The 130725-nt window shown below is 42.4% G+C and overlaps 10 protein-coding genes and 1 long non-coding RNA gene across 20 annotated transcripts in view; 8 read left to right on the plus strand and 3 right to left on the minus strand.

Moving 5' to 3' along the window:
- The window catches only part of kif13a (kinesin family member 13A), a 74681-nt gene extending 52369 nt beyond the window's left edge, over positions 1-22312 (plus strand). The window contains exons 21-40 of one of the 6 annotated variants that reach the window (XM_080767670.1): positions 492-656; positions 2162-2335; positions 2901-3052; positions 3432-3564; positions 3929-4075; positions 5466-5498; positions 7324-7423; positions 8101-8227; positions 8740-8795; positions 8950-9074; positions 10003-10179; positions 10630-10722; positions 11358-11510; positions 11870-11947; positions 12157-12207; positions 12647-12737; positions 13369-13520; positions 14826-15011; positions 17700-18915; positions 19916-22312. In XM_080767670.1, coding sequence (XP_080623796.1) covers positions 492-656; positions 2162-2335; positions 2901-3052; positions 3432-3564; positions 3929-4075; positions 5466-5498; positions 7324-7423; positions 8101-8227; positions 8740-8795; positions 8950-9074; positions 10003-10179; positions 10630-10722; positions 11358-11510; positions 11870-11947; positions 12157-12207; positions 12647-12737; positions 13369-13520; positions 14826-15011; positions 17700-18915; positions 19916-20052 — 3546 coding nt within the window. In that variant the 3' untranslated portion in view covers positions 20053-22312. Of the gene's footprint in view, positions 1-491; positions 657-2161; positions 2336-2900; positions 3053-3431; positions 3565-3928; positions 4076-5465; positions 5499-7323; positions 7424-8100; positions 8228-8739; positions 8796-8949; positions 9075-10002; positions 10180-10629; positions 10723-11357; positions 11511-11869; positions 11948-12156; positions 12208-12646; positions 12738-13368; positions 13521-14825; positions 15012-17696; positions 18916-19915 lie in introns of all 6 variants that reach the window. The other 5 variants (XM_080767671.1, XM_080767672.1, XM_080767674.1 and 2 more) reach the window with 5 other exon arrangements.
- Positions 22313-24581: 2269 nt separating this feature from the next.
- On the plus strand, positions 24582-31860 carry LOC308318221 (RNA-binding protein 24-like). The gene is made up of 4 exons (XM_080767677.1): positions 24582-24943; positions 25676-25799; positions 26435-26489; positions 29879-31860. Exons 1-4 carry the CDS (start codon positions 24773-24775, stop codon positions 30255-30257), a joined length of 729 nt encoding a protein of 242 aa, XP_080623803.1. The 5' UTR covers positions 24582-24772; the 3' UTR covers positions 30258-31860.
- A 7986-nt stretch (positions 31861-39846) lies between these two features.
- Positions 39847-55955, plus strand: smpd5 (sphingomyelin phosphodiesterase 5). The gene is made up of 8 exons (XM_080768595.1): positions 39847-39954; positions 41758-42990; positions 43648-43723; positions 44211-44351; positions 44466-44555; positions 53480-53543; positions 53802-53961; positions 54447-55955. Exons 2-8 carry the CDS (start codon positions 41866-41868, stop codon positions 54558-54560), a joined length of 1770 nt encoding a protein of 589 aa, XP_080624721.1. The 5' UTR covers positions 39847-39954; positions 41758-41865; the 3' UTR covers positions 54561-55955.
- A 738-nt stretch (positions 55956-56693) lies between these two features.
- Positions 56694-60256, plus strand: malsu1 (mitochondrial assembly of ribosomal large subunit 1). Its single transcript, XM_080767838.1, has 4 exons — positions 56694-57089; positions 58310-58485; positions 58590-58671; positions 59937-60256. Exons 1-4 carry the CDS (start codon positions 56759-56761, stop codon positions 60089-60091), a joined length of 744 nt encoding a protein of 247 aa, XP_080623964.1. The 5' UTR covers positions 56694-56758; the 3' UTR covers positions 60092-60256.
- Positions 60257-61024: 768 nt separating this feature from the next.
- Positions 61025-64276, minus strand: tpk1 (thiamin pyrophosphokinase 1). Its single transcript, XM_080767856.1, has 2 exons — positions 63810-64276; positions 61025-63340 (listed from the first exon to the last, which is right to left on the minus strand). The coding sequence occupies exons 1-2, from the start codon at positions 63935-63937 to the stop codon at positions 62710-62712; spliced, it is 759 nt and encodes a 252-aa protein (XP_080623982.1). The 5' UTR covers positions 63938-64276; the 3' UTR covers positions 61025-62709.
- A 946-nt stretch (positions 64277-65222) lies between these two features.
- On the plus strand, positions 65223-82329 carry stk31 (serine/threonine kinase 31; the record flags this gene model as incomplete). Its single annotated transcript, XM_080768315.1, has 23 exons — positions 65223-65285; positions 65656-65727; positions 68002-68312; positions 69926-70232; positions 71386-71613; positions 71715-71942; positions 72041-72166; positions 72880-72995; positions 73864-74017; positions 74187-74312; positions 76102-76281; positions 76541-76663; positions 76735-76854; positions 77112-77240; positions 77491-77592; positions 77694-77774; positions 78182-78307; positions 79045-79170; positions 79488-79574; positions 80009-80158; positions 81071-81196; positions 81862-81915; positions 82061-82329. 23 exons carry the CDS (start codon positions 65223-65225, stop codon positions 82160-82162), a joined length of 3237 nt encoding a protein of 1078 aa, XP_080624441.1. The 3' UTR covers positions 82163-82329.
- Positions 82330-87628: 5299 nt separating this feature from the next.
- pals2a (protein associated with LIN7 2, MAGUK p55 family member a) lies at positions 87629-108900 on the plus strand. Of its 3 annotated transcripts, none has more exons than XM_080768540.1 (14): positions 87629-87726; positions 90303-90405; positions 94965-95070; positions 96211-96323; positions 97432-97584; positions 100251-100400; positions 101080-101307; positions 102618-102749; positions 103185-103281; positions 103507-103578; positions 103826-103987; positions 105093-105295; positions 107724-107852; positions 108635-108900. In XM_080768540.1, exons 3-14 carry the CDS (start codon positions 95040-95042, stop codon positions 108809-108811), a joined length of 1647 nt encoding a protein of 548 aa, XP_080624666.1. In that variant the 5' UTR covers positions 87629-87726; positions 90303-90405; positions 94965-95039; the 3' UTR covers positions 108812-108900. The 3 variants fall into 3 exon arrangements, with proteins under 3 accessions (XP_080624666.1, XP_080624668.1, XP_080624667.1); XM_080768542.1 differs by having other exon boundaries at positions 90303-90396; positions 94955-95070; XM_080768541.1 differs by having other exon boundaries at positions 87630-87719; positions 90303-90396; positions 94955-95070.
- A 3330-nt stretch (positions 108901-112230) lies between these two features.
- Positions 112231-119245, minus strand: gsdmeb (gasdermin Eb). 2 transcript variants are annotated; one of them, XM_080769191.1, is made up of 10 exons: positions 119096-119245; positions 118629-118860; positions 118134-118326; positions 117352-117526; positions 116674-116794; positions 116154-116267; positions 115143-115270; positions 113878-114067; positions 113125-113198; positions 112231-112762 (listed from the first exon to the last, which is right to left on the minus strand). In XM_080769191.1, the coding sequence occupies exons 2-10, from the start codon at positions 118831-118833 to the stop codon at positions 112550-112552; spliced, it is 1413 nt and encodes a 470-aa protein (XP_080625317.1). In that variant the 5' UTR covers positions 118834-118860; positions 119096-119245; the 3' UTR covers positions 112231-112549. The 2 variants fall into 2 exon arrangements, with proteins under 2 accessions (XP_080625317.1, XP_080625318.1); XM_080769192.1 differs by having other exon boundaries at positions 118629-118833; positions 119096-119244.
- On the plus strand, positions 118766-121056 carry LOC308319237. Of its 2 annotated transcripts, none has more exons than XR_013964444.1 (4): positions 118766-118862; positions 119214-119322; positions 119487-119520; positions 120609-121056. It is a non-coding gene; the product is annotated as an uncharacterized lncRNA (long non-coding RNA). The 2 variants fall into 2 exon arrangements; XR_013964445.1 differs by having other exon boundaries at positions 118827-118862; positions 119275-119322.
- Positions 121057-125038: 3982 nt separating this feature from the next.
- On the minus strand, positions 125039-125727 carry LOC308318174 (thioredoxin, mitochondrial-like). Its single transcript, XM_080767605.1, has one exon. It carries the CDS (start codon positions 125569-125571, stop codon positions 125050-125052), a length of 522 nt encoding a protein of 173 aa, XP_080623731.1. The 5' UTR covers positions 125572-125727; the 3' UTR covers positions 125039-125049.
- Positions 125728-127478: 1751 nt separating this feature from the next.
- Positions 127479-130418, plus strand: LOC308318692 (nectin-2-like; the record flags this gene model as incomplete). The annotated part of the gene is made up of 4 exons (XM_080768316.1): positions 127479-127601; positions 128757-129125; positions 129837-129939; positions 130412-130418. Exons 1-4 carry the CDS (start codon positions 127526-127528, stop codon positions 130416-130418), a joined length of 555 nt encoding a protein of 184 aa, XP_080624442.1. The 5' UTR covers positions 127479-127525.
- Positions 130419-130725: the final 307 nt, after the last annotated feature.

Consider the following 130725-nt stretch of genomic DNA (forward strand, 5'->3'; position numbering starts at 1 on the left):
ATGTAACAATTGTGACAGGCCTACCGGCAAGAACTTCAATAAACTAATAAAATTTGTCAAGCACATCTGTGAAAGTGCATGTGGATGTGAAACAGTTTTTCCTGCCAGGCCATGCCCGTTGGGAACACACATGGTCACAGACATTGAACTCCACTCGGACACAGCCAGGTGGACACATGCTGAGGCGGAACTCAGGGCGGTCTGAGTTCATTTGGGGAAGAAAATGTATTATTGTGACATTTATATTATTTAGAACAGTGGTTCTCAATATGTGGTCCTGGGACCCCCCCAGGCCAAGGCTCTGTGAGGAGTTATAGGTATGTGACTCTGCGAGTGTACAAATGGAACCAATGGACTTACGGGTCAGTTTGATTTGTACACTCTCAGAGTTGCATTAACACCAAAGAATTTACGATGGGTCTGAGAGGTAAATAATGGGGTCCTTGAAATGAGAAAGATTGAGACCCATATTTTTTCCTCTCCATCAACAGGTAGCAGGCAGGCTTCATGTTGAGCTGATGAGGGTTAGCGGAGCAGTGCCTGAGCGTCTGGCGGGCGGTGACGACTCGTCAGAGAACTCCAGCGAGAGCAGCTGTTACGAGGTGATGGACACCAATGGAGAGATCGTCCACATGGCCAAGAGGCTCACCTGCAGGGTAAAGCTAACTTATAGTTTAACCACCCTATACTGCAATTTCTTTCTTTCAAAATAATTATAGATTTTGTTTTCTTCGTAAAAGCAAACCTACGAAATTGTGGAAATAGCAGATCTAGATCGGTCTTGAAAACAAACAAATAAATTGTGGAAATAGTAGATCTACAAGCAGACAACATGTCACTCTGTGGCACGTTGTGAGCTTGTAGATCGGTCTTGAGCAGAAGAAAACTCTGGTTGATGCAGTAGAATATATTCTCTCAAGCCAGACTATCTCTTCCACAATCTTCGAATGCTACAGAGAGTCTGTAATCCCGTCTGGTAAAAGTTGAGAACAGTAAGCTCTTCAGACTGGAAGGGTATTCGAGTCCGACCAATAACAATAACAACACAGTGTTCACAAAAATATTATTAAAAAATATCTTCAAAAAAGCTTTTAGAATGTCCATTTCTGCTAAGCAGCTGGCTAGATAGGCTTCCACTAATTTGGTTTCCAGTATTTACGCCACTGCAAAGCGGTGTGGGGAACTGACTGACATCCTCTTTATGCTCTACTAATTTTTGGCGTTTCCAAAGTACAGACCATTAGGCAGAATCAGAATCATCTTTATTGTCACAAAAGTACAAAAGTGGGTTAAATTAGTTTTTTGTGCATAGTTCCCATTGTGTTATTTTTCCAAGAAAACAAAGAAAGGGAAGAAGAGAGGGGGGCTTAGGAATGTGAAGCTCGTCCCACACACACATGCACGCACGCACTCACGCACGCACACACACAGCACTCATAGGGTCTGGTCTCTCTTAGCTCATTTACAAACGGCTCAGCCGTATGGTAATTCGTTCCACGATTGCGCTGTTTATGTCCATGTGTCCATGTGCTTGTCTGTCATAACTCCTTATGCTTCCTACGGTGGAGATTAGAAATGAAACGCTAAAAAATACTACAAAGGGGAAAAAACAACACAATGTTGTGGAGCTCACACGAACGCTGCTGCCTCCCTACATTAGCTTGCTGCTTGAAAGACTAGGCAGAAGGTAATGCACACCATAACCTGTAGCGAGACATTACTAGTAAGAGAAGAAAAGAAGGTTGTGAGGTTCATTATGAGCAATTTGCTTTTCCTCTGCAGTGAAGTTGCTCGCGTGAATGTTCAGCACATGGTTGCACTTGAGCTTGAGCTGTCTGGTCAGCTGCTATATGCTGATATAATCCGTGAAGTGGAAAAAGTAGTTGTTTAACTTGAGCAAACGTATCAATAATGCAATGTAGAACTACTCTGTTCCAAGGAAAGCACAGTACTTATGTACTCAATCATCTCCCTTTACTGTCCTTTTGTCATCTCCTCAGCTCACCCAGGGCAAATAAAGGCTGTGTATATTATAATGTGCATTATATAGCAACTCCAGCTATTGTACTTCAATTGTACTTCTTTTCTCCAGATACGAGCTTCAGCTAAAAGCCTAAAAGTCTCTTGTTTCATGCTGTGTTTCCTCTTCTCTGTGCCGCAGGTGCGGATTCGGGAGGCCACAGGGCTGCCTCTGAACCTGTCCAACTTTGTGTTCTGCCAGTACACCTTCTGGGAGTACGCGGAGCCCACCGTGGCACCTCCCATGGTCAGCCCTGACACGCCCTCCCCTCGCTCGCCGGACGCACAGTTCACTGTCCGCTTTGACAACTGCAAGGTATACTATCCACTGTGCCAACAGCACCCTCTGCTGTCTGAGAGAAGAGGAGCTTGTCAGTCATTTTATTTGATTGACTGATTACTTTAATTGCATGATTAAATGCTTTTTTTAGGTGGTGCTGGTCTTGCGTTGCCAGAATTTTCAAATGCGTCATACAGTCAGAAATGAAGCCTTCTCCGCACTTCCGTTTCGTCTTTACAGTCGCGCAAATTTATCCTATTATAAATAGAACTCCTCTAAGCATAATTTTTATAGCTTGCAGCTGAAGAAATGGAAATAAAAAAATATGCTGTGTAGTTCCAGACTCTGTATAGCATTCAGAGATTGTGGAATAGTTGTCTGCCTATGCAAGACTAATAATGTAGTGCAGTCTTCCTAATGGCTCGGTCAGTTAGTGTGTGAATTGGCTCGGACCTTCAGTAGCATTATATATCATTATATTTTTAAACATATGTTGATTCATTTTCTTATACGACATAGTATCCTCACAAGAATTATTCACGTGTTGTGATTTGTTTGACTCCAGCTGGTGAACTAATTTGCAACGTGATTCTCTCTGCAGGACTACATGGTGCACGTGACAGATGAGTTCTTGGAGTTCATATCGGACGGTGCCTTGGCCATAGAAGTGTGGGGTCATCGATGTGCCGGGAACGGACGGTCCCCCTGGGAGCTGGACGCACTGCAGGCCAAGACGCGCACGCTCCATGACAGGTGTGTGCTTATCACTCAGGTTTATCAGCCTTAAGTGGTAAAAGTAAAAATAACAAGTAAAAGTATCAATGCTGCAGAAATGTAGAAATACTCTGTTACAAGTAAAAGTCCTTTATTAAAAATGTACTTGCGTAAAAAGTATGCAGAATGTCCCATTTCACAAGTTTTCAAATGTTTTGAAAATAGCAGATCATTGCTCCGAAGGAGCATTGGTCCGAGGTGCGCTGGGGGTTCGGGAGAGGGCTGGGGTTAGGTTTAGGTGTGCTGCCCCGGGGGAGGTTAGGGTTAGGGTGAGGGTTTGAGGTAGGTTGTCGATCGGACCAATGCTCCGTCGGACCAAACACATCTTCAACACACGTGGCTGTGGTGTGTTTTTCAGGTGGTGCGAGGTGTCTCGGAGAATCGAGATGTGGGTGTCCATTCAGGAGCTGAACGAACAGGGGGAGTACTCGGACGTTGAAATGCATCCTGGGAAGGACCTCAGCACAGGTGGAGTCTTCCAGCTGCGACAGGTAAGAGAGAAGGCCATGTAGATGATGATGATGATGATAATTGATAATTAGGCTGGAGCTTAGTGGGTACATAGGCTGTCTGGTAATCAGTAAATCACTGCTTTACCCCCCGGTCCACCACGTTTAGGTGGTGTCCCTGAACCATTTGAGTTAATGATAAGTTAAAGGTTAAGTAAAACAAACAGTTTAGAGTCACATTCATGAAGCATAAATGAATGATACTGTGAGTTAGAGCCGTGCTTTTACAAAGTGGGGTCTGAGGATCCCCAGCAAGGAACACGGGAAGGCCTTGAAGGGCATGTCTTGAAATATTTTGAATATTTTTGAAAACCTTTAACGAGAGAGCGTTATATGTGTGCTGCAGGGTCACTCGCGGAGGCTGGAGGTGTGTGTGAAACCGGTCCAACACTCGGGCACGTTGCCTCTGCTGGTGGAGGCCATGTTGTCTGTGTCTATTGGCTGTGTGTCTGCCCGCTCCACCAAGCTCCAGAGACCCCTGGACAGCTACCAGGTAAGTGGAACGCTGCACACACACACACACACGTGCGTACACATGCAATAGAGAGATGTGCCTTATACACACACACACACACACACACACAAACACAAACTTTTCCAATCACGCAGACAACATGGTGCACGTACACACTCACACGAAGGCTGGTGCCTGTGCGTGTGAGCCTATGTTCATGTAGTGTGTGTTGCCATCATGCATGGCATGAGTATATATTTGCTGTCGGGCAGAAACCTCTTATCTCCATATTTTATTCTGTCTGTCGTGTTGTATTCTGTTCGTAAATGAACGCCCTATACTTGATCATACAGCCCAAACCACACCAATGGGTCGAGACGCAAAAACAAAGCGGTTTTAGCATTTTGTCCCAGCGGTGTGTTATTATGTCCTGTTGCACGTCGGCGAATGGTGGCGCATGTCGACGCAGGTGATTCAATTGGTTCAATTCGATGGTTGCTTGCAACTACATGCGTCTACATGCGTCTTCTTCTCGCAAACCGTTTTTGTTGCAAGGAGTTGCGACCCATTGGTGTGTTTTGGGCCGGTACTATAGCCAAAAGCATCAAGCGAGACGCGTTTTGAGCTTGTCAATCTGCTGCTTTTGGTATTTTTGCATTTGAATCCTGAAAGGTAACTGTTTTGGACATACTGTATGAGTTTTCCACCCGACAGAGACGACAATTATGTAAAAAAAAAGGATGTTAAATCTTTGGTCTAATGTCATGAGTACATCATGAGGTTGGCGGGTTGTAAATCTAATGGAAGGTGAGAAATGTATGGAATCATATTAGGACTCCATTACCGTCGCTCTCTAGATTGGATGGGCGGAACTGCTCACATGCATCTAGAGTGCATTTGTATTGATGGATTCTAGATAACAGCTGTGTAGCACCAAGTACTCAGCTTCCTTATGGTGGACTGGTCAAGTCATAGATTGGAGTTACTAGTAGGGGTGAAATCATTCGAGATTTAGTTTTTATCAATTGATTGACAGAATATTAATTTGATCTATTGGTTTAGTTATATAATGTATAAAAGGTAAAACCTCCCAAATGTAAAACCATCCATATTTTAAAATTCACCAGTTGAGTTTACCACTCAACCTGGCGTACCTATTTTGGACATATATTATCTACAAGCCCCCAACGCGTTGTTGGTGCGTGTGGCGACGCATTGTGAGCTTGTAGATCTGCTATTTTTGACTAAGCTTACCCCCAGAACAGGTACGGCAGGGTTGAAGTGGTCTTACCAGTGACTGTAGGACTGTACTAGGTGTGGTCTTACCAGTGACTGTAGGACTGTCACTGTACTATGTGTGCTGTCATGGCATGTGGTATACATTCAATCTGCTCCTCGTTGATTGACTGAGTGTGTTCTGTCCTCGCAGAGAGAGGAGGAGGACGCTATGGATAGTTATCAGGTACATGCTCTGCTCACCACTGCCGTCACTGCCCCCTATAGGTCACTCCGAGGCATGACAGCAAACCAAACGCTGGCAGTGTGTTTGCAGTCAAGGAGGTTGTGTGTGTGTGTGGGGTGGGGGGACCGAGGGAAATCCGGGGCAGGAGGCAATGAGGGTGGTCCCTCTCGAAACAACTAAAGGAGTGCTTTTTACTAAACACTAGCTTCCCACACGTGGATGATTTCTGATAACTGTAATTATCAACCCCAAACAGACCAGTCTTTGGTGGCAACGTACACACTGTTAACTCCGCAACGCACACACTGCTGTGCCCACCCATGTCTCAGTTCCCAGCCAGGACGGCTGCCTGCTATTGGGCGCTGGACTTTCCCCCCCCCCCCCCCCCCCCCCTCCATTCCCTTCCCTCACATTATTGCACATTAACTCACTACTGTCTGCTTGCTGCTGCTGAAGAGCTGATGGACCAACAACTCTTGCATGGCAGCATTACTTACACTTCTTTGCATGGTGGAGGTCAGTTGGCAGCAGTGGTGGACAGTAACTAAGTACTGTACACAAGTACGTCTTGTGAGTATGATCTGTACTTTACCTGTATTTTTACCAGCTGCTGTGTGAAGCACAGCTGAGCTGGTTTTTCTGAAACTTTTACTTTTTATTTTTATTTATTTTATTTTTCTTCACGTTTACTCTTTATTTCAAAGACACATATTGTTTAGTTTTTTTTTGTTTTTTTAACTTCACTACATTTCTAGGAAGGGAAAAGGTGCATTGTGAATTAACGCCCTGATTGAAATGGTGAAATTAGGCGATCTGTACACTCAACAACGTGTCACATCAAAACGCATTGTGAGCTTGTAGATCGGCTATTTTCAATATTGATATTTCTGGAAAATAAAGTCTGGGAAATCTTTTTATTCTTTGGGAAAATGTCTACATTTCAGCAAAGCAATCCATTGATGTTAAAAACAAATTGTAATTTGTATCACAAAGTAATAGCAGTATTTGACAGAGCAACTTTCACTTTTAGTTGTGTAATATTTGACCGAGAGTACTCGGGTAAAGTAAATTGTCCACCACTGGTTTGCACCATGTTTTTGTTTTTGAGGGGTTTGATTGGCTTTGGGACCTAATATGACAGTTGATCTACAGTAGGTCATGCAAACAGGTAGGATCCTACTGTAGGTGGCTGTTCCTGTGTGTGAGAGTGTGCTTGTGTGGCTCACGGAAGCATGCATGCATGCGTGCACGTGTGAACGTCTGTGTGGATTTGAACTGGGGTTGGGGACATGTGTGTGTGTGTGTGTGGTCGGGTTGGCAGGAGGTGTTTGCTGCTAATCCCGCCATAATCTTTATTTTAGGGTAATAATAAAGCCTGTGAGGATTTGATTCAAACGTTTGGGTTGTGGGAACTTTACTTCAGAATGAGATTTGACTTGGCTATAAACCCTGTCGCAAGAAACTCAATGAGACACATACGCTGAACTTAAGCTATTAAAACCGTGAAAGCATCTGTGTCATTTTAGATTTTAGACATCATTCTATTCTATTCTATACTATACTATAAAAAAATTCCAGATATAATGTACTACAAGCGCATACATTCGTGCCGCATTATGCACTTCTAGATCTTTGGATATACCGGTAAATTCTTTCAAAGTGAAAATTTTTAACTCAAATCTTTGGGGGTCCTTGATGTGTGAGCACCACTGATATTATTAGCAACACATGTTTTTTTTCCAGAAAACTGTTTAGATTTAGTAGACATCTTAAGCCTAAGCGTGTTGCTGATGTTGTCCTGACTCTGTCCTCTCTTTGGCACCAGGAGGAGGACCTGAACTGTGTGCGTGAGCGCTGGTCAGAGGCGCTCATCAAACGGAGGGAATACCTGGACGAGCAGATCAAGAAGATCATCAACAAACAAGGTGAGTTGTCCTGGATCACCTCTGCCTGGAAGGATCTGCAGGGCCATTGTTCTAGGTCGAAGGCCACTGTTTCACAAACAGTGGGTCAGGGAGCCATTTGTGGATAGCGGGCACATTTCCGTGGGTCTGGAGTGAATATCCCTCTATTTTTTGTTTCCTAAATTATGTCATTATCTTTTTTTATATATATTTGGGGGCTATTTGCCTTTATTGATAGATCACAGTAGGTTGACAGGAAACGGGGGGAAGACACGCAGGAAAGGTCGTCGTGATCGGGCTCGAACCCGCGACACGCTGTCAGGCTGGTCCATCATTATCATTTGTAAAAGATTTCCACAACAACAAACAAAAGTCAAAAACAAAAAGGAAATCCAAAATTTCAGTTGAAAACAAACATTTTCCAAAAGGAATTTCATTCATTAAATAATAAATAATAAAATAAATTACATAAATTACATCTGCAAGCTCGCAATTGCGAGCTTGTAAGATCTGCTATTTTCACTAGTTTCGTTTATAAGTGTCACAGTCACATTTCTCCATGGTGTGAGATTGCTCGGTGCTCTCTGGTTTGTAGGTAGACAGCTATGGACCTGAGTCAGTGCTTAGAGGACAGTTTTGTACGTGCGTGCGTGCGTGCGCGGTGGGTAAGATGCTGTCCTTTGTGTGTGTGTCTCCAGAGAAGTCAGAGGAGGATGTGGAACGAGAGGCTCGGCTGGTGGAGCAGTGGGTGGGCCTAACAGAGGAGAGAAACGCTGTGCTCGTCCCTGCACCTGGCAGTGGCATCCCCGGAGCACCTGCACACTGGTACACACACACACACACACACACACACACACACACACACACACACACACACACAGACACACAGAACACTTCAGTCACTGTTGTAGGGAGCGCTCTGCTGTGTTCATCTTAACCGCACGCAAGTAAATCTACTAACCCTAAACCTAACCTCAGTCTTTTACCTTCATATCAGTTGTAACCGGCAGAACGTATGAGTTGTAACCAGCAGAACAGGACAAAAATTGTCTGTGTATGTAAAATAGTGGCATCAACGGGAGTCAAACTCGGGCCAGGTGGGTTGAAGGTTGAAGGAATAGTCCACTAGACTGGCGAGGTGGCTGCCAAAATTGGGTTCTGCATTGCTATTAGAAGGTGAGAAAGCCCATAGCACATTGCTAGCTACTACTAGTAGTAGCCGGCGGGGTAAAACGAGCGCTCCCTGGGAAAGCGTCTCCTACTAATACAATGTTAGCGTAGTGTAGAGCCCCTAGCATCCATATTGTTTTAAATTTAAACTCTATTGATTCTACCAGGACGCCCCCTGCTGGAATGGAGGCTCACATCCCTGTTCTGTACTTGGACTTAAATGGTGAGTCTCGCACATCTATTACAGTTATTATTACAATCTTTCATAGCTTCTGTACTTCCTTCACATGTTACCGAAGTAGGGAAGGGGCCCAAGTTATTTCCAAAATGGCGTGTGTTCATACATAGAGCCCATATTGTCCATTGCCTGTTTTCAGCGGACAGCCTGACAGTGAACGAGCAGCTGACTGGGCCGCACGCTGCAGGAGTCAACTCCATCCTACCCAAGGAGCATGGAAGCCAGTTCTTCTACCTGCCCATCATCCGACACAGTGACGAGGAGGTACGTAAGACACCACACTGCCCCCCGCGGGCCGCGAAAAGTACTCCTCTAATCTTGTCCTTCTGAAGCCAGGATGGAGAGTAGTGGTAATAATGAATACTGCTTGTAGTACGTAGCACTTGTGATCATGAATACACTGTTACAGTGCTTCTCAAAACGTTGGATTTCAAGGACCCCCGTAACTCTGAGACTGTACAAGTCTGTAACTATCAGAGTGTACAAAAGGAACCAAGCTGTCGGTAGGGCTATGCAGCTCAACATACAGTACAGTAGCCCCACTAGTTAAAAACTCCTCAGCACATCCCTGCCTGTAGGGTCCATTTAAGACAACTTTGTTGATCCCTAAGGACAGATCTAAAGGTTGACAGTCATAATGTACGCCCTCTACTGTGTCCTACTGTGTGTGTGTGTGTGTGTGTGTGTGTGTGTGTGTGTGTGTGTGTGTGTGTGTGTGTGCGTGTGCGTGTGTGTGTGTGTGTGTGTGTGTGTGTGTGATTTCCGTCAGCTAGAGCAGCGAGATGCAGTGTGTGATCACATGACCCCAAGTCTGTCTCAAACTAGAAGAATGCCAGATCCCAGATTATGCTGTAAAGAATGTTGCTTTCTGCCCCCTTGTTGCGCAGAAACCCCTAATGTGTATCCATTCACTGCACACAAGAATTTATATAAGACGGGCAACAATTAATTAATTCATCTGGAACCTGATCATTTACAAGTTAAGCACTGGCAACTTTCCATACTATATCTTTACACATTAGTGTGCCATGTTTGGCGTCGAGTATGCAGGCGAGCTTCTAGGTCGGCTATCTTTGCAATTTTAAAATAATTGGGGATAAACAAGCTAAATGTAAAGATTTTCCCTCAAGATTGATTATATTTTGAGTTTGATTGTTTGCACGCAATTCCACCAAACGTGTCACTCCACCAGGTGTCAGCGGTGTGCTCCTGGGACTCATCCATCCACGACTCGGTCCACTTGAACCGGGTCACGTCGCCCAACGAGCGGATCTACCTGATCATCAAAGCCACGGTGCAGCTGAGCCACCCGGCCTCCATGGAGCTGGTGCTACGGAAGAGAGTCGCCGTCAACATCTACAACAAACAGGTGGCTTCACTAATACATACTGGAGGGCAGTGGTATACCACGGCGCAAACTGAGCAACATATTGTCTGATACTGATACACAGCAAATTCCCAGTAATAACTGATAACTGAACAAGTACTGAGTACAAATGGAAACAAATACAGTGTCCATTTAGTTCCATTTGTACAATAGTTGAAATAGTCAAATGCAATTAATTTGCTATTTTATGTAGGGATTACAATTATTCTTTTTTTAAACATGATCAGCCAATTACTTAATAAAGAGTTTCTTTATTTCATTCACATCACAAGCAGCATGAGCAGTCTAGAGAAACGAACGCGTTTCGGCACGCAGGCCTTCCTCAGCATTTCAAACTCAGCCAATACTGTTGCCACATACAGTAACAGTGCAGATTGTGTCTATTTAACGACTGGCTCATGTACAGTTTGTGAAATGCTTTGTCTCCCACAGAGCTTCACTCAGAGTCTGAAGAGGAGAATGTCCCTAAAGAACACACTTTACTCCTGTGGAGTCACTTATGAGATTGTGTCTAACATACCAAAGGTACAGTACCCAGCAGGCGGGGGGACGTTTGGAAAAATCCTTTATAGTGTACACATTCAGCAAGGATTACCCACTTTCAACTCACATCCCTCATTTTGGGCATTTGATTAATATAGAGGAAGATCTACATACATATTGTAAGCTTGTAGATCGGCTATTTTTGAAATGCTAAAACAGGGTTTAAATGTTAACTAAATATTAACAACTTAACCTTTTAAACCCCAGGGGGGTCCAGGGGGAAAATCTGCAACGTCAGAGTTGGAACCGGAGATCAATTGGGTCTCCATTGACCCGCTGAGCGCTGTTCAGAGGTGGACAGCAATGGGGTAATGGGGCTCAAGAGGACCCTATTTTATCCTTTCAAAGGTCTCTAATCGTATTCAAACAGGGTTCCAACCGTACATTGACCGATCTTAACGCCGACACCAAATCTCTTTGCCAAAAATAGTCAATCTACAATGTCACGACAATGCGTGATCGGTTATTTTAAGTTCAATGTTCCTCACACAACCCTTATGTTGATCGACAAAACTATATACATTACTAATGTTGTGAGTGCGAATCTGCGTGCGTATGTGTGTGTAACACATCATGCGACAAACTAAATAAATGAGCTAACTCTTGATGTGCTGCAGGCATCAGAAGAACCAGAAGAGAGGGAGACCTTGGCGCTCATGGCTGCCCGCGGGGAGAGCGAGGAGACCAAGGACGGAGAGACGTACATAGAGAAATACACACGTGGGGTTCTGGAGGTGGAGAACATCCTCAGTCTGGAGAAGTTACGACAGGTAACATAGACCGACCCTTTTTCATTTCAAGGGCCGCCAGGTTGGTAAGCAATAGCCCCCGGACCCCTGTTAACTCGCTCAGAGTTAAAGTCCTGCATGGGACCATTTGGTTTCTAACTATCAGTCATTTAACTGGGGCTCCCCAGGAACCCCCTCAATGGTTTCGACCCATATCAACGTCTGATACCATTTAAGCACTTACACCCTATAAACTTAGGGTGTAAATTGGTTGGCCCACGTTTGTGTACGCACACATACAGTACACTTAATACGATTTCTGAGTTAGAGCTGATGAAGTGGAGAAGCCTTTCAACAATCCCAGAAACATGCACTAAAGGCTCTTTCTTTGATGTCTCCAGGCGGTGACAGTGAAAGAAGCGCTCTCTGTCAAAGGCAGACACCTCAGAAGAAGCATCAGCACTCCCAATGTACAACATGTAAGCTTCCATTGCTTCCATTCCTTCTGAATTATAGTACATTATGGACATAACACATAATGACAATGATTCATTCATTTATGGGGAGTGTGACGGTGTCACTTGGCGAAAACATTATTTTTGGCAAGCGACACCAGTGTGTGACGGATTATAAATTGAAGTGTTAATGTATGTGTTACATTCATACAATACTCATTGCTTTTTCTCAGTCCTCCTGTAGTAAAATCGACCTAACAGGCTGTGAGGATGAAGACTTTAAGGTAAGTCAAATCCTAATTTAAAATAATCCGTTGTTTGTAATGTAAACCAATACAGAGAATGTAACCAACGCATGACCAACACAGGTGTCGCTCAGCAAACATAAAAGTGACACTTTTGTCAACAGACGACATTGATGAACCAGCAAGTGAAACATGTTGCATGCCATTATTTGAAATGTGGAAAAAGTGGAAGGCCGCACGCGATATAATTCTCAAGTTGAGAAAGCCTGGAGGGGTGAAACGTTGTTGTATATAGCTTGAAATAAAGGACAGGGAGCAGAGTGTACGGACATTCCACTTTTTCTTCATTTGATCACTTTTTGGGTCCAGCACTGTATTTAAAAACTATATTGTTTTACATATTATTTTACATATTATTTGAAATGTGAACGTTATTGTATTGGTGCAAAATTGTAATAATCTCCGTTTCACCATATAGGCTCGGTGTGAGTCTCACACGGACAGCTCTGAATGCACCCTCCAGGATGGATCCTGTTGCAGCACACCTGTTAAAAACAAGGAGAATCATGGTAAACTCCAGTCGAGAGAATTAAAGCATGAGTGTGTTGGATTATATACTGTATGGAACAGGCCACTTTTCAGCCTGAGTAAGTAAGTCGGTAAGGCTTATTGTCGGTATCAGCCTAGAACAAGGGTGTCTATCCCCTTTGCAATGCACTGCTTGGCGCTTGGGAGATGGATTGCTGAGGTGGAGTGCAACACCCACCGAGTTTACAGTGCCCAAGATCTAACCCAGAATCTTATGGTCCAAAGGCAAGGGCTATTGTGAAACTCTGGAAATACTCCAGTCTACTCAAAACAGATTTCCATGTTATACGGTGCCTAGAGAGTTATCTATCCTCCTAATAGAATGTTTTTTTTCTGGTTACATAGTGGTCCTTTAACTGTGTTAGTGTGCTCTGGATGTCTCCAAACCTGTGTAACCTGTCATCTTTTCTCTATATCTGTACAATATGATCTCCTCTCCTGTAAATAAGACGTTGAAGAATGCATCTTCATCTGAACATTAAAGCATTCCTGGTGCTGCTACACTATGACCTCGACCGACGGCACAAAAAACTAATTTCACCCACTCTTTTACACCTGTAAACAACCTGTGATGTGACAATCCAACTGATTGTGGTTCTAATCTGCACTCAGGTCTGGTTCCAGAGAGCCCCACCTTCTTCATTTCCAGTCCGTTCAAGGTGCTCTCCCCTCAGCCACCCAAGTTCCTCAAGTCCCTGCTGCCCGTCCGGGAGGAGAACAAGGCCAAGAAGGCCCTGGAGGCGCGGCCGCTGTTAGGCCAGGAGGTAAGCAAGGACACGGTCACCTCATTTGTGTTCTCTGTCTCTTCCTTTCCTCTTTACTCATCTCCTTTTTGTATTGCACTGTATGTACTCGTCTCCTTGTGTCTTCCTTCCATTTTCCCCCTCCTGAAGTTTATTTATTTTAAAAATTTCTCACTTTTGTTCATTCTTTTGAATCATTGTGGGTGCCTCCATTAAAATAAATCACTTCTAATAACTGTATGTTCCTTAATATGCAAACTGTCATGTGCGACGGAAACGCACGCCTCCAAGGACTTGTCCTTCATAGCTGTCTAATTATGCTGATTATAATGGCTGCACTGTTCTGTGAATGATGAAACAAGTGTTAATCTTACGGCTGCACAGTAGTTGATTGGACCGGCATGACTTTGCAGGAGCATGACTTCAACTGGGAATAGCCACAAACTCCTAACTAGACATACTATGTAACAGAAACGAGGTGGACTCATGGAACTACAACTAAATTACTCAGTTGTAGTTCCATTGAAGGCGTACCCCAGTAGAGGCAGTTAAAGAAATACTCCAAATTGTTCTGTCCCTCTTTAAAATGTTAACTCTGCTGTCCGGTTCCCCCAGAATTCATTGTGGCAGAGTGGAGAGTGAGTCACCGTAGGTTTAGCCCTGATAGCCATGGGGCTCCTGTTGACACATGGATACTGTACATTGCTCCTGGAGAAATGTGTCAACTGGGCTGCCATTATTGGTCTCCTAATGCATGTATCCCTCATGTCCATAGTAGCAGGAGGTCTATATACAATTACTAGTAAATACTTTATTTTTTTTGTTTATTTGAGAGGGACAGCATATACTAATGAACAGTGCATTCCAAGTCAGTACAATTAAGAACAGTTACTGTATGAAGCACTGTAAATAAATGTATTCACACAAGAAGTACAGTGTGACCCTGTGGATCGAGCGACAACGCAGGCGCTGTGTCGCTTCCCGTGTGAATAGACCTTTTTAATCCTGTTGAAGTCCATGCCGTTACATTACGTATTGACAATTCCTCCTAACCACAAGGTTAAAATCTGTCTTCTGAATCTGATACGGTTTTCATTCATTATGATTCATCCATCCAATCGGCCTCTTCAACTCCTCGTCGTTTCAATAGGTATAGCACATTGTGGCTGTTCCCCCACCATTATACACACACTAACAACAAGACCTTCCAGTCATTAAATGTTACATGCATGCTACTGAGTGTGACACTAACCTGCCCCGGCTCCATGCACTGCATGCTCTGTGTGTGTGTGAAGTGTGTGCTGTTGTTCTGACCCCCATCTGCAGAGCATGCGCTCATGCTGCGTGGACAGCCCTGCACTGCTCCCCCCTCCCTGCCCCTGGCGTAGCAGACCCAGGGCAGGCAGCGAGGGCCACTGCAAGCCTTCCACCTCCACCTCCACCACCATCCCCACCTCCATCCCCACCAGCCGCCAGCTCTGCCACACACAGGCACACACTACTACTGTAAGTGTCTCCCACACTGCTGTAAGTCTCACACACAAACACTAGCCTCACGTAACCAGACTTATCTGCCTTTGCAATGCAAATTGCCCCAGGCAGATTTAGTCGGGTGTCGCTCAATTGTGGGAGGACTTTTCTGACACGCAGTAATGTAGGCCCAACCAGATTCGTCTGGAACCGGTCTATAACCAACCAGGGCACAATATGCGGCGGGACATTGCAAGAGATTCGTTCCTTTTTCTCAACAAAGATGGATGCCGCCATAGCAGTAAACAGGACATTTGTGCTCGTAACTGGCTAAATATGACGTAAAAAATTATGAATTTCTATCAAATATCTTGTAACACTGTAACATAACACTGAGAGGGACCGGACTAATATCCACACAGTGGTATTAGTCTGGCCACGCAAGTCTACACAGACACATACTACAGTCTAATGTGTCACACACTGCTATAAGTCTCACACAGACACGCCACAATAGAATGTGTCACACACTGCTGTAAGTCTCACACAGACCTACACTCGTTTCACACACTACTGTAAAGCTAACACAGCCACACACTGATGTAAGTGTCTCACACACTTCTGGCCAATTCATGCTTTTTTTGCAGCAATGTCGCTCGACGCACCAAACAACAAAAGTAATGTCAGCAGGAGGAAAAAAACAACAACAATTGTCTCAGAAGACCTCACTAGACTGTATCGCATGCCTCAAGCACCATGAAAGCTCGCAGGTGTCGTCATAAAATGCTGCATAATATTCTTGGTGGGAAAGTGGAGTCTGTTGCAGTCCGTCGCTATGGAAATGTACTACAGTACTTGGTTAACGAAATGTCGTCAACACGGGCAGCTTTGAAGAGCTATTAAGTGATGCACTCTTTCGTTACCATAGAGACAGCTGTCGCATAAAGCATGAGTGCTCAGACACAGAAAGTGGCTCGACAGAGTCAAGCAGCACTTGTCGCACAAATCATGAATTTGCCTTTAAATGTCATTACACACTGGGAGCATTAGTTAAAGAGCGTCAATTAATTAGCCCGAAATTATGTTGAACATAATAATAAGCAAAAACAAATCAGAACAAGATCGTCTTTTCACCGCAAATAAAGGTAGGTTCAGGTTCATCAGGTTAATTTTATTTCTTTGTCCCCGAAGGGTGATTTGGTTTACAGATAAGCATATTGGCAGACACACGAATCACATAAAACACATAAAAAGCACATAAAAACACATACGTAAAACACATAAAAACAGGATGGCAGGTTTCGGTGTAGCAATGGAAATTCATAACAGCGACAAAGTTACCTCAGAACTTGGCTTTCTTTAGCACCTGGTTTTTAAAGACGTGATCCAGGCTACTGAAATTTACTCCTGCTATTTTTGAGGCCGTTCTCACAATCCTATACCAAGCTGGTTTTTGTCCTTTATGTTCAGGTTTCCGTACCGGCAAATGATGGAGACGGATATAATTGACTCAATAAATGCACTGTAGAACAGTTTCATTAGGGATTTATCGACCTGAAATTTGGCGAGCCTCCTCAAACAAAAGAGGTGTTGTTGGCCTTTCTTACACAGCAAATCACAGGAGGATGTTAGTAGGCTGGATAGAATTCCATTGACTTTTACCTCGTTTTTTCGTGTTTTTTTGGGGAGGGGGGTTCACCTTTATTACGATAGCACAGTGAACAGTAAGCGGGAAACACGGGAGAGACACGCAGCAAATTTGCAGCTGGGCTCGGGAACTGAACGCAGGACACGCAGTCTGGCATCAGAGCCTACAGAATGCTGTACGCGCCTTAACCACTCAGCTATCGGCGCCCTCCGTTGACATGATACTGGCACGTACATTTGTCTGCTATGCCTGCCACTAACCCCAGAGTTTACTACATCTGTAGTAGACACTTTTTCATCCACTAAGTGAGAAGATTACATTGTGAATGAATGGCAGTCAAAGCCCTACATCTACAGTATACATTATTAAACAGGGTTTAACTACTATCAACTAATACAAATGTGGTATTTCATTGGGTGAGACTCAGTTAAATTAGAAGTATTCTTGATGGGATATTAGTCTGAAGGACGTTTGTTCCTTATTAGGATCTTATTGCTGTCAGTTGGAAACCTTGTAGGTACTGTACAAAACCCTTAATTAATAGCAGTTAAAAACCTGTTTTCATTGGTTATCCACCTTGTGGGCTTATTTTTGGCATTCCGTTATAGGGAAACTTTAAAAAGGAAATGTAAAACATAAAAAAACGCCGTATGAGATAGGTCTTTAAGTGGGTAATTATTTGGAAAAACCAACATAGAAACATAAAAGTCACACCCGTGTGAAGTGAGGGGCGCTCTTATCATCAAACATCATCATACATCATCTCATTCCGTCCAATCACAATTCGCGTCCTCACTTTTGTCTTCAACGTTTGTGTTTTCACAGACCCTCAAAGCTGGACATAACTTTGAGACATAGCTCAAAAATAAATAATCATGGGCATACACGATTTCCATCCGACAGTGATAGTATAGTTTATCTCTCTTTGATCTTCAGCAATTACTTTTCAACTCCATATTCACAGCAGAAACAGTTATCTCTGTGTGTGTGTGTGTGTGTGTGTGTGTGTGTGTGTGTGTGTGTGTGTGTGTGTGTGTGTGTGTGCGTGTGTGCGTGTGTGCGCGTGCGCGTGGCGACAGCAGGACTCGGAGGATGAAGAGACCGACTTGGCCCTGAATCTGGGCCAGGGCTCTCGCGGCTACATCCCGGAGGACTTTGCCAACTTCGAGGTGTACAACGCCACCCTGGATGGTCAGGAAGGGGAGCTCTCCTCCCGCTCTGAGCTGAAGCCCGCTTCCTCTCTGCCCGGTGCCGGCGGTGGCGCGGGAGGGGACCGAGAGGTTCCTCGCAGCCCTACGGCCAGCAGCTGCACCAGTGGCTACTTCTCGCACAGCGTCTCCAACGCCACGCTCTCCGACATGCCGTTCAGCGCCAGCGAGAGCTCGGACCACATCAGCGCTGCCGCCACCGGGGGCCCCGAAAAGGACGATTCCCTCTCCTGTTCCGCAGAGAGAAGCGGCTGCTGTGCCCAGCTCAGGGGTAACATCCACCACCCTCCCTCCTCCTCCTCCTCTTCCTCCTCCTCCGGTTGTGGGGTCCACGGTCTTCCTGCCGCCCCGGCATCCTCTCCCTCGGTTGTTCCTAACAGCGGTGACAGCCGAGAACAGCGGCATGCCGCCCCCTGTGTTCTCAGCGTCAGCCAAGAGTTCTCTGACTTTAAAGGTGCCGACGACGGTATCGGAGAAGAAGGGGACCTGGCACACTTTGCAGAGGCCTGGCGACAGGAGGGTTCGGACTCGTCTATGGGGAAAGAGCTGAAAGAGGAGGCTGCGGAGATGCATGTCAATATCAACCAGCATGCCTGCGAGGAAGCCTCCGTTCTCAACACATCCATCCCCGGAAATGCCCCGGCTGCTGCTGTGTGCAACTGTCACCACGGGAAAGACGGTGCAGAGAGCGCAGCCGTCCCCTGCCCGACCACAGCGCCGGTTCAAGTCCCGGTCACCCCTCCAGCGTCGGGCCCAACCCCGACCTCGGCCCCAGTCACCACATCGGCTCCCGCCCCTCCCTCGTTGTCTTCCTCGGCTCAGCGAGGAGGAGGGGGGGAGCCTCCTATCCAGGAGCCGGCCCAGGGAGATCTGCCCCACGGGAGTCCCTGTCCCAGCCCTAACCCCAGCAGCGCAGAGCCCTCTGGGGACTCCAGTGGGGATGAGAACACACCCGTGGCCCAGCTGCCTGACTGGATGGCCCCTGGGGAGCAGGTGTGGGTGGGGAAGAGGAGAGGAATGGTCCATTACGTTGGAGGAGTGGAGTTTGCTAAGGGCATCTGGGTGGGGGTGACGCTGGACCTGGCTGTGGGTAGGTCTCTACATAATGCTGTATGATGTGAATATTGTGCATGTTATTGAATCTAATGTAATTATCCACTTCTTCCAGCTCTATTTTATACTTGCCACCAGGGTTAATGTTGTTAATGTTATAATAATAATAATAATAATAATTGGGGAAAAAATGGAAAATACCTAATAAAACATTATAAAAATTATAATAATAATAAAACTTTATTTGTATAGCACCTTTCATGACATGAGATTAAGCTCAAAGTGCTTTACAGAGCAATGGAGAAAGAAAGAAAAGAAAAGCAAGGCATAAACATTAAAAAACAAGAGCAGTAATGCAATACAGTGAGAACATTGTAAATTGTAAATTGACATGAATAACACAAAATTAAATGATCAATTAAAAGCAAGAGTGTAGAAGTGGGTCTTGAGCTGTGCTTTAAAAATGTCTACAGAGGCTGCCTGTCGAAGGTACAGTGGGAGTTTGTTCCACGCCGTCGGCCCGTAGAAGCAAAAAGCTGCTTCCCCGTATTTTTTTGATGCCATTTTTTTAGGCAAAGCAAGCAGGCCAGCAGTGGAAGACCTTAGGGGGCGGTTTGGGACATATTTAGGCAGGCAGTCATGTAGCTAGGAAGAATGTTAAAATAAATCCTAAAAACAACCGGAAGCCAGTGCAGTGAAGCTAAAACTGGAGTACGGTAATATGTTCTCTCATCTTAGTTTTAGTTAAAACTCTGGCTGCTGCATTTTGGACAAGTTGTAATCTGTCAGTTGGTCTTGGCGAAACAAATTGGCAAAACTTTTTTTTATCGGTCTTGGCAGTTGTACTACAGTATACGGGAGGGGCAATTTCAAACTCATTTTGGGTCACAGGCCTGATTGTGCAAAGTTTGACTGTTTTTTGTTTAGTTTTTTCAGTAGCCAATAATTTTCACATTATATATAATAATCACACTCATACTGTACATAGGACATACACAGTACACACCTCAAATCATTGGTGTCGTGTCTATCCATAGGTAAGCACAATGGGACTGTCCAAGGCAGAGTCTACTTCCGCTGTCCTCCGGGTCATGGAGTGTTCGTGAAGCCATCTCGTCTGACCAGAGGACCACCGTCTATGGAAACAGAACCCCACACCACTCTGATCCGTTAGAGAGGATCTCCTGCCTGGATCATGTGCTTGGGGTCCAACCAAGTTCAAGATGGCCTCCTCTCCCGCCGTCTCACTCAACTCTCGGAGCTGCTTTCAACTTGGAAGTGTTAATCTGACCTGTGCGATTCATGAAGGCATATCCTCATCCCTGGCCACAGAAAGATTCCCTATGCACATATCCGACTTTTCTACAGCGTTATTTTTTGATAGAGAAGTTCACTTTTAACCGCGAATTCCAGGTGAAATTATCCACAAACCTTTTATTCCTCCTTACAGTTGTGTCACAGAGAGATGTTGATGATTATGTCATATTTTTTTAAGACAATGGACCATCTGTTGAGTCTCAAAGCAGTGTAATCTGAGACATGAACATTAAGAATGTACTACTGTTAACATTGATATCGAAGTCATTATAAGACGTCAGGGGTAACCAAAGAATTAGAGTTCCTATCTGCTGTTATATAATTCTTATCTTTTTTTGTTTTGCTTATGTATGTGTAAAACATCAGTATATACACACACGTGCACGTGCACGTGTGTGTGTGTGTGTGTGTGTGTGTGCATGTGTGTGTGTGTGTGTGTGTGTGTGTGTGTGTGTGTGTGTGTGTGTACTGTATATGTATGTAAATACATACAGTATATACTGTGTGTGTCCGAGTGAAGCATAGTGCCATATTTTTATGACTAATGCCACATGGCTTCTTGAAACAAGAGGCAAATCTGAAAACCACAAATTGCTTTCAGCTTTTGGCTGTACAATCGTTTATCATGTCACCCACTAAATGTAAAATTATCTTATTGGAGTACTGTAACACTGTGGAAGGACAAGTAATCCCCAACTAAGCTCGGGACCGCTGCCATTGCTGTCTGAAAATGCTTGCACTGGAAAGGATTCTTGGAGAGTTGAGCCTCCTTTATACTTTGTCATACAACAGTGGCTTGCCGTTTATTTTGTTGAAAATCGGTTCTTTTCAGCGAGCGACGCGGTCGTACGATGAAGTATAAATCAGGCTTTATATTTTACATAGTCGTTTAGCTGATGCTCTTACGCAGAGCAACTTGGAGAGAGTGGGTATAGGATCGGTGTCTTGCTCAAGGGCACTTAGATGGGACAAATGGCTGCAGTTGAGCTTGAACCTGGACGTTTTCCATTATGGGACCACCATTCTATCCACGAGGACACCCTGCCACCCAGATCGCCGATTATTGCCCTCCATCTGGGACTAACGGAAACTATATCTATGTGCCTCTCTCGACGGTGGGTGCGTCCAACACTGTTATTAACATCAGTGCCGTGCCGGCACTAAGCGACACATCTAGAGGCCTAGCTGGTCATACTGATGACTGATTGCCTTATACTTTATTCATACTCAATTGTGCGCCGGTGTCTTGCACCGAAAATAGCCGATCTAGCACGCTTGTAGATCGGCTATTTTCGGTGCAAGACACGATGTGCAACTAAGAAGTATAAATCAGCTTACTGCCCTGTTTGTCTCTGATGACAGGCACATACACCACACTGCTCTATGGGCGCCGGGCGGTGTCATTTACCGCCGATATATTTTGGTGACTAGGGTTATAAACTATCCACGTGTATGGACTGGAGCCTGTGTGACGTGATGCCCACCCGGTGGCATTTAAAATGCCATCCAACCTCTTTGACTGACTTGACAACACGAAAGGATCGTGGAAAAGCGAGCGCTTTATTCTCCCGCTGCATTTTTGTATATGTTAACTTGACTAATGTGCAACATTCTCAAGTGTTTTTTTTTAAAGGGTACTTAAACAATGCCAACAAATTTGTTTTCCTACAAGCAGGACTGAAGGAACATGGGAGATACAGTGAAAGGATGATGTCAGTTTAGTGGAGATGCTGTCAAAATGGTTCAGCAAAGTCAGAAGTGGCCCCTCGGAGCTTCTATTTTTTATGGAAGTGGTGAACTGAACTGTGGATCTGATGTAGACATATATATATTTAAACAAATAGATATATATATATATAGTTAAATATATTCTTGCTGTAATTTTGAGTAAAAGAAAGAAACCCAAGACCTTACTTTAAAGAAGAGATGAAAGCTGCTCTCCCCTCACAAGGAGTTGTACATAGAAATGTATTTGAACATAGTCTTTACAATATTATAATGTACAGAATTGTATTTATAATGTATATCAACTGTTTTAAATTGGTACAAAGATGTTCTAGAATAGAACATTTACAATCTTAAAGCTGTTGTGCCATGTCTTCATTTAAGCCTGCTAAAGCTGCAATACATGTAGAACTTGTTAATGAATAAAATGTTATTTTATTATAATGATTAAATATAGGCTACAATACTAGCGCGGCCAGGGTTGGAGGTGGAGGTGGTGCATCTCCCAACTATTGCATTGGGAATTTAGACTGATGTTGCATGGGTTGTACTATAAGACACCACCTACTGGTTGACAAGTTGTACTGCATCAGTTGTAATTATGTCCGCATGGGCAGCCAACTAGGATGAGTGGCAGATGTTTGACAACTAAGATTTTAGATTGCAGCTCTAAATGTATGTGTAATTTCTAGAAGAAGAAACATTGACACTTGCACACAACTGTGGCTGTGCAAATGGGTATGTCGATACATGATAGACACATGACCTCTATAGCAGTAGTGCACAGTGTTCCTGGGCTGTTCTGTTCCTGTGACCTGTGAGAATGTCACCCCCATCATATGACAGTGTTTTCAATGTTAGAATTGCATGCGCTTAAAATATCTCTTGAGGGACATGACGACAGCAATGTTATTTTATTGGCTGTTTCTGTAAGACTTATGACTCAAGTTATGAATCATAAGTTATGATGAGTCCTTGACCCTGACTGTCTGGGTGTGCATTGATGGACTACACAGTGAGTCACTACTAGTCACAACACACATTTAATGTAGCCTATGTAGGCTAATTCATTGTCTGCAGAATATCCACATTGTATTCTGGGCCCCATATCACAATTCACTCCAATACTGGACGTTTTGATGCCTCCTGTCAACACGGCGCCCTACATCTAGTTCATTTTTGACCCCATATTAACCATTGTTTTAGGCTATTAAAGCCACTGTTTCACAAAAAAGCTAAACTTTTCATGAATTAAAAACAAAATTCATTGATTTTTCTCACGTGATCGGAAATAGGGGCCGATCGATCGTGTCATTTTAAATTGATTGGAATCGGATCGGGAGAAGAAAAACGTGCTCGGGACATCCCTAGTATAAATATTATATCCATATCATGATATTAGACTGGGTATTATTGGATATTGTACTATTGTGGATATGGCATAAGTGTATAAAAATATAAATATCGGATCGGGAAAATCGGTATCGGCAGATACCGGTACTCAAAATCAAATGATCATCACAATTGGATCGGGAGCAAAAAAACATGATTGGGAGTCGGGACATCCCTACATTTTTTCAATAATGTCATGACGAAACGAAAGAACAATCAAAGAACTTCCAGAAATTAGAACAAATTAATTGAATTAACAAATTAGAAAAGGTAGAAGATATTTTCACTAGTTTGGTCCCGGGCTGAAAAGTTTGGAAACCACTGCTCTAAGCTGTAGGCCTATTGTCCAGCTTTACGGTAAACAGCAAAGTGGTGGGATGTGTTTTTAGCACATCATGAACATCAACATGTACAGGTATTTATAGTGAGGTAGGTTGCCCCACATGCATGAAATACACACCGACAAGACTTCATAGTGGTATTGCTGAAGAAAATTCCAAAGGCTGCAGCAACGCTGCTATTGTGAGATTGATTGGGGAGTCAGCTGTTGACCCCATAATCACTTATATAAAGTAACACCTGTCACACTGTCTGTCTGTAAAACGGTTCAAGTAGGCTACTGCAGTGTTTGTCACACAGTGCACAAAATGATAGGTTAACAGCACCTGATTGAATAAAACACAGAAAGGTTGCATTGGCTAGAGCCATCTGTGATGGCTTGGGATCATTGTATGTCGTCTCTACATTAACAACAACAACAATAATGATACAGCATAAGAATACAATAAGAAGAATTATAATAGGCATAATAATAGCCTAATACTAACTTGTGATTTACCATGTACTCAAAGTTACTTTGCATAGGAAAAAGATAAATACAAAATGTCCAGGTTTTAATAATAATAATAATAATAATTATTATTATAATAATAATAAAAGAGAGTTTTTATTATGCTATTAACATTTGACACTTGTCTCGTGCATCGACTTGTCCAGCAACATGTGGCCGAGTCACTTTACTGACTGGTCCACTGGCCAAGTGTGACAGCCGGTGGATAGCACACACGCACACACACACACACACACACACACACACACACACACACACACACACACACACACACACACACACACACACACACACACACACACACACACACACACACACACACGCACACACACAACCCCCCCCCCCCCCCCCCCCCCCTTGGAGTAGAATGACTGGGACTGGGAGGAGTTCACAAAGTCCTGACGCCCCCCTGGGGAGCTGATCACACTGCGAGTGCTATAGGTTCATCCCAACAGGTGCTCGATCATTCTCACTTCTCTCTCCGGGGTTTAATACCAGTCAGTCTGCTCTGCTCTTCTAGGCACCACGCGCGTTTCCATCCGATTATTGTTATTATTGTTTATCATTCACACCGTAGAGAGAGGAATAATCCGACCACTACCACGCGCAAATGATGCACGCTGCACAGAAGGACACCACCTACACGAAGATCTTTGTAGGGGGTCTTCCGTACCACACGACGGATTCCAGTCTCAGGAAATACTTTGAGGTGTTCGGTGACATCGAAGAGGCCGTTGTCATCACGGATCGACAGACGGGCAAATCCAGAGGTTATGGATTCGTAAGTATAATAATAACACGGCGGCATGCTGTCTTTCGTTCGTTGTGGTGTCATTGTCATCAACGTTGCTTGTTGACTGTGTGTGTGCGAAGCCCGAGCAAGTTGATGGTGTCATTTGCATTGAATGGTAGGCTTACAGGCTATCAACAAATAAACTGGTCTACCAATTCACTGTCAGTGGTAGCAACAAAGTTAAATATAGACATGTCACATGTTGGTTGCAATTGGTTAAGTGAATATGGTGCATTAACTAAGGATAGTAAATGGCACTTTTAGTCTTTTACACAAGCAGAGCCTTGGAGCTATTATTAATTTAGAGCACTAATAATTTAGAGCACTGCTGCTGTTGAGAATAGGCTTAAATTGTCCTACATACCCTGCCTTTATTTTATATCTATTTGTTTATTTCAAATACTGACTCAGCAAATCATGGCCATTCCTGACTGACAATGTTCTTTCATAAGTTTTCTTGACCAAGACTATACTTGCCCATTAGCCTACCAGTGGTTCTCAAAGTGGACAGTCATGGTTCCTTGAGGGGGTTCCAAATGGATCCTTACAGGTCAGTAACTGGCCGCTATAATGGGGGAGGTCCTTTAAAATTAAAATAATGAGAACAACTGACCAAAATGGCCCATAATGTTGTTGGCATCAAGACCGCACTGCTAGTGTGAATTCACATTTAGACCGTAAAGTTGGATTGAGATCTATAATAATCTGTGCTTCTTCTAGGTGACTATGGCGGACCGGACCTCGGCTGACAGAGCTTGTAAGGACCCAAACCCTATCATTGATGGCAGGAAAGCCAATGTGAACCTGGCCTACCTCGGTGCCAAACCCAGGGTCATGCAGCAAGGTAAGAATCTTAACTGACATGCCGACATTGCCGGTGCCCGGTGGACAGTTCGTTCATTCAGAAGTCGCTCAATAAACAATAAACAGGTTCTGTGCGTTTCCTCTTCCGGTCCACAGCTTCCTTTGATTGGCTCGGCAGCGGACTTGAACCGGAAATGGATGGGTTTTGCCACCTTTTTGGAAACTCTGGGGCGGGCTACAGTTATGCACGGAACCAAAATAGTTGAGTACGGTTACACAATGGCTCAGTGGTTAGCACGTTTGGCACACAGGAAGGAAGAAGGCCTGAGGTTTGAACCTGACTGGGGCCTCTGTATGGAGTTTGCGTGTTCTCCCTGTGTTCCTCTGGGTTTTCCAGTATCAAGAAGATAACATAAACAATTATTTAGCGTTGGCTATTCAAAAACAGCAGATATAATGCAAGCTCACAGCGTGGCACTTTGTGCCCCACTTCGAGCTTGTACTGCTATTTTGGAACATTTTCGAAAGATCTTCAAAGTGTATTAATTAAAGAACTACCGAAGGTATTTCTAGAATGGGCCTCTGGTCTTAATGGAATAAAATAATCTCAAATGCATTAGTTGAGAGTATCGTACATGAATGAATGACCTCAACACAATCTCTGTCCCATTCCAGGTTTCTCCTTTGGTGTGCCTCAGATCCACCCAGCCTTCATCCAAAGACCCTATGGGTATGTGACACTGCACAACTTACACATTGTCCACAGCCCCCAAAAACATTTCTGTTGTCATTACTCTCTTTGTGTACTATTATTATATCAGTTAGTTCAAGGATGTCATATTGAAAGAAATGTAATATGTACTAGTAGCTTAGCTAGTCATCCCATGTTTTAAATCATTTTCTCTGTAGTGATATTTGTGTGAACAATATTGTTTGTAATAAAGGACCATACCACCTTTAATACAGTGCTCACAGCTCTGGGCCTCTGTGTATATCCTTTAACAGAAACCATGTTTCTGTTAGTGGTTTTATTTTTTAGATATCAGGTTTTCTCCATATTCATATTAAAATGTTATCAAACTAAACGGAATAATTGAGTTAATTTGGGCTAAATGTCAGTATGTGGTCAATGGACATTCAAATTTTGTTCATAAATCAACCTTTTCTCCAGGGACAAATTTCTGCTAGAAAGTTTTGACATTTTCAAATCAAGCCACGCTTAAAATGCATTGAATGAAACTGTAATATCTTAACTGAAAGTTTGTGTTGAAATACTTACCTATTTAAAGCAAGTCCCTACAGGTTGAATTTAATAATGTGCCAAAATGAACGAAATCCACTGGTTTCCCTTCATTTGTTTCTTTTCTTTTAATATAAATACTATGGTATACTTTGAAAACACGGTCACCAATAAAGCATACCGTGAGTTGTGGTCAATGGGTTTAGCCCACATGCTGACCACTGGTATGGTCCTTTACAAGTGTACGTTTGTTTTGTTTGTTTGTCTTTCAACGTCCACCCCCTTTAATCCTGAATGAGGACGTGTGATTGTGGATGTGTGACCCTCTGCTTGGTGGTGGTGATGACTGTGGAGTGTGGACGGACGTGAACATCAGGATTGACTCTCTGTTGTCTTATCTCTTTCTTGATCTGACAGGCTTAAAGGGTTAAAATAGCTGATGAAGGTACATGGTGGTGGTTTGAGGAATAGCTGAGTCTGCGTTGGGGCAGAACACTCTATAAGCTGTTACCTGTAACTGTGACATACTCAAACGAACATAAATGGTGACTAGATGCATGGGAGTCTATTTTTCTTTCAGTTTTATTTTTCAATAGTACATAGATTGGTGTGTGCCTTGTTTCCTGTATGAAGTGGTTTTCGGCTTAACTCGTGTGCTTATTTCTTCTTGCAGTGGGGGAGGTTGGGGGCAGACATTTTTTCCCTTTATTTTGTTTTGTGCAGACTTGGGAGTTTTGACAGGGAATCGTAACTCTGCCATTTTCAATGGTTGGTTGTGCTTTTAGCCTGCCGGGTCTTTTATTTTCCCAGTTTTCAGTTAACATCAAGTTGATTCTGTTTTGTTGTTGAGGGCGGGATGTGACCACTTACAGTGTGTCCATTTTATGATTTATCCCCGACAACAAAACTACCATTGGCTTGCATGCTGGAGTTCCGTTTCCTGTTTTAAGTTTTCCTTTGATTTACCAATGATGCTGTGTTGTTGTTTTTTTCCTTTTCATTAACCCATTGCTTTCACTCAATGCTTACCTTTACAGATATTGTACATTGAACATCTTTTATTCTGTGCAGACAGTGCCATTGTCGGTCTTCCATAGCTATCAGTTGTATGGCAAAGTGAGGCATGTGTGTGGCAGTGTAGAAAATGGAACCCAAGACAAGTAAATAGTTATCACCACAGTGATGAAGCTATTGTTCTGTAACAGAAGACAGGCCGACCTCCCCCTACTGTAAGTAACTGATAAGTTAAGCAGGGTGGGTATAGTCATCTGCTCACCACACTGTGTACTGGAGACGTTTAGTGCTCTCTCGGCAGCAGCAGCTGCTGACTACAATGATCTCTATGGCCTCTCAAATTCAGATGGAAAACGGGAGTCACTCAGCGTCGTCGTTAATAATGTATGTCCCAGACAGGGTCCGCTGCTCGCCTGTGGACAACAGGTGGGCTGAGCCATGTGCCCTGGAGACGGTTGGGTATATGCTGAGGATTATCCATGTGTTCCAGTGATTTACAAAGAACCTTTATTTAGCTGTGGACCTTTCACAACCACAAAATGTCCACCTCGTTTCATGTTATCGGGAGGGCTGTAGTCAGACCAGCTGTTCTAGCAGTGAAACTATCTCTCTCTCTCTCTCTCTCTCATTTCTCCATTTAGCATTTAGCCAATTTCTTGAACAGTCCAAACAGTGCTGTGTGGTTGCATATATATATATTTATATATAGGAAACAATATTTACAACAATAAGATTGTGCACAGGCTAGGTGACTAGGTAACAGAAGAAGGAAGGTAAAGCGATAAGGTCGTGGCGTGGGGACAGTGGATCACCACAGGCAGCCATTAGACTTGATGAGTGCCATGCCATGTGTTGCTACCGGAGAGATCAGCTTGTCCTTTTGGGATGACAAGGGGAGCAGAAAATAGCATGCCCCCAGCCTCTCTTGTCAGTCAAGTTGGCGTGTGTATGTCTGTGTGTTTGGGCAGGGGGGGAGGGTGTATATATGTGGAAGTTCAAGTAGCTCAGAGAGAACACATCTATGGAAAGATTTAAAACTCTCAACACCTGCCCCTCAACATATTTAACATAACGGCAGGGAACGGAATGCATTGGTGTAAATTGTGTAAAATCTACCCGGATAAACAGGCTTGTGTTTGTCCATTTATACCACACACTTTCTAGCTAACCCTTTCATTGCAAATCATTTTTTTCTGATACTGAACTTATTAGTTCAGTGAATTTTTGACACTATCTTGTCCAATTTAAGAGCACATTGACTACAGCCGACCCACTCACTTTGAAGTGTTATATTGATAGCACTAATTTTTGCATTCACTTACTCTTACACTGAGGTAGAGTCCCTCATTTTCCTGCAAAGCTCCTCTACTTCAGTTTTTGGTTGCGTTTAAGGATCTATTAACACGTGTGGGCATGCCTGTATGTGTGGTGTTGTTGTGACAGTATGTGGACTGGTATAAGCACAGTTTACATCCTTTCTTGATGTGTTGTGTTGTGTTGTGATGAGCTCGCATTGTGAGAAAAACAGTGTTCAGTCTTGTCAGCAGGGCCGGGCTGTCTCATTTTAATGCCACATTTAGATTCAAATGCTTATTTGTATATATTTATTTTACTTAAATTTCAAAGCTGCACTTTTCTGCTTTTATTTTAGTGTTCCTTCTCTAGGTAGGGCCTTTCGGTTGTTTTTTTTTAAAGAATGGATTTGCTGTGTTGTTGAACTGAGGACTGAGGTTGATGTACTTTGTGTGGCGCCTGCTTTGCAGTCTCCTCACTTTTCTCTCACTATTGTCACATTTGGTACCGGTCAGCGTTTTCCTCTGCCCTCCTGACCCTATACGTTGGTTCGCCCCATGTCTCCCCCGCAGGATCCCTGCCCACTACGTGTACCCGCAGAGCTTCATCCAGCCCAGTATGGGCAGTATGGGCATGCAGCTCGTCCAGCAGTCGGCCGCCACGGCGACGGCGGCGGCCGCTGCCTCCTCCCCGTACCTGGACTACACGGGCGCGGCCTACGCCCAGTACTCCGCCGCGGCCACGGCGGCCGCGGCGGCGGCCGCCTACGAGCAGTACCCGTACGCGGCCTCGCCGGCGCCCTCCGGGTACATGACCGCCGCGGGATACGGCTATGCCGTCCAGCAGCCCCTGGCCGGCGCCGCCACCCCTGGAGCCGCGGCGGCTGCGGCGGCCGCGGCCGCCTTTGGCCAGTACCAGCCTCAGCAGCTTCAGACGGACCGCATGCAGTAAGAAGGACCGCAACGGAAGAGTTGAGGCCGATTTACACAGCTTTTGTTTTTTCACTCGACAGAAAATGCTGTATATTCGGCCGGGAAAAAACTGTCACCCGACGACTACTTTTTTCCCGGTTGAAATACAGCATTTGTTATCGAGTGACGAAACATAAATTGGCTTAAGGAAAGTGGCGTCGGTTGGTTTGTGGTGGATTCGGGGTCCATTCAACCCCCCTCCCCCGCAGGACAATGTAGAAAAGAGGTGGAGGGCTGCAGGAGGAGTCATGTGATGGTCCTTGTTTTGTCGATGGCTGTCTGTTCCTGTGTTCATTACCCCACTCTCTACCAAAGAGCCTGGAACACCAGTATGACTGAATGTCACTATTCAATCAAAATCAGTATATTATGATTGTTTTGTTAAGTATTTAATATTTATTTGTCTGGAAAATATTTAAGAAATGGTTATTTAAAGTAGCCTCACTGAACCTCATAATATCAACTGTTAGTGAACTTTGTCTGTATGCTGCATTTCAATTTGTAAAAGGTTTTGGATGACATTTGGGAATGCATTCAAGTCTTATGATCAGTCCCCTCTGGTGCTTTGAAAACCAAATAGTACTTAATTTAAAATATCATACACATCATAAGAAACTTTATATCACTGAAGAATCTTCAGCATGTGATTGTCCGACCAGTGTTCTTTTGTGTCTTTTGGGGGGAAAACAGCTATGCAATTACCCAGAATGATCGAATGGTCAATGTTTTGTTAAACGTCTCGTCCTTTTGCTGCGTGTTGTAAAGGCATATTGACAAGCATGGTGCAGATTGGATATCTCCATGCCCATTAGCCCTCGGAGCAAGGCGTGCTGACAGTAGAGGCTGAAGCAACAGCTGAAGCATGATGAAAGCTCTCAATTTTCTCTGCTTTAAGCTGCACCTTGGCTATGTTTGACAGAAAGGGGCGTAGGATCACGCTTGAGCGTGAAACTTTTACATCTACTGTGCCTTTTTTAATGTTGATATCTGCATATTTATTATGAAGCCTTACAATTACGAACCTTTTTAAGGTGTGTACATGTTTTAATATGTACAGACACCTTTTATCTCTCCTGAATAATGAGACCACATGATACTGCAATTCTACTGAACAAGAGCATGTGTTGGAGATAAGACTTTACCAAGTATGAGTCTTTTGTGTTATTAATGAACAAAGAGTAAAAAAAGTAGCAATAAGTATTTTTGTCATCGTTTTCAATAACTACTTTTGTTATCTCAAATGGATTCTTTGATGTTGACTTTTTTATACTTGAACTGTTAAAAAGGAACATTTTTTGAAAAGATGTTATTGTTAAGAATGGCATTTGATGTCATTTTACATTGAATGTGTCAGTGAAAGGGCATCACTTATTTTACCTTGCATTTTAAAATGCACGATTCAAAATATTGCAATCCTTTAGGTTGAATAAAAGGAATTTTACCTTCAGATCCGGTGAGTTGTATCTTCTGTTATTGGTAGAATGTTTTTGGTTGTTTTTTTATGTCCTGAAACTACTCTTTTCAAGGTTTATAAATGTTGAACTGAGCAGTAAGTGGCGTGAAATTAAACATGATTTCATTGATTTTATTTTGTCCAATTCATAATATTAAAATTACACAAATGTGGAACAAATGATGATGAATGTCAGCTTACAGCTAAACGCAACACAATAAGCAGAGTAGTACTAGACAGTGAAATAAAGTAAATACATGAATGAAGATCGGTAGTACTAAAGATGTACTTTATTTATAAAAGTTAAGAGAAGCCAACATGTTTCGACTCTTAACAGAGTCTTCATCCGGGCTAGTTGTGCTACTATCGCCGCCTTGTCTTTAGTATTCTAGTCCCACTGATCTTTGAAGCACCAGCCTACTTTACATTATTCTTTTTGAGTGGTGCAACCACTCCTATAGACAGCTATGTGTGTCCATGGGTCTGTCCCTTAGCTTTGTTGGTTTTCACCATTTCTCAACCGTTTTGAATGCAGGGTGGCTTGCCGGAAATGTCCCGGTCCGGCCCGGCCCCTGGGCGCATTCCTGGGTGTCTGGATGTTCCTGGGACCCCCACACGGTAACTGTCATTTCTCAACCGTCCCCCTGGGCGCATTCATGGGGGTTTGGATGTTCTGGAGACCCCCCGGGGACCTCTGGGGACCCCCACACGGTAACTGTCATTTCTCAACCGTTTCGGATGCGGGGCGGCTCACCGGAAACGGCCCTGCCCCCTGGGCGCATTCATGGGGGTCTGGATGTTCTGGGGACCCCCCGGGGAACCCTACACGGAGTTGCACCACTCACTTCACACGGGTGTGATTTTTTTTCACCTTCATCGAGCACCTGGTTTCTTTTCTAGGGTGGCTGTGACTCGGGAGGTAGAGCAGGTCGTCCAATGATCCCTGGGTCGGCGGTTCGAATCCCGGCTCCTCCTGTCCACATGTCGAAGTGTCCTTGGGCAAGACTCTGAACCCTACATTGCCTCCAATCAGTTGGTAAGTTTGCCACCATTGGTGTGTGAATCTGGGAAGTGAGGACGCTGGCGTCGACAGTTCGCCACTTCACCAATAATGTATGAATGAATGAACCATTGTAAAGCGCTTTGAGCACTTGGTAAAGCGCTATAAAAATGAAATTAATTTGAAGATTGGTAGTAATTGCTGGTGGGATCCAGCTAATGACATGAGAACAAGTTCACAGAAAGTACTGGCTGATGGGGTTAGAACAGCTGAGTAAACCAGGTGGTAAAATAATGAATGTTCCCTTTTCCTAAACTCTGACAACTGTTCAGAGGACTATGGAGTCTGGTGTGGTGGGATCAGCAACTGTAGGCTACTGGCTACACACAAGCACACACAAACGCATACAAGCTGCAACAGCTGAAATGGAGAAATGAACAAGCAGAGCGTTGAGAAACAATGTTTTAAGCCTGATTTTAAAAGAGGTAGGTTATATCTGCGTCTGAGAAATAACTAAAAATTAACATTGGCTCAACTAAATGTTCTAAAAATGAAGTGAGTAGTAGGCCTATGTTAAAACAAACTTTAAAAGTGTCAGGAGTTTGAATCCGACTCCTCTCTTGTCTTGAATCTCTGCCCTTAGTTTCCTGTCTCTGTCAGTATGACTGAATTTTGAAAGCATAAAAATGTCCCCCAATTTTTTTTAATCACTCACAGTGGTGCAAAGTAGTAACTAAGTACATTTACTCAACTTTACTTAAGTGCCATGTGTTTTACTTTAGTGGAGAATTTACAAATTTCAAGGCTACTTTTAATTCTACTCCACTGCATCTCAGAGGCAAATATTGTAGCCCCTGCTTTTACTTACGCCTACTTTGTAGATTTTGATTGAAAACATATACTATACAAACATACACTATACTACTTTGGCTATTTAAAAATAGCCGATCGGCTATTTTAAAAGGATTGTATAAATTTGGAAACTTGTGCCTACGTTTTGTGTAATGCATACTTTTGGTACTATATTTTGATGCCAAATACTTTTGTAGGCCTACTTTTACTCAGTACATTCTTTAATACCTGACTTGTACTTTAAACAGAGTATGTATACATGGTGAAGTGCATGCTATTAATACTTTTACTCAATAAAAAAAGAGTATCCTACTGTACGTAATTCAGATGGATGCCATTATCATAGTCATAGTGAACGAAAACAGAAGGAATTCAACAGGTGTAACTTTTTGTCAAAATCCTCCACTAGATGGCAGCTGTGGTATGCTTTCATTTTTGTTTGGACAATTCTGCATACACAGTAGGTACACAGTAGGTTTACAGTGTAAACCTACTGTGTATGTTACACACAAACAATTAATCTTGGTTCGACAATTAATCTTCGACAATGAATCTTCCCCCTCAAATTAGGGAAGGCGAAAATTGTGCTCACGGTTGCTTCACCTCAGTTTTCCAGCAATACTAATGTGTAAATAAACAGAGTGTGCCATCATGGGCCGTGGTACAGTCATATTCCATTGATAGGTCTACATTTGTTTAAATTAAAAGCAATAGCTTTACTAAGAATAACAGAGCGACTGTGATATATGAATTTACCTGCAATATATATATTTTTTATCGTTATTTGTTAATATTTTATGTCTTTCTGTTTCAATCTTTGACTTTGGTTGTTGAACACTGAACCTCATAGGCCCTCGTGTGTTTACTTGGAGTAATTACAAATATAGAACACTTGATAGCCAGGGAATATTATCAGAAGAATGTCCAATCTGGGAATAAATGTTATGAGGTCTGATTATCACATTTAGGCTATGGCCGTTTTTAGCCCAAGGAGTGTCCTAATGGATTCAGAATCATGAAAGCCCCCTAGTTTGACCTGTCAAAATGAAAAATGAATTTCAGCAGCGGTCACAGATTATCCTATATCTCCTTGGTAAGAAATGTATTCCCAGATGTTATTAATATCCTCTGACTTGAGGAGTTTTACAAAGAATTTAAATAATTGTATAGGGGGAAAAGTACAGAGTGCTCAGGGGTCCAAAGGTTGTGGGCCCTCTGAAAGGTTGGGCCAACGGAGACCCACAATTGTGTGTGACTTTTGATTGAATCGTGTGAAGAATGTAGGCTATTTGTTTTTTACAGTTTTCTACTAGAAGTCATAGATTCTTTGCAGTCCAAATCCAATAATGGCCGTAAACCCCAAATGAATACGCAACAATTAATTTAATGTGTGGTAGGATATAACAATATTAGTAAATATAATGTATCTTCCAGAGAGGCTGATTGGATAGACTGACTGTCTGAAGTATATTATTCACATATTTATTTTTCACAAAATGTTGCCACGTGTATAGATATGGTGATAGAATGGTGAGTCATATAATACTGCATGCCTCTCCCTGCTTGTGTAGAAACATCTGATCACCAGTTTGGATAAAAGGGTGTTCCTTGAATCCTTGTTGACTTTACAGTGATTGAGAAATAGAGACTAGACTGGTTTGAACTATGAATGCAGTTACCGGTAGTTCCCTTTCAGATATCCACCTAGGGTTAAAATCCACTGCCTCCCTGACAGTTCTAGCTGTCCTGAACGTTGTGAACTAGTAAATCAATTATTTTCAAAATAATGTAGACAAACACAATAGTTATAGAAAGACACAAACCTCATCCAAGATGAGATAGATAGGACGTATCTTTTCCTTTACCTGACCACTTTCATCTGTCTCACTGGCACAGGTTAATGGTTAATGGATAATGGTTAATCTGAAACCTATCATATTAATCAATATTACACTATGCCCTTTACACTACTCACCAAGATTATACTACTTATAATACTGTAGTTCACTACTGTAGTTTTATTGGAAGGCTAACTGTGTGTATAATATTACACAGGAAAGTCAACTTTCACAGCAGACAAGCCAACTCTAGTCAACTTAAATCTAGCCTCGGAAACCCAGACATTTACTTAAATCTGACTTGAGTCCAAGGGTCACGTTTCCATCCGTGTTGTATCATTGTACAGCAGGAGTTTTCAACTGCTTGTGAATGAGGGACCTGCATGGGACCACCACCCTGACTTAGAATCAACCTGGGGACCACTGTTGTGTTGGGTGGGGACATGGGCTAAGATGAATGCTTTTGTAACACTTGCTATATGCATCCCATGTGTACTGTATACATCCCACGTGTTTCTCAAACAATGAATGGTCCATTGACTAGGCCTACTAATCATTTCTTAACCCATTTTGGACTGAGGCCGATTCTAAAAACGCCCTCTAAATCCTGATTTAGGTTTTCTGAACAACTTCAAATATTTATATAGCAGCATACATTTTTTGTAATTTTTGAATACTGTACAGAACCCCAAGAGGGGTTCCTGTCCAGAAGTTGAGGACTAGGGTTACAAAAAGGGGTTCCCGCCTAATGACTCAACCAGACAATCCGGTGCACTTCCCCCTCTTGAGATTCTACCTTTTTCTGTAGAATTTCTTGACCTCCGACCTGTCAGTAAATTAAAATTACTGCATGTCATGGATGGTCATCATAGGTCACCAGGTCATTCAGTTTCTCAAAGAAAGTGTAAAAAAAAGAAAGTCACACCATAATGTGAAGTGAAGTGCCTTTGGAGTCAATTAAGCAGAGTTGTTGACTTAAGCACAAGGGTTGTAATGATTTTTGAGTGTGTGTGTGTGTGTCTTGGAAGAGCCACCCATCGACTAATCTAATATACGGCAACCTTCCCCGTGTTTCTTCACTAGTCCGATCCAGAAGAACACAGTTTTCCGGCCACTGCTACAGAGCTGACAATGCGGTTATATCTTCCCTTCTTCTCTGGAGTCCTGCCTCAGGGCGGACCAGAGGTAGAACACTGTCGTTCCCTGATGTCATCGCTATAGAGCGCCACAGTCCCTCCCCCTTTCAGAAAAACGAGTGGCCCAGGAAATGAAAGCCCAATGCATTCTCCCATCGGCACTTCTTATTTAATTTATTTAAAGACGGTTACGCCGCGGACAAAGCCAACACGGATCGTGACAATGAACACAATGTTTTGGGCCGATCAAATAATTTATAAGACGAAAAACAAAACAAATAGTGTTGTCTCCTGACTTTCTTTTCTTCTTTCTAATGATTTGATCGGCCCAAAACATTGGGGGAGGGACTGCGGCGCTCTATAGGGGACACAGGCATCAGTAAGCCCTAAGCAGGAACTGGGGATGGCAATGAAGGACCGGAAAGTCTGTGAAATCCACGATCTTGACGAAACATGATGATGATGATGTGTATGTGTGTGTGTGTGTGTGTGTGTGTGTGTGTGTGTGTGTGTGCAGCCGTCATATATGGCAGAGGCGCTGCTACTTATACCCATAGAGTACTGAGTGACATGCCTATTGTACCATGAAAACACATGCCATGATTTTGTAAATGTAACTCTACTGCACCTATAATATTTGTGTTTTAGTGTGACCTGACCCCAGTCAGCAACAGCTGCAGGGGTCATAGGTCGTACTGGGACATATAGATACGCACACACACACACACACACACACACACACACACACACACACACACACACACACACACACACACACAGTCACACACACACACACACACACACACACACACACACACACACACACACACACACACACACACACACACACACACACACACACACACTACAAACATTACTCAATGCATGATCAGGAACCACATGATGCAATACTTTCACGGACCACCAGTGGTCCACGGACCACCTGTTGAAAACCCCTGCTGTACAGTATAGGCTACGTTACGCATACATGCAAACCAAAGTTCTCAAGATTGATGAGACGACTAATGAGATGACTAATAATCCTGACTCCAGTTCTGCTTTTACTGAATGTAATGCTGAAGAACATTATAATGTGATTGGTTCACTTTCTAGATCATGCTATGTACATGCATGATTACCACTATACATCACATAAATACATTTAAATAGCTTTAAAGAGCTCGTACTGAATTCAGCTTGTAGTGGCTATTCAAAACTTCACTGAGTCTTGGTTATCACCCGTAACAGCACAAGAATGCATGGCATTACAGTTAAACGTGCTTTCTCAGAGAACTGCAGGATTGCATTAAAGCTTAGACACAGCTGGAAAGTAACTAAGTGCATTTACTTAAGTACTTATTTAAGTACAATGTTGAGGTATTTGTACCTTACTTGAGTATTTCTGATTTCTACACTGCAGTATTGATACTTTTACTTAAGTAAGAAACGTGAGTACTTTTTCCTCCACTTGTCAAAGCATAAATTGTGTTACTGAGCAACTGAGTTCGGGTGCATACTTAGTTTAGTCATTGGTTAGACATGGGTTAAGGTTAGGTTTAGGTGTGCTGCCCCGTGGGAGGTTAGGGTGAGGGTTTGAGATAGGTGTAGTTGTAGGACTAATGACTGGACTAACCAAATCAATCAATCAATCAAAACTTTATTTGTATAGCACATTTCATACAGCAAGTGCAACTCAATGTGCTTGACTAGTCTAAACTAAGTAGGCTAATGTCTAAGTACAGTTGGCTACAAGACATATTTCCTTATTCCCACCAATGAATGTAGTTACATAACAATAGTTATATAACATAACAATAACAACATAACAATACGTATATAACATATTATCAGCTAATCCTAACACAGCAAGAATGTTTATTTTTTATTATTTTTATAATCATATCCGGTTGACATTTCACATTATAAATGGTCTCTGGCTGTGCCAGAGAATGGTCTTCTTGACCATTGATAATAATCTGATCTCAGCTCATGTATTATTATGTGGCAATGTTGTGCCAGAATTAGTGACCTAATGTAAATGGGGTCTTGGTGTGTGTGTGTGTGTGTGTGTGTGTGTGTGTGTGTGTGTGTGTGTGTGTGTGTGTGTGTGTGTGTGTGTGTGTGTGTGTGTGTGTGTGTGTGTGTGTGCAAGAGAGAGAGAGAGAGAGAGAGAGAGAGACTAGGTACACACTCTTGAGAAAGGCCATCATAGGCAGATCTGGCTCCCTAGCCACCCACTGCGCAAAAAATGAAGTTCAAACTAACGACCTGCCCACTGCTGTACCAAGACATCAGAGACACAGAATACAATCACCCAAGGCAATATTTGAAATAATGAACAATGACAAATCATTGTGTGCATTCCTGCACTGTCTGCATCGAGTGAATATAGAAATTAATTTCTTGGGTATTTTACTGTTTAGAGACTGATGATAGGTTCTTCTTGGTTTACCGATGATCATAGATCATGGGTTTTCAACTGGTGGTCCATGGACCACATGTGTCTTTTATTTTTTATTTTCCTGAGAAACTAAATGACCTGGTGACCTATAGGCCTCAATGTTGTAATTTACTTGGGAAGTTGGAGGTGGAGAAATTTCACAGAATAGGCTAAGGGAGTTTGAATCTCAAGAAGGGGAAGTGCTCCCAGGCTTGGTTCGGTCATCATTATTAGGAAATATATATATGTCATGTGCGTGCTCGATGCTCATACAATCAGTATATATCAGTTAATATAATATATATATACCTTGTGTTTTCCTTGCGTACGGTAAATTGCTCTGGATTAATTTAAGAGTGCATCTGCTAAATGCCTAAATTGTATATTGTAAAATGTAAACACTGTACATTACCTTTAAACACCTTTAAACAGCTGCTATTTGTGCACAACTTTGCAAAAGCTTATCCCAAGCTAACCTTATATGTGGATAGACTAACAATTTTGGACAGCAAATGCACAAGAATTCTTATGGTTTTGTAAATTTGATTTACCTCATGTAACAGCTCTGGACCATACTCTGGACACATCATTTCTATTCCCTGGCTTAACTATACATATATTATTTTGTTTGATTGTACTTTTGCTTTAGCAATGTAAACATATGTTTTCTCGTGCCAATAAAGACCTTTGAATTTAATTGAGAGGGGTGAATCATAGAGGGGTGAATAGGAAAACACATTTTAATACATTAAATAGTAAACAGAATTCGACGGGTCACCAACTTCGGTGTCACACCGGTCCCACTACAGCCATAAATGCACCTTCGGGGCGTGGCTTAATTCGAGCACTATAGTAGCTGGCCCGCCTCGTAACCATCACTTCCTACCCAGCCATTTATTTACAGTCGCAAAGAGCATTAGAGCAACCTTTGAATCGCTGCTGGCTGTGGATCACCAAGGTAGGTTAACTGGATTAACTTTCCTTTAACGAGCCAGACTGGTTTAAAACATATTTGATTTTGAACGATGAATTGTGATTGATGATGGGGGACGTTCTGTCCCGGAATTACTCGACACAGAGGGGGTTTCGCTAGAATAAGATTTTTAATTTGTACTATCGTCTATTGACCACTACACCAATATTAATTATTAGCTGCTGGCGTTTCCACAACACCACAATATCATTCACTTCCATTGAAAACCAAAACATACGCTGCGCTCAGCGGGGGAAACGCCGTGCTGGACACAACACATGACGCTGGTCTGTCATGAGCGTCATGGCGGAATTTCAACCTGGTTTTGCACTTGCTCCATTTACAGCCCGCACATCTACAGAAACGTTCATATTTCATATATAAAGTGCTCACCCCAGGGTCACGGATGTTTCAATTCCCCTCGAGTCGGTATAATTGCCCGTATCTTCCGTATTGTTCAATAAAAAATATTTTATTTTCGATCGGTGACCATTTTCTCAAAACGTTATAATGTATCAGAGTGCAATACATATCCCAACCGATAGGGTCGCGTAGTTGAAAGCAAATGGTGAAAAGGGTGAGAAATGGCCACTGGTCGGATAAAAATGCTTTTTATTGAACAATACGGAAGATACGGGTACTTATACCCATCCGAGGAGAATTGTAACATCCGTGCTCCTGGTGTGAGCACTATATATTTGAAATCTGAACGTTGTAGATGTAAGGAGCATGTGCAAAAACAACAACAACAGTTGATGTTCCGACATGTTTAATGGCCAGACAGTAGCTCGATCTGTGAGTGAAGCGTTTGCACTTTGCAGCATCGTTTTTATGTTCTCCATAAAAACTCGCACATGATCAAATATGTATTGAAATGGAGCGGCCGTGGGACATGTCATGAATAATATTATTATTCCCCTGCCATATATATTCCGTAGTCGTGTGACAGTGTGATGGTGTCCCACTCCCTGGGCAAGAACATGTCATGCATGATGCAAGAATGCAGATCTACAAGCTGAGCTTGTAGATGTAGATATTGATAATATCTGTTCTAGTGTCTTCCATGTTCACTTGCCCAGCCAAGTCGTCTTAGTCTAGCCTAGTCGTACTGTAACAGAATATCGGTCCTAAATAAGCAATATTCTCACTGATGATCATGGCTGTAACGTAATGTAGTAATAGCCTATCATGTGAATTAGCCCATCTGCATGCATGCTCACTGGTTCTCGTACACATACACGTACATAACTACTGTATGTGCCTCCTTAATTCCAGGATCACACACGCGGGAAGTGTAATCCTGTAAACAGAAAAACACTCATGTTAGCGTGGTGGTGTTCAGGCAGGCATCAATTTGTCCTTTATCAGCAAATGCCAGTTAGTAAAACGGTGCAGATGGAGGCAGCTTGATTATCTACAGTTTGTGTGAGAACTTTCTCATCTTGTCCTCTTTAAGCCTGTCAGTGATTTATGATGCGCCATCGCCTGAGTGTAGCCTACTGTAAATCTCCCCACATAATATCAAATGAAGTGTCTTATGCAGATGCATACTGCATACATATAGCTGTCACTTGCTTTATGGTCCCATAAAGCAAGTGAAGGCATACAAGGTCTCTGTTTGCAGTCAGCATTCTGAATTCCAATAGCTATGTGCATTTAATTCCTTTTAAAAACTGCATTACTAAGGGAATAAATCCTTGGGATAGTCTAACCTTCAAAAGTTCAAATAATCTCGTGGACTCAAATTTCTCATAGCGTAACGTTTTGATTTCCCTCCCCTTGTCTTAGATTCCAGTAGTGGCGCATTGGGGAGATTGTTCTCAGGGATGAGGTTACACTGACTGCGGTGCCCTGATGCCACTTGTCCTTATTGGCTCTGAGAGACGGTGAGGAGGAATGCCTCTGCGGGAGTCCCCGTTTTCCAGTGGAGTCACTGCAGGCCTCCACGATGTGGGCTGGGCTCTCATCTTGCCCTGCTTCTGGTTCCTGGACAGACTCCTCGCTGTGTGCATGTCCACCACCCTGGAACGGAGCCAGCGACTGGAGCAGGAATGCTACCTCCACCCTCTCAAGGTGTTCTTCGGCTCCATCGTCTTCTTCATTCTGTTTCTGTTCGCGGCTCCCGTGGCCTTGCTGGGATTCCTGCTGTGGGCGCCGCTCCAAGCCGCCCGGAGGCCCTTCTGCTACCACCGCAAGGCGCCGTCCTCGGCGGAGAGCGAGACCAACAGGGGCTTTGAGCTGGTGGGGAAGGCCACGTTCTGCTTTGCCACCGCCAACCTGTGCCTGCTGCCTGACGGCGTGGCGCGCTTCAACAACCTGGGCCACACGCAGCGGCGTGCGGCCGCCATCGGCCGGTGCATCGCACATGGCGTGGGCCGACCACACATCCGCATCTTAGTCGACTCGCCCAGCAGCTGTGGGACGCTCAGCCCCTCCAGCAGCCTCCTCCAGGCAGCTAACTGTTCAACTTACGGCGCGACTGCTAGCCAACCCCAGCCTCTGGCCGGCAGCCAATCCGATCAGGAAGCGCCGGAAGGAGACTTTCCTCTTCTCGATGACGGAAACAACGAGGTTCTTGTATCCTATGATAACTCGATGGAGGATTCTGCTAAGTCACCGGTGGCCCTCATCAACACCAACCAAAACTCCAACCAGCAGGACGACTTCGGTAACCACCGCAACGCTCTGTGCTCCCGACAGCTGAGCCACGTAGACGACGTTCCCTGGGAGGTGTCGCCGCTCTTCCCCTCTAACGTGGACATCCTGTGCCTGGAGGAGGTGTTTGATAAGAGGGCGGCGAAGAAGCTCACAGACCAACTGCGACCCCTGTTCGGTCACATACTGTATGACGTGGGCGTCTATGCCTGTCAGCCTGCCGGATGCTGCTGCTCCTCCTTCAAGTTCTTCAACAGCGGCTTGTTCATGGCCAGCCGCTTCCCTGTCCTGGAGGCCCAGTACCACTGCTTCCACAATGGCCGGGGAGAGGATGCGTTGGCTGCCAAGGGACTGCTGTCCGCCAAGGTAGCCTTGGTTGTTAACGTTGTGTGTGTGTGTGTGCGTGCATTTTTATGTTGAAGCTATATATTCCGATAGCAATCATTACTATATAGAGTGTTTGTTCAGTAACAGAGGTAAATAAATACCAGGTTACCAATTTCATCCAATCAGTAGAGACATTGAATAGAGATATAGAGAGAACCCCTCAAAAATAATAATCAATTTATCTGATTTATGTCTGCACATTTCTTTGTTTCATTACATCACTTCTTGTTTTTCCTGCATCCTGTGTGAGATCTCTCTCCTGATTGGATGATTCTTATTGGTTTTTTTTGTTTTACGATTTTTTTGGCTTTTTCTGCCTTTTATTAGAGTACAGTAAGCCGACAGGAAATGGGGAGTGACACGCAGCAAAGGTCGCCGGGATCGGGAGTCGAACCCGCGACGTGCTGTCAGGCTTTGGCACCTAGGATTTGCAGCCTAGGTGCCCTGGATGAAATTTGTATCTCGACCTGAAAATGTATTTTCTGTTTACTAAATAACTGGAGACGTGATAACCCTGCTATTGAACAAACACTCTATATAGCAATGATTTCTATTGTTGGGATATACCATATATATTTAACAATTGGTCAGGAAATATTCATGCTTATTGATGTCGAAGTTGTTGTAATTTTCCAGGTGCTCATTGGTCAGAATCAGAATCAGAAGCAAGTGGTGGGCTATTTTAACTGCACACATCTTCATGCACCTGAAGGCAAGTGGGCTCCTCTGAATTCATTCATTCATTCATTCATTTGTTAGTAAAATGTATTTGTAGTTTGTAGAGCACCTTTCACACAGTTGCAGGTGACAACAGATCACATACTTATGCAGATGCCCGACCACGGAGGGCTCTGTATGTGATTACCAAGAACCTTGGAATTGATTCTGAAATGAACTGGGATCAAGTGTAAGGAGGCCAGAATGGGGGTTATGTGACGTCTTGATGTTTTTGTTTGTACAGTAAACCTTTTAATGTTTTTAAAAGCGACCGGAAGTTGCGCCATCACTCCAATTTGGCGGAGGGACTGGGCGCTGGTTGTTACTATGGGACTTAATGGGAGTGTCGTCTCTTGTTCTATCTTGTTTGTTACAGAGAATAGCAGGTAGCAATTGGAAACTTGGTAGTGAAAGAAGGTTGCTGAGTTCACCCTGCACTATTTAGTTACCTCATGGTATTATCTGTGCTCTGGTTTCATCAGGCGAGGGTGAGGTTCGCTGTGAGCAGTTGGACATGGTGACCAAGTGGATCAACGAGTTTCAGGCTGCCAACAGGCAGCCCGATGAAGAGGTTGCGTTTGATGTGCTCTGTGGCGATTTCAACTTTGATAACTGCTCCCCAGGTGTGTGTTTTTAGATTTACACTGATGAAGCTTCAACAGCTTTGTTGAAGTCATAATTTATTTGTTTTTTGAAAAGGTTCGATTTTGACTGTACCTTTTTCCTCTCCTGGCCAGATGACAGTCTGGAGCAGAAACACAGTCTGTTTGAAGACTACAGAGACCCCTGCAGGGCAGGGCCAGGACAAGAGAAGCCCTGGGTTATTGGTGAGTATCATAGACTGTAAAAAATATGGACAAAGCGTTCTTCGGGTCTAACTCTAACATGAACGTAAAATGAAGCCTGTCAGTCCTTGTATTGTAAGTCGCGATCTTTCTAGATCCATTTTGGCCCAGCTGGCCATTGGCTGGCCCAGACAACGAGGCGGGACTTCCCCCCTTCTTCTCCGTTGGTTTTTATTTTGACTCGAGTGGGAGGGGAATCTTGATCATAGACTGTAACGGTAGCCACGCCCCTCAGAACATACGTGACATTTTTTTTATAAATGGGACCATAATTTTCCAAAAAGAATATTATGACATTAGAAATGAGACTTTAAACTAGTGACTGGAAGCAGAAAGTATTCATGACCATGTTTATTAAGGTAATACAGTCTAGGTGAAGTTGGGCCCAAATACATGGACTTCTATGGGGCTATGGGCTTTTCTGGGTCCAATGACAGCGCCACAACAGGCCATTATATGAACTTTCAGGAAATCCCGATTTCCTCAGTGGCTTCACAAAATATCTGTCTGACTGCCCCCCTGGTGAGTATCAGCTGATGTCTTGCTTCGACTGTGTGTTATTTAGATAAACCACAATGCCCCCAGTGGCCACTGTGAAAGTGGTGTCTGGCATTTTCTGGTTTGTGCTGACCTGTCTTTCTTTAAAAAGACACATGCACGCACACAGAGACCAAGCAGTCATGGAAATGACCAAATTGTTCAAATTTACTGCATGCAGTTGTCCTATTTATATTTTAATCTGTATAATAAAAACTGACGTCATCATAGCCAGGGTGAGTGTAGTGCCAAGTTTGAATTTGATTACCTCAAATGACATGACCTGCCTGGTGAGGCATGTTCAACAACTCTTATAGTGGTGAAGTAAGTATGTGCATTTTATTTGTATAATATTAACACTTCCCACAGAGAGAACTCACAAAGTGCTTTTCATACAACAGAAATAAACACATAGCATATGAAACATTGAAATGATTAAAACAACGAAACAAAAATCTCAAACGTTGTGTGTAAGAGGTTCTTAAAATGTCCACAGAGGCTGCAGCTCTCAATAGACCTGTTGAAGGGCATTCCATACCTTTTTGTGGTTATATTTTATCTCTGCGAGAAGTGTTATTGCGAACGCAGTGAGCACTTACTATGAGACCTAGCAGATCATGTCTGTGTGTGTGTCTGTCCGTCTGTCTGTCTGTCTGTCTGTCTGTCTGTCCCGCTATCCAAATATGGAGTGTGTTGCATCAGCAATCACTCAGCTCCATATATGGGCACAAAAGGGGCCAGGTCCACTCAGCTCCATATATGGGCACAAAAGGGGCCAGTGATTTGTTTGTTGTGGACCTGGCCCCTTTTGTGCCCATATATGGAGCTGAGTGCGTTCGCTTCCCGCGTTCGCGCGTCTTACTCGTAATACATACATACATACAATACATGCTTCACCACTACACTTTCAAAAGAGTTGTTGAACTTGTCTCACCAGGCCAGATCATATAATTTGTTAATGAGGTAACCAGTAAGACGCGCAAACGCGGGAAGCGAACGCAGCTGAGACCCTGCAGATCATGTCTGTCTGTCTGTCTGTCTGTGTGTCTGTCCCGCTGTTACTGTATATGTGGACCTGGCCCCTTTTGTGCCCATATATGGAGCTGAGTGGACCTGGCCCCTTTTGTGCCCATATATGGAGCTGAGTGATTGCTGATGCAACACACTCCATATTTGGATAGCGGGACAGACACACGGACACACACACAGACATGATCTGCTAGGTCTCATAGTAAGTGCTCACTGTTATAACTATTTTTGGTATAGTTATTCTTATTTCATTTTCATAATGTTTATAAATATGTTTATTTGATAGTGTTATTATTTACAGTTTACAAAGATTTAAAAGACAGTTAAAAATAATTTGATTTCACTTAGAATAGCTGTTTCTGTGGCTATATACAATTTAACAGGGTTTTGCTTGAACTGCATTTCCCATGATGCTAGCGGGGGGATATCCGGTTCAGGAGCCGCGCTTTCGAGTTTGAGTTTGTTGTTTACACCAGAGATACGAGCTAACTGTAGAGAGAAACCTCTTAAGCTTTCATTCACGATTCATTGATTATCTGTGCCTTTTTCTTGTAACCTTTTTTTCCATATATAAATTGGAACACTGAAACTTCACCGACAACTCCTGTCAAGTCCTTTCGAATTAATAGCTACATTATTTGGTGCCGAAACCCGGGAGCTTTGGATATATTTTTTTGTTGTTGTTTTTGAAGCTGAAGTTAACCTACGATGTCCGACGCAATGGAGCGTATGAAGAGAAAGCGGGGAACAATCCGCGCTTCAATATCAAAGACGCTGATGCGCATGGAAGAAGAAGCAAACAAGGAGGATAAAGACTATGATAAACTGCGTGAGTTGCTGTCTGTACTGACGACCAAGGAGGGGCAAGTAAGGGAACTGGACGGCGGAATTGAAGAGAAGACGCCGACGGAAGAAATCGAGTCTGAAATGGAATCAACGCTGGAATATCAGGACCGCATCATTACGTGGAAAACTCGCGCAAGCATGCTAATCCAGAAGGGACAGGTCGAGGACGAGTCTGTGAGACGTGTGAGTAATGGAAGTGCAAACTCCGACCGCTCACTGAGTAGACAGACTGTTAAACTGCCCAGATTAGTAATTGAAAAGTTTCATGGAGAAATAAGCCAGTGGCAAGAATTCTGGAGTCAATATGACACTGCTATCCATTCAAATGATGCGCTGTGTAAGAAGGAAAAGTTCACTTATCTTAAATCCTACCTAATTGGAGCAGCAGCAAAGGCGGTGGCAGGGCTCACATTGACAGACAGTAATTATGATGCAGCCATTGACTTGTTGAAGAACAGATTTGGAAGAAAGGACATTGTAGTCAGTGCACACATGTCTAAATTGCTAACCTTGACACCTGTGAAAAGATCCTCAGATATTGCAGCACTGAGATTTCTTTATGATGAATGTGAAATTCAGATTCGCAGTTTAGAGTCCCTGGGTGTTCACAGTGACACTTATGGCAGCCTGCTATGCCCTGTATTATTGCAGTTGATACCAGATGACTTGGCATTAGGCTACACACGCACATTGGACACTGATGGTGAATGGAAGGTGCCTGAGCTAATCAAATTCCTACAAAACGAAGTGCAAAGTAGAGAGAGAGCACTACAACTGACCAGGTCAGGCAGCTCACAAAAGGAGAATCCCCAAAATAGACCATTCACGAAACCATCTAGTGAAAATAAATCCAAAACATGGACTATGCCTTCAGCAGCTGCATTGCACACAGCCAGTAATGCTCCCCAGACCTGTGTGTATTGCAACAGTCCTAGTCACAAGCCAGAAAACTGCCCAGACAGTTCAGTGACTGATAGAAAGGAAAAATTGAGAAGAATGGGAAGATGTTTTGTGTGCCTAGGCTCCAGACACATAGCAAAATTCTGCAAAGTTAAGGGTGTCTCATGTGCCTTGTGTGGTCGCAGACACCACCAGTCAGTCTGTGATCCAAAGGAAGCACATTCAGATGCTAACAGCACCAGTACAGATGCTGTGGTTTCTTCTGTGTCCAGCACAGTGAAACTGAAACCAAATGAACCCAACACAGTGCTACTCCAGACAGTGAAAGCCTGGACAGAGGGCCCAGCAGGTAGAAAAATAGTGCGTTGCCTATTGGATGGAGGCAGTCAAAGAAGCTTTGTGCACGAGAACCTGGCAAAGACACTAAAGCTGCCAGTATTAAAGCAAGAGACATTGAACCTCCACACTTTCGGATCTGCTGGTCCCGTGACTACAAAACGCAACATTGTCAAAGTGGTGCTAGAAAATGTGTGGGATGCACAGCAAAGGATTGAAATTACAGCAGTTGAGACCCCACAAGTGTGTACTGCAGTAATGAAAGTGCCTGGTGAGCACATCAGAGGAGAATTCAAGAGGAGAGGTCTGCAGCTGGCAGATTTCCAGTTAGACGGTGCTGATGACCCAGAGCTGTCAGTCTTAATTGGAGCTGACTTTTACTGGCAAGTGATGACTGGCAAGATGGAAAGGCTAACAGAGTCACTAGTGGGATTGGAAAGCACCTTCGGATGGACGATCCAAGGGCCAGTCTCTATGTCTAGTGTGACAGACACAGCCTGCATGCACATCAGTCTAGATGAGGACACTCAGATCTCAAAACAGTTGCATGCTTTTTGGGAGATAGAATCACTGGGCATTGTGAATGACAAAATTGAAAGCCCAGATGAAACAGAGGCTCTTCAGAGCTTCGAGCAGACAGTAACATTCAAGGATGGTCGCTACCAGGTTGAATTACCATGGCGACAGGACAACCCACCTCTACCAGACAACTTCAGAATTGCAAAGAAAAGGTTTGAGAGCCTGAAGAGGAAGCTGAGTGCTGATGCCGCGTTATACACAAGGTACAACGGTGTCATGAAGGATTATCTACAGCAGGGAATTTGTGAGGATGTCCCAGAGAATGACTCTGCAGCAGAGTCAACAGAGACTGTGAAATATTACCTACCTCATCATGCTGTACTTCGTGAGGAGAAAGCGACGACTAAGTTGAGAGTAGTGTTTGATGCCTCATCACACGAAGTGGGAAGTCCCTCACTCAACGACTGCCTGTTCACTGGGCCAAACCTGAACCCTGATCTGCTAGATGTGCTAATCAAATTCAGACTGCACAAGATAGCCTTCACTGCTGATATCACAAAGGCTTTCTTACAGATAGCTCTAGCAGACAAAGACAAGGATTCAGTCAGGTTTCTGTGGCTCCATGGACCCCCCACTAAGGACTGTGACAATGAGCTGCGGATCATGAGAATGAGTAGAGTGGTATTTGGAGTTTCACCAAGCCCTTTCCTCCTAGCCGCAACTATTAGGAAGCACATCCAACAGTATGAGGCAGCCCAACCCAAGGCAGTGGAGGCACTGAGAGAATCCTTATACGTTGATGACTTGATCTCAAGTTCATGCGATGTAGATGAGGCCTATTCAGTCACAACAGGAGCAAAGAACATTCTGGCTGCTGCCGGAATGAACCTGTGCAAATGGACTACAAATTCCCCAGAGCTCAAGGTAAAATGGACGGAAAATGGATTTGAGCAAGCGACAGAACCTGTCACTTGTGGGAATGTACTGAAAGTGCTAGGCCTAGTATGGAAACCGGAGCAAGACCACTTTGTGTTTGATTTAAATGGACTGCTGGACATTTTAAAGGGAAAGCAAAACACAAAGAGAAGCGTGCTGCAAACTTCAGCTCGCATATTTGACCCTATTGGGTTCCTGACTCCGTTCACCATTAGGGTGAAGCACCTCTTCCAACAACTGTGGGAGAGAGGAATTGGCTGGGATGACCAGTTACCCCCAGACTTGACACAAGAATGGACCCAGTGGTGCTCAGAACTGCCACGACTCCACCTGGTGGCGATTCCCAGGTGGTATCAGATTGAAATCCAACCAGACATGCAGTCAGCACAATTGCACGTATACTGTGATGCTAGTGAAAAGGCGTACAGTGCTGTTGCATACATGCAAGGAAAGAACGAAGACGGGGAAATTATAACAAGCTTTGTAGCATCAAAGTCGAGAGTTGCCCCTCTAAAGAAACTGACCTTACCACGCTTGGAGTTGATGGGAGCATTGATTGGAGCAAGGCTGGGAACCAATCTACTGAAATCCCTAAATATGGAAAAGAATCAGCTCAAAATGTGGACAGACTCGATGATCACCTTGCACTGGATACGCAGCACAGCACAAAGATGGAAACCATTTGTGGAAAACAGAGTGACTGAAATCCAAAATCTGACCAACCCAGAGTCATGGTCACATATCAAAGGAAAAAACAATCCTGCTGACCTACCCACCAGAGGCCAGAGCGTTGACAATCTCATCCAGAGTCAGCTGTGGTGGAACGGGCCGACTGCTCCACTGCCGGTTGAATCAACAGACACTACGGAAGAGGACTGTATTGCTGATGTCACAAATGTTGAGCTTAGGACTAAGTTCACAGTAGCAGTGCAGTTTGCTAGCATTGACCCAGCAGAACCACTGTTGGACCTAGACAAGTACAGCAGACTGAGAACAGTGTTCAGAATAACTGCATGGGTGAAGAGGTTTGTGACAAATGCCCGCTCAAGCCAAAAGACCCACGGAGAGCTCACTGCAGAGGAGCTCACTGCAGCTGAGATGTACTGGGTAAAGGTGACACAGGAGGAAGGTTTCAGCGAAGAAATGAGTCTGCTGAAATCAGGACAAGAACTTGACAAATGCTCAAAAATCAAAGACTTGAAACCTTTCCTAGATGAGAACAGCCTTATTAGTGTAGGAGGAAGGCTGCAGCAGTCAGAGTTCAGTTTCAGAGAACAGCACCCTTGGGTGCTGCCCCCAAAACACAGATACACTGAACTCCTAGTTCAAAACTACCATGAAAAAGTGATGCATTCTGGGGTCAGGGATACTCTAGTGCAGATAAGGGAGAGCTACTGGATATTGAGAGGCAGACAGCTGGTTAAGCAGATTGTAGCACGCTGTTACATCTGTAAGAGACTAAAGGTGAAACCAGCTCAGCAAGTTACCGCCCCCTTACCTAGAGACAGGATTACAGAGTCCCCACCCTTTGAAGTCATGGGCATTGATTTTGCAGGCCCACTGTATGTCAAGTCAAACAGTCAGACAAAGAAGGCATACATTGCACTGTTCACGTGTGCTGTCACCAGGGCAGTACATTTAGAGCTTGTATCAGACATGTCCACAGAGAAATTTCTCTTAGCCCTAAAGAGATGCATTGCAAGACGAGGGCTATGTAAGGTCATTTATTCTGACAATGCCAAGACCTTTAAAAGAGCAGATCAAGATTTAAAGGAGCTATGGAAATCATTCAAGGAACCTGAGCTCACAGAGTTCTTTACTGAAAAGGGAATCTCCTGGAAGTTTATTGCTGAGAGAGCAGCTTGGTGGGGCGGCTTCTGGGAAAGACTTGTGAGGTCAGTGAAGACATGCCTAAAAACAGTCCTAGGAAAGGCCTCACTGAACTTCGAGGAACTGACCACCACCCTTGCAGAGGTGGAGGCTGTGCTTAATTCAAGGCCACTCTCATATGTGCACAACGATGCAGATGAGCCCACACCCCTGACACCCGCTCATTTCCTGGTCGGGAAAAGACTGACTTCCCTGCCACCAAAGACTATGATTCCAGAAACTCAGTCAGCCAACCTGAGCAGAGAGAACATGGGACGCAGATGGAAGTACCGCCAGAGACTTTTAAACAGCTTCTGGACTCGCTGGCGCAAAGACTATCTACTGGATCTGAAATCAGCCCACAGGGTTGACACACCGAAACCCACTGAGCTCAAGGTGGGAGACGTCGTGCTGATAGGAGAAGACAGGATGCCTCGACAGACCTGGAAAACAGGCAGAATTGAGGAACTGTTTCCAGGGCGAGATGGACTGACACGCTCATGCACAGTCCGCACTCATACAGGAACTCTATTGAGAAGACCCGTACAACTGTTATATCCCTTGGAATTAACTTGACTTGTTTAGTGCATTATGATTGATGAACTAATAGTTCTAATAGTTCATGGGTGGGAGGATGTTATAACTATTTTTGGTATAGTTATTCTTATTTCATTTTCATAATGTTTATAAATATGTTTATTTGATAGTGTTATTATTTACAGTTTACAAAGATTTAAAAGACAGTTAAAAATAATTTGATTTCACTTAGAATAGCTGTTTCTGTGGCTATATACAATTTAACAGGGTTTTGCTTGAACTGCATTTCCCATGATGCTAGCGGGGGGATATCCGGTTCAGGAGCCGCGCTTTCGAGTTTGAGTTTGTTGTTTACACCAGAGATACGAGCTAACTGTAGAGAGAAACCTCTTAAGCTTTCATTCACGATTCATTGATTATCTGTGCCTTTTTCTTGTAACCTTTTTTTCCATATATAAATTGGAACACTGAAACTTCACCGACAACTCCTGTCAAGTCCTTTCGAATTAATAGCTACATTACTCACTGAGTTCGCAATCACACGTGGCACACTACACTGGCTATGATGATGTCATTAGACTCTAATGACATCATCATAGCCAGTGTAGTGTGCCACGTGTGATTAGAGACTATGGATGATGGTGGTGCTGTTGTTCCCCCGATGAAAGGAAGGTTTTAAGCCTGCTCTTAAACTTAAACTTTAATCTTAAACTTAAACTTATTTCAGGCAGAATCATTAAATAAACACTCAAACACAATTTCTCACAAATGTTTGCCCTAAAATAGGGCAATAATACTTTTAATTCATTCCTTGAGTCAAAATTGTAATAACATAAAATACACACTTCAAGGATTAAGAAAATGCACTTTGTAAGAAAAAGTATTTAGTAAAAACAGAAATATGTAACCTGAAGAGTTTTGGTTCATTATTCTTTTTTGTCTGTATGTGCTTGAATGTTAATACTAAGGACTTTAATGAATTCCTTTAGTCCAAATTGTATGGGAATTTGTTTATTTGTCTCTGGTTGTTTCCTTCAAAGGTTATGGTCTTTTCTATTTCTTTCATTTTCAAGTTTGTGTTCAGGATTTGTGTAATAAAGTGTTAAAATGAACCCCATGGAACATCATTTCAGCCTGTTACCTGACAGAATCTTAAAAGATACACTTCCTGGATGAAGAAAAACCAGGTAGTGGAAAAAACATCCACCCTATGCACATGAACCCTAGCCTGGTTAACCACTCCCTTGAATACATGTAATGGCTTGATACAGGTGTGGGTTGCATAAAATGCCCGGTTAAATGATCTCTTGAAAAGAGTTGGAACCCGGAAAGAAGATGTTTATTGCCAGTAAAACGTGCCAAAAACAGCGCTCTTTCTTCATGATTTGTGTCGACAGGAACTCTGCTGGAACAGCCAACCTTGTACGAAGAGGAAATACGGACTCCAGAGAATCTACAAAGGTACACTTGCATCACTGGGGAATGGGATAGTGCTGAACAATATACAAATTAAATTACATTAAATTGTCCAAGATGGATGAATTGCATAAATACTTTATGGAGAATATTATTTTGTATGTATTTTAAAGATGTCCCCCCCCCCCAATGTTTCCCCATCATCACTTTGTCATATTGTGCTTTGTTTGTGAATAGCGTTGCCTACTAACTGATACATCTGACTGGGCATGTTTCGTTGGCATGTTTCGTTCCTCTATGTAGGACTTTGGAGACTGAGGAGTTGAGGAAGAAGTTTATCTCCACTCCTGTAGCTGTACGTGGCTCTCCACTGGTTTACCCTGAGCCTGGCCAGCCCTGGGTGGGGCGTCGCATCGACTACATCCTTTACCGCGAGAGTTCCATCTCAAAGCGCTGCCGAACAGTATGTGACGTGTGCTCTATGTATACATATCCAAACTGTCTGCTCCCCTGTGTATTCACCTTTCTCACCACTGCCTTCTGCCTGTTTTGAATGGATCCACTTTCTTCTTTTGGATATTTTAAATGACCAAAGTGCCTTGCAAGTGTTTGTTTCCTATTAGCTAATATCGCAAGATAGACTGCATTCTTTTTGTGACAGGTTTGCAAATAGATTGCCTTGAGGAAGCAGCTCAAATCAATTCAACATGGGGGCAGTGTTTTGGTGGTTGTCATGCTGTGCGAGCAACACAAAATGACTGTACATAATATTAGTGTAAAGCTCTCATTTTATTTGGGTAAATTGCAGTTCAAAAATGTATATATTGGGGGAAATTATGTGGAGTGCAACGACACATTGATATTAAGTCATTGATATATATAATAATTCAAGCATTTCAAGTGTATGAATTGTGCATTATTTAAACTACTCTTATTATCTCCATCTAGGAAATTGAGGAGTTTACATATGTGACCCAGCTGGCTGGCCTCACAGACCACATCCCTGTGGGCCTGAGACTGAGCGTGCTCATGGACTCGACTGTACTGATGAATGACAGCTAAAGTGGATAAAGGCATCGCATTAAAAATAAGGGAGTCTAAACGGACAATGGACAACTTTGCCCTGTCACATAACTGTAGCATTTATGTTGTTTACAATGGCAGAGAGAAGGTTGTGACTCCGTTTTGAGTCATGAAATTGCCTCAAGTCAGATAAGGTGACCTCCCTCTGTGACTGTCTGGTCACTCAAAAGATTAATTTACTCTCACTCATAGTAAGAGTAAATTACACTTGCCAAAATAACTGATATACAAATACAGCACTAACAACGCGTCGTCTCGTGATCTGTTCGCTTGCAGATCAATTCATATTGCATGCGACACAGTTGTACTACAGTCTAAATCGTTTTATATTGAATTGTTGTCTCTGTAGGCAACACGTTTTAGTGACATTTCAAACCTACCTCGTTTGGACCATTGTATTCGACTCATGTTGTTTTTACTCCGTTAGTCCTGTTTGTTTGTAGTCAGGGGTGTGAGCACGCATTTGAAGTTTTAACTCTGGTGCGGTCGTGCGGACCAAACAACCAAGCTCTGGTCCACATGAAAATGTGGGTCTAGATTCGCTTTTAGGTGCATCAGAGTTTGGTTCACTGTGGGTGACAACACAGTCCAATGGAAGAAAGTGAACCAAAAGACAATCAATGTATAAATGATTATAGTGGCCATATTTTTATTTAAAAAAATAACGTTCTATAAATTTACAATTTCAATTAATTCAATTTTGGACAGGAGTTGTTTTAACGCACCATAACTTATCATTTATTATGACCATACTGTCTCACCTTGTGATCTTTCTCGGATTACCCATTATCAGAGTACTGTACAGGCAGATCTACCATCTATAAATTCCAGGAATCTCTGTATGTCATTACATACAGAGATTCCTGGAATTTATAGATGGTATATGAAATGCATGGCATCATGCTGTCTCATCAGCTTTTCATATTGTTTGCGTTCTTCTAAAAAATACACAGAACTGAAAGGACCATCAATATAGAACCAGAAACCCCAAGACTGCATAAATATGATGTTGTTCATTATTTCTGTGATCAGGAAAGGTTTGCCTCAGAAATCATGATACACTAGCGACTGTTTCGACTGCATGACATTTGTTTACAATGTTAAGTGAACGTTGACCTTACCAAATGAAATATGCAACAATATGTTTGTCTACGGAACTATTATTCTTGATTCTTAATTTATTCTATAGCTGTGAAAATAAGCAGAGTAATAGCTTGCTGACTTTTATGCATAAAAGCTTGTTCCGGTCGGGGGTATTGACAACCTTGTTTGTTTGTTATGATGACTTGTGAATGTGCAAAAATATATTTTCATGATTTTTTTTACATTTTAAATGATGGCAGTTTGAAATGAATTAAATGGATGAAATTTAGTAAACGCGTTCTGCATTTATTACTCCTGGAAAAGGAGAGAGCCCAGACTCCAATTGTAACGAAGACTCATTCATATCAGGAGGAGGGAGAGTTGGTCATTGGACATTTAGCTGTATTTTGCGTGTCTTAAGTACCAGGTCTTATTACTTAACTTAAGACCTGGAGGCGTGATCAATGACATTTGGCTATTCTGAGTGGCCAAAGAGCATTGACCACGCCTCCAGGTCTTAAGTTAAGCAAAATACAGCCCCTTGTCTCCATATATGGGGATATTCGACTAGGACGTCGGGCTATATGACATATGACAGTCTAGTACGACTATCCCTATATTTGGTCCGGGTTGGCCTAATGCTGATATCAGATCAATATGATAGAACCCATATATGGATCTTATTGGCTCAGTCATCCTGACAAAGCCTAATCGGATAATATATAATAGAGGTCTGCTCAAGGCAGAAGGCTGAAGTCGAAGCATCCTGGTTTAAGTTCTAACCTGTTTTTATTTTTATAAAGCTTTTCAGAATTATCTGCATACAATCCCACTGATATTTCAATGTAGTTTTCTCTCTTTAAAAAAAACTTATACTGAAGATGAGTGCACGATCTACGACCGGTCGATAGGGGGAGTAAAGCTATATTCGTAAATAACCGATAACAAATAAAGAAGATGTCTAAACCAATCAGAATTCCAGCCTTGCAATCACTTCCTGATTTGTATTTGTTTTATTTTTAGCAGTGCCATGGACCTTAGCTGTGGACAAACCTCGTGGATTCAATGACAAGAGATAGAGCAAGCTGCCTAAAATGACGTGTCTCTTGAAATATTCCAACAAACTCGTATTATCATGCGTTCTGGCGAGAAATGTTAACATGAAAGGATATGAACGTGTTGCTAGAAGTTGGATTTTAAAATCTCGGGTTTGCTGCGGGCTGTCTCATCGAAGCTTCTCAGCAACTTCAGCAAGGCTGCCCTCTGTTCGTCAGCAGCAGCATCACTTATCTGTTTGTCACTCTGGCACAAACATATATAATTCTGGCATGCTCGTAAGATATTACTCGGATAGTCATAATGTTATCATTGACTCTGAGACGCTTAGTGGCCAGGAGGAGTTGGACTGGGATCGCGGCAGTCAAAGTAAGTGGCGAATGTTTACATTTATCAACTCTGTCTCTGTCCTAGCCCCTCTCGGAACCCTCCATAAAGCTTTTATGAAATTTGGATGTCTTAAAAATGTCAGAAACTTTACTACCAGTGGGTTCTGCTTGTGGGGCTATCTCTGTCCCAATAATATACATTCACTGACTGTTGTTTGTAATAATTAATATTGCATATTCACTGCATGCCCGAGAGGTACTTTCTAGAAGTACTATACATGCTGTAACGTTGCTCATCCTCAAAAGAGTTCAAATATCGACGATTTGATTATACTTTGTGGATGTATGCGTTGTTGCTGTATGTGTGTTTTCTGAAGGTGCAAAAATTTGTATGAATTCTTTAAATTAAAAATAAAGGCCGTGTAAAACTGTAAATTACATTTTCTGTAAAAGTTTTGTTAAAGCTCTATATTATAATGGTAGACACTAGACATGATGGCTATATTATTTATCCAGGTCAATAACGGAAAAGTATAGAGATATTTATCCCTTCAGAACTTCACAAAGACCATTCATCAGCAGCTTCAATGTTATAGTATTTGAGTTCCTGCTAATCGTTTCTGCTAATTTTTTTTATCGCTTTCAAGTTCACTCATTTAATCTGTGACCCAGATTAGCAAAAACAACTCCATTGCTAAATGGAATATAGAGATTTTTAACACTTGTATAATAAAACAATATCACACCACCTTTTTTTATTTTTTTAGAGAAGAGGCAAAACCTGGCATCAATCCCTACTCTGTCTCTCATCACCTTAGTCGCCTACTGAGGCTGATGAGAGAGACGGGTCCTTTTCCAGGATTTTTGTGTACACTGTTTGTGTACACTGAAAATAGCCAATCTATATGCTAAACTTACAACGCATCGAGTTGTAAGTAAATTCACTCTTGTCTTTAGTTTAGATCAAGAGCGAGCTCTGAGAAGAGCCCAACCTGTTTGTGTATTGCAACGGAAGTGTGTATTGTTCTACACTAAAAAAGCAGGTGTGAGTTGATACGATCCCCGTAATGGTAAATAATAATAATCTCTCCCAATTTGCTTCCATTTAAAATAATATTCCACACGTAACAAAAGATCAAAAGTGCCAATATATTTATTTTTAAAGAAAAAACTATCTGATCTACAAGTTCACAACAAAACATTTTTGAAAGTATGAAATGGGGCTTACAATGTTTATGTCCCTCTCTTCTTTACATACAGAATCCCTGGAGAGTTTCACACTTGATACGGTGGCAGCTTTACTCCGGCAAGAAAATGCAGTGGACATCTGTGTTATAAAAGTACCTGAGGATCTCAAATACACCAATTACTTTATTGTTGCGAGTGGTGTTTCAACAAGGCACCTCCGGGCAATGGCACTTTATGCTGTGAAAGTGGTAATTTATACATTTACAGTATTTCAGTTACCGGTATTTATTGATAATTATAGTCTATTGTTTTGTTTCTTTAGGTGTACATCACTTTTTGTTTTCTTTCACAGTACAAATTTATGAAGAAAGAAAATGATCCACATGTCAAGATTGAAGGCAAAGATACAGAGGACTGGATGTGTATTGACTTTGGTATGTAAGGGTTCATTTATACTCATATCATGCAAGTGAAGTGTGTCGCTCACCTTAAAGAACTGATCCGCTTCAGTTCTTTTTGGCGTAAGAACTACTAGTACTACACTATACAGAAGAATTTAGGCTGCAGGTTATCTGGTCGCAGCCTGAAAAGGTTGAGAACCACTGAATAAAGGACCACTGCAAATTGTGCATTGTGCCCATCGAATCGATGGGTGCTGATGGGAAGCTTGTTTTACAGCACCGGCTACTACCGAACGACAACCTACCTCAAACCCTAACCATAACCGCAAGCACGGAGCAGCACATCCCTCACCAACCTTAATCCGGTCCTTTTAACGGACCCCTCACCAACCTTAATCTGGTCGCCTGTAAAACAAGCGTCCCCTCAGTGACCATCGACTCCTTGGCTCTGCGTAAAAGGACATCAGACTGTCTCAGGCTTTTTGGCAGTCACTAGGGTGTTGCTGATGGAAAGATCCTGCAGGGGGCAATACTACTCGAATAGAAGAGGAGATGCTTTGTTTAGTCTAGATAGATTGGGTACTATCCACTGAGCGATGTCAGCCAGGTGTGCAGACAGACATGCACTCTTCGCTGTGTGGCTGAGGGATGTTAGAAGAAGAACAGTGCTGTTTGTCTTTATTGAGACTGACTGTACGTGTCAGAAATAAATGTGTTTGTGTATTAACTATTGTGCATTCAGTGGCCCCTTGTCCCTTAATCCACTGTAGCCCCCATTCAAACTTGATCTTGAGCTAAAAGATTGCACAACATTGCTGAATGAATTTTTCTGTTACATTTAAGCAGATTTAGCACATACCAGACAGACACTTATCCAGAGCAACTTATAAAGTTACAAACGTGGGTAAGACAAGTGGTCAATTCAATAGTTAAAAAGAAGTGCTTCAAAGTAATTAGGATAGCAGCCTTAGCAGGTAAAGATCAAACCTATCTAAATAACACAGCTTGGGAGTGAGGATGCTTGGGTATCATGGGGACAGGATGGACAGATGTCCTGTGTTTTCTGATTGTAGTGTGTGGGAAGGCGGGTTGATCTTATCGTGCAGGTAGGGGGATACCAGCTGGCAAATGTGTATACTGCTGCAATACTCAAGAGTGTACAGTACAGTTGTAACCAAATGGACCCGCCATTCATTGGGATACATTTTTACCATCAGAGTTGTTAGGAATTCACAGTGTACCATTACATGGTGTTAGTGAGTGAGTGAGTGGGTGATCAACGGTCTTGTCGTCTTCAGGGAGTATGGTGCTTCACCTCATGCTGCCAGAGACAAGAGAGGTGTATGAATTGGAAAAACTGTGGACTCTCCGCTCCTACGACGAGAAGCTGCAGAGAATACCCCCTGAGAAACTTCCAGAGGACTTCATCTATGCTGCTGAAGACATCAAGTGACCGCATTTTTATTTTAATTTTTGTGCATTTATCCTTTCTCAAGAGTTTCTAACCCTTTTTGGTCATACGATGGAAAGCAAACAATGTGTCATTGTTTCATCACAGCAGCACATTTCGCACGTGGAGGACATTAAATAACGGGTAAATAAATGGTTTTAAGTTGAAGTCTTTGATTTACTTTGATTTTGTAAAAAAGAGGTAGAACAGATACTGGTACAGGAAACAGCAGGAGGCAGTACTGGTGTGTTTTTCGAGTGCAAAACTAATGCTTGGAATGGGTTCAGAATCGTGAATAACCCCTAATTTGACATCCATTATAGGGGGGAACCCCTTCTGGACGGGAACCCCTCGGGTTCTGTACAGTATTCAAAAATTACAAAAAGATTGTCCTATATAAATATTTGAAGTTTTTCAGAAAACTTAGGTCAGGATTTAGAAGGAGTCAGTCCAAAATGGAATTCACCATGACCCAAAATTTATATAATCAATTTTAATTAATATAGATGGATTATTTGGATGACCCCTAAGGATCATAAAAAACCTTGAACGATTACCATTGCAATTTATTTTGTGTCATGCCCCTTTTTAGCTTAGATTGACTGGCCTGATAAGACAATACCGTCATCACAAATTCTAAATCAGTCTGCACTTGTGTTGTGTGTTCTGAAAAGCTTTGAATGCATTACTGATATCTGAAATCTATTTCGCCAGCTGTTCAAATTCAGTTTAACACTGCACTTTATTCATGCAACTATGATTCAGTTTATGTAAATCTGAACTTAAACACCAGTAAAAATTCCCGCGGCCAATAATGCACTTGCCAGCAAGTGTGATTTCTCCTTTTCCAAGAGTAATAAAGTAAAACATTTGATACATTTCAAACATTTAATTCATTTTAAATTGCTATCATTATCACTTCATATAGTCGATATCACACTCCTCAGCCTATGTTCAGGCCTGTAGAGTTACACACATAGCGTATTCCATGTAATATCAGTTTTCCATAACATGATCAAAATATCTTCATAAGTCATAAAAAAGTACCAAGGTTGTCAAAGCCCCTGACCGGAACAGACCGGTGTTATGCATGCATAACATTTACAGAGAATAACACTCCATATTACTCTGTCAGTGTCACCAACTCGCTGAACTCAGGGGTCAATTAAATCACAAACTGCAAAATGTTAATAGTAAGAGACATACTGTATATACTGTACCTAATGCACATGTGATAAGGCCTCTAGTATAGGACATGTGATTAATGAAGCCTTAAAGAACCAGTATACTTCTTGCAAAACTATGTGCATAGTCAGACTTGGCCTCCAATACACCTTCCTCTGTTGGCTAAAAAGTTATGCTTTTCCTTGGTCCATTTCAAATAATAGGCTCTGCATAACTTGGCTCATATCGGTTGGAAGTCATAAAATGAAGAGCAGTAACTGAACCAAAACGGGCATGATGCCACCTCCTGGAAACCTGGGACTTCATTATGTAGAAACGCTATTCTTTGTGAGGATTTGCATCTCCATGACAGCAAGCACATATTATTACAAAGGCTCACTGATGTCAGCATCAGCTGCTGAGTATACAGTAGTCATTTCAGTACTATTTCAATGTGGTGAAACTATAGCCATGGGCTAAATGGCAACATGCATCGCAAAGGCAGATGAAGGCTGGCTATGTGAGGCTATGGTGAAACACTACTGGCTCTTCAACTGATCATGTACAACCTCCAGACCATTATTGATTATAAGATTAATCAGATGTGCATGTGATTCAATACACATGCATCGCTTACCTCATGTGTATTCGGAAAGAATATACATTATTTAAAAATAGGCACACTTCTGGAGAGTTCCGTCTATAGTCGGAGATCCGTCTATAGTCGGAGATCTCCATATATGGGCACCGTCTATCCACAAAGCAATTTAAGGATTACAATGACATTTTAAATATAAACAAAAAAATCACACTTGTGAGATGCGCTTTTATCAATTTACAATTTAGGCATTTAGCAGACGCTCTTAATCCAGAGCGACTTACAATAACAATACATCATCATACATCACATTCTGTGCTCATACACACAAACACAAAGCTGTGCATAGAATCATATGCAAAAATAGAATAATTTGGTCATTGTGCAAACAGACAGCTTTGACATTTCTATGACGTATATATCTCCAAATTTGGGCAAGGTACAGTATCAGAGCCCTATTGAATTTCATGATAAGTAAGTAAGAAATATCTACTTAAAGTTATATTTCAAAAAGTATAAAATGTGCACAAGGGATTTGGCACCGATTAGTCCAGCAATTTGTGAGATTAGCTCCAGGCACACACATCGACCGACCCTCTTATAGAAAGATAAGACTCTTGCAGAGCCAAGCTGTAAAAACAGGCACTTGAGGTGAGTTTGGCATGTAAATGTATTATGTAGTACTGGTTTCCACTACAGAACTAAAGCACTGAGGTCACTTATAAGATTTTTTTGTGAGACTAAATCATTGAGTGAAGTTCAAGGCATTTCACATAATTTAAAAGCTATGAGACGCCTGCTATGCCGCTTTGACAGATGCGAGCTGTCTTCTGTGATTGGTCAATTACTCTTCGGGAGGTCATTCCCTGCTCCCGTTGATGCCCATGCTCCACAGCAGCGGCTGGTCCGTTGTCACGGTGACGGGTTTCCTGGGGTCTCCGGGAGCAACGGCCTCATAGGTGTTTGAGGTGCTCACCAGCTTCCCAAACTGCAGGACTTGGTTATCGAGGTTCCATTTGAGCCCAGTGGTCAGAGTCACGGCGGGCCCTCCCACTGGGACGAGGCTGCACCAGTCTCCCTCTAGGCCGGTGTTCACGCCCAGGCTGTGGCTGCCGGGCCTGAGAAGACGGGCCAGGCTGGTGCCCTGTATGATGAGCAGCGGGAGCTGCGTCATGGACAGGGAATGGTACAGGGTCTCCACCGACGCCATGATCTGGTCCAGTCTGCCCGCCAGCCCGCCGAGAGTCACTATGGTGTCCACCTGCAGCTGTCGCGTGTGGATCTCTTCCAGCATGATGGCCAGGCACTTGGTGAAGTCCGTCAGGTCCTGGTCGGACGTCTCGATCAGCCTGCAGCCCTTCTCCGCGTAGAAGGCCTTCACCTCGTCGGTGATGGAGTCAAAGTCCCCGCTGATGTAGTCGGGGAGAAAGCTGTCGCGCTCTCCCGCCGTGATGGCATAGAGGTGGTTGGCGGCTCCATCCGCACAGGACCTGATTGATTGATTGAACATTGTATTAACAGATTGTAGAATGGGTACAGTTCAAGGAAGGTACAGGTCAATACAACAAAAAAATAGGAAGAGGATAAAACCAGAAAAAGCACTAAGACTTGTTTACATCAGGGTCCTCCATTTTCAATTCATCAAAACATTCAAAGACATACAAATATACACATATATGCTAAATTTAAATCAAATACACAGTTAGGAAAAAGGGAATGCATGAAGAGTATAGAAAAATAGAGAGAGGGGGGGGGGGGTCTTTAACTTTTTTACAGGGGCCAGTTTCGAATTGCAGCTGCCCGTAAGTGATCTTTGAGAGTGGTTTTGAAGGAGTCTAGGACTAGGTATTCACATTTCTTAACGGCTGTCGAAATTAATTAAACCCCTTGTGTTGTAATCGTGGACTTCGTTGACATTAAGGTAGTATTTTGACAGGTACATATGGGCATCTATCTTACCTCAGGAGAGCCTTGTTCCACAGGGTGTGGAGGTAGTCTTTCTCCAGGGGCTGGTTCACAATGAGCAGGCAGATCCTCTGCGTGCCAGAGGGCAGCAGGCAGTCCAAAGGTGTAAACTCTTCAACCATGACTTGTTATTCAACCCCCAATCACTGTCAGTCTGGGACTCTACACTCCTCAACAACGTGACAGAGTGCGCGTCTGTCGTCCATGCAGGCGTGCGTTTGAATGAGGGAACTTTTACGCGTGAGTTCCTGGTTATTTTTGGGCCATTTAAATATTAATCTGTGCTCACCTTAGAGTACTCTAAGGTGCTCACATGATCACATCATGCACAGAGTCACAGACTGCACACCACATCGTCGCCTAGCAGTGACATCATCAACCTCTTAAAGTGACAGTACAGACATTAATATTGTTACGTATGAGTATGGAATTGATTGTAATATGATTGGCCGAAAGTTTGTTTTAACGAACATATCACTTCAATGTTAAATTGGCACTTGTTTACCAAAACGTAAAATAAATAAATTAATAATAATATAAAATGCTTTGTTCCCTGCGTTGTGGATGTGATGTTTTATTCTGCAGGTAGTGTGTCATCTCATATTTGGCCAATAGGGGGAGGCATCTATCTATCTATCTATCTATCTATCTATCTATCTATCTATCTATCTATCCATCCATCATCCATCAAAACAAATCTAAAAGAAAATGTTTTATCTTATCAAAGCTATGGAAATATCTGTGATTAGATTGATTGATTGATTAGATTGATTACTGACAATTACAAAATAAATTGTGCTGATCGTTCATAGCACTACGTCACAGTCTGATCAGGTGTGAGTGAGTGCTGTTGATTGACGATGACCCTGCCATGCCCCATGTGTTGCACACCCTCTTCATGTCTTCAGGACGGTGCATCCACACAACTAGCTACTTCAAATGTTTGGTAGATAGATACACTACACTTGTTGGATGGTTTACATCGATTTAATAACTTCTGGATGTTTCTAATGTGTTACCGTTCGTACGGTAATTAAGCAAGCAGCCTACAACCTCCTGAAATAGTTCGTTTATAGTGTTGTGTGAGCTGAGTCGACGATGGACAGTGATCACCAAAGTGAGTAGCTGCACTACTTGCAGACAATGCGGAGTAATGAAATTACGAAACTATAATGATTTATATCTGTCTTCACTTTCTACTTTGTAGTGGAGCTGGTCAAAGTGACCCACATCGAGGATTCCATCACATTTTGGGCACAGGTAGATGTTACAGTTACCATTGCACATATCAATCAATGTAATCACCTGCTGACTATGCTCCTGCAATCTGCAAGATCTCTATTTGATCTTGAACCCCCCCCCCCCCCCCACTATATATACTTAAACTATACTAAAACAACAACAACAATGTCGTTTCAGAGCATCACGTCGGATGAAGCAATTGAACAAATGAACATCACCCTGGGAGAAGTATGCCTAAAATCACAGAGGTTGCATGGCGCCCCCAGTTTCAATAAGGTAAGGTAGGGGACATTACTGGGGATGGATGGATGGACGGTCGCTACTACATTTTATATTCACAGAATGGTTACATTTCAAACTTAAGCAATACAGTCAATACAATAACTGCTGCGAAGGCGAAACCATGAAAAGCACTAGACTTACATAAGGGTCCTCTATTTTCAATTCATGAGAACATTTAAAGACGTACAATATACACTTCTATGGAAAACAGGAAATCATCATATAAAAAAGTAAGTAGGGACACACACACACACACACACACACTTGCCCATGTCACAGTTTAAATGTTAAGTTCTCTGAATGAACTCTGTTGTAGATTTATGGAGCTCTTTTCTCAAAAGACAACAACTGGTATCGCTGCAAGCTGCAGCTGGACATGGACGATAAGGTGAGGCAGATGCATTTTGAGTGTTGCATGTGGAAAAAACAAGATAGGCCTATCACCATAACATAATGCTTCTCATAAACGTCTTCACAATAGCATTTAGATATGACATTTTTGTATTCGTGTGTACCCCATAGTGATTATTTGATCGGCTGAGCATGGCATGTGATGGATGATGATGTATGTATGATGTACAGTATGACGATAAGACTAAGAGCGCCCCTCACTTCACACGGGTGTGATTTATTTTATTGGAATGCATGGTAATGGCTGGGTTAGTTAGTGGCAACTCTATTTAAAACCTGAAGGGTGACTTCATCCATCTTCATATTAGGCCTGGTTGGTCCTCAATAATGCTCATGATTAAAACAAATTCTACTCGGTCTGTGTCTCAGTCGTAGGAGGGCTGTGGACATTTCAGAAACCCGCCTACCAGTGACATCATCAATAAGCAGGGCTTCTTTTCTGATATACAGGTTTAATGTTTTTTAGTTCAATGTTTGTTTTAAAAACGCCATTGACAATAAAGAGGGTTTGTTTTGTCTCAATGTTTGTTTTACATGTAAGATGATAAGAGTGCACCTCACTTCACAGTAGGTGTTGTTTTTTTTTCTTCCTATGTCCAGCTTTGAGGGTTTGTGTAAACATTGCCCTAACACAATATTGAATGCCATTGACAATGAATGGCCAGCTTTGAGTGTTTGTGTAAACACAAACAAACATTGAAGACAAAAGTGAGGACGCAAATTGTGATTGGCCAGAATGAAATGATGTATGATGATAAGAGCCCCCCTCATGTCACACGGGTGTGATCATTCAAACCACATTTCACCTTTTTCACGTGAGAACAATGGCTTCCATTATAGCTTTCTAACTTTCCATTGGTAGAAAGCCTGCAGTTTCTATTAGCTTTGATTCCCCATCGATGTCACTGATAGGTTGGTTTCTGAACTGTCCACAGCCCTCCTCTGAGAGACTGAGACACAGACGAAGTAGACAAAAATGGAACCATATAGAGCGCCGCAGTCCCCGCCCCCTTTCAGAAAAGCGAGTGGCCCAGGAAGTGGAAGCCCCATGCATTCTCCCATCGGCACTTTTAATATAATTTATTTAAAGACGGTTACGCCGCGGACAAAGCCAATTCGGATCGTGACGAATCATGACAATGAACACAATATTTTGGGACGATCAAATAATTAGAAAGAAGAAAAGAAAGTCAGGAGACAACACTATTTGTTTTATTTTTCGTCTTATAAATTATTTGATCGGCCCAAAATATTGTGTTCATTGTCATGATTCGTCATGATCCGAATTGGCTTTGTCCGCGGCGTAACCGTCTTTAAATAAATTATATTAAAAGTGCCGATGGGAGACTGCATGGGGCTTCCACTTCCTGGGCCACTCGCTTTTCTGAAAGGGGGCGGGACTGCGGCGCTCTATTATAAAGAGCATTAGTGAGGACCAATGGAGTGTATGCGCATGACATTTTCATACATGGTAATTATGCGGGAACACCTGAGTGTCAAAAAACTACTTTCTGTCCTTCTGTCTTGCCACTCACTTTATGCATGCGCATACCCTCTATTATGTCTTATTGAAAATCAATATTCAAAACCTTTTAATATAATTTATCTTTTCTTATGTATGCAGTTCATGGTCTCCTACTTTGACTATGGGAATAGAGAGATGGTCTGTCGGTCCGCTATTGTGGAACTTCCAGAGGATCTGCAGCAATCTCCAAGTCTGGCCAAAAAGTACAAATTCTGGGGTTTACATATCGACCCTGATTCCCCTAGTTATAAACTGGTAAGCACAGTATTTGAGGTGAAACTTTTTTCTCCCCCCGGAATAAGCAGCACAACTTTAAAGCATCAAATAAAGTCAACTCAAATGACTTGATTTGAAGTTTATACATGAGACAGTTCACTTGGTGGGTTGCTCACATACTTTAGACAGCACACAGTCATTTTCAATTTAATACACATAGTTCCCAAACTAGTCCAGGCCAGAGTATGCATGCCCCAAAACTTACATTTGGGAAAAAGTTACAAATCTGCGTCAATACATTTATATGAAGAGGGGTCCCATCAAAATGGCAAACTCTCAAGCACAGTCGAGCAAGCATTTTACGACAGGGCTACTACATATTAAAAACAATTAAATGCCGACTGATTTCGACAATGTCTTCTTAAGGGCGTGGCGATAGAGGACTGTCACAGCAAATTCATGTCCTCTTAATCACAAGATCGCAATCACTATCTTGCTCGTTTTCCACAGGGCTTCCTCCAGAATCTGATGTATTCTAAAACAGTCCGTGTTCATAAGAGGTCTGTGAGCTTTGATGGGACCATCCTGGTCCAGGCTTTTCAGGGGTTCATGGACATAGGTGAAACGCTGATAAAGATGAAGCTTGCCCAGGCCAATGTGCTCTGGAGCCAGCGGGAGAACCCACCCCTGAAGGACCCTGCCGTTTCCTGGCTTCAGCAAATGATGGAAAGAGGTCGGGGGATAGACGGCATTTCCACCTTTCCGGTGTGCATGCCTAAACTTCGACCAGTCTTTACTGACCAGAAGCCGTCATCTCCAACGTAAGCTACTGACATTATGCCATGTTTGTTTTGGGCAGCTCCCATTTGTTGACACTTTAATTGTATATCTGTATTCTTCATTGTTGGACCCTGTCATTGCAAAAAATGACACATTTTCAACAGAAAAACACAACACAACAACAAATTGATCCGTTACATTCGGTAAGCAGTACGGCCATTTAAGGGAAGTACGGTAGCTCTGGTCCTTTTTGGTCAATGGATGTTTTCTATTGACAAGATCTGTAGGTGGCCCACTGGAGTAACTAATGGTGGAATGTTTTATTTTCTGGCCAAAAGAGTGTATTTTACACAAAAGGTGTAGATCTGTGAGTCATCCCATCGAGGAGCAAGGGTGTAGTGCTTGCTTCACACGCCACTAAGTATTCCACCAGTCTGTTCCCATACTGCTTTGACACTGCTACGTTTATGTAGCCAGGCAGCCTATACCGCTGTAGAAGTAGTGTAGTGTGCAGATTAGTTGTCTGTAGTCTACTTAAGGAAGACAATAATAGCCAGCAGTTAAGAAGACACCCCATCAGATGTGCAACCTATGCTATTCTCCTACCTTTCTTTCTTAGGTTCTATAATTGAAGGAATTCCTTGGAAAACTAAAACAAAAATTTCTAAATTTCTAACAAACTACCAAAGCACACGTAAACCTAAACCTAAACTAAAATTAATGAAATGTCAATCTAAATAAAAATGTGAGTTAATATTTCATAAAGATAGTCAGAGTGAGTGCATGTGACGTCATTAAAAATGGTGTCCCCCCAGGTTAATAATCACCGCTGCACCACTGCTGAGGAGAGTCTTTGAACACCTCATGTGATTAAACTCAAACCCTATATCACCTGCATGGAATTTATTGACAGAACACAGTGGACACTGGATTTTTATGAAACAAACTTTGCAGATAGAGGATAATTCAAGCTTTCCGTACAGCTGCAATGTTGCCGAGTTTAATGTTACAAACGGATAGAACTTTTCCTTTTGGATGTGTGTGCTTTCAAGGTTTGTTGCAACTCTAGATTCCAGATATAAAAAATAGGATCTAGAGTTGCTTGCGGCTAGACCAGAGCTATAATGGAAGTATTTAAGATTGAGTGAAAGTGTTATACTTGCAGAAGAGCATCAGTGCTACAAGAAAAAATATTCAATTGAATTCTCATTCATTCACTAAAATATAATGGATTGATGGAGTAGATTATGTGCTGTACATTAGACATAGGAGGATAATTTGTACATAATTTGTCATGGTAGCCTGTGGTCATAATGTGACGTTTTTATGTTATCTAATAGGACTCAGTTGTAGTCTGGCAGCGACAGTGACTTAGGACGGAGGTAGGGGCGGCCATATCTCAACTGAAGGTTCTTGGCTTGGTCCTTGAGCAAGACACTGAGCCTTTCATGGTTGCCTCTGTAATTGGTGTGTGACTGGGTTAATTTAAGTTACATTGTAAATATGGCAGTGTTGAGGGTACAGTGTTGAGTGTTGATTTTTTTTACTGCTTTGTCATAAGTTATGGGTGTTAAAATTCCCAGGAAGTTTGTATTCATGGATTTTTAGCATTTCTAGAGACATTTCCTTTGTATTTCTTCTCGTTACAATCTAGAGAGAGAGCCATAAATGGCTCCAAGCCTGCCATCGCCGCTGAAAAGACAATTGACTTTACCAACACAGTGGAAAAGACGATGGATGTGTCCAATGCAGTGGAAAAGACGATGGATGTGGCCAACGCAAGCACAGTGGAAAAGAAAATGGACGTGACCGACACAGCTGAAAAGAAAATGGATACAGTCATTTTGGAGGAGAACCAAAGGCTAAAAGAAGAACTACAAGACCAGAAACAGCACTGTCTGCAAGTTGAAAAAGCGAGTTGGAAGTACTCATATGCAAAGATCCAGGTTGCACAGTGTTGGGTATCGTTACTTTTTAAAGTTAACTTTTTGTTAGGTTACTAGATTTACTGCCAAAAAATAATCCTGTTACGTTACAAGATTACCCATAAGAATAGTAACTTGTTAGATAATTCTTTGATTACTTTTGTGTTACCGGACAATTAAAACCCATTTTCGAATGCTTGCGCAAGTTGGTTACATTGTATTACTGGCTGCCTACCGTCATTGCGGAAACTTTTCACGGCCCATATTTATTAATGGTATGGTTAAAAACAATGATATACACCATACTGACCATAGACAATATCCCCTACAGCTCTTTCTTTATGAACGAATATAATTCTCCACAATTGCCAGCCTATACACGTAGGACTGGACAGAAAATATATACATAGTACAGACTATGCCATGTAATGAGGCTGTTGCGCTCCAACCAGCCAGTGTGCGCGCCTCGGGAGTCCATGCTCTCTCCACGGCACGCACTGTGGCGCGCATGAATTGAACGGCAAAATAAAAATAAATCTAATTGTATTATAGGCTTCGGCGGAACAACTCCGCACAAATTCAATTTGCGCAACGTAGCCACGTATGAACTAAAACATTGATAAGAAATGGCACGGTGGCTAAACCGTTCAAAGTATGTCCTTGCAGGCAGTAACTGTACTGTAGCCTACCTGTTCAAGCTTTCTTTGGGCAGCTGTTGTTGCTACTAGTGTGAGACTTATACAATGAATTAACTAGTACTCCCCTATGTCACCGCCATAGAGGCTACAACCAAAACATACTTCGCCAGGTGTATACGCAGGATGTATACGCGTTGGGACTTGGGAGAAAAATCAAACAGAAGTTAGGAGAAATAGACTCGGCCCGGGAGTCAGGGTTTAATTTATCTTGCCAACAAAATGAACAGGGATACATTATAGTAAAGGGATTACGTTTTTGGAAACTTAACTGAGTAATTAACTACTAAATTGCAAAACTAACTAGTTGCCAATAAAAGTATTCCTGTTATTAAACAGCGTTGTTAATGGCGCCGTTACACACAACACTGCACATGCAAGGCCTTAACTTGAACTGGACCAGTCTGTATAGTTCCTAGACCAGTCTGCATAGTTCCTAGGCTAGATTGTCAAGTGTGACTTTAAGCTGAGATTGTCTGTCTTATTTTCTACAGTTATTGAAAGAGAGCGGTGCAAATCTTTCCAAGGAAGCAGACCGCTTGGAGGCTTTGCAGGCTGTCGTGACAAATACATCTCAACAGCTGCAGAAGCGAATGCAAGATGAAAAGAATATAGACATCGTCATTTTGGAGAACCAGAGACTAAAAGCTGAACTAGAAGTCCAGAAACAGCACTGTCTGCAAAAGGAGAAAGAGTTGAAAGACGCCTACGCAGAGATCCAGGTTGCACATGCAAGGCCTTAACTTGAATTGGATCAGTCTGTATAGCTCCTAGTTTGCCGAGTGTGAGTCTATGCTGAGATTGTGTGCCTTGTTTTCTACAGGAATTGAAAGAGAGCAGTGCAAATCTTTCCAAGGAAGCACAGCGCTTGGAGGCTTTGCAGGCTGTCGTGACAAATACATCTCAACAGCTGCAGAAGCGAATGCAAGATGAAAAGAATATAGACACCGTAATTTTGGAGAACCAGAGGATAAAAGCTGAACTAGAAGTCCAGACACAGCACTGTCTGCAAAAGGAGAAAGAGTTGAAGGACGCCTACGCAGAGATCCAGGTTGCACATGCAAGGCCTTAACTTGAACTGGATCTGTATAGCTCCTAGTTTGCCGAGTGTGACTCTATGGTAAGATTGTGTGCCTTTGTTTTCTACAGGAATTGAAAGAGAGCAGTGCAAATCTTTCCAAGGAAATGCAGAGCTTAGAGACTTTGGTGGATGACGTGACGAATGAATCTCAACAGCTGCAGAAGCGACTGCAAGATGCAGATCTTACAATGCAGGTGAGGAATTGCTCGTAACAGTTCAGATTTACAGTAGCATCAATTCATTGTTGATTACTTTATTAAACAGAAATGCAAACGGCAACGGAGTACAGTCAAACTCTTGCTCTAAAGGCATAACACCAAAAAAAGGCCTTGTGGTCTTGTTTCCATTCGGATCCTTATGTATTCAATCAATCATCTCCATAAAAGTAAGGATGATAAACCTTCGCAATGAGAAAAATGCAAAATACATATGCATGTACTAGGTAGGTTGCTTCATAAAAACAACTCAACATTTGATCACTTAAAGCTCTTCCTCAGACTTCTGAGAGGATTTGATCTTTTCTACATAATAAACATTAGCAAAAAAGTTAGTGAAGTGTTTTTGATAAAACATAAAAAGTAAAGAATTTAAAATTAAGTGGTTAAAACCAAAAGCGAATTACGTCATTTTCAAATGATCAGAATCGGATCGGGTATCATCCCTAGTATCAATACTATAGATACTTAGACTGGATATTGTCTGTTTTGTATATTGTACTATTGTGATGTGGCATATGCGTTCTATAAAATTATAAATATTGGATCGGGAAAATTTGGTATTGGCAGATACTCCAAATCAAATGAACAGAAACTGATTGTGAGCAAAAGAAACGTGATCGGGACATCCCCACTTTGTTGCATTGCTGTTTGTGACTGCCGACTGTGCTTTCAACATGCTTACCTTTAAGGTTATGAAGGAAGAGATTGTGAAGAAAGAGAAGGAAATGGACAAGCTTTTGCATGCTGGGATAGCGGAGCAGCTCGGCCGGCTTGTGGAGAAAGTCCACGATTTGAGGGAAATGAGGTACTGTATATTTCTCTCAATGTCTTTCATTCACTCTAGTGATACGCACGGCAGGTTTTTGTTTTCCAACCAACAACCGCCCAAAAAAGGCAGGCTTTTTTAAATGGAGAGGAATGATGTAGGCATATTGGCGCCCCTGGCAATGTGTTTATTCAGCACCACGGAGAGAGGCAAGAAAACATACACACAGGAATAGAGAATTTCACCTGCTAAATTTTAAAGTGCAAGGATTAGGTTACCGTATATACCGTATAAATTGGATTGGAAATGAATAAGTGCTCTCACTCACTCCGGGCGCCTAATGGGGTTTAATTTAGTCATGGGTGTGTTTTAGGCATAACATAAATTCTACCAATCATTGTTTTCTTTGATTTTTCCAGACCACACCTCATTTTAAGACCCAACAGCTAAATTGGCGCAAGATCATTTAAAACAATGTGGGCGTCTGTCATGAAAATAACAAGTACATCGGTCAGAAAATGCTTGCACTAATCTAACAACAGATATTATGCTTTTTTTTTTCTAATATATTTTTTATCCCACGATTTTGTAACCCATTTTCACCCCTGTGCCAATCATCTACTGTGATCCTGGGCTCTACACACCCTCCGCCAACCTGGGGAGAGCAACGGACTTAACTCATGCTCCCTTCATGCCTGAGTGTCCAAGTTGCTCCTTTACACCTGACAGGGGGGAGTTTCCCTGGTTGGACGTAGCGCGTGGAAGGAACACGATATTCCAACCAGTTCCTTTCCCCTCCATCAGGCGCCCCGGCTGGCCAGGGGGAGGCTCAGATATTATGCTTAAATAAATCTTCCATCACTTCTAAAATGTATGAATGTCCATTCATGGCATCTGGTTGTGACAGAAAGAGCCTGTTTGCTGGTGACGGTGACACCTTGATGGAGGCGTTGAACACAGTCGTCCAGAACAGCATGTCTGCCCCGGTTGCCACACAGGAACTGGAAGTGGCATGGAAAGACTACATGTGTGTCCAGGAGAAGCTGAGGGCATGTGAAAAGGTGAGTGTTCAAGACATCCAAAGGGGAAACCACATTGGAAATAAGTTTCATTGCACTTTATGTGTAGATCCTGGGTTGAAAGTTATATTGTGTTGAAAACGCAAAATAAAATAAAATCATTAACATGATCACCTATCAATGTTTACATTGCACACCATGTGTTTTGCAGCAGGAGGAAGTGAATGACCTGGTAGACCAGAGGAATAAGATACGATCTGTGGTGATGGCCGCTGCGGATCGCTTCTTGGAGGCGGCAAAACCCCTGCCTGTCAGAGAGCGCATGGAGACACTTGAGGTACGGGACAGAAATCGTATCGCATGAAACATCCTGGGGCTCCCCGGTGGCTTGACTTAGTTGGTTTGCGCAATGTATGGGCCTGATTGCGACACGCATGGTTTTAAATCTGACATGCAGATTGATATATGATGCATATGTACATACAGTATATGTATCATCTACATATGGAGTGAATTTTTTTTTCCCCTCCCTCTGCCTAGTCTATTCAAAGACGATGATTTGTGCTGCGCAGTGGCATTCACTCCAAACCAGTTCCATTATTACATTGCTCAGGAAATTAAGAACGGATTGCAAAATTGCAAAATCAACTATCAAATATTATTTTATTCCAAGGCATAGTGCAGCCTAAAGGCAACACCTGGCACGCTGATTGGTGTAACTTCCCATATCATAATCTTGACTTATTGTACTTGCCTCGTCAGCAGCGTACACATGCTTAATACATCTTGGGCCCTATCTTGCGGTCCTGACTCCTGGGTGACATTAATGTTCAAATCGAAAGCTTTGAACATTAGGCCCTGGCCGGCCTAGCAGTCCAGGAACCTAGGCTGCTAATCTGATACCGATGACCTTTGCTGCGTGTCACTCCCCATCTCTCTCTCCCCATTTTCTGTCTGCTTACTACTGTACACTATCAAATAAAGGCAAAAATATATATTAAAAAGAAAAACTTATTTCAATCGTGAACGGCATACATTTGTTGTGAATCGTGGAGTGTACTAGTAGTTGACGAGATTATTACTCACAGAATACCTGCTAGACTTGATTTACTGATTTCCTGTGATTAAATCATTGATGCAGAAAAGAAAGGTCCGCACACTGGACTAAGCTCCAAATCTTAAAGATTTATTTCTTTACATCAAAGTGTATCCTTCTAAATCATTAATGCACCAATACCTAATTCTGTATCCCACACACTGCAGGAGGTTATAGTGGCTCTTATTGTTTTGACTTTGACCTCTTTATTGTAAATAAAAGTAAAAGTAATAAACCCATGTAAAATACATTGTCACACTTAAAGGATAAAACGCAAGAAAGCCAGTGGCTTATTGTCATTGCGGCCCTTTCAAAATGTATGTGTAAATTATGTGCTGCTGCATGCTTGTTAAAGATTGTGTATAGTACTTAGTTTAGACTAGTTATTGGTTAGACCAGTCATTAGTCCTACAACCTATGTCAAACCTTCACCCTAACCCTAACGTCCCACGTGGCAGCACACCTAAACCTAACCTTAACCCTCTCCCAACCCTTAACGCACCCCTCACCAACCTTAATCCGGTCGTTTTAACGCACCCCTCACCAACCTTAATCCGGTTGTCTTAATGCACCCCTCACCAACCTTAATCCGGTCGTTTTAACGCACCCCTCACCAACCTTAATCCGGTCGTCTTAATTCACCCCTCACCAACCTTAATCCGGTTGTCTTAATGCACCCCTCACCAACCTTAATCCGGTCGTTTTAACGCACCCCTCACCAACCTTAATCCGGTCGTCTTAATTCACCCCGCACCAACCTTAATCCGGTTGTCTTAATGCACCCCTCACCAACCTTAATCCGGTCGTCTTAACGCACCCCTCACCAACCTTAATCCGGTCGTCTTAATGCACCCCTCACCAACCTTAATCCGGTCGTCTTAATTCACCCCTCACCAACCTTAATCTGGTCGTTTTAAAATTTGTGCTCTCATTGGTGCAAGAAAGTGTCCTTGTGGGTGGAAAAGTGTGCGTGTGTCTCCACACTTGGTACTTGAAAAAGACAGTTCTAATTCTGTATGTCACACTGTAGGAGGTTAGTGCCTCTCTGACTGCTGTCTTTGGCCCGTCCTCGGAGGAGGATGTTGAGGAGCACATCATTGAAGAGTACCACCAGTGGGTGAAGGAGAAGGAGCAACACATGACCAGTATAAGAGATGATTCCAACAATGCTCTCAACACCTTGTCTACCTGGGCCTCAAATGTTGGCAAGGTAAAGCTTGACAAATCACAGAGTTGAATGGACTGATTATTGTAACATGGCATGATTCTTGATGAATTAATGTGAGTTAGTAAGTTGACATTCTACATTCTAATGACATCACTGGCAAATTGATCATGGAGCATATAGACAGTATTGTAATTTAATTTATTTGCATATGAATATTTTCTCTGATTTGTATTTGATGTGTGTGTTCTACTGATTTGATACAAAAGAATTGAAGGCATTTCATGTATTTCTTTGTCTAAAGTTCTTCAGCCTGTCAAACGAAACTCTGGTGACGATGAAGGATGTCATTGACGGAGCAGACCGTGTCCTGAACCTCGCAGAGTTGAACGTGTGCCGAGAACTCGACGTTTGTCTGTCGAGAGTGGTACGTTTCGGTTCTTGTCTTTGTTTGTCCAGTGCCACTGCATGTTTCATGTCCTGTTTTCATGTCCTCAGGGCCAGATTGAACAGGACGGTCGGGTCATTACTCGCGTGTTCCACAAGGTCATGCAGGACATACAGAAAGAGAAGAAGGTCCTCATTGATATTATGGATAAATATCTTTTCCACATCAAGGTGAGCAACGGTCCTATGGATAAATATATTTTACACATTAAAGCGATGGAAGAAATTCAATGAGAAACACAGATTGAAACAGTAGCCGTTACCTTTGACTTTTACACATTTAACTAACTGTCTTTTCAATCTTTAAGAAAATGCTCCAAGTTTTCAAGGGAGATATTTTTCCACAGTAAACGTGGCACAAGACTACAACTTCTAAAGATAGTTATTGTACTTGTCCGTCCCTATTCAATTCACCATCATGTTGTCAGTTTAAAGAGATGATTGAGAGCCAGGATGTCAGCCCCAGCCCAGCCACTCTTCTGCAGATCAAAAAGAAAATCCGCTGTTTCAAGTCCCAGCTGAGATGGAGACAAGTAGAGAAAAACAGTCTGGAGGAGGTGAGATTTTGGCAATTTGTCTTGTTCACATGGGCCTGGTGGGTCAAAAGAACCACATTAGAAATCAGATACAGATTTGGGAGGGCACCTCTCGCTTAAAACACTTAAAAGGTGGACAAAAGGAATGAACTCTATGAATGCAGCAATATATTTATATAATTACTGTAACGGTCACAAACATGGCTCAAGGTTGATGCCAATTAAAGACATAATTGATGGTCATCTGTATCTTTTTCTTTCTTTCCCGGAGGCTGAAGAGCTGGACCTCACAGAGATATCAAAGAAGAGCGAGGAGATCGCCGAGACCAGGAATCTCCTTTTCCAGGAGATCCACAAGGAAAAGGAAGAATATGTACTGCTCACATCACGTTGCAGTGACTATAGTATTCTGTGTGAGTTGTTGCTTGTGGTGGGAGTCAGTCGGCTAAAACTTGTGTCCTGTTGTTTTTGCAGAACAAGCTGAGAGTTCTGGCGGAGGGAGAATTCCCAGAGCTTCCTCTGTTGTACCCTGAGGTAGACCTCAACATCTTCATGGTGAGATTCATGAACCCCAGTGTCCTCTGTTATGGGGCGGACATAACCAATCTACAATATCGCAACACATCATGATGCGAGATCCGTTGTAAGCTTGTAGCTGGGCTATTTTTGCAGTCATTTGGTGTAGAGGGGGGGGGGGGAAAGGAGCAATCCAAGTATAGAGCCCCGGGGGACCATAATATAGTATAAGGTTTAAATGAATAAACAAACGGGATGGAGAGTTAAAGATATTACATTTTATAATAAGTATCGTATCATTTTAAGATCTTTTCATGCAGTTGCATGACAGACCTGGGTTCGGATCCGCGGTATGACGTGAAAGTTAGTGTGTAGCTTGTAGTGATTCATCTCACGACCAGTGACCCCATTACTCAAAGTGTTTTGTTTTTCTTCTGTCCCATTAGAGCTCTGGCGGCCTTCTCATAAACAGTCTGGACAGGGACTTGTTTGATGCTGAGCCCGTCAGAGAACTGAGTGACCACAGACCCCTGGTGTGCACGGAGTTCCAGGGCCAGAGGGTCTTACTTAAGGTGTCACTGTCTGTCTCATTGATTTCCTTCGCTTGTGAAGTTGCCTGTTGGCGACCAATTAGATGTAATTTAAAGCAGAGGTTTGCCGGACCTGGAGAATTGTGGGTATTCATTCTAGTGTAGTTATCTAGTTATCCACTTTACTCTGGCGTTTCTATGTTAGACATGTCATAATATATGAAAATGTCATTGAGAGAGAAGCTGATTTACCACCAAAAGACACGCACATCCCAAACCTACTATATATATATATATATATATATATATATATATATATAGGTCCCAAATAAAATAATTTCCCCCAATTGTTTAATATTTTCAAAGATGGCAAAAAGAGCAGATCTACAAACAAAGCAATGTTATGTTGTGAGCGTGTAGATTTTCGTTATTCATTATACAACGAGGGCTTAATGAAGATTCCCTGGTGGTGTCCTGGTAGCTCAACACAATAAGCATAGACCTTATAATGACATTATATACAGTAACTTATGAGTCATCCCCTTTAAACAAAAATCTTAGAGTTCAATTCAGTATCTGTATTGTCACTTAAGGGAAATTGTTTGTGCAGATGGGTTAAAAACATAAAAGTAAACATAGTGGGCCGCAATTAGCAACAAGATTGACGCATACCTTTTTTACCTAAAGTTATATTTTGGTTTCACATTGCAAATTCAATATGTTCCAATGTGCAGTTCCCATTACACCATTTTATGATTATTTTCCATCTGTGGCCGTAGAGTTACACCATAAACGAGGAAATGGAGGTGAGGGTTCTGGAGAGAACGACACTGTTTCATCGTGCAGCAACTGAGAACAAGGAAGACTCTGGAATCCTGCCTCTCTTGGCCCTTTTCTTCAGCAAGGTATGGCGTTATCTTTGGTATCTTTGTCCACATCCCTAAGACTGGTTCTCAATCTAGAAATAAATAAAAGTATATTACTGCATCAAAAGTAATCGGCAAACTACTATGAAAACTGATCAAACATTGGCCAAATTTTGTGAAAAACGCCTCACAGGCATTGTTGCTATTACTATTTTCACAATGGCTCAACTCCTACAATTTCAAGTGCTTGTCAGGGGTTCAAATATGATTGTTTTAGTTCTCAACCTGAATGTTGAACCACTGTCCTAAGATGTTGATGTTTTATTTTTTCTGTTAATGCCTGGCCTTTATTGCAGTCGGACCCTGTAGCTTACTTAATGGTACCGTACTTCCCCAATGGGAGCCTCAAGGTTGTCCAGGCCGTCAACCCACTGATGGACACAGTGAGTTTTCCTTTCAACTTTGAGTCCATATGGATTTATTACAACCTCTGGGGTGATATGTGTACCATCATGACCACATGAACCCCTGCATCCCTATTGCAGGGACATTGGTGAACAAAAATATATCTACAAATTCGTAGATTGTAGAATAGATAATGAATTTTCAAAACTTTGAAAACAAAGTTCCAAAGTGCTGCACTGAGCAAGGTTAAAATCAACAGACCACACATCAAAAACAGTTAAAACCAAACCAAATCGCAGCATTTAGACCATGTACAATCATCTAGGATAGCCTATTTTCATCAAAGAGATTTGGTATAGACTAGGGGAAAAAGGAGCAGATCAAATATACTTTCATAGTTGAAACAGGATCATATCTCTGCTCTCATCCTAAACATACTCTTAATCTACTTCTACTTTGTTCCTTCTATAAGGAGGTTGTACGGGTGATGAAGGGCGTGGCACGTGGCCTCCAGGCACTGCACGCTATGGGAGTGACTCATGGCTCCCTCAACCCCAGCAATACCTTTGTTGTTAACCGCAGCCGTGGCCTAGTAGGAGACTTTGACTTCACCAAAACACTGGTAAGAAAGAAGATCTGGGAGTGTACCTACACTAAGAAAGAAGCCTCATCTGGGAGTGTACCTACACTAAGAAAGAAGCCTCATCTGGGAGTGTACCTACACTATAGTATGTTCCCTCTGCCCTTCGTGTTTCCTCAAAACTCTCACTAACCCCAAGCTAAACCTAAGGGCTGAGGGAGGGAACTAAAACATTGCCCCCCTCGATCTATTACCACATACTGTGTATTGAAGCAGCACAAAAGCCTCTGCCTGGGACATCTCCATATATGGATCTGGCCTGTTCTGACATCCGCATATACTTATATTTGGGCATGCCTGACAAATAACTCCATATATGGGCATAAAAGGGACACAGACATAATAACTGGGTGGGGCATGCATTTCCAACTTGCATCGTTCCATGTAGGCCAGTGCCTAACGGGCACTGCTCTAGTAATAATCTAACTATAAATGCACCTCAAGTCTCTGTGCGTACATAATGTAACGTCTGTAATCCACGAAACTCGGGAACCGTTCGCCCCACCGACTTCAAATTCGACACGCGTGTTCCACAAGTTGTCATAAGACCAGGTACTTAAGACATGCAAAATAGGGCCCATTGTCTTTTACATGGTTAGCACTTCATGTGTACCAACTAAAATATTTTATTTATTTTTTAAGTAGGCCTAAAGGAAATGTAAATATCCAGCTCCCTGGTTGCAATGCGAGTTAATTGATGCATAGCATCCATTAAGATTAAGTACCACCACCCGTGTTTTATGGTAATCGTCAGCACGATTGGAATCCCTATTTTAGCTATTGGATTGGCTTTGAGAAAAACCTTTTCAGTTTGTATGCAGGGGTTTTTGCATTGTAATGATACTCACAAGGGCATTACATTGGGTACTACTAAAGCACTGCGGCCATCTACAGGAACGGAGAGCTGTGAACAATGGGCTGGCAGGCTCAATCGATCTTGTGGCCCCAGAGCTCCGCCAAGGCATCACTACTCCTCCTCCTGCCTGTGACATGTTTGCTTTTGGCCGTCTGATGCTCTGGGTAAGACATTTACTTTAGTACCATTTGGAACCACACCCAAATCAGTTTGGATTATGCATGCAGATTATGCATGCAGCTTTATTGTAACATTTACAGAAGTTAAAAAAGGTGCTATAAAACACACAGGCAAAAAGGCAAAGGTGGTATTAATGTGTGATTAATGTGCAAATGTCAGCGTGTATAGTAAAGCACTTCACCCATTTTCAACCTTATCTTTACATTGGATATTGGACCTTACTAATTCATTATAACACATTTTCTATCTACACGGTTTCTATCTCTGTGTGCTATCTTTTCAATAAGAGAACGGCTGTAGTTTCTATTAGCTTGGAATTATCAATGATGTTATTGGTAGGTTTCTGTCCAATTACCTCTTGAGACACAGAGCGAGCAGTAATAATGAGTAATAACATAGCATACGGTAATGGTGCCATCTTAGTTCAGTTGTATTCCTCAGTTTTCTACAAATGCACAGTTCTCTGTAGAAGTAGGGCAAATGGAGCATGCTTGAGAGCAGTGCCGGAGTGCCCATGCGTTGTATTTCTGTACAGTCTTTTGGCGTTAATTTGCAAGTATAGTATATGTATATAGTACACCAGCTTCGAAGACCAGAAATACGTTGCTGACTTTTATTGAAAACCTAACTCACATTGTCTTGATTGCAGCTGCATGTTCCAGAGTTTAATGGTAGTTTGGATAATCTGGAACCATTGTCACTGGTTAGTATTCAATGAATGATTGTATTCTATGTGGACGCTGCATAGTAATATCAGTTTTATTATTCTAATAGTGCCATTGTATGTCTTTTTTTAATATTGGCTATAGGGCAACTTTTTTCTGACTATTGTGTCCTGCTTTTGCCAGGAGTCAAAACTCGGAGATCTTCTCTCCAAGCTGCTGTTGTCGGGGGAACGACTCACAGCCATGGAGGTTCTGGCCTGTGAATACTTTACTTTTGACCTGTAGAGACAAATAGGCCAACGTTAAAGTGTATTGCCTCGTAGGATTTTTACTATGCACAGCTTTGTGTCCCTATGAGCACAGAATGTACTCGAGTGTGATTTTTCTTTTTTAAATGTAGGTCATGACAGCGTTGTGTGATTTTATTTTATTGGTTATGTCTTGACCTGATTTTTTTTTAGTTTAAGGAACAGTTGTTGCAACTCTTTAGTTTATGTTATGGAACTTTTTCACATAAATATGTCTTGTGAATGAAATGTGTCCTTTGTCATTTTGTCCCCGTTGGGAGAGGTTTTCTTCCCCTATTTTCTACTACTATTTCACATGCAACTAGTTCCCAGGTGACTATAAATGTCTTATTCAAGGGTCAGCACCAATCTCTTGTCAAATTTGTCTGAATTCTCTCTTCTGAAGAAAGTGGTTACCATCACTTATTTTTCGAGTGGAAGTGGAATTGGAGGTTAAAACAATTTGTGCTCCAGAGTCCAGACACGGCTAGCCCTTTTGTCACAAAATTGATTAAGATTAAGATTGTAAACCTTAAGAGTAAGACAAAATGTCAAGCATGTCAGTCATTCTACTCTGTCACTTAACACAGAGGATTAACTTTTTAATGTGGCAGTCACTGTAATGGGGCTCCTATTGAAATATATTTATATTTAAAAAGACAATAAAAATGCTGGATTGGTGTTAGTGGTATTTTGGAACAAATATTGTTTTTGTCTTGCCTCATAATGTTTCAGTCCAAGTGCATATGTTGCAGTACATTAGTAGCCCATTGTCGGAAAAAACATGATCACATAGTAGCCCATTGTCGGAAAAAACATGATCACATTTATCAGAGTAGTCGTATATTATAGTGAAAGCGGTTGATTCTGTTTTGCTTGATATTTAGAAATGCATAACATGAATCCCCCTCCAAAGAGTCATGGTTCATCACTTTTTTGATGCAACATTGTGAAGCCATGACGAACGATCTAATACATTCTTTTCATGTGCTACAATCATTTTCAGTTTATGAAGTTTACAGTAAAGTAATTTCCTTTTCCTTGAATGACATCTAAGAGGACTGCACAGGAACCCATTCCACAGGTTACAAGACTTGATGACAAGATGTGACACACACACACCACCCCCATATAAACCAGGGGCAGTACTGGCATCTGACAAAAAGGTTCATAGAACAGCGAGTATCAATCCAGCTAAACGGCATTCAAAAGATTATGTAAGTTGAAAAATATTTGTTATTTGTTAATCTAGAATGAGTGAGTACGTATCAAGAATGTAATTTTGCTTGATCTTTTTGTTCTTGTTTGACATCGTAATGTGGTACAGGGTGCATTCGAATGCTGGGAGGGCTATTGTGGCTCTCTGCTTGCTGGTGCTCTCTGTCGTTGACACATATCCATTCAAGCCTTCCAGTCCAGCACACGATGCAGCACCAGAAGAAATAGCCAAATATTACTCTGCTTTCAGGCAGTACATCAACCTCATCACACGACTGAGGTGAGTACTTTAACTACATCAGTAAGTGTCGGACCGTTGTTAATTAATGCATGTCAAGTTAAATCCAGTTTGTTGCACGAGTACCAAATTGGTGAATAAAGTACAATTATACTGTACAGGCGACTCCAGGTTCAGGAAGATTACTTAAGTTTATACAATGTGTTATGTTAACTTCCATGCAAAGAAGAAACTACAGTACATATTATCTTTTCATTACACAGGTATGGAAAAAGATCCAGTCCTACTCCTGATACTGTATTCTCAGACCCGTTGGCGAGTGAGAACACAGAGAGGATTCCAGGATCCATATTTGTCGGGTAGGTACTACAGACAATGTGTCTACTTCTCAGGCCATTTTTTAGGCTATAAGCTTATTATGAACTCCTTGTGTCTTTCCTCCTCCTTTTTGTAGTTTAGCTTTGTTTAGTTTTATTTCTGTACGTTCTCAATGTCCTTCCTCAAGACGGTAGGAGGAGAGAGAGAGAGAGGAAGCCAGGAACTAATCAATGCAACTATGGTTAAATATACAAATTCATTGCTAATGCTTTAGCCCTGCTTTCAGCCTACAGTTTTTTCAGGAACTGCTTTTTTCCTACTTTTTTTATGTAGGCTTTTGTTAATAGGCCAGTCAATCAAAGGTTTGAATCAAAATAAATTGCAAGTAATCGTTCACATCACATGTACTTTAAGCTGCTATAAGCAATAATATGTTTGTTTGTTTTTTTCATTCAAACAGCCAGCAATGGGCAGAACACTCACACAGAGAAAAATTGTCTCTGTGACACATCTAGGGGCCGCAATATGCATTCAAAGATTTTCCTAAAAGCTTTGTCATTGGTCGAGTTGCCTTGTCTGCTTTCTGATTGGTTAGTCATTGTGACTGGGTTTTGAGGAACAGCTAGGAACATTTTTGAATGCAGATTGCGGCCCCTAGATGTGTCACAGAGACTACTTTTTTGGGGGGAGCGTTCTACCCATTGCTGGCTGTCATTAAAATGACATTGTATTGCTTATAGCAGCTTTAAAGCATAACATTTGAAGATTTTGCTTTATATAGGTTGGTATAGCTTATATAGGTATTGGTACCCAACGTTTAACACCTGAATTTACCATGATGCACTAATTTTTTCATTTACAATGTTTAATGTTATTTGGATGACCCTAAGGATATAAAAAACTTTAAATGATTACTATTGCAATTTCTTTTGGGTCACCCCCCTTTTTAACTTGGATTGATGGCCTATAAAGGTGCTGTGATAGTGTTAAGTAACAAGGGACTCCACATCTCTCTAGTCCTTTAGTATACAGAAAATACATTTTCAGGTGGGGCACCAATATTTTTTTGGGCAGTATGGGTCTTTGGAGTTTGAAAGCACTTGTTGGAAATCACTCAGCAGTCCTTCATACCACCTGTTTCTCAATTGCACATAATGCAAGAGGCAGCAGGACTTTGCGATATTGAAAACGAGCGCTTCCTGAACTCTGACACTTAAAAGACTTTGACAGAAAGTTGCTCATAACATGTCTATTGCAGATAGAAAGAAAGAATGGATAATTCAAACTTTCCATATGTTGTTTAACCCATTCTGACCTGGCACCCATTTTGGTGTTAGCATCATGTTATGCTTTAGCTATTGAAAAATAGCAGATCTACAAGCTCATATCGCGCCACCGAGTGGCGCGATACGAGCTTGTAGGTCTGCTATTTTTGAAAAATCGAAGAACGACTGACGTTTTTAGAATCTGATCTCAGGTCAGAATGGGTTCATCAGACCAGTGTGTGTCCAGTGGAAACCTGGTATGAATCTGATCTCAGGTCAGAATGGGTTAATACAATCAGACCTTTCGGTTCTATTGTTTTTTTGCTACTCAGTAGGCCGTCCCGCATAACTTCCGGGTACAATGATTTCACGCACACAGCCTCTATAATCACTTACAAATTCAAGAGCACTTTAAATGTTTCAATTGTGTTTTACTTATATTGTAGGTATGATGGGCTACGAATATGCTGTTGGAACAGAATGTGAATACTTACAACGAATCGTCTGCTTCCTGAAATGAAATCAATAAGTTGCATATAATAAACTCTTAATTGAAATCGCTTTGCTGTCTTTACCATTGTCGCAGTTAAAACATTTTTATGCGTGCAAATGTTTTGATACTTGCCATACTACATTAGAACATGTTGTCAGCTTATGTAGTGTATTCATTAAAAAAAGGATTCACAAAAGTGCTTTACAAAAAATGCACTGAAATACAACAGAACAGATTAAACTATACAACATAATTAAAACATAAAATAAAAAAGAGACATTAAAACTAGAAGTAAGAATTGTGCTCTTGTCAGTTGATACATAGGGATATATTATTACTATCACATAATGTAATGATCCATATTACTGAAATGCGCTGTTCTCTTTTTATTAGGTGGAATAATGCTTCCCTCTAGTGGGGAGCAGGCTTGTCCGAACATGTAGGTCATCTCAACTCAAGTAGGTCAGCTATTCATGTCCAGAGAGCACAAAATGCATTGTGTTGAATATTACCACGTTTATTCCAGAAATGAACATGCCAGAGTGTCAGTGTTGCCGGGTTTTGCAGGAGAAAAAGCAACCGGGTCTACGAAAACAAGCCTAAAAGAACCAACTTAATACATGTACTGTAAGCACACATACATCGGCTATTTGAAATAAATAGCTGATCTGCAACACGTTGTGAGCTATTTTCATATACATTTTGGGGAAAAGGGTGGGAAAAAAACGCAATTACCAATATAAGCAACTTTACAGAAAAACAATCCCAAGGCTGCCGCCTATAATACGGTAAGCTAATAAGCAGACATGGCAATGCTGGCTAGTGTCTGTCTTTCAGTGTCACCTTGTCCAAAATCATCAATCTGCACCTACAGTAGTGAGACATGATATGAGAGGGGATTCATTGAATACTTCATCAAACATATCAATGGCAAATGGTACGTCAGTCAGACATTAAAGGACCACTTCACCACTTTTCAACCTATCTTCATATAATTATGTCCTCGCTAATAATCATGAAAAATTGGCGCAATTTCTTTCTACTCAGTCTGTGTCTCATAGGAGGGCTGTGGGCAGTTCAGAAACGGTCTTCCAGTGACATCATCGATGGGGAATACAAGCTAATAGAAACTGCAGGCTTTCTAGTCCTGAAAAGTTGCAATGTGAAAATGGAAGCCATCGTTCTCACGATAATGAAAATCTAAACATTTTTGTAAAATAATCTTGTTTAAAAAATAATCTGCCTAATGATGATGTCACTGGAAGACTGTTTCTAAACTGCCCACAGCCCTCCTATGAGACACGGACTGAGTAGGAAAAAATCGTGCCATTTTATCATGATTATTAGTGAGGACCTATATTATATGAAGATAGGTTGAAAAGTGGTAAAGTGGTCCTTTAAGGCTAAAAGGATAATGCAAAAACGTCCTGGGAACTTGTTTCCATTGTGGTCCTGCACTATTAAATTCATCACCATTATATCATAGCATAAAATGGGGCATTAATGTCAAACTGATTTGCTGTATTATGGCAGCCAGTCATAGCTTTCACAATGTGGTACAGTTTTAATTATTTATGCTATAGTTTTTAATCGATGTACACATGCAGCGCTCAACAGGTTGTGTTTAAGAGTAATTTTTTCAGTTCAGTTTACTGGAGACACACAACACACACACACGCACACGCACACACGCGCGCGCGCGCACACACACACACACACACACACACACACACACACACACACACACACACACACAGTGTAATGTATGAAGCGATACATCATCCTGTCTCAGTCAGATGTGTCAGTCAGTCAGAGACGACATGCATAAGGTACTTTATTTCCCTTGAGTAATTACTGGTAGGCAGCCGTGGGCGTCACAGTACCAACCTATCCTCCCTTAGTTGGTACTATAGTACCTTTATTCTAGTGGAGTGGAGACATGAAATGACCCACGCCTGGAGTTCTTCGAAAATGTATGGAAGAAGATAACATACTGACTAAGCCAGTGAGGGGAAACTGAACGGTAAAAAGTGAGTTTATATATCATTCAAATTAACACCGCCAGACTCGCTGCTGCTGTGTCATGTAATGTGGATGTAATAATTTAATATATTACTAATACGCCTGGGATTAATTCGGCTCCTTCTGCTAATGTTAGCCACCTATCTCCCACTGAGTCCCACATGAAGCTGTGGTGGAGTGTGTAGGGGGCTTCGGTATCAATTGCCATTGATATTACAGTATTGCTGGTGTTATGGTACCATCGGGACAATGGTTCTACAGTACTACAGCGTTATTACACTACTGGCAGCAGTACTGGTTGGCGGACGCTAGCATTCGCGCTAAAAAAAGAAAGCTAGCGAAAATGAACGCGCATGGGGTAGTTAGCATATGAGGATCACCAGGCAATCTAACGACAACGTTTAATGATACTAATGTTGGGGTGCATGTACAGACAGACAGATAGGACTGACAGCTTGATGCTGTGGTTTAAACCGAGCTGTTTTCATGGTGTGTTCCAGTCAGCTCGCCTCCTGCTTTAATTACAGAATTTAAAGCTAATTTGCTAGCTAAAACGAGCTAGTAGAATATTACCGTAGATCAGGAGGAGATTCTCGTGTTAACAAGTGGGTCACTCACAAAGTGAAAGTGGATCCACGTGTCTTTCTACTACAGTGCAAGCAAACGTGTAGCACGTTGGTGGATGAAGGCTTTGCTTGCCAAGCTTTGAGGCTCTCGGCGGTTATTTACTACAGGCAGTAGGAGGAGGAATGCATGTGTAGTCACGTTTCGGCTTTGTTTGTCTGATTTTATAATTGCACTGATGTACTGGCGGGCTTCAGGCCCCTTTGTGCAACACTGCAAGGACACCACTGCCCCTGCCAGGTTTGGTTTGTTTCCAGGACTTGTTCTCATCATGTTGGATTGTCTAAGCTTTTTACAGCTGTCAATGAGTTGATTTTGGCTATTCATTTGCTTGAATATTACCCCTCCCCCCAGCTTATTTCCAATCCCCACTTAAACAGAACAGAAAACAAAAGTGCTTAAGGGTAAAAACCCTGTGTATTTTAAATCTATATTGTTCAAATGTTCACACACCCTGGGCCTGCAGGGTAATACAAGATGTGTTGAAATGTTTAACAAATATTTCAAATTTGTCATATTTCTCACAATACTGCTCAATTTGAAAACCCACTATTTTGGGTATGTCATTAGGTGAACACTCTGAAATCAATAAATGCTTCAAAAATAGCAGATCTACATGGACTATTTTTTGCTGGATAACACAATTATCCCTCCTGGCTCCTACTACACACGTGCATATACAGCGTCCTCTATGCATTTCATCAGAAAGGTCAGTGGCAGAGCAAAGGTCAAATGCAGTGTAACGTCCACAAAGACTTTTAGTTCAGTACTTTGCTCATTGGCACTTGAGTAGAGTTGTTTGGCACCACACATGTACAGCCAGTCAGCCACACCATTGGTGTCGGCAATCAAACCAGCAACCTTTCATTCCCAGGTTTGGCTTCGAGTTGAGTCTGAGGTTTGCCTGGCCACCTTGGAGCATATTTGACCATACTACTACTACTGAGTTTGTAGCTTATCTAATTAAATTATTTAAAAGCGGCAGAGTTGTAAGTTCGATATTTTCATTTAATTACATGCTGACTGTGTTCATTTCTGTGTCACTGTCACCTTTACGGCATTAGAATCATCATACTGTATATTGTCATTAAGGGTATTAGCACTAAGCAGAACACACTGTTCTGATTTGTTTTCTTCCATGTTTTGTCTTTTTATTCCCCGCCTCCTCAAAATAGAATCTAAAAAACCTTGGCTTAGTCTTGATGAACTTGCAGCAGGGCAGAGAGAAACCAAATTGTGACTAGATAGGAAAGAAAAGTAAGATACATAGAAATACATCATGTATATTTTTTTATAAAATGTGAAAGAAAAAGCGGTTTGTGAGGTTTAATGCCTGTCTATACACTGACTGCTTGAAATGAACAGTACACAGATCACTGTTTCGTGAGGTATTGACCATGTGTCAGTCAGGTATTAAGACATTTGATTGTCTTAGCACAAATCTCTAAGCTCCCAACATTGTGTTGTGAGCTTGTAGATCTTCCATTGTCCCAGAATGTTCGCCTGCTTTCACAGAATGTTCTCCTTTTTTATGACATGCCCAGAATAGGGACACTGGGGTTCATGTGGTTAATTCAACCCACTTTGCCGCCTCATATTCCCACTTGCACTTTTGGCCTTTTTCAGTTGACACAGTGCCAACTGATGTAGGCTTATATTTATCTGCCTCACTGGTGATAATCGCTCTTAAAACCCACACAGATCCCGTGATCGCTCTGGCCAATGAGAATGGGGGCTGCATGATAATACTACTGAATGTGTGTGTAGTCTCTCTAAGCGATCCATGCAGTTAAAGTATTAGAGTGAACTGTTATGACACACAACGTTGCACAGACAGGAAGTGGGTTTCCCCTTTTTTTTTTCCCAGACTCAATTTTAGATGAGTCACACTTTTCTTTTCTTTTTTCTGTAAGTATTTCATAAAGCAAAGCTTTTACACAACCCTGTTTTGATTACCCAGCACTGCAGGGAGGGACACCAGATGAGTGCTGCATAGAGACCCGGTGCTCCGCGTGGGCTCCTACTGAGGCGCTGGACCGGAGCAAAACTCAGAGGTACGTTTAGTGTCAGAATAAATAAATATATGGCTGCTGTCCTCTCTTCACCTTACTCGGGTGATAATGTAATGACATTGACAGCACTGTTTTATGATGACCTGAGCCCGATTCTACAAGTGCCTTTTTAAATCGGTAGTAGTTCTCACACTGTCAGGATGTTTAAGAAAATAGCAGATGTACAAGCTCGCAGGCTCGCAGCGCGGCACGAAGAGATGCAATGTGAGCTTGTATGTCTGCTATTTTCTTTGAATGGCCGACGCTAAAATCTAAAATGATGCTGTCCCGGTGTTAAAGGGTTAAATAACACAGTCCAGATTATGAGTGTGTTAACAACATGAACCCTTGCTTTCCTATGCTGGGGGGCAACATTCACCGAAAATAGTCATGGGACGCATCGTGAGCTTGTAGTAGGACATTCGATAGGCTATTTTCAGCGATGTGATTTGGTGTCGAAGGGACAAGGAGGGGCCTAGCATAGACCCCTGGGTGACTCCGGATAACAAATTATATAGGTTTCAACTGGTATTTTGCCGTTCCATGAAAAAGCCCACCTCTATTCTTCTGTTTGTCCGTCCACACACCAAGGACTCGTCGGGGCAGATTTCTTGTTTGGAGAGTGTGTTTGTACAGGCTGTCGATGTGGAGCTGCAGCAACCTTTAACCAGACGTAGGGAAAAGCCCGTCCTGTGTACATCAATAGGCCTCTTTGTCATACTCTCTGTTCGTAAGCCCTGGACTCGTAATTGCTGGACTCTCAATGAACACCTACAGAATAAATATACTGGTTTGTTTCTATTACGCTCATACGCTGTAAAAAAGGTCTATCCGTCTATAAGAGGGTCTGCCTGTCTGTCTGTGTCTACCTGCCTGTCTGGAACTAATTGCACAAAACGCTTGCCGGTATATTGATTGTGCACACACCCGACAGGCTAACGTACAACTCCAAACATTTTTGTTGACATACTGTATGTTATATCATTTTTGAAAATATTCAACTTGTTTTATTTCTTAATCACTTAGACAATGTAAGTCAAATGGGGCTCAGATTGTCCAAATCTGGGCACGGTTGACATATGAGGAAGTGAATGGTGGTAGCATCGAGCTGAAACTAACTACTGTAGGTCAAGGTATATGAAAAAGAAGGTAAAGAGTAAAGACACCGACATCATTTTCGCTATCATGCAATTCCAAACTACACCCGGAAGTTCGGTGGAATGCATTGGAGTTTGAGTCAATGAGAACCCGGTGACCAGCTCTTGAACAAACAATATTTCTGAATGACTGTCTGGGACCTTTGTAAAGTAATAGCTTCTGGAAAATAACAGACATATAACACATTATTGTCTTCCGTGTTCTTTTCGATGTGTACACTGTAATTTAATTGAGGTATCTAAAGAGCACAAAGTACGTTTCTGAACGTACCAAGTATTGCAAGACTGTCCACCATTTCCTGTCTGGCAGCCAAATCTCACGATACCTACAGAAACGATACCTGCCGCTGTTTAGATCCTCAAGTAAAATTATGTACTGTGCACATCGAAAAGCAAGTGATTAGAAAACAACCTGTGATATGTCTTTCATATTCTTGAACCGATGACAAAGGTCGCAATTGTTCAGAAATAATGTTTGTTCACGAGCTGGTCCAGCCGGTATTCCATGTATCATGGAACTTCCTGTGCGAGCTTTTCCACCCATGGAAGTGTCCATGAAAGTGTCATGGCGTATCCATGACATCAGCGACGTCCCTTCCTTCTGTAAATAAATTCCTTGCTGTAGTGTAGACAGTATGTACGTCATAGATCAGTTGTGGACGACTGGCATCATAGACTGGCCACACAAAGTCTGAGACTCTGAGATCCACATTAAGCCTCACTGTTGTTATCGTCATGTTGTTTAGTTGTTTCAGTTACAAATGCCGTTATATCCTGTATATTAGGGGTGGGCAACTTTGACGATGGAAAGGGCCACTATTTCATTAATTCAAAATTAGCCGATATACAAGCTCAAAACACGTTCTGACCTTGTAGATCGGCTATTTTTTGCTATTATTGAATTGAAATTCTGAATTTCTTTTGCTATTTCTTAATTGGAATCCTGAAAAGTATATATATTTTTTTTTATTTCAAATGCCTTTAATTATAGTTATGTTAACTTTATGAACTAAATACATTGGACATAAGACAATGACATTTGAATACTACTCATTAAGCTACTAATTTAGACTGAAGTAATTAAAGCGGGTCATGTTTGCATGTTTGGAATTGTAACGGCTGAAATCAATAATGTATCAGTATTCTGATATTAACCCGAGGGCCACATTAACCACATCATGCTGTAGACATGTAGAGTGTAGATCATACATGGGCCCACATGTGGCCCCTAGTGCCCCCACCTTCACTTAATGTGGCCCGCAGGTTAATACGGTATCCGAATATTGATATATTTATTCCATTGATGTTACAATTCCAAACATGACCGCTTTAATTACTTCTATTAGTAGCTGAATGACTAGTATAAGAAAATATAATAATAATATAATATATAATACTACATGCATTTGAAGTTCAAATTTAGCATAAATGGCAGATCTACAAGCACGGAACTCAAAGGTTTTGAGCTTGTAGATCTGCTATTTTTGATACGACAGTATATGCAAAGGCCCTCTGGAGTGAGTGTGGAACTATAGTGGCCTTCTCCATCTTCAAAGTTGCCCACCTCTGCTGTAGATGGCTTCTTGTATGGCAGTGTGTGTTGGAAAAACCTTATATATTATATTGAGGAGGACAACACATTGCGATGTGTAATGTTGTCAGCTTTTTTCGCTGCCACGAGTCGAAGTGTAAATCAGGCTTAATGCTGCAATTCTTAAGTTTCATGTCCAACTTGGGATTCAAACCTGGGTCCCCACAAAGTAAGTGAGTGTTTTTACCAATTTATTTGACCATAGGATCTAGTATCTACTGAAAATGTCTCAATAAGAAGAGCAGGGGGTCACCTCCAACCATGGCAGTTGGTACTTTTAAATTAGTACTGAGTACTATAAAGTCTATTGTGGGTGATGCCTGCCATTTGTGTGATCCGCACGTGGCACACGTCAATCGCGTGGCATCATTCACCCAACATTTTTCTTCGTATATAATTGTGGCACATGCTGGTGCCACACAACTGACTTCACACTCAGCACTGCAGTCCTTTGTGGCGGTCGGCGATATACACGTTCATTTTGTTTACAGGCAACGTCCAGTAGACCTCAATCGGATTGATTTGGAGCGGCTGTGTTGGAATCCTGTGGTAAGCGCCACCAGATAATTGTTGTTGCCAACAATGCGCTCTTCTTCATGAAAACACAACAAACCAAACGTGAGCAAGGCGCGCTTACCACAGAATTCCATCGTGATAGCCAGAGCCTCTGAGTGAGGTTGACCAAAGGTTGCATATAAACATAAACAAGGGGTCCATCACGGACAGAGTTTTTTAAAACAGGCCACTTCAGGCCTATCTGCATTGAGAAAATTATATCAAAATATATATACTGGTATTGTGCCGAATATAAGACGACTCTGATTATAAGACGAAACGACCCCATTTTTCAAGACTTTGTCGAACATTAAATCAAATAGTCTAGTCCCCGATTATAATACCACCCCGCTTTTTGGATATTTCCATTGGAAATAAACGTAGTCTTTTATTCAGACCACTAAATTGGGTATATCTCTGCTGTCGGGAAGAAACCACCCAACTCCAAAATGTTCATTTTTCAGGAAATGAAAAATATAACATTTTCAGGAAATGAAGACAACCTTATGTTTTTTTTAAACAAAGCAATACTGCCTCATCAAAGTTGGTATTGTGACTTTATATATTGTCAATTACTTGCATGAGAAGGAGAGAGGTGGAGTTGGCTGCTTTAGCAGACAGTTTGAGGGCCCAATGGAGTTAAGGAGGTTTTCTCCCACGCGATTTTTACTACTTTTCATTGGTTCACTATTTTCTTAACCAACAGACAGACATAAATGGTATTCAATAGCACCGATGTATGCTAAATGTAAAACATGGAGTTGGGTCGTTTCCTCCAAACCGCAACGAACTTAGCAGCTCTACAAGCTCACAATGCGTTGCATATAATATTTTAATTTATTTTGTGTTAACCAGGTAAAGTCCCATTGAGATTGGAATCTCTTTTGCAAGGGCCTAGCCAAGAAAGCAATCAAACGAGAGCAAATCAAATATAAAACACAATAAAAACACAAAGCCAAGAATACACATACTGTAGTAAACACCATCCTCCCAACAGTATGTGCCTGGTTATTTTATTCCACACAGCAGAATCAAAATGGTAGAAATTCAGTAGAAATGTCAAACCTTTAACCCATTAAAACCAGGAAAGCATCTGTGTCAGATAGCACAGTAGGCTGGCGAGTTGCGAGTGACACGCAACAAAGGCAAATCGAAACTCCCAACCTGCTGTCAGGCTACAAACGTTTTGAAATTTGGTCTTGACATAATGTGTTAAACGTTATCTTTATTCATGTTTTTTTCGGTGTCTTTCCTTCAGCCCTCCCCAGGTGCTCTGTTGTCCGCCAGTGAGCAGACGGTGCATGTTGTGAGACGTTCCCTGTCCTGCTGGGAGTTCTAGAAACATGACTGTGGCAAACGCTAGATCTGACTCAGGTAAGTCTTTGCAGCAACCCTTCATATAATGTATTTAGCGTGTGTGTGTGTGTGTGTGTGTGTGTGTGTGTGTGTGTGTGTGTGTGCGCGCGCGTTTGTGAATGGAAGGCACTTGCTTGCATTTATAATATGTATTACCAAAAAATCTGATCCGTAATCTGAATTATACATTTTAGGATTATGTAATAATTTAATTAAAAAATATATAGTATATATTCCTGGTTGACCACTTGCACACTAGGGTGTCTATTCTGGGGCGAACATTTCCGCGAAAATAGCTATTCTCAGTGAAGAGATTTGTTGTAGAGGGAGGTAACAGACCAGGCAGAGCCCTTGCGGACCCCAGTCAATTACACAGTATATTTATAGAGACCAGTTTAAGTGCAACAAGATTCGTGAAATAAGCATGGTTAAGCTCTTAACCATGAATACTTAACAGGATCACTTAATATGTATGCAACCTAACCATACATTGTAAGACAGTTTGTGTGTCTTCATTCAGTTGTGTGGTTAATTTGTTCTCGGTGTCATTGTGGTGGTGATCTGTGAGTGGGACCATTCATTGTGTGATTGCGTGTTGGCACTGTTATGGAAATGAGTGCCATTCTTCATGAATTGCTCCATTGATGGCCTGTCCAGTTGTTGTTTTTGCCCATGCTCTTATTAAGGTCACATTAATTGTTTCTGTCGAAATATTGAATGACACAAATGTTCTTTTCTAATCCCCCTATTAACGACAGTGACATGCTATTCTTCCAACCTTAGATTTGTGGTCATGTTTTAACCACTTAAAACCTACCAGTATACAAGTTGACCCGAGTTCCCCAGACAGAGCTCCTTCCTTCTGCCCACTGCACCAAAATATCTTAGCCGAAAATAGCTGATCTATCAAGCTCACAATGTGATGCGTTGTGAGATTGTAGATCTGCTTTTTTTTAATGTTTGCCCCTGAACACTGAACAGGGACACTACTAGCTTTTATGTATTTAGCGGTGGAGGGCATGATTTTAGTCAGAGTGGCTTGCTTGGAGTGAACAGGTATATGGGTTCAGTGTGTTGCTCTTTGACAGGAACATATGGCCACTGTGGGTAGTCGACTGTCTTTTCTCCCCCCTAATGGATGTGTTGTTTGACCTCCAGCCATGCAGCAGGTGCTGGACAACCTTAAAGACTTGCCCTCGGGAGCGAAGGACATCGACCTCATCTTCCTCAGAGGAATAATGGAGAGTCGCATTGTCCGCTCTCTCGCCAAGGTGGGACACATACTGCCTCCTGTGTCCTCTCTGTCTGTCTGTCTGTCTGTCAAAAGTGGGCCATTATAAAGCACCTGTCTTTCTACAGTACATGTCAGCTGGACTGCTAGTCTTAAACATGTCATTACCAAGCCATCAAACTCTGTTGTCACACACCATGTAAACCTGTGATGTGGCAAAGTTGAAGTTGCTTAAGATGAAAAGCAAATGTTTGAGTTTGGTTAACTGACTTAAATAATAAATACATCATGTCGCATGTCTCACTTTTCCCACTGTCATTCAATTGTCCCACTTCCTCTCTGTCTAAACCTTTTAAATGGTGTTTATTGCTTTTCTCCTGTTATAGGATGATACATACCGGTACTTTCCCCATCATTACCCCTAACCCTTAACCACACCAAAGCCATAATAATACTTGTGCCTAACCGTAATTAAAATGAATGAATCACCCAAATGTAACCAAATCAAATTATTATAATTATTATTAAGGCACTGTACCCAATGAATATCCAGCATCTATTGTGACATTTAAACTGGACTAGCTGTAAGCTGAAAACTGAACATGCAAACACCTGCATAACTGGCTGAGCCAGAGATTTACCCTTCTGTTGTAGTTTGGCTGAAGGAGGACATTCTGTTTTCTTAGTTTTCTCTGTGCGTAAGAGTTGAATCTCACCATGGGTTATGTTGATTCTAACAAGCAGGAACTGTCATATATTCTACTTTTATTTCACCCTGTCCAGACTTGATTACCACCTGTACAAAATGAGCCCTGGGTTAGTCACAGAATTCCTCCCTGTTGAGGCTGTTAGGAGTCACTGCATTCTCAAGGTCCAAGGACCTGTTGTATGACAGAAAGGTGGATTTAAACCAGGGTCCTTTACTAGTTTAGACTGACTTCTTAATGATAATCGCAATTTTTTTGAGACAATCTCAATTATTTTTAATTATCGCAATAATTTGAGGTAATCACAATTATTTTGTCATAATCGTCACAATCGTTTCCAAGCTTGTACATCAGCTGTGTGTGTGTGTGTGTGAGAGTGACACTTTATTCTAAACATAAATTAGAGTGCGTTTGTTTGTTTTTGACTGTGTGTGCGAGCAGGCCCACGAGCGCCTGGAGGATGTGCAGCTGAAAGCAGTGGGCGACAACAACCTTCAGCTCATAAGTGACATCGTGGAATCCCTCAACAGTGTGGCAGAAAAGGACGCTGGTGCCACTGAGCTCACCAAAATCCTTCAGGAACCTCATTTCCAGGTTAACCTTTTTTAAGATCTTTTTGGGGGGTTTTGACCTTTATTGATAGAATGGGGAGAGAGATGGGGGGAAGACACGCAGCAAAGGTTGTCGGGATCACCAGCCTAGTCCAGTGCCTGGACCACTAGGTAGTTCTTGTGTAGGCCATGTCACTTTATATTCTCATAACTCCCTCCTCCTCCATTCCTACGTCTAAACAATTAAGACCTGAGGCCGATTCTATCTACAACTGCCTTCTAAATCAGTAGTTCAAGATCTTTCAAAAATAGCAGATGTACAAGCTCACAACGCTGCACAAAGTGTCGCACTGTGAGCTTGTAGATCTGCTATTTTTTGAATAGCGCCTTTCTTGTAGCGCCACCATTGGGGCCCAACATTATAAAGAGCAAACTGAGAGGTCTGTTGCATCTGCTATCCAATGGCAAAATGAAACCAGCACCCCCCTTCTCTCTAAACTAGCCTCTCTCACCTCAAGGTCACAAGCAGGCCTGGAATGGAGGAACAAAAGCCAAATGCCAGGGCAGCAAGGCCATCAAATAATACAATGATTAATGAAAGCTTAATAAATAATAATGCATATTGTTATATAAATTATAGTTACTTTCCACCTCTGGTTTCACTTGATGTTGCTAAATTAGAATTAGAAAGACACTTAATTGTGTCTAAACTCTGCATTGAGACTATTGACAGGAAACCGACTGATGAAAAAATGGTGTCTTAATTGTAAACATTTCGGTCATCAGACCTTCATCAGTGTAGAGTAGGAGAGTAGCGACACGCTTTGATCTCGCCGCAAAGCGGGTGCCTATGGGCTATATAGTTCCAAACATTTCTCCTATGACTGGAACTATCCCATTGATTGGGTTACTAGCGTTGACTCCCATTGTTACAATGGGAGTCAACGCTAGTGTCGCCACTCTCTTGCTATATTACTCTGATCAGAACATAGTGATTGGGGAGTCGTCTGAATTACATGCCCTACGTCAGACCAGCTATCAGGAAGTGGAAATCTGGAAAGTGAGGGGCAGCGTGCCGTGCCTCCACCATATTGGAATCAATGGTAAATGGTGCATTTTTCTTAGCGCCTTTATCCAAAGCGCTTTACATAGATCATTATGCTTTACATTCACCCATTCACACACACATTCATACACCGATGACCGAGGAAACCATGGAAGGCACATCGGGAGCAATTAGGGGTTCAGTCAGTGTCTTACTCAAGGACACTTCGACACTAACTCTGGGGGAGCCCCCGGGTTCGAACTGTCAACCTTGCGGTTACCATCCGGCCACTCTAACCCCTGGCCGCCCCAACAAAAATGGCGGCCATAACATGCAGGTTGCTCCACTGTCTCCTAATGAGAATGAGGTATCTAGGATTCTATGATTCAAAGAGTCTCCTACTGAGCAGCCATTTTGACATTTTACACAAAGCTTTGTTTGTCTTCAGGGGGGTTATCGCACTCATTATGTGAAGGCAATCTTTACACGTGCAGTTTTTGTTTGCTAATGTTGTATGTGTACATATTGTTGTGCATTGTTACATACAGACCAGCACCCATAGCTTGGGAGTGCTGACGGGTGAATGTTAATAAATTGTGGCTTTGTAGTCACTTTGTCAAAATGACAACGAGACACACCCTTGTTTACATCCATGTCTTATAAGTTTGTGAATGATTTCATTGATGTACTGTATATTCTTACAATGTTTTTGTAGTATATGTTGCAAACATACATTACATATACCGTATGATATATGCTATTACATAAACTAGAAGTTCGGGCCACTATACGACCCTCTGAAAACACTCCTTGGTCTAAATTCGGCCATAGTCACTTGCCCAAATGTGCCCAAATGTGATGACCTCATCACATTTGTGATTAGCCCAAAAATAATTTGTGCAAAACTAATGCTTGGAATGGATTCAGAATCATGAAAACCCCCTAATTTTAATGGGGCTCAAGAGGTTAAAGCATAATGAAATATCTTTTTTATATAGGTTTTAATGGGGGCCATATGGATTTGGCTGCTGTGGCGACCCCAAAGGTCCCGACATCACCCTTATCTCTCCCTAAGCTCCTCCGCTACTCTAAACGTGTGGTAATGAGCTGTCTTCACTGCAGCCATTCCCCCCTAAGGGCCTGTTGCTCTGCTTTCAGCGGCCTTCACTCTGAGCTAATTAGAGGCTGAGGGGGAGGGATTGTTGTCATTGACCAATAGGAAGACTACCTTTTGAGGGGTTATGGTGGCGGGGGTTGGGGTGTTCTGGGGCAGGCAGCCAACATGTATCTGTAAATGCCTAATGTACAGTGTCAGTGATGTCACACAAAGCAATGCTGATTACGAGTAAATGGCTGCTGTGGAATGAATATAAGATTTGTTTTTGTTTTCTTGTGATGTCTATGTGTGTGTGATTGTGTGTGTGTAATTGTGTGTGTGTGTGTGTGTGTGTGTGTGTGTGTATAAACCTCTTGTCTTAAAATAGTTGTGTGCCTAAGGAATGCGCTCCGGTGATGACCTGCGGAAATGATTTATGTCTTTACTGTACCGTATAGTGGTTTGTTGAATGGTTGTTGCGTGGCCGCTCCCTGTCAGTCAGTGGATCTGTACACATTTGAGAGTCTTACTTATCTGTCATTCTGTCTCTCTCCTCTCGTCTCCTCAGTCGCTGATAGAAGCTCATGACAAAGTGGCGCTGAAGTGCTACGAGATGCCCAACACGGCGGAGAACAACGTCCCCTCGTTGACCGGCTCGCTCATGCCTGCCGACGCCGTGAGGATGATTGGCATCCAGAAAAAGACTGGCGAACCACTGGTAAGGCAACTCTGGACACTATATGTACTTACTGACTGTGTTTTATAGCCAATTTAAAGACCCCTGTCTGTGCATGGGAATGACTTGACAAGCACAGCACTGCACAGTTTATGTGACTGCCTGCCTGGCGTGTGATGTTTTCCATCAACCTCAATGAAATGCACCTCTGCTGTGATTTATGAGGTGTTGATGTTTCATAGGCAGAAGTCTCTGTTGTTCTCTCTTTCACGCTATGTCGGCCTCTCCTCTTGTCTCTGTCCTCTCTCTGGCTGTCTTTCTCTCTCGTTCTGTTCTCTCATCTTCGTTACTGTCTCTCTGGCTCTTTGTCTTTCTACCTTTTCTCTCTTTCTCACCTCTTTCCTTTCTCTTTTTTCTGTTATTTTCCACCTCCCTTTCTTCTTGCTCTCTATATTTTTGTCTTATCTCTTTCTCCTCTATCCTCTTCTTATTTCTCTCTGTCTTTCACTTTCCGTCTCCAGAGGGAGAGAGTCCATTTAAATTGTCTTTATTGAAAAAACTAAGAAACTAAGAAATGTATGTGCCATGACATGTACAATTAAAAGGAATAAAGAAATGTGAAAACAGAGCTGTGTGTCACGTTGCAACTTGCAGTAAAAAAAGTTATGAAACCACAATAAGTGAAAGAGATAGTTATAGTATTCATAACTCTCTCTCTCAGGGGGTGACGTTCCGCGTGGAGCAGGGTGAGCTGGTGATTGCAAGGATCCTTCATGGCAGCATGATCGACAGGCAGGGCATGCTACACCCCGGGGATGTGATCAGGGAGGTGAACGGCCGCGAGGTGGGCAGTGACCCCCGGGAGCTGCAGGAACTACTGAAAGACTGCAATGGGAGCGTAATGCTCAAAGTCCTCCCCAGCTACCGCGACACGCCAGCACCGCCTCAGGTGAGGACACCAGTACCATGCTGTTTGAATCTTTTCACCAGTATAAAATGTTTTTTTTATCATTTCACCAGTATAAAATCATGTTTTTTTTAATCGTTTCACCAGTATAAAATCACGTTTTTGAGTCATTTTGGCAGTATAAAACCAAGCTGTTTGAGTCATTTCGCCAGTATAAAACTATGCTGTTTATATAACTTTTTTTAATAAGATGCAAAAAAAGGAGAAAAAGAAAAAAGACAATCGGCTTATACAGTATATCGGCCACCGGCCTTTCCTACTCTTTAAATATCGTCATCAGCCAATGAAAAAACATAATCGGCCGACCACTAATTAAAATGCTTTGTACTGTATAATATGCTCTCATGTGCTTATGTTTACACTTGCGTAACACCGTACATGCGTGCCATTTCAAGTAGTGCAAAGGGTCATACCTGTCATGCGCAAGCCTGCTGACCTGGTGCTAACTCAGAATGCCAGGCCGCTGAAACTGAGCTTGGTGAAGGCCTATTAATAACTCAGAAGGCTATCCGTGGCGGTGAGGAGCAGGGGTACGAGAACCTCGTGAGTAGTTCTCACCCAACACTCCCGGGCCACCCTCCTCCTCCTCCTCCACCTTCAGGAACACCCCTTGACCCTTCCTTACTGTAACTTGTTGTCAGAGGAGACTGACACAGAGCACCTGCTGCTGGCTTATGTCTCTGAGTGACCTTTGACCCATTTTTATTAGTTGGTCTGTTGTGTCGCTAGTCGCAGAGTTGAATTGGCAGTTTTGTACCCGGCTGTCACATGGGCCACCCAAAAGTAAGTCAGACTTGTTAAGATCAAATTGAATTTTAAATGCAGCACTTATTTAATTGGTTCTGACGAAGAAACTGCTTCCAGCAGGTAAAGTGAAAGATTTGTTATCGAAGTGTAAATCTTCTGCATGAGGAAGAGCTCAAAACATGTGTGCACCTCATGTTTAATTTGTAGCCTTCTATAAGTTTGTAATTTGCACTGTTGTACCACTAATAATTCGTGAGCACGGATGTATCTTTCTTTACAAGGATGAGTTGCCAGTAGCAACTTTAAAATGTGTGTTTTTCCACAACCTGAATGGCATTGAACTGCATTTACTGAGGAGCAAATGTACCGTAAATATAAGAGTTTCTAACAACAACGCTATTTTTAGAGAGCCCTTTTCAAGATTTATGTTGAATATATGACTGATGTTGTGAATGGACAATGACAATGTGTGGTCCTTGAAGTCGGAAACATACCGTAGATAAATGGGCGTAACATTCACTGTTTTTATCTTTTTGCAATTGCAGGTGTACATGAAGCCCCATTTTAATTACAACCCTGCAACAGACAAACTGATCCCCTGTAAGGACGCAGGCCTGTCCTTCTCTAAGGGAGACATCCTTCAAGTAGTCAACAAGGAAGACCCCAACTGGTGGCAGGTGATTATATGCACGTCCAAAATGAACACCAACAAAGCGGTTTCCATTTGGAGAGCAAAAATCTGCCACACCGCCGGTAAATGTTAGTACCAAACTAGCAATCAAGCATGATGGTACAGAGGAAATGACTCATGTTAGTCCCTGTGCGGTTTAGACATGGTGACATTGTTCCCCCCCCCCCCCCATTAACAACAGTACACATATCTATCGATGGTTTAAGATTGGAGAGGGAAACAACGCTGTTATTAAACTCTTGTTTTTGTTCATCCTTTTTATTTCTGTGTTGGTAAGTAATGGTTGGTTTTGTTGACCTGTCCTCAACTATGTACAACGTAATGGCTGCATGCATTAAGTCAACTGCTAAAAGTCAACATGTAATCCTATTCTTTAGAAACAGAATGACGTTTGATAATCACACCTCTGCTTTCCCTGTAGGCAAGCAATATTGTTGGTGGCAACACGGGTCTGATCCCCAGTCAGTTCCTGGAGGAGAAGAGGAAGGCATTTGTGAGGAGAGACTGGGACACCTCTGGTACACGTCTTTTAACTCCTATTCACTGAACGTCACTATCATGAGAGATTGACCTATCTCTGTTCAGTTACCCACAATGCCCAGCAAACATTTGATGTTAGTTCTCCCCCTGTGGTTCATTTGTATGCACTTTGCTCACATTGATACTTACTTACTGCTTTGATTCCAGTCTTATATCTGATGTTCTCCTGTTATTGAATGAGGAAAAATGATGTGTCCTTCCAGGGATGCTATGTGGGACGTTTATTGGAAAGAAAAAGAAGAAAAAAATGATGTACCTGACTGCAAAGAATGCAGGTGTGTACTGGTTATTCTGCCTTTTACATGTTTTAAATTATTTCATGACTGTTCTTTATATAATTTACTGCTTTCATAATGTATATAGAGCTTCCTGTGCTGTAGAAATAAAATTACCTGTAACTTTAGTTATCCTGCCTGAGACAGATGAGTTAAACTTGCTGCTGTGTGTGTGTGTGTGTGTGTGTGTGTGTGTGTGTGTGTGTGCGTGCGTGCGTGAAATGTGTGCGTGCGTGGTCGTGACCAGAGTTTGATCGCTACGAGCTGCAGATCTACGAGGAGGTGACCAGGATGCCGCCCTTTCAGAGGAAAACGCTGATTCTGATTGGTGCCCAGGGCGTGGGGAGGCGGAGTCTGAAGAACAGACTGATCGTCGTCAACCCGCTTCGCTACGCAACCACCGTCCCATGTGAGTGACCATGGCTCTTCAGCTGGTTAACCCATGGAGACCTGTTGTAAACGCTATACTGTACGTCTGTTTAGCTGGTTAACCCATGGAGACATGTTGTAAACTCTATACATCTGTTTAGCTGGTTAACCCATGGAGACGTGTTGTAAACTCTATACATCTGTTTAGCTGGTTAACCCATGGAGACGTGTTGTAAACTCTATACATCTGTTTAGCTGGTTAACCCATGGAGACGTGTTGTAAACTCTATACATCTGTTTAGCTGGTTAACCCATGGAGACGTGTTGTAAACTCTATACATCTGTTTAGCTGGTTAACCCATGGAGACGTGTTGTAAACTCTATACATCTGTTTAGCTGGTTAACCCATGGAGACGTGTTGTAAACTCTATACATCTGTTTAGCTGGTTAACCCATGGAGACGTGTTGTAACTAGATATGCACGATATAATCGGTAGCATATTGGAATCGCGCATAACGGCCATAAAAGTTCCATATCGGTATCGGCAGATATGACACTGCAAATAATCGATCGGATCGGATATCGGTCATATTTTCATAATTGTGCCCCCCTAGTTGTAACCTATACGTCTTTTTAGCTGGTTAACCAATGGAGACGTGTTGTAAAACCTATACGCCTGTTTTGCTGGTTAAGGTTAACCCATGTAGACCTGTTATAAAACGTATACGTCTTTTTTTTTTACTGTCAATCGAACAGTTGAAACTCCTCACTGTCCGGTGAAAAGAAGCAGCCTGTGATGTACTGTATGATGATAACATAAGTGTGATTTTTAAATAAATCTTTTACGTTTTTCAGAAAACGTAAGTTAGGATTTAGAATCGGCCGCAGGTCCAATTAGACTGCTGATTCATTAACCACGTTATCCTCTATTCTGGCGGGAACGTTCGCCAGAAATAGCCGCTCTACAAGCTCTCATCGCGTCAAGAGGTTTGGCGTGGAAGGAAACGAGAGCAGACCAAGTACAGCTGTCACTCTGGTCCATTTCGAGTGTAATCAATTTAGCGTGTTGAGTTGAGCATCATGTCAGGAACCGTTACCTTCCTTACACACCCCCCCCCCTCCCCCACGCCTTTCTTTCGTGCAGTCACGTCGCGGCCGCCGAGGGAGGAGGAGCGAGACGGACAGAACTACTGTTTTGTGACACGAGAGGAGATGGAGAGAGACATCAAGGACGGCCGCTACCTGGAGCACGGAGAGTACGACGCAAAACTCTACGGCACAAAGATCGACTCCATCCACGAGGTGGTGCAGGCGGGCCGCACCTGCATCCTGGATGTTAACGCCCAGGTTTGATGCTCGCGCGCACACACACACACACACACACACACACACACACACACACACACACACACACACACACGTGTATGCTGGGGCATGGTTGCAGAGATTGTGTTATCTCTGCAATTATATAATGCTTATAGCAGGGCCACTGAGGGAGCAGTGGCTCAGGGGTAGAGTGGCCGGTAGAGTTCGATACCGGGCTCCCCCAGAGTTAGTGTCGGTTAATTTCTCCCATTGCGCAGGTTGGAGCCTTGCATGGTTTCCACCGCCCATCGGTGGATGAACGTGTGTGTTCAAGTCCTACATCCGGCCTGGCCGGGTGTTCTAACGTCCGTGTTCACGGGAGGGTGATCTCTGCCGCTGCTCTAGCGACTCCTTCAGGTTGTTCAGTGGGGTGGAAAGCAGCCTTGATTGTCACGCGTGTAGGAGGAAACACGTTGTTGTCTGCGCTTCCCTTAGCAGTTAGCAGTGGCAAGGGGCTACAATACGTAACTAAATTAAGAGAAATATTATTTTAAAAAGATAATAATAATGCAGGGCTGCCCTAGTGTAGTGGCAGCAACGCCATGCGGTCACAGTGGGTTCCTAACGGTCAACATCAGCAACGCCATGCGGTCACAGCGGGTTCCTAACGGTCAACATCAGCAACGCCATGCGGTCACAGCGGGTTCCTAACGGTCAACATCAGCAACGCCATGCGGTCACAGCGGGTTCCTAACGGTCAACATCAGCAACGCCATGCGGTCACAGCGGGTTCCTAACGGTCAACATCAGCAACGCCATGCGGTCACAGCGGGTTCCTAACGGTCAACATCAGCAACGCCATGCGGTCACAGCGGGTTCCTAACGGTCAACATCAGCAACGCCATGCGGTCACAGCGGGTTCCTAACGGTCAACATCAGCAACGCCATGCGGTCACAGTGGGTTCCTAACGGTCAACATCAGCAACGCCATGCGGTCACAGCGGGTTCCTAACGGTCAACATCAGCAACGCCATGCGGTCACAGCGGGTTCCTAACGGTCAACATCAGCAACGCCATGCGGTCACAGCGGGTTCCTAACGGTCAACATCAGCAACGCCATGCGGTCACAGCGGGTTCCTAACGGTCAACATCAGCAACGCCATGCGGTCACAGTGGGTTCCTAACGGTCAACATCAGCAACGCCATGCGGTCACAGCGGGTTCCTAACGGTCAACATCAGCAACGCCATGCGGTCACAGCGGGTTCCTAACGGTCAACATCAGTAAGGCCATGCGGTCACAGCGGGTTCCTAACGGTCAACATCAGCAACGCCATGCGGTCACAGCGGGTTCCTAACGGTCAACATCAGTAAGGCCATGCGGTCACAGCGGGTTCCTAACGGTCAACATCAGCAACGCCATGCGGTCACAGCGGGTTCCTAACGGTCAACATCAGTAAGGCCATGCGGTCACAGCGAGTTCCTAACGGTCAACATCAGCAAGGCCATGCGGTCACAGCGGGTTCCTAACGGTCAACATCAGCAACGCCATGCGGTCACAGCGGGTTCCTAACGGTCAACATCAGCAACGCCATGCGGTCACAGTGGGTTCCTAACGGTCAACATCAGCAACGCCATGCGGTCACAGCGGGTTCCTAACGGTCAACATCAGCAAGGCCATGCGGTCACAGTGGGTTCCTAACGGTCAACATCAGCAAGGCCATGCGGTCACAGCGGGTTCCTAACGCCAAATCAAATGAGTTCAGATCATCTGAGCCAAGGCTCCTGAGGAGGCGTGTCTAAAGCCTAGTCCTGGATATGGGGTCTCCGGACGTAAACACAAAACAATAATAATGCTTACAGCATATTAGCTAAACAGAGGTGTTGGTTTTTGATTTGATGCTTACAAATATTGCAAGAAGGTTTCAAGCCAAAAACCAACGATGGTGCTTGAACTGTGACCTTCACCTAGAATGAGTTTAGTTTGGTTGCAAAGAGAGATTTAAAAAATGTTAAATGTTAAATGTTAAAAAAGGTTATTTGTAGCTCTTCATCAGAATGCTTTGGAAATGTTGAAGTACTTTAGGGGCAGTGGCTCAGGGTGGGTAACTAGATCCCGGCCCCCCCCTGAGTTTGTGTCGAAGTGTCCTTGAGTAAGGCTCTGAAATCCTAATTACTCCCAATGAGCAGGTTAGTGCCTTGCATGGTTTCCAAAAAATTGCCATCAAAGGCGTATGAAGAAATGGCACGCTTTTCACATTTTATTATTACTATTATTAGCGCAACCAGGAGGCCACAACCTGACCTGGCTTGGTGGAGACCTGTGCCCCGAGGAGCACTTGTTCTAGTTTCAGATGTAGCTACAAAGTAGACCCAAACAGTATTCTGTATTACATCTCTTTGAAATGTGCTTAAATGTGGCTCTTGAAAATGTTTAAAATCCTGTCATTTCTTGTTTGTTTTTTTGCCTAGGCTCTGAAAGTGTTGAAGACAGCAGAGTTTATGCCATTTGTGGTGTTCATCGCTGCTCCTGAACTGGACACGCTGAGAACCATGCACCAAGCTGTGGTGGACGCTGGACTCACCACCAAGCTGCTCACCGTGAGTCTCTTTAAAACCTTTATACACCTGACTTTATATAATTACTACTTTTTTGATTGTTTTTATATTACTTATCTTTTATGAAATGTGGTGTTTATTTTTTTAATTCTCTGTGCTTTTGTGTTTAACTGGGTTTAGCCTAGCTGTCTCCTGCATTATTTTATCTACAAAAATAGTGCAAATTAGCTAGTATTATTGCAATTTGCATATTTGCAATTTGCATATAACTATAATATTGTGCATATTTGCTGGGTATGAGAGACTCCAGCAGGGTACCCAGCCAGCCTGATCTTTCTCTCGCTCAGTGGTGTCATGGTGATTTTATTCAGTAAACCTAGACCACTGGGTACTTCTGGGTGCGTCTTGGAAAGTCTGGTGACACGAGGTTGGTGCGTCTTATCTTGAATCTAGGGTGCGCGTTCTAGTGTGCACGCACGTGCACCGCTCCGTTCCGTCCCTGCGCGTGCACGTCAAAAAATGACTGGTACCACTGGTACTGCGTTCTACGAGCATGACACAACTGCTCTCGCTGACCATGTCTGTGACCTGTTGGTCCACGTTTCTAATGTGGTCCACAACACATGACCCCAAGTGCCATTTCGTAGCATTCTTGTGTAGACACTGTCCAGGGCCTTTTCCTGCTTTGCTGTGAGCATGTATACTAACTAAGCAATTTCAAGATAACCTGTGTGGGCTCATTTAATGGAGAGCTACAGTCTTAACGAGTGTGTGCACTTCATGGAACCGATCCAAGGACTCATCCCTCTCACTCCCTGTAACAGGAGAACGACCTGAAGAAGACGGTGGACGAGAGCGCCAGGATACGTCGAGCATACAGCCACTACTTTGACCTGACCATTATCAATGACAATCTGGACAAGGCCTTCGACAAGCTGCTGGAGTCGGTGGAGAGGCTGTTGGTAGAGCCCCAGTGGGTTCCACTGAACTGGGTGTACTAACGTCCTGACTCCATTACAGCACTGCTTCTCTGCTCAGACCCTGGAGACCCAGCCTGTCTGCTGCTGCTGCGTCTCTGTTCTGTTCTAACCGGGGGGGGGGGGGGGGGGGGTAATGTGGTGTCACAGGTCTCAGCGAGTCCCTGATTAGACAGCCATAATAAAAGCCCACAGTACTGTGCACGGTCTCTGGGATGAGGTGAGAATAGCTGCTTTACAGGACACACGCCATGTAGCTCTGATACAGGCCAACGCTCTCTCCAAGCAGGAGAGAACATCACATCCAACTCTATGGAGAAACGTAGCAAAGTAATGTGGCGTTGCATATACCCACGTCACTTTAAAAGGGGAATGCCAATCTGTAGAAAGGTTGTTTACCTAACAGGGTCAAACAAGCTCACAGTCAGCTTTCTGCTGTACAAAAGGCCAGACATCAGTTGGGTCTTCCATGTTTCCAGATGACTGTATTCATACCATACCATACCATATGCAAACCATAGTTTGGTTTGCAGACGTCTATAGGGTACAATAGTTTTTCAACAGTTACACCTCGATCTGTTAAATGATATGTTTCCTTGGTATGGAATTGGATATATATGATAGTTATATTTATTTGTCAACATTTCTGCTTTATTTTCATAGACAGTGAACAGAGAAACAGGAAAAGACAGACCAGAGAGGTGGGTTGAACTATAGCCTTATTTTTGTGGTATACAAATACATTTGTTTACACATATGCATGTGCACTTTGTACAGACAACAATCCCCCTATGAATCGCAGAAGTTCATAAGAGACGTCCTACTAGTTAAGTAAAAGTAGTGCCTCTAAGCAACGTCCCATTACTCAGTGTTTCTACATGTGTACACTACAGTGGCATGATGAAGTTCTCTCCTAAAAAGACAGAACAGCTTGTATCAGGAACTACACTGCCCCCTGCTGCTAGGCCTGGGGAGGGGAGGCAGGGACCACTAATGTAAGCAGACTTGTAAAGAGTTGGACAGCCGTCGGGGCTCAGCGTCCTCTGAACTGCCAGTTTCTTCCCTTCCTCTGCATACTATGCAACTCGTCTCACAACACACAGGAAGTGTACTTATTTATTGGGATTTTGTTTTTTTTAATTAAATCATGCTCCTACTGGAATAGCATTCGGTAAAGAAAAGCTAAGTCATGGTGTTTAGAAAATGTATTTTTGTCATCGTTGTCCTCAAGTGTAACTTTAAGAATTTTAAAGAACCGATATATGCATATATAGGTTTCAATTTTATTTATTGTGGGAAGTTGAGGAGGGCTTGCTTAATGGAAAATGTGTGTGTGTGTGTGTGTGTGTGTGTGTGTGTGTGTGTGTGTGTGTGTGTGTGTATCTGGAGGGGGTACTTCAGTGTTATCGTTTACAGTACATTCATGTACAGTACTTAATAATACCGTCACTACAAGCTTGTTGTCCGGAAACGAGGCCACCTCTTTTTCAAAACCCTAACCTCCCATTACTGCCAACCATTGTCCAAGCATACTGTGGTTTGTTGTCTTTAAAGGAAGCCAGTGTTTAACATTAATTTCAGTACTGTGTGAAAATCAACTTGCAGGGACATTATTGGGATATTTGATGCTATACACTAAATATGACAATGCAAGTGTTTTTATTTGTTTATAGAACTTACATCATAGTTGCATTTAATGCATTTTAAGTGAATTTGAAAAGCATAACCGGAAATAGAAAAAGTCAAATGTCTGTGACTTAACTGCACAGATTTGGTTAGATAACGGTGACTCAACTGTTCATATGAGGGTTGGAAGTGTTTTGGACAAAATCTTTGGACAAAATCTAACCACCTCTACAAATGAAGCAATTAATGATGTACTGTATGGCTGAAGCTGAGTTGACTATTACATGTATTTAGTCTGGTATGGTCCTTTAAGCCACTACATTCATTTGTAATGCTACATTACATTCACTTAAGCGTACTTGTCGTTACCAGTAAGTCTTAGCTGCCGTTTACGGGGAGAATTTGACTTAACAATTTGTATTCATACTGTATTGTTTTAACTATGTCTCTTTCCATCTAGTGCAGTGAGTTATGATATAGGGATATTCCAAGATTCTTATGAAACTCATCAACAACGTTGATGAGTTTGACACAACAGTGTTGCTTGCCGGAAAGAACTGGATTTCAAGCTAATGATGTGCCCACTGCCACCTATGAGCTTGATAATCTGTTATTTTCTGCAGGCGACGCCTCTGTGCTATGGACTATGGATTAGGCTTCAGCATTTTGTATAAATGCTAATTGGAACAATGGGGTCAACTAGCCAGAATAGCTAGTCAACTGACTAGCTATTCAGTAGTTAACTAACTGAAATGTCAAACTCTGAACAATCCCTTTATCAGTAATATTTAGATATTCTTTCAAGGGGTATTTCAATTGAAAACCATCAGTGCACCCCAGACAATTTAAGTTGCTCGATTATTTTTTTGGGGGATATTTGATATTCATTAGATAATATATCTAATAAGCCCATTCAACTTCAAACTTCATTTTAACGATGTGAGACTCATTAAAAAAATTCGTTATCCCCCTTCCTTTTTTCATGTTTTGTATTTTTATTTTGAAAATGAAAACAAAAAGTAACTGAAAAAATGGCATCAGTCACAAGAACCAGATACCTCTATTCAACGAGTCTAACATGGTTAAAGTGTAGTTTGACGTTCAGTGGGCTCATAGGAGGATGTGCATGATAAAATTAATATTAAATAACAAAATAAAGAACCGGCTAAAACTGTCAGAGAATGATGTTAAAATGAAATGCCCCTTTTACGTACCTTATGTGTTTGATGATTGTTAGGCAAGTGTCTATGGTGCTGTTTGTATGGGAGAAAGTAACTTCAACCAGGGTGCCACATCTTGGCGAAACCATCCCTTCTGATGTGATTACTTAAAACCTAACCGTTGTTTAAATAAAGGCCATATACTTATAAAAGATATATTTTACAATAACAGAGAAAATATGTATTTTCATGACGCGTCAAATAAAAAAGTGGTGTTTTGTAACGAGATTCTGGCTTAATTTCTGTCTGAATGCAAAGTGTTCATGCAAAGTGTGTCCACTTTGTTATTAAAAGGAAAAATGATGTGAAACTAGATGATACTGAGTTAACTGAGAAGGACTAGACGTATAAGATTTTGTTCTATCCACAGAGCTGTCTCTCATGTCTGACACCAAGGGAGCTTTTGAGGTGGATGGGCCTGCTAAGAAGCTCGTCGGACTCCGAGCCCCAGTCCATGCATCTCAACAAAGCTGCATTAAACAAGGTAAACGAAATGGCAGAGTAACGGTTCTTTACATGATCAGCTTATGGAGTAAAGGAGTTTTCTAGATTTAGAGAAGTTTACGTCCTTAAAAATGATGAGCTATCAACACCATAGTACTGTACCAATTTATTTATCAAAATTGCTTGACGGTTCTGACATTGGCACAGATAACACATGGGTAAACCAGTAGGCTGCACTGTTTATCAACATTGGAGTCCATGCATATGAAAATGGAAACAAATCAAAAATAAAGACCACACTGGAACCATACTAGCATGAAAACACAATAAGGCAACCAAAAGGTGTGCAATAACATTAACTGAGCTGCATTTGGTTCCCTCTGGTGGACAAATTTGGAGAAATCAACTAACCGATTATCATTCATTAAAAAAAATATATATATACAATGTCCCTTCAAATCATCACACTACATCAAATACTGCGGGCTAATGAGGCAAGCCCTCTGATGGCAATACAGAGGACAAGAGGAAGATATCCTGGCTGTTGGTTGATGTCTGTCTTCAGTGTGTCTGCATCTCTGCTCAGGGCTATGTTGGCAGAGGCAAAGAGACCTTCTATACTTTCCCAGACCTCTGTAGTCAGCGGAGACAGAGACATCTCCCCACTCCCTGTCACACACTGTACCTGTAGAACAGAAAGAGAGGCCCCGGGTCAGCCATTGTAATAATGAGTCATTAGACATTGTCTGTCCTGTACTGCAGCATGAGCCACATACTGAGTCAGTTTGTAACACAGGGCTTCCCAAACAAGCCAAGGACTCCCAAATAGCCCCAAGCATCGCATCACAATGTGATGGGTTTTTCTTTACAATAATGACATGCCCAAAATAGGGATGCTAGGTTGAATGTGAAAGTGGTTAAACTGACACAATAATCTTATGGACTGAATTCGATGTATTTATTTGACCCTGTCTCCTCCTTTCCAACTAGCTCCCCATGACATCCTCCACTTTGAAATAACAAGCTGTTGTCTGTTACATTACTCACCAGTAGCTCCAGGACCAGTAAGAGCTCGGGGCTGCAGCATGTTCCAAGCACAGCGAGACCATCATCTGTCATTTCTGAAAGACAATGGTAGAATAAAGACATTGATTAGAATGACCCCACAAACACTTTGAGAATGGAACTAGCATTCCTTAGGATATAATTAATGTTTATATTTCTGTATGGTGTCGCTCTGCAAGAGGCTAGCCCTCTATGATGGTCTGTGTTTGTGTGTCATACATTTAGAAATATCTTTTTTAAATTTCATAATGGAACTCAAAGGGGCTGTGATGTGCTGGAACCTTTGTCATATGTCATAGATTAACATTTGAATCTTGTTAAGAATTATGGAGACGACTCAAGAAAGACAGGTTGTCTTGAGAGTTGAAAGATGCTTATGGTTTTAGGAATATGTTTCACATTATGATTCACTGTCGGTGGTCGGGCAGAAATATTGTATGAGAGAATCTTTTCATGTTGTTTTCATAAATGAATAGGGCCTACTTCATGACAGTGACATGCAAAAATAGCTGATCTACATGCTCACGGTGCGTTGTGAGAGCTTGTAGATCTGCTTTCTTTATCTTTGTGAGTTTTATAAATATTTCATCAATGAAAAGTAACTAAGTGATACAATACAAAGTAAACTACATTGTATTCATTGGGAGTTGGAACACAGGTTCCTTCGCTTTTGGACATACACGTGACGTCCCAGTGTAATGAGTAATAATGCTACACAAAGCACAGCTTCCCCACCGTCCAAGGCACTGATGACAAGATGAACGGCATGGAGTTTAGAGGGGCTCTTGTCTGTTGGAGGGTCCTCTTCCCCTCGACTGGACTGCCCCACGAGCTCCAATATGGCCTTGCTATGCTGCCTCGCACACTCTGTCCCAACAGCCTCCAACATGTCAGGGCTCTCGACATCAACGCACATCTGGTTCAGCTGAATCAATGGACAGACCGTTAGGAAACGCTGATCCCCAGAATTAGGAATCGATGACTATGAATAGGCTCTGGGCATAAACGCAGCCCCAGCCTCGGACACATACTGTATGGAACTTCTGGGAAGTTGGGACTACAGTTATGCAGAAAGCCTATTAGAAGCTGGTACAGATGAAAAATGGTAACTGAATAAAAGCATAATCTTTGTATCTACAGTATGACTTGACTCGACAGAAGTATGTATTTAAACAGCTCGAATTTGCTCCAGGCTCCACTAACTGTCTGAGTTAACACCAAGAGTGAGAAATGCAATTCACCTATTTATAACTATTCACCCATCTTGCCAAAACAGACATAAGACTGTCATAGCCTACTCATACTGTAGGTCTATGATGGGGATTCATGGAAGTTAAACACACATTATTTTTTTCCATTTCCTCAAATGTAACAGTTTTGGACATCCAAGTTCCCCACCATCCATCACCACAAGACCGTTAAACAAGTCCCAGCTCCTGTTGGACAACTTAATACATCATTGTTGTGAGGAACTACAATGCCCAAGTTCCTCACAACAATGATGCATTACGTTGTCCAACAGGAGCTGGGACTTGTTTAACGGTCTTGTGGTGATGGATGGTGGGGAACTTGGATGTCCAAAACCGTTACATTTGAGGAAATGGAAAGAAATTATGTGTGTTCAACTTTCATGATCACTATTATATAAAGATAGGTTGAAAAGTTGTTCCAGGGTCATCACAATGAGATATTATGCTGTCCAATGCAACAGGACAGGTCTGGGACTTGTTTTAAGTTAACTGCTTACAAGCTAAAAACGTGTTGCAAGAGCTTGTAGATCTGATTTTGTTACAGCCTATTTTTGTACTGTATATATTTCTTATTTGGGCAATTTAGAATACAATAAAATAACCCGCACACAATCTACATTGGCGCAATAAGGACAACTTTATTTAGGCCAATAGACCTTTTTCAGGCATCTTCTTTTTTTTGTTATTATTATTATTTGGTCAATTTGAAATGTGCCCAAAATAGTGATTCCAGGGATATTCCAGGCTTACCACAGTCTCCAGCATGCTCACAGCTTCAGGGTCCTGCATGAGGCTGGTAAGGTGCTGGAGCAGAGAGGAGCGCGTCGAAGCAGGAAGTGATGACAGCTTCTGGAAATGATCGCTCAGTCTGTCCAGCTCTGTCAGTGAACAAATGAAAACGGGTATGGGATGCAACTTCATCATTCTGCAAACGGCTTCTGCAGTACATGTGCACAGTGAGGTGGATAATGTAAGCTCTTAATATTACACTGAAAATGCAAAGTAGTACAACAAAAATAAATCAATCTATTATTCGATTGTGTGAATTGTGATTTGAACGCATTCACCTGTGGATCAACAACAAAGATCCTTTTGGGCGGAAACCCCTTTTGGTGTTAGCATTATGTTATGCTTTAGCTATTGAAAAATAGCAGATCTACGAGCTCATAGCACGCCACCGAGTGGCGTGCTACGAGCTTGTAGGTCTGCTATTTTTGAAAAATCAAGAACGTCTGACATAGAAACATAGCTTTTTCAGAAAACTGTCAGGATGTAGAAGACATTTTTAGAATCTGATCTCAGGTCAAAATGGGTTAAAGAAAGCCTCTACTAATCTAGGTCAAAGCTGTTGTGTAACAGTTGCCATTCAGGATTCCATTGTAAACAACATGTCTTTGCTTGTAACATTTAAGTCATACTCCATAAAGATAGTGTGACAAATTAAAGGACAAATCTGAATGAGAGGAGAAAAAACAAACGCAAATGCTTCCACACTGGTGTACTGCATGATGATGCATAACAATGCTGAGCAGGTCCAGTTGGCCTCGATTATGGATCAAGAATCAAGATGGCAAGAGAAAAACATAGATGAGAAGCATAGGGGCACAGATGGCAGGAGCTTCATATTTGAGAGTTTAGTGGTGCATAAACCAGAGGCACTGGTGTTAACGTGTTAAGAACGTAAACTTCTCTAAATCTAGAAAACTCCTTTACTCCATAAACTGATCATGTAAAGAACTGTTACTCTGCCATTTCGTTTACCTTGTTTAATGCAGCTTTGTTGAGATGCATGGACTGGGGCTCTGAGTCCGACTAGCTTCTTAGCGGGCCCATCCACCTCAAAACCTCCCTTGGTGTCAGACATGAGACACAGCTCTGTGGATAGAACAAAATCTTATACGACTAGTCCTTCTCAGCTCAACTCAATATCATCTAGTTTCACAGTGTTTCTACTTTTTATGTATGTATTGTCTTGCCTCTACAGTATCTCATCAACATCTTTTGGTGGCATTTTAGGAGTGTGGTATCTCCGTGCTTTTGCTGTAATTAATTTAGTGTTTGCTATAAATCCACTCAGGTGAAGAATTCACTGCCTTTATACTGTACTGGAGTTTCAAAACATCCAAAATCACACCTGTCTGAAGTGAGTGGTGCTACTGTACCGTGTGGGGGTCCCCGGGGGACATGTACAGGGACGCGTACACATACATTACATCTGTAATGGAGCGGAGGCACCGCTCCAAAATAGCAGTTCATAACATTAAATGAACTAGGAGCTCACCATAGTGTCCATTGAGTTTTACCACTAGTTCCATGAGTCCATACGCGAGGACAGTGTGGGGGGGAATCTCCAGGGTGACATCGCTGTCTCTGCTTAGACTGCCATTTTCCTTTATGGACAGCTGTAGACCAAACATGATAAACAAAGAGGCAAATACACTAAAAACCAAACAGAGGAACATTCAAAAGAAAGAATGTTGTGTATCAAGTTGTCATGTAACTGGCCAGATGCTCACATATTTGGGAAAATGGAATAGCAAACAAAAGGGAGAATTTGTACTCCTTTAGGGTGAAACCATACCAAATCATATTAAATGATATGGTATCCTAGTCCTACTTGACTGTTTTTCTTTGCACTCTACTTATGTGATCATTAACACTGTCTTTTATTGACTACGGTTAACGCCTTGCTTTCTCTGAGTTAAAGTGTCTGCTAAATGCTTTTTAACTGTCTCTCACCAACATACAGTATTACACAGTTTCCCCTATTTAATCTGTTCTTAGTTCATAACTTTATAATAATGTATTGTGATCCAATTTTAAGGTAGCAAAGTTACAGTCTAGTGGTAGAGAACACCCAGTGCTTTCCCATCTAGGTCGTTCTGAGTCCATGACCCTGAGAGACTATCTTGTGTGTGACCTAGTTTTCAGAGAAGCTGGTGTTGTTGTCATACCTTACCTTGGTGCTTCTTGGAGAGCAGAGGCTCAGCAGACCCCCACACTGTCCACCCTGTTGGACTTCTTCTATGACTGAGCAGGGCTGAGAGGTCACAATCCTCTCCTTCACAACCCCAAACACCTCTCTACGCTTCTCCATGGTCTGCTTTACCAGAGAGTGGGACATGTCCATGACCCTGCAACCCAGAGACTTTGAAATTACACTATGTTATGTTTGTTATGGTTTGAGTTTAACCCTGCGTGAGATATGTCTGATGTCATCAAATGGAGAATATGGAGTTTGACTTTATGTATAGTTTGTTTAACAGATGGCGTATCAAATTCAATGCATGAACTTTAGTTCTCTTTCATAGTTCTGTTAAATTAACTTCCCTTCTGTTGTTAAACCAAGAGTTGGTAATGTTCCTGCTACTGTTAATGTTCATTCACATTCGCCCTTGTACATAAACATGTATGGCTGGACAAAGGTCATGCTGGTTGTGGTTATTATACAGGCAGGCAAACAGCTGACAGTGTTGAAAGTGAAGACACCGTTTCGGTCAATAGACCTTCTTCAATTAGGCATATCAATGCCTGAAGAAGGTCTATTGACTGAAACGTTGCCTAAATAAAGTCATCCTTATTGTGAAAGTGTCGACAGTGTGCAGGTTATTCTTTTTGTAGCCTACCCTTTTACAAAACAAAGAAAGTGGAGTGAAAAAACAAAAACAAACAAGAAACAAAGTACAAGGATAAAACACTTTACATGTACGTTCACATTTAATGACACAAAGGAAGACAAACCTTTCTTTGGAGTCTTGAAGCAGCTTCTGAACATCTAACTCCTCTTTCTTTAAACTGCCCAAGGACGACTGCAGTTTGGATGTGTCTTTACCGCCCATGTTCACGTGGGCATGGACAAAATCTCCCTCCAAGTTTCCCTGAATGGTGTCGCTGAAATTTCCGTTATACTTGATGAAGTCTGTCTCTGTGACCACTGTGGACAGTGAAACATTAGCATTGAGGTCAGACTCCTTGTTTGGATGGTAAAAACAAAGAGTACTCAGGAGTGGACTGCTCAGTCACACAAGCCACATAAACTGGAACAGTGGTATTCAATGAGTGCATGTGTTTGGACAGGTTATTCTCAGATTCATCTCTAGATAAATTATTAACTCTATCTAAGCTATTAAATCACAACATGGTAAATACCTTGTCAAAATACCTCATATGGCACATATATAGGCCTATATACTGTGGTGTGGTCTAACAAAAAACAAACACAAGATTCAGAATCACCTGGCTTTATAGGCGTATCTCCTAGCAGTACATCATCGAGGCTGAAGTCAGAGGGGAGATACTTGTTTTTCTGCCACAGCCAGGAGCGTTTGCGCTTGACAACCAGAGACAGGATTCTGATGCTGTCGTTCAGACTGGTCACTGGAAGCAGGTCCCCGTCGCCGTCAACTTCCTCCAGGAGGTTCTTCGTAGCCGTGGCGAACATCTTCTTAAGCAAGAGAAAGCAGCCAACCTGTAAGTTAAATTGAATTCATAATGATGATAATAAAAAAGTTCGTAATGTACATTTCATGAAGCTTGTCTTGGGCGGGTGGGTCGTGCATGTTAACAATTAAAGCGTCGAGATTTCCAACGTGCATTAAAGTGTCAGCAATATAGTAGCCGTTCTTTTTCTAAGTAAGAAATTATAGGCTACATTTAACAAAAACAAAGCTCGCAAAATGTGAAATGATTGTTTTTTTATTTACCACTATTTAACCCCTCGCGAGAGTGCAGGTTTCCAAAACGAAATGTCTAGTTGTGCTCTGGTCTATCCGTGGAGTTAGTTCTATAAAATATAAAATATCTTCTTGTTCATGTCTGCAGCAGGAGAAGTTATATGAACAAAGGGGAAATAAAAACAGACGTGTTCCGCCTCCCCTTGCAGAGGTTCAACGGTCGATGCTCCGCCCCTTCCAGAGGTTGCTTGGTGACAGTGAGTAGAGACCTATTTTTTACAGTCTATGGTAGAGACATGTTGCTGAGAGAGAACTCTAGACTACAAAGATTTTTATAGTGAATTTGTCTGCCCCTTTTTGTTGTTGTTCATTTTATTGATCTTTATCTTAATCGTATACTTGATCTTTTTCGTTTTGCCAGGGATGAGGGATCTCTCATCTCGATGCAAATACCGGTAAGGACAATGCAGTGTAAAGATATGTCATGAGTCATGACATGTCTGGAACGCGGTGCCACTGCCACATGAATGGGGTGGGGGCACTGGGGGGAGGTGTTTTCAGTTGAAAAGATAGCTAGGCACAAAAGGGGATTCGAGGTAATAATGCCTATATGAAAATAATCTAGAGACTGTTCAATCATATCATAGATTCATGGTAGGAAGTAATCTTTGATTCCAGCAAACAAGGCAATACAGACACATAGGGCCCTATATTTTCATCAGTGCTAGATATAATTATGCCCCTATGTTCGCCAGGTTCTATGTTCCCCAGGTTCTATGTTCCCCACTCCCCCGCCCCCCAAAAAAGGTTCTATGTTTCCCGTTCACCCAAAAAAAGGTCCTATGTTCTCTGCTCAAACAAAAAGAGGTTATATGTCCCCCGGTTCCTAACCCTAACCGGGTTTCTGAATGGCGGTGTTTCTGAATGGGGGTCTGTTCCCATGTCCCCCACTTAACTATAGGAGGTTGCTGTGGACCTTCAGATGTCCGCCTACCAGTGACATAATCGATAGGGCTTTCTATTCACTTCCGCTTATCTGCTTATCCTGTCGTCCAGGGCGTCTTTGACTGCGTGTAGACCAGGTTAGACTAATCTTTGTGCATACTCTCAGCACTAAAAGGCATGGATGCTGGATAGCTGCAATTTGCAACACTAGATTTTTTATAATGGGTTGAATCTAGAGTTGCAATACTCTCCATTGATCAAATAGAAATGTCCAATCTGCTTGTATTAAACAACGTTAAACTGACCAACATTGCAGCTGTAGGGCAAGCTTGAATGATCTTTCAATCTCCCCTGTATCCAATTTTGGCCAATGAAATGGGGCAATAGTTGGGCTGTTCGCACCAGCATAAAGGATAGTTCCCGCTGTGCTTTCTCCCAGATGGACACACGTATTTGGTGTTTATTATTTTATTTTATTTCTAAAAAGCGACAGGTGTTATTAACGTTTGAATGTTTACTGTGCCAATGTTTTACTTAATCATAAGGCTCTTGTGAAATTCAAAGCTTGCTCTTTTTCTGTTTTGTTTTTCTAAATTAGGTGGATCCTTCGGGACCCGCAGCCTGTGCATTAAGCCAGGCCTGCTCGATACTGCTTCAGGGCCGAAGGGCTATTGCTGAAAACAATACTTTATGTCTGACAGTTTAGCACTCATAATGTATGAGCGAAAGCACGCTGCAATGGTGTCCAAACAGGACTTAAATCGAGTTGCTCAACCCAAGTGGTTCACAAATTGAGGGAGTGCTAGATGGTGGAAGAGAATCAGTGGAGAAGGTCTCTGTGGCCGCCGGGGTATCTGGGTTGTAAGGCTAGGCCAAGGTCAGCTCTCAGGGAGGGGTTTGAGGATCGTCTCTATGTGGGACATTGCGATCATGTCAACTCGCCTAACTCTGAGATTCCCTTGCCTGTCATATCCATATATGGAATCCCAATATGCCCACAGATGGAGGCTGTGATGTCGTACATCAGTTAGCTCCGTATATGGAGTACCAAGCATTCAGTGACGTGGTTGGACCCAATGGCTATGGGTCCAACCACGTCACTGAATGCTTGCATGGTACTTGATATATGGAGCTAACTGATATCACGGCATCATGACCTCCATCTTTGGGCATATGGATATGACCGTCTCACATGTACAGTAGACACGATGAGTCGATGACCCACAGAGATGATCCTCAAACCCCTCCCTGTGAGCTTTCCTTGGCCTAGACTAGAGCCTTACGACCCACTACTCCGGCGGCCACAGATACCTTCCCACTGATTCTCTCCCACTGCATGGGAAACAATATCACTGCCTCCCTGACCACCTGACTGCCAGTTAATAACCGACAAGACAAAGGGGTCATATCAGAAGTTATAACCGTAGATTTGAACAGAGACCTCAACGGTAAATAAACACCAATTCAGTGGCTGCTGCGGGACTGGCGATGGATTTGCAGGCCATTATGCAAACACATGTAGCCTCAGATGAAACAAGCCATGAACTTTCCCAAGACGGCATTTGGAGCAGGATACTATAAAGGCGGATTGCAACCAAAGATGACCAAGAGAGAAGCTGCTCTGGTTTTAGGTCCCACAGCCAGCAAGAATAAAATAAAAGATGCCCACAGAAAACGGATGATCCTAAATCACCCTGATAGAGGTGGATCTCCTTACCTATAGCAGCAAAGATAAATGAAGCTAAGGATTTGATGGATGGCCAGTAAGAACTATAGAATACAATTCTATTGCATACTGTTGATATTGATGTTATTCTGCTCTGCTGATTGAACAAGGGTCTTTTCTTAACATGATTGTGCCCAAATATGTGATGTAAATGTAGCCTATTTACCCCTAAAGGGACATGGTGAAGAATATTTTTAAGTCGTGGCTACATCCCACATGCACTTTATAAAGACATGGCCACAACTTAATAAAGTAGCCACGTCTTCATTTATGTCGTTCCCTCGACTTATTAAGTTGAGCGAACGAGATCCAAAAAGCTTTATATTGGGGTCAATGCAGTACCAAATTCACCAATGCGTAATTGGGCTTGACTCATGCACACTGTATCCACCTATCCAAATATAGGCCTAGCCGCCTACTCCACTATACTGGTTTCACATCTAACTCCAACTGTTTAATGTAGGTAGGGCCTACACATATTTTTTGCATTGTAGGCCTACTGTAGTTTGGGGATGATGAAGTAAAAGTATTAATTGGAAATAGAAATACTCAAGTAAAGTAGGCTACAAATACGTTAAAATTGTACTTGGTAAATTTAACACTACTGGTAGAAGCTCATGCACCCTGCACACACACGCACACAGTCACTCGCCCGTCACCCCACACAATATACACAGACTGTGACTGACACGTTCCTCTCACATCATTAGTCATAATGTTGTAACAATGTCTGTGCAGCCTTGCAATTCTAGAGAAAGAGTAACCTCTTGTGGACAGAAGAAGGAACTGCTTTGATTGATTGATTGAAATCTTTATTAACAGTTTGCAGAATTACAGTACATTTCAAGCACAAACTCAATACAAAGACTGTTAACTGTGAGTGGACGACCCAATTAAGCCTTACACTTGTTTACAACAGGGTCCACATTGTTCAATTCATCAAAACATTTAGAGACAAACAAATAGACACTTCTATGTAGTTAAAGAACAGAACAGGAATTCATCATATAGGAAGCGAAAAGGGAAAAAAAGTATATATACAGTGAGGGGAACAGGGGGATAAAAGAAAAGAAAACGAAAGACAGAGTGTAGGGCGCCTGCACACAACACCATGCGTTGATGCCATGTGTGCATATGTGCAGGCACCCAACACCACGTCCATACAAAAACATAGTACAATCCATAGTACAAAGACAGAGTGTAGGGCGCCTGCACACAACACCATGCGTTGATGCCATGTGTGCATATGTGCAGGCACCCAACACCACGTCCATACACAAACATAGTACAATCCAGATACAAATTCAGCTTTTACAGAGGCCAGTTTCGAATTGCAGCCATCCGTAGGTGCCCTTTGAGAGCAGTTTTGAAGGAGCCAAGGGATTCACATGTCTTAATGACTGTTGGTAGGGCGTTCCACATTTTGGTCGCATAGGAGCGAAAAGAATTTAGTCCCTTGTTTGTGCCGAATCTGGGTTGTACATGGTTTGTTGCACTCCCTCTGGTGTTGTGGGTGTGGACTTCGTTTACATTAAGGAAGTATTTAGACAGGTACATGGGTATCTTGGTGGTGTATCTAATCTTGTGGACCAGACCCATTGCAAGATGCTGTACTCTGTCGTCGACCCTAAGCCATCCCAGCCTGTCAAAGTGGGCAGGGGTGAGGTGGGTTCGGGGGGTGAGGCCAAGTAGGAGCCTGACCAGTTTGTTTTGGGAGGTCTGGAGCCTTGTTTTAAGGGCCTTTGAGGTGCTGTGGTACCAGGAGGTGGATGCATAGTCAAAGAAACCTTGTACAAGGGCTCCTGTTAAGGTCTTCAAGGTGTTTTTGTCGACCAGTGAGGAGATCCTGTAGAGGAATCTTGTTCTTTGATTGACTTTTTTGATTACGTTGGTGGCCATCTTATCACCGGAAAGATTGGCCTCCAGGATGGAACCTAGGTAGGTAATTTGATCCTTCCGTGTGATAATATCATCACCAACTCTAACCAAGAAGCCATCTGCCTTTTTGAGATTACTATTTGATCCGAAGAGAATGGATTCAGTTTTTCCCAGGTGTAAGGATAGTTTGTTATCAGCGAGCCAGGTGCAGATTCTACCGAGTTCAGAGCTGAGGGTCTTTTCAACCTGCAGTTTGTTCCTGTCCGAGACCAGCAGTGCTGAGTCGTCTGCGAACAGGAACAAGTTGCAGTCACAAGCTGAAGTCATGTCGTTTACATATATTAGGAACAGTAAAGGCCCTAGTATGCTTCCTTGTGGGACGCCACAGCTCACTGGGAGGGGGGGGGACAGTGTTCCGTTCACTTCTACCATCTGTTCTCTCCCCTCCAGGTAGGATTGCATCCAGCTCACTGATGTGCTATCAAAACCAATAGCTTTAAGCTTGTTAACCAGTATGGAGTGGTTCACGGTGTCAAAAGCCTTTTGCATGCAACATGGCAACATGGACACTCACTCGTACAATCATACACATTCATTGTTGTGTTTCATTTTTAACTAAGGGACTGCAATGGAAATAAGCCGTTGGCTTTCTTGCATGTATCCTTTTGATGGTGATGTATAACTATGTGCATTTGTCTGTACATGTAAACATTGTCAATAAACATATAAAACATCATGTGGAATGTGAAAAAGGATAAGGATTAATATAAAAAAGATGTGACAGTGTTCCCCTAGGGAATGTAATGGCTTGGCTCTTCCGAATGTAGAAATGTATAATTTATAATTTTATTTGAATTGTCTAAACTAGCGAGGCATTGGGCTGAATACGATTCCCAACTGGACTGGGTAAAGTTCTATGGTAGCTCCTTTCAAAGCTCATTCCAAACGGTAACCGGTCATCTCGCCCCTTTGCCAACTCGCCCCCGCGAAAAGCGAAGACGGCTCGCCCCAAGCCGTGGATAGCTCGCCCCCAAAGCGTGGATATCTCGCCCCACAGCGTGGATATGTCGCCCCCAAAGCACGGATATCTCGCCCCATGTTTATTTCATGTTTATTTTACCTTATTTCTCATATTAGAACATTTAGAATCATTTTTGGGAATGTCCTGTGCTTTTACCATTCTGGAAAGAGGTATTGAGGAAACTTGGAGAATGGCTGGGACTAACACTACGATAATGCCCAAGGCTCTGTCTCTTGATCAGTGTACATATCATGTACAGATCAGAAAGCAGTGAGTTCATGGATGGGTGAGAGCCTGAGAGTGTTGTGCATCTGCAGGGATTGTGACGGGGCTGATTTATTTCGGCAGGCTTTTGTTTGTTTCAAAAGGTGTGGTGCAGGCCAGAAATGGGGTCAAAATGTTGGTCTGAAATATTCATTGTCCAATGAGATTGGCCACAAACGAGTCCAGTTGGTCATCATCTTTGAGCCCCACAAACCGGTCGATGACGTCCCCACCTCGCTTGGCGACTACTGTGGGAACTGCAGACACCCCATATTCGATAGCCAAGTCTGCGTGATCATCTATGTCAACTTTTGCCATAGCGATGCAGCCTTTCTGTTTTGCAACAGCCTTCTCTAGCCTCGGCCCAAGGATCTTACAGGGACCACACCACCGGGCGTGGAAGTCGATTAACACAGGTAGACCACTGTTGATGACCCTGTCTGTGAAATCCTCCTCGTCTTGGATGTTGAAGGAGACCTCGCGGCGGAAGGTGGGGGGGAGGAAGCGAGGTAGCGAGCGTGAGAGAGAGAGGAAGTTGAGACGGGGTGCAGCCCACTGCAACGACGTGGAGAAGGACAACGTTGAGTTTGTAGAGGACGGGAAGACTGGGAGACAGCAGACATCTTTCACAGTTAAGGTCCAAACTCTACGGACGAGCAGCCTGTGAGCCATCTGGAGGGGAAGGTGGGATAGAAGAACAAAACAAAAAAAGAGAATTAACAGAGCAGTCTAGAGCATTAACGACTTGCTGACAGTAAAAGTTTAAGTCAATCTACAACTCGTTTGATGACATCATCAAACGAGTATATATAGCTGGCGAACCTCTGACATCACGGATGCCACATGGTGACCATTTGCCCAATCGAATATTCTAAAGCTCTGGCGATTAATAATCGATTAATCGACGACCCCCCCCAAAGAAAAAAACAAAAACAAAACGTTTCTTTTTTTCTTTAAAAAAAAATCAATATCAGATAAAACTTTTAAGATTTTATATTATGCACATGCCATGGTCACATAACCATTATATGTTGAGTGCATGCTTTGATGGTTACAGTTTTATAATCAGTTTTGATGAGTAAACCTTTCTGGAGATCTTCTCAGTGCCATTCAGGATGGAAAATGAAATCCATTTGGATTTGGGGAGAAGTAGTTTCATAAGGGGCTGGTATGTATTACTTGATATAAAGAGAACATGTTCAGTTCACTAGTCTACACTCTAGTCTACACCTGCCTTCATTTCATCTGATTGTCTGTCTGGCAGGCACTTAACAAGCGATCGTTAACTGTGTCTGTTAGAGAGAGGGGCAGAGAAGAGTGGCTTTGCTCAACTTGATTTATACTTATATTCTCCACTCTGATGAAGGTACATGTTCGATATATGAAATAAATCGATTTTGGGGACGAAACTGGTGTGTTTACACGGGCAGACGCAAAGACGTGTTGTGAGTTGATTTGGAGCAGCTACATGCATCATTGCATATTCGCAACGGTAACAGGTCATCTCGCCCCTTTTGCCAACTCGCCCCCGCTAAAATTGAAGACGGCTCGCCCCGGAATTTTGAAAAGTGAAGACGGCTCGCCCCAAGCCGTGGATAGCTCGCCCCCAAAACATGGATATCTCGCCCCACAGTGTGGATATCTCGCCCTAAAGCACAGATATCTCGCCCCATGTTTATTTCATGTTTATTTTACCTTATTTCTCATATTAGAACATTTAGAATCAATGTTGTTTGTCAAAAGAGAACATTTAGAACCAGTTTGTTGTTGTTGTTGTTGTTGTTGTTGTTGTTGGTCAAATGTAAATTATGCATGGAGAATGAATGGCTCACCCCTCTCCATTGTTCTGGAAATTCCATTCTGGAAAGGTGTTCCATTCCTCCATTGTTACTGAAATTAGTTGTTGTATATAGTAGTTAGTTGTACTATTCTGTCTGCCTAAAAGTACAGTAGGCCTACTTGAAATTCCATTCTGGAAAGGTTTTCCATTTTGCAACGTTATGTCACTGGCTTCCATTCCGATGAATGGTAGAATGTATTATGTATAGTAGCCTATGCTGTTTTTCATGATTTTCGAGGATTTAAAAAAATCATGAAAATAAATGACATAATATAATTCATTGTTTCGGAAGACATAGGCCTACTAGTATGTCGTTTTTCATTATGAATTTCTCAACTAAAAAACTACAAAACATTTCAAAGTAAAAAGTTCCAGCATGTGTGTCCACAGTAAGCTTAATTGTAAAAAGTGTGAATACCTGATACCTGGATGTTTGCATTGCAGCACTCGCAGGTTCAAGCCTCATGCCACCACCACTTACTGGATCCACGAGAGACTAAAGGCTCATACATAGTCTGGATTTTCGGTGATTAGGTGACCACCGAACTACAACATGACGTCACCAGCCGCGGTGAAGAGCAAACCACCGCCACCACAGTATATTGTTGTCTACTTTCAAATAGATTTCCTCAGAGGAAATAGAGAATGGGGAAATTCAGCTTACTTCTCCATCACTGGTAGGCTTGACTTTTTTGGGTCTACAGTTAATAGTGTTTGGCCTTCAGGGACGTATTGTGAAAATAATCTGTTCTTTTCACATTTCTTCAGATTCATTTACATTTAGTGATGAAAAACATGTTTGCAGTGGGGACCTGCTATCAACTTTCTCTCTTGCTTTTGATGTTGATCATTATGCCTACAGGTAAGACAAACCTTTCTTATTTTATTTGCGGAAAATATATAAATGGTTCAAGCAAAAAGGCAAAAGAAAAAAAATCCAAAAACCAAGGTTGTTTTTTGTTGAATTAAGCACTAGTGAAAACAATTTGTCTTCCTTCTTAAGACTAGGCTTTTATATACAGTAAATACATATGTAAAAGGTGTTCAATCTCTGCCAAGCTTTTTGATGTATTGATTGAATACTTTATTAACAGTTTGCATGGACAAACACAGGGAAGTACAGTACAATACAAGGTTTGCTAAAAGGAGGAATCCAAGAAAGATTATTGGCCTGTTTCCATTGGGGTCCTGTGCACAATTCGGTCAGGTGAGTTGCAGCTGTCAGGAAAGAGGAAGCCACATGGGGGAATGGCACCTCCGACGGTGCCTAACGCCAGGGCTCCACTGGGCGCGTCTGCGTCGCGTTGCGTCTCCGACGCGTGCGTCAAAAAACGAACCGGTTCAATTTTAATGGTGACGGCGACGCAACGCGGGGCGTCGCGGGCAGTGGAGCCACCCTTCATTGAATAAAAAGGGAACATTCTGTGACGGTGACGCTGACGCGACGCAGACGCGCCCAGTGGAGCCCTGGCGTTAGCGCCAGCTGTAGGATTTTCAGCAGGGAGCCATCCTCGCCTTGCCCCTTTCTCACCAGATAGTGACCCCTAGACTCATGGCAGGGATGTCCTCCTTCCTGAGCCAGGCTTGCACGGTTGCACCTGACAGCATACCTGACATATCATATGGTGCAACTTTTCAGATTTGTGGTGTCCCCTATTGTCAGGGCCTGATCAGAACACTTTAAGATAGGAGTTATCAGTAGCACCAAAAGAGTTTCCTCCATGATTATGAGCCTAAGAACCACTTTTAGTGCCATTTTGTTTAGTCTGAGATAATGTCCTGCTGGCTTCTCTGATTTAAGTCATATTTTTGTCATCAGAGTGGGAAACGTAGTATAAGAAAATAGATAGTTTTCATAAGCCCATGCAGTATGTTGTTTGCTAAACAGACCACAGTCTGGTTCCATAGGCCAGGGGTTCTCAATGTTTTTGGCTGGGGACCCCTGTAAATGCTTTGACCATGTCTCGCAAAATATTCTATAGATTACGATTGTTTATTATTTTGTCTTTATGTGCAGTCATCGAGGTGCAGCAGGTCCAAGTCCATAAGGAAGTGACTGGATACCTGGACCAGGATGTGACGCTGCCATGCTTGTTCATCCCTGAACGCCCCAGTAATGTTGTTGTTACTCAGATGCAGTGGACATGGACGCCAGTCGGAGAAGAGAATGGAGAAGCCGTTGTCGTTGTCGTTTTTAGTCCCCAGAATGGACTGAGTGTTTCTGACAGTGCTCTGAAGGAGAGAGTGGCCTTTTCAAACACATCCAAAGATGACTTCTGCTTGATCATAAAAGCTGTGACGATGACTGATAAAGGGGAGTTTACATGCACTTTAACAACCTACCCCAATGGCATTCTGGAAGGGACCACCAGCCTCACTGTTCAAGGTGAGGCTATTCAACATGAGTAGGACACCATTATTAATATGAGGCTCAGTTAACAGGATTAAGCAAATCTAAATGATTTAGCAACATGCTATGGGTGCAGTCGGAGTCACGACAGGTTACCGTTTGAGAAATAATACTATGACATTTTGAGAACACAGTACATGTGAGAATGTACTATGTGATGTTTCTCGTGGCATTATGAATGAGATGTTTCTGATCACATGGATCTTCAACATTATTAGCAAAGATAATGTGTAACAAAAAACATTGACCGTAGTGCTATTAAACAAATCTATCAAGTCATCAAAGCCGCAGCATCACTTGGAGGCAATCCTATGCAAGAAAAAGAAAACGGACTCCATGTCAACTGTGCGGTGCTGTGTGTGTGTGTGTGTGTGTGTGTGTGTGTGTGTGTGTGTGTGTGTGTGTGTGTGTGTGTGATTAGCTATAGCAGGGGTCAATTGATCGTACTGTCTAAAAAGCAGGGTCAAAGGTCCTACTCTAAACACCCATAGGGAGGGACGGACGGACTGACAGACAGACAGACAGACAGAGGTTGAATACTGTTGAATACTAAGGGGAACTTGGCAATGGGCATAAAAGTCGTTGAAGATGCATGAAATTGAAAACTCCGGCTTTGGTCATTATTCATGTACATGTTCCTAGCTCTTGTCCTGCTTGATGAACACATTGTGTTGTTTCTTTTCTCAGAGTTGGCGTTCCTACCGGCAGGCGTAGTCACTGGGATAGTGATGGCTGTCATACTGTTGCTGATAGTTATGGCAGCCATAGCATACCTCGTCGTCAGAATGAGGTGCGTGCGTACGTACGTACGTGTGTGCAACTGTGCATGTGTGCATGCTCGCAATAGTATGCTTAAAACCCAACATGCATTATGTGTATCAGTGCGTTAAGTTGGGTTATAACATTTCCCCACCTAAAACATGTGTTGTGAGTGAGTATTAACACTTAATCCTATTAACTAGATTGACCACCAGTGTAGGAGTCTATATAGACCACTATAATAGATCCACTCCTTGCCAAAATTTTCGCTTGCGATGCATTGTGAGCTTCAGAGCTTGTAGATGGAGAGATCTGCTATTTTCTGTTCACCTGCCATGCTAGGCTTTAAGAGGTTGGAACAGTATGCTGAGCCACGTGGTTCCCAAAGTCCTGGGCATTAGTGCACAAAACAAACAAAAAAAACAGCGTGATAACAGTGATAGCCTACAGTGATTTTAACTTGTGGTTTGGTGTGGGTTACAAACTGTGTTACACAATATCAGTATGTGAGAGGAAGAACTTCGGTTTGAAATGTAACTTGGTTTTAGATTGAGTTGACCCGAAATCTACTTAAAATGTATTCTTGGCGGAGCGGCGAGCTATTCAGTTGAATTATATTGCAGATCACCATCTGATCATTACTAAAAAAGCAGTTTGAACTATATTTCAAGCTGTAGAGTAGCCGCAGTTAAGTGAACTATTTTGACAGTAGCTTTGCTGTACAGTATAGTTGAACCAGTGTGCATAATTTGGTAGCTTATAAAACCATGTGCTTATAGTAACTTGCCTGTCTATTCTGAGCCTGATGATAACACTG

Source organism: Protomyctophum bolini, assembly GCF_963924005.1.
Source record: "Protomyctophum bolini genome assembly, chromosome: 7".
NCBI lineage: Eukaryota > Metazoa > Chordata > Actinopteri > Myctophiformes > Myctophidae > Protomyctophum > Protomyctophum bolini.

Excerpts from the sequence above, each read along its gene's own strand:
- smpd5 (XM_080768595.1), top strand. The coding sequence starts at position 41,866 with ATGCCTCTGCGGGAGTCCCCGTTTTCCAGTGGAGTCACTGCAGGCCTC. Across the intron at positions 53,544-53,801 it reads ACTCCAGAGAATCTACAAAG|GACTTTGGAGACTGAGGAGT; the intron begins GTACACTTGCAT and ends TCCTCTATGTAG. Across the intron at positions 53,962-54,446 it reads TCTCAAAGCGCTGCCGAACA|GAAATTGAGGAGTTTACATA; the intron begins GTATGTGACGTG and ends ATCTCCATCTAG.
- tpk1 (XM_080767856.1), bottom strand. The coding sequence starts at position 63,937 with ATGGTTGAAGAGTTTACACCTTTGGACTGCCTGCTGCCCTCTGGCACG. Across the intron at positions 63,341-63,809 it reads TGGAACAAGGCTCTCCTGAG|GTCCTGTGCGGATGGAGCCG; the intron begins GTAAGATAGATG and ends TCAATCAATCAG.
- gsdmeb (XM_080769191.1), bottom strand. The coding sequence starts at position 118,833 with ATGTTCGCCACGGCTACGAAGAACCTCCTGGAGGAAGTTGACGGCGAC. Across the intron at positions 115,271-116,153 it reads ACAAAGCTGCATTAAACAAG|AGCTGGACAGACTGAGCGAT; the intron begins GTAAACGAAATG and ends GTTCACTGACAG. Across the intron at positions 112,763-113,124 it reads TACTGGTCCTGGAGCTACTG|GTACAGTGTGTGACAGGGAG; the intron begins GTGAGTAATGTA and ends TCTGTTCTACAG.
- LOC308318174 (XM_080767605.1), bottom strand. The coding sequence starts at position 125,571 with ATGGCTCACAGGCTGCTCGTCCGTAGAGTTTGGACCTTAACTGTGAAA.
- LOC308318221 (XM_080767677.1), top strand. The coding sequence starts at position 24,773 with ATGATGCACGCTGCACAGAAGGACACCACCTACACGAAGATCTTTGTA. Across the intron at positions 25,800-26,434 it reads ACCCAGGGTCATGCAGCAAG|GTTTCTCCTTTGGTGTGCCT; the intron begins GTAAGAATCTTA and ends GTCCCATTCCAG. Across the intron at positions 26,490-29,878 it reads TTCATCCAAAGACCCTATGG|GATCCCTGCCCACTACGTGT; the intron begins GTATGTGACACT and ends TCTCCCCCGCAG.
- malsu1 (XM_080767838.1), top strand. The coding sequence starts at position 56,759 with ATGACGTGTCTCTTGAAATATTCCAACAAACTCGTATTATCATGCGTT. Across the intron at positions 57,090-58,309 it reads CTGGGATCGCGGCAGTCAAA|AATCCCTGGAGAGTTTCACA; the intron begins GTAAGTGGCGAA and ends CTTTACATACAG. Across the intron at positions 58,672-59,936 it reads CTGGATGTGTATTGACTTTG|GGAGTATGGTGCTTCACCTC; the intron begins GTATGTAAGGGT and ends TGTCGTCTTCAG.
- pals2a (XM_080768540.1), top strand. The coding sequence starts at position 95,040 with ATGACTGTGGCAAACGCTAGATCTGACTCAG. Across the intron at positions 96,324-97,431 it reads TTGTCCGCTCTCTCGCCAAG|GCCCACGAGCGCCTGGAGGA; the intron begins GTGGGACACATA and ends GTGTGCGAGCAG. Across the intron at positions 102,750-103,184 it reads AAGACCCCAACTGGTGGCAG|GCAAGCAATATTGTTGGTGG; the intron begins GTGATTATATGC and ends CTTTCCCTGTAG.